The sequence below is a fragment of the Grampus griseus genome (genome assembly GCF_964374135.1).
Source record: "Grampus griseus genome assembly, chromosome: 4".
In the NCBI taxonomy this organism is placed as follows: Eukaryota; Metazoa; Chordata; class Mammalia; order Artiodactyla; family Delphinidae; genus Grampus; species Grampus griseus.
In genome coordinates, this window is record NC_138997.1 from 75,297,200 (window position 1) to 75,441,378 (window position 144,179).

A 144,179-nucleotide genomic window follows, 5' to 3' on the forward strand; every position below is an offset into this window, starting at 1 on the left:
AACAGCTACTCATGCACAAACACTGTTACTTCTACCTTGAACTATTTGCTGGGAGACAAATACTCTAAGGTAACTCGGTGGTTAATTGCAGTTCACCCCTGAATCTGGTCAATTCCAGGTGGTTGTGAGGTGATTAATGACAGCCAAAGACCCCAAACCCAGGGCTTCGGTGGGAAGCAGTGATTTAGGAGGGCATAGAGGCGGAAGATGGCTGGGCAGAGCAAACCTGTTTCCACCACCACCACTGTCTTAGCCTTTACAGTTTGTTCGAGCTGCCAGAGGCTTTCTAGTTGCCATGGCAACTGTTGGGCTCTGCTGCAAACTCAAAGCAGAGCCTCTGAAGTTAGGTACCAAACACTGGAGCTCAACAAACGCAAAGGGGAGAACAAGGATTACACATGTAATCGATCTCCAGCTCCTATGACTAAAATAACCTTTTTAAAATCGGATTTTTGTTTATGTCTTTGTAAAAGGAGATTATTCTTGTCTGGTATTGTTCATTAGTATCATCTTCTGGTGCCCGGAGAGAGGAGACTGCAAATCCTCTCTTATAAGGCAGCAGAAGGGGGGTGGGTAGGAAACGTGATTACCAGGAATGCACCCAGCCCGCTCATTCATTCATTCAGTTATATATTTCAACATCTCCCGAGGACATATTTGTGCTGGGCATCGTGCCAGGTGCTGGGTCTGCAAAGAGGAATGAGCCGCTCCCTCCCCCCCAACAAAATTAACAACAATAATTAACAAAAATTAGCAGAATCTTCGCGAGCCTTGGGAAAACCAATTAGGCACGGCAAACTCCCCAAGGATCCCTCTTGGAAGACAGATTCAGAATCCAAACACGGGAGAGGAAACAGATCCCCGAAATATAGTCAGGCAGGAGGGAAGGCTAGAGGGAAGAGGGAAGCCGTCTTTCCCTAGCGAGGGAAATCTGTCAGGGCCACTCAACTGCTTCTCTGAGGCTGCCAGGGAGAAGAGGTTTGTTTTTCTTTCAGAAAGACGGAGCCCTTTTCCCTACTGGGCTCGATTTCTAGTAGGGGAAGCGCCGCCTTTTGGGGCCGTTGATTGGCCCAACTTCTTTTCAGATAATTTATGCCAGCATCCTCTCGGTCTGATTGGCTCCCTTGCTCAATTCCGCTGGGAGTCGCATCCTACCTGGTTGGGAGGTGTACTGCCTTCCCACACTCTCCCTTCTGTACTCACCAGGCTGCAGCTAAGGTGGGAGGAAAAGTCCTGGCTTGGAGAACTGAGCGGAAAAAGCGATTCCAATGGGTTCTTGGAAAACTCTTCTCTTCTACCCTTTTCTTCTGTGGAGTCAAAGGAAAGGGTTGAGGTTGATGTTCCTGTTACTGACCCTGCATCTGGGAAACTGGTGAGTAAATTCAAGGACTCAAAACTATTCTTTGGTATCTACCCACTTCCCCATCATTTCTCCTTTTTTTAAAAAAAAAAATCATTCTAGGTTAAATAATTTGCATTTCCCTGGGCACATGTGCAACATTTTACCATCAGTTTATTTTTTGATTAGATCTACTCTTTTTCTGATAGAATGAAATTAGCCTATGTGTGAAGCATGGAGATTAACTCAGTTGAAGCAGAGTAGAAACTAGTAAAGATTCAGTTACTGGAAGTGGGGAGGGGAGTAGAAATGTTTTCGCTACTACATTTAGTCAATGAATGCCACTGATGAACTTTCTGGATGATTCTGCATTTTAAAGACAAAGTTATTTTAGAAACTTGTTACAGAGCATGGCATGTATGATGCTTTTTTATACAGTAATATTGCCTTTTCCCTTACCTTTTTGCTATTCTTAAAAAAAATCAAAGTTTTACATTAAGAAAGATCATAAATATGGCTAAAAATCCATCAGGGTTGAAGCTATGTTACATTTAAGTTAGAAATAACCATGTATATTTTACTGAGCCAGCTTTGAATCATTTTTTTTAACTTGGCTGTGTACAAGTAAATAAATATTGTAAGGTGATGTGATTGTCCTCTGTGTGTGTGTGTGTGTGTGTGTGTGTGTGTGTGTGTGTGTGTGTGTGACAGAGAGGAAGAGAGAGAGGGAGTGCTTAGAACTCAAGAGTAAAATGCAATCACTATAGAGATGGAAAAATGCCTTTTTAAGTACTTACATCACTGCTAAAATTTATTATTATGATGATTATTTTTAGCATATAGCTAGAGTGGATTTTTACCATTACTAACAGATAGAACAACTGTATTTTCTCTCCAAAAATAGAGAATAAAGTATGCTAAGTAATGTTAGACTTGCCAGAATATGTTTGACACTCAATGATTTTTAAATATTACAGTTTTAGTTTATTTACCCTTTTCCCTTAGAAACATAAATGTTCTGCATGAGCACAAACATACTACTTGATTAATTATTTCTTATATTTAAGTGCCTTGTAATGGTTTATTTCTTTTAATATATTATAAAATTATGGAAGATATTTTGGTAGGCCATGTATTAGTGCTCTCATGCATCTTCATAATATCGCAAATGAATCTGTGTTCTCATAAGTAAAAACAGACTAACCCAGTGATTTTCTGAAATAACAACCTGTAAGCTGATTTATCACTGTAAGTGCAAGTTTCTCTTGCAACCTAATAGACAAGCTGCTTACTAAAGGGCATACTGTCTACTTAAAGAGATGTTTGGTTTTAAATAATACATTTTCTTCTTGAGGATATTTACATTATGAGAATCATGATGGGTTTCAGACTCTCTTCAAGCTGCTCAGAATTAACAAGTTGTGTGGTATAGTGGACAGAGATGGGCTCTGGAAGTCTGGAGACATGATTCTATGTGTCAAGGGTCCTTAACCACTCTGAACACAGTTCCTTCATCTAGGAAATGAAGGGCAGTAGTAGATCATTTATGATTTCTTCAAGTTTTTGTATTCAATATTTCTAAGATTTGAACTGAAACATAAAATAACTCAATAGCTGCATCACTGGCTTTTTGTAGCAGTTTTCAAGAGGGAAATTCTAATTGGGAATGCTGTGTACTTTTGTTTTGGTCATATGTATGAGTGAGAGAGAGAGAGAGAGATGCGTTATGCAGCTAAAATAAATAAATCGTTTTATCGTAGTACTATAGAGAATATGGATTATTCTGGCCAGTGAAAATATACATATTAAAAAATAAAGCTGTATGTTGCTGTTGTAATTAACTCTTAGGGTCTCAGTTATGAGAGTGTATGTCTTCACTTTTCAAAGTAGCTACAGTTGTGATGAACTTTTTATCCTTTTAATATTTAGTTGAAGATAATTGATGTCAACATGTATAAACCATTTACATTCATAATTTCTTCTTCCTTTCTTCTTCTTTTGAGGGACCTTTCTAAAACTAATCACAGATGGTTCTATTTGTAAGAATTTTGATGTCTGATGCCAGTTTCTAATTTAAATTTTCAAAGTCACCTATTTTGGGGTTTACCGAATTGGAGGCTATTATTTTTTGTATCTAATCAAAGACAGTAGCTTGTTTACTCATTATTTTTCATCAAGAGCATAAAGGAGAGGCACTTCATTGATTTTTACATTGCTGAACTATGAAAACCAATCCTGTTGTTGTAATTAAAAGCTGTAGTCATGGTTCCTATGTTTCATTCTTTGTGAGGCTCTATGGCATCTTGGCAAGTTGGTTAAAATCTCTCAAGCTTGAGTTGACTTATTTGTAATGTTGAAAAAAATATAATTATAATCAGACTTTTGAAAAGAATTGAAAAAGTGCTTTGAGATTTTACATAATCTAAAATGTAATTTATGGTAAGCTTTGACTAAGAAGTTATACTTTGAGAGAGCTAAAGAGAGATTGTTTTAGAGATTGTTTCTAAAAACAATCTCATGAGTCGATAATCATACAATTTAGCAGTCAGTTGCCCAAATGACAATATTCAAGTATAATTACATTATAAAATATATTATTTTAAAATAATTTCAGTAATATATTTTGTGGAGATGGTAATGCATGATTTTTCTTTAGGCATACAGAGCTTTGGCTTCATTTTCTAATAAAATGTAGATGCAAATGAGTACAAAATGACTAATGATGCTCCATGATAATTAAATATTCAAAGAAGAACTGAGGGACAAAATGATTTTGAAGTTAAAATGTAAATGCTATAATTGATAAATCCCCTGTGTATAGAGTCTTTTTGGTATACTCGTCTTCCTTTTTATCCTATTATATACTATGAGTCACATTTTTGGCTTATCAACAAAAGGAAATGTTTGATTTTTTCATCTTAAAAATGAAAAAGACAAATCTAGTATTTTATATTTATATATTTATATAAAGGTGATTAAAATTTGTCTAAGAAAATAATAATGAAGGTGGGGTCCCAAAGAAGAGGAGACAGGCAGGGCGAAAAACTGAAAAAAAGGGCTCTTGAGATATTGTCAAAATATGATGAAATGACTGCCACAGGCCTCAGGAGAATAATTCACATATATGCATGTTACCAACTGAGAATCCTAGACTCGACCATTAGATGTAAATTCTAGTTTCAGCCTCAGCACTTCCCACTAGGCTGAAATCAGGCAAATCTTTGAGGCAGAGACTCCTCGTTTGTGAAAAGTAGAACTGGCATCTACCTTTCCAGCTTGTTTCAAGACCAAGAGAGAAAATTTTTGCAAAGTACATGACAGTTAAAGTTTTAACTGAAAAGTCATAACAACAGATATTCTTGGAATCTCAGTAATTCTAGAATTTTTTATTCTAGTTAAATTTAAGTGCAGTAAACTCCTTGAATTGTTTGTGCATTATTAAATATCTTTTGGATTATGGGAGAGATCATTCAACGAATATTTATTGAATACCTGCTATGTGCTCTACACAGTGCAACTTGCTGCGTTTACAGTGGTGAATAAACTAGACAGGAGAACTAACCATATGGATAGTGCTTGTGTCTAGTGTTCTACATGAGTACTACCATTATACACACTGCTGAGGCTGAGGTTTATGGTATTAATCAAAGGAAAACATCTTGTAGTCAAAATAAGGAAATATACCTTCACAACTCCAAAGATAAACAGGAGTCTAAATTTTTAAGGTTAGAGGGTACTGATAGAAAAGATCACAGTCAGGGAAAGAGAATTAGAACATCATGAGATTACTCATCTATAATACCAGAAAACCATGGAGGAAATGTCTCCAAAATTCTAAAGATAAATGTTCAACCTGGAATGTTATACTTAGCCGAACTACCAATCAAAAATGAAGGGAAAATAAAGCCCAGATACTGTTATTCTCCCCATTTCACAGATGGAAAAACCAGGGCACAGCAAATTTTACAAACTCACTAAAGATCATCTTGCTGATAATGCTGAATCCAAGACTCAGATCCCATGTGCTCTATGCCCAGAGCCTGAATTTTTAATCACCTTTCCTCCAAGATTACAAATGCCATATAAATCAAAGCAATTAACATAACTGTGGATGAGGGGGTTGGAAAGTAAGGGAGGGAGGGATAAAAGGAAGAAAGGAAAGGAAATGAAAAAAAGGAAAGGAAAGGAAAGGAAAGGTGAAAGGAAGAGAGGAGAGGAGAGGAGAGGAGAGAAGAGGAGAGACAGTAAAATTGACACAAGCTCAGTAAGTTACAGTCCGCTATGTATTTATCACATAATCTAGAATATTATGTGTAGTGCTGGATTAATTATTTTAGGAAAAACTTAAACGAACTGGAGTTCTTGATCTAGAAAAAACACCACTGGATAGAGAGTTAAAAGCAAGAATTTTGAATTCAGGTAAATTTTATTGAGGAATCATATATTCTTAAGGATGCTAGAGAAAATCATTGTTGAATTTATTATGTATAGATGTTACAGACAAACCATAAACAAGTAGTGAAAGCTATGTGAAGCCAGATTTTCATCAGTACAAAAGCATTCTAACAAAATAATGGATGTCTTGTCACTAAACTTCAAGCAGAAGCTTGTTAGAGTTCTTGTACTCTGTGAGAGCCAGATGAAATTTATGTTTTTTTCTACTTTTAAATATCTCAGAATCTAATTCTATCCGTACTAAAATGGTTTAACCAACTGAAGCCCCATGTTTCAGGAAATAGTCTTAGCTATTAATTCATTCAATAAACAGTTATTAAGCATTAGCATTCATTCAACAAATATTTACTCAGTGCCTACCATGTATTAAGCAGGGAACTGGAGACACAGTGGAAAGCAAGACATAATCTTTGCGCTAGTAGTGTTTGTATAGTGTATATAGGACATATATGTGATAGTATACGTGCTGGACAAAGAAGGCAGAGCCCCTGACCCCAGTGAACTTAAACTCTAGTAGTTAATGTTGAGATGGTCTATCAATATAAACAAGTAAAGACAATAAAATGCTATAACAGCTACTTGCAATTCTAGATGAGCTATAGTGGAGACACTAAGGAGATTGGCATCAATTGTAACTCTGGGAAAAGATTGAATGCTCTTAGCTGTCATAGGCATAAGTTCAGGTCAGTGTTAGTGAAAAATATACATAGGAAGATAACACTAATATTCTGTGGCCAGAGGTATGGTCTCATGCTTTGGTGGGCCTTTTGAAAACTATATTCCTAAGATATCCTTTACTTTGGTCATCTAACATATGACATTAAGATAGCAACGTCCTATTAAAACCTATATAACTTAGTTTAGAAGTAAATTTTTGAACTGTAGGCATTCTCTCCTTACAAATACAATTCATTTAGAGATTTAACATTTCTCCCTATTTTTAGACAAATATCCATTTCAATATAGGCAGGTCATTTACCTCTCAGTCGGCCTAGATGTGTACCACTATTAGAATAATTTTCCAACACATGCAGTAGAGTGTTATCAGCAGGGATTATTTTTCTACTAAATAGCCACATTGAGTAGAACAATGTAGCCCTATTGGTTGGATTAAATTTAAGTTTTAATCAGACATCTGTGTTCTACAATTTGTTACTCTGTGCAGGTGTCTTATGAGTGTATATTTCTTTCTGTCATTTCCTTAGTACAATTCTTTCTGAAAAACCTGCAAATTATCATAACTGGAGTTGACTAGAGTGTTTTGTTGTTTCTGTTCTATTCATTTGTATTCTCTCCCTTTTGAAGTGAAAGTTCTGAGAGGATACTTATGTCAATGAAACTATTTTACCTCTCATTTTATGGTCCCAAGACTTAGGGAGAAGGTACATCTTTTTGCATTCAAAAGAACGACTCCCATTTCTTTCTTCCATTTAATTTTAAGATCTTTTCATATCGTTTATAATTTAATAAGCCTCAATATTATGCCTTAATTTTGCAAAAATTTTAGCAGCCTGATAGAATTTATCTGATGCATAAGTGCATCAAAGGCTTAGAGAATGTGAATGTCATGAAGTGTTATATGTTTCTAAGTCTAATTTATGTTCCATTATGTTGTATGAATATAAAGTGGAACAATGGAAAATTTGGTGTTCAGTTTAATATACTTTCAATCCAGCGGTAATTTTTTAATGGAATGTGAAGAAAATTATGGTTTCTTTCCCTTCCTCCAAAAAATATTCACATGGAACCATTCTCAAAAGAACATTTATAATCTCTGTGTATTCATCATCCCCCTAAAGACTATTCTTTGGAAGCACGATTCCCAATTTTCTAAACTCTGTTTTAACAAAATAGCATTGGCCTGCCAAACAAAGCAAATAAAAAAATCCCAAAACTGGAAAAATATATTGTTTTATTATTAGTACTAGTTGTTATCTTAAGGATCAATCACTAAACTATGAGCAAAGATGTTACAAAAAATAATCTGCTATATTTTATATTTTTCTGTTTTTGTTTTCTTTCTAAAAATATGTCACTATACTAATTTTTAAAAATCGATTCTGATATCAATCTGTCGCTTTTCTCATTAACTAATATAACCCTACACTCCTGTATCTTATCTAACCAGATCAAACTATGTTCTACTAGATTTAGGAATTGGCCATACCCCTTTTGAAACTAACAGTGAAGCTCTCTGTGCCCAAAGTAATCTCTATTGCCTTTAATTTCCTAACATTAGTGTAATTTTAAAGATGCTATGTATTCTACCTTACCAAGGAAACTACATAAAAATCACAGTGGATGAAGATGTCATGTTTTATTTTTTCTCTGAGACTAATATTCCACATCTCAAATTGTAGAATCATTAATATATAATCCAATTTCTGTTCTATTCTGTGGACATAAAATATTTTAAATTTTTTACCACAAATAGTTTAGACCTTATTTTTCTTTACTTGTTTCCTTAAACAAACAATTTAAGCAATCTCTAAGTGATATAAATATATGTTGTTGAAATATATGGGAAAACCAAAAATTTTTTCCCTAATGTCATAATCGTTTTGATCATATAATGTGAATAATAATGGAATAACACTTAGTCCATTCTACTCCTCAAAATTACTTAGCAATTTGGAGCCTATACTTCCAGGTTTTTCCATAAGTTTAAACAAATATGTGTATACACATTTGTATGTACATTTTTTATACAAATGAAATCTAACAGTTGTTTTTGTCACACAGCTAGTATCAAAGATATTTTTGTAGGTTTGTACACATACTTAGTTGTACCTCCTTTTTAATGATAATATGGTATTCTATATTAAGGAAGTATCATAATTTGTTAAATTATTCCATTACAGATTCTCTTTTTTGTTGTTTATTATGAATATTGTTACTGTGTATATATATATATATATATATATATATATACACACACACATATGTACATGCTTTTAGTTTCAATATTTCATCAATGTTGCCAAATTACTCAATTTATTCTATTAGAGCAATTTATTCTATTAATGCTTATAAAAATGCCATTTATCTATATTATCAATGGTACTGAATGTAATGAATCTTTTAATATTTTGCCAATGTGATGGCTAAAATTTGTCACATTTTAAAGTTATTCTCCCTTGCTACCAGTAAATGTTAGCACAGTTTGTTATTTTTATTAGTCTTTTTTTCCCTCTGAAATTTCTGTATACCAGTTATGTTGTAAATATCTTTGTCTCAATCTATCCTTTGTCTCCAGTCTTTGTCTAAACTGTCTTATGTCCTCCATGAGTTATTTTTCCTTTTTTTTTTGTCATTTTTTTTTCCTTTCCTGGTTTGGTTACATGTTGCATAGAAAGACCTCCTCATCTCAAAAGTTAAAAAACATTTTCAATATTTTCTTTAATAGTTTTATACTTTATTATATTTTGATCTCTAATATATCTGCAATTTATTGTCTAAGTAGTAATCTAATTTATTTTTTCTAAATGGCTTGATAAACCTTTCAATCCAAGTTACTGAATAATTCATCCTTTCATTTCTAAACTGACTAGTCACGTTTATTGTATACTGAATTTCTAGACACTTGGGATCTGAATTTGAAGGTTTGATTTTGTTTTCACTGATTTCTTTATGTGTTATCACAATATGGTTTTGATTACAGTAACTTTATTTTGTTTTCTTTTTATTCTGGCAAATTTCATCTAACAATCTATTTTTCAATAATTTCTTGTAATTCTTATATTGATTCTTCTACTTAATTACAGTATAATGATTTTAATCTGTTATATAGGAACTGTGGATTTTAATTAAAACTTTATTAAATTTATAAACTAATTTGAGAATTATGTATTAATAATATTGTTTTATAGCCAAAATATTTATTTGCCTTTATTTTGTTCTATTCTTATATTCTTCAATTGGTGTTTTAGTTTCTTCACATAAGACAGATCTTCCCTGCTATATTTTTTGTAATTGTTTTATAGATTGTATTATCATTGTGAAAGAAATCAGTTTTTTTTTTAAGTTTATGATGGATGAATACTAGAATCAGAAAGCTACTGCTACTATGTTTTAAAATTTATATTAGGTTAACTACAATCAATTCTCTGATTAAGACCAATAATTACAGTTTTCAGTTGTTTATTTTCTTTATTCACTGTAATTTTACTTGTAAACAGCAAGATGATTTCTAATATTCGGTCCATTTATTCATTTACTTAGTGAATTTTTTTTAAATTTTATACCTACTATATGTCAGGCTAAGAGCCAATGGTATCACATTGAAAACCTTAACCCTGGCTTTCAAGGAGCTTACAGAGGGTCATAAATAAATAAAGTAAATAGCTAATTAAGATGCAGTGTGATCAATTTTATGGTAAAGTTAAGCACTGGACAAACTGGAACACACTTATTTAATGTTCTAGGCATGCTTCCCTTCCCCCTCCTCAAATTTTCAAAGCATTCCTCTCTGTGCCTCAAGTGATGGGTCCCAAATTCTTTTGTGTTAAGAGGATAATCACAGAATTGAGTGGACTATCACTTCACCTCTCTAAAACTCTGAAAGTTCAAATCTGTAACTCTATTATCTATCATCTTTTACTTATTTCGCTTCCTTACCAACTTTTATGAGCAATAAAAATGATTCAGCATTACTACCCTAAAAAGAGCTTTGTACAAAAGAATTAAGCAGGTAGAATATAAAGGCAAAAAGAAAATAAGAATTAAAGTTTTTAAATTTTATTTTCTTTGACTTTCAGATCTAAATTCAGTGCCTATACATACTCTTTAAAAGTTAGCTCCTGTAGGCTTTGACATTAAAATATAGTCTACTCAGAAACATTAGAAGAGGTATGTTTCTTCCCTGGAACTTGTCACTTGACTTATAGAAATGTATCTGATGTTCATAAACAAACACTAATTTGTCATGAGCAACAGATCACAGGTGAGGACTTGTTTGGAACTTCATCTGCACTTTTTTAAAAAAAATAACCCATTTTATTTATCCATTCCACTACTGATGCATATTTGGATCTTTTTTCTGAATTGATGGTACATCCACTAATGCTTCTCTGAATATTGTGGAACAAGCATTTTGGTGAACATACTATGCATCTGTGTTGAGTATGTACCTGGGAGTGTAATTATTGGGTCATAGAGTGTGTGCACATCCATCTTTAGGAGATAACACCAAGGAGTTTTCTAAGTGGTTTTAACAGTTTGCCCTCACAGCCCTGTACAAGAGTTCCAGTTGTTCCACAACCTCATCAACACTTGGTGTTGTCAAGGTTTTTTATTTTAACCATTGTGGTTTATGTATAGTGGTATCTCATGTTTTTAATTTACATTTTCCTCATGAGTAATGATGTGGAGTGTCTGTTCATGTACTCATTCCCATTTGGTTATCTTTGTTTGTGAAATGCCTAATCAAATCTCTACCCATTTTTTTTTTCCTGATGGATCATCCATCTTTTTCTAAATAATTTATGGGAGTTTGTTACAATCTTAGAGATGAGTCTTTTTTTTTTAAGTTTTGCTATATGATTTAATATTATTTATTGCCTTGTCCTAAACAGCTTGAAATTCAATTTTGTAATCATAGCCTCAGCAATATGTATCGTATTTTTTTACATCTTTATTGGAGTATAATTGCTTTACAATGTTGTGTTAGTTTCTACTGTATAACAAAGCAAATCAGCTATACATATACATATATCCCCATATCGCCTCCCTCTTGCGTCTCCCTTCCATGCTCCCTATCCCACCCCTCTATGTGGTCACAAAGCACCGAGCTGATCTCCCTGTGCTATATAGCTGCTTCCCACTAGCTATCTATTTTACATTTGGTAGTGTATATATGTCCATGCCACTCTCTCACTTTGTCTCAGCTTACCCTTCCCCCTCCCAGTGTTCTCAAGTCATTCTCTACATTTGCATCTTTCTTCCCATCTTGCCCCTAGTTTCTTCAGAACCATTTTTTTTTTTAGGTTCCATATACATGTGTTAGCATACGGTATTTGTTTTTCTCTTTCTGACTTACTTCACTGTGTATGACAGACTCTAGGTCCATCCACCTCACTACAAATAACTCAATTTCATTCCTTTTTATGGCTGAGTAATATTCCATTATATATATATATATATATATATATATATATATATATATATATGCCACATCTTCTTTATCCATTCATCTGTCGATGGACACCTAGGTTGCTTCCATGTCCTGGCTATTGTAAATAGTGCTGTAATGAACATTGTGGTACATGACTCTTTGAATTATGGTTTTCTCAGGGTATATGCCCAGTAGTGGGATTGCTGGGTCATATGGTATTTCTATTTGTAGTTTTTTAAGGAACCTTCATACTGTTCTCCATAGTGGCTGTACCAATTCACATTCCCATCAGCAGTGCAAGAGTGTTCCCTTTTCTCCACACCCTCTCCATCATTTATTGTTTCTAGATTTTTTGATGATGGCCATTCTGACTGGTATGAGATGATATCTCACTGTAGTTTTGATTTGCATTTATCTAATGATTAATGATGTTGAGCATCCTTTCATGTGTTTGTTGGCAATCTGTATATCTTCTTTGGAGAAATGTCTATTTAGGTCTTCTGCCCATTTTTGGATTGGGTTGTTTGTTTTCTTGATATTGAGCTGCATGGGCTGCTTGTATATTTTGGAGATTAGTCCTTTGTCAGTTGCTTCATTTGCAAATATTTTCTCCCATTCTGAGGGTTGTCTTTTCATGTTGTTTATGGTTTCCTTTGCTGTCATCTGCACTGTCTTACTAGATAATGGAAGAGTCTTCCCTAGGTGTCACAACAAGGGCATTTGCATTGCAGTAAACTTTATATGAACTATATCCAGGGTGACTTTACAATTTATCATCCAAATTAGGCCATTTTGTGAGTGAAAGAGGTTACTATTAATATTGTAATTATTCTAGGACAACAGGTGTAAATCAAGATTGTCCTGGGAAAATCTTGATGAATATTTACCCTATGTATGAAAAATAGTTTATATTGATTGATTGACTTGTTATAGACATATATATATATATTTTCTAGCTGTAAAGATGAATTCTCCTCATGATTATATGGCTTAGCATGCCTTGTCTTCACTTAACCTATCTCTCAGTTATCATTAGTTTAAAACTTTTGCTTGTCATATTCAGAAGAGTAATACAATCATTAAAGTAATCTTTTACATACAATAATTTACTATGTAATCAGATGGATTTGTCAAAGTATTAAACTAAGTTAGTAAGACCAAAAAAACAACACTGATACAGGTGACTCAGAAATTTTCTTTAGTAACAAGTTACAAGTGTCAATTAAAGAATATGAGAAGCAAAAGCCTCAGAGAAACAGATGCCAAGTTGGGATTGGACATGTAAGAGATTTTTGAGAGAAATGCCTGTGCAGGGTAAACGAGAGGAAGTGGAAGTAAGCAGAGAGAGCCTTCAGATAATAACGGAGGTCTGATCCCTGTGCAAGTATAAGGCAAAGAGGATGTTTGGGTTAAAAGAGTCTCAGACTAGAGAGCCCTACTAAACAGGCTTTGGCCAGGCCAGCAGGATTCATCCAACACAAGTTGCCCTTTAGAGGAGGCCCTAGCCTTGCAGGAACGGGTCTGTACTACCATTGCCACAATGTTCATTTATTGCCTGAAAGCAGCCCGGGGAAGCTTGGATCTGGTACAGATGCAGTGCTCGTCCAGAGGGCTGGCGCCTGGGCTGTCAGTCAACCATGTTCCTACCCCAGGAGAATCGAGTGGCAACTTTTTAAGGCTGCCAATTTCATTTTCTTGGCAGAGTGTAAAGCTCTACTTGTCTCTATAAAAACCTCTACTTAATTACTTATTTTTTATGATTAGAAATTTATTTCTGGGCACTATCTGGTGTATAGGAAGAAGCAGTTCATTCTTAGGTAGGCATTAATGTCAAATTAACTCCTTTTCATATAGTTATATTACAAAATTATGCAGAAAAATTGTAGTATACTATTAATATACAGAACAAAATTAAATTTTGTATAGCTCCACTAGCATAGAATACTTAGTGTATTCATTATACTGCTTTCCAGTTAAATCTTTAGCCATTTTATACCTAGGTTTTGATCAAGGCAAATTATTATATGTTACTTTGCATATAACATTAAATTATGAAAATAATTTAATATTTTTACAGACTTTTCATAATCACCAATTGAATGGATGCATCAATCACACCATATGGACATATAATACTTTACTTAAACCTGCTCTTTTGTTTAAAATTTGTGTTACTATAGATAACACTGTGATAAGCATCTTTGTATATGATGGTTTTTTGTATCATCTGAATAGTTTTCTCCATTAGAAAATAAGATCATATGGATCAAGAATAAAATTTTACTTATCTTTTTGTTTTCAGCAATTAGCATATTTTGTAATACATGGTATTTCCTCTATAAATGAATTAAAGCATTGGACTGAAGACTGAGCACACACTTTAGAAAGTCTTTTTCATCAGAGAGAGTGTGTGTGTGATTCCTTGAAATTATTATTCTAACTTCTCAGAACTCAAAGGCAGAGACTAAGCATTCTACCCATGCACAACCCAAATGCACTTGCTAACTACTTACCATAAATGTTGTTGTGTTCTTATAAATTAGAAAACTCAAAATCTAACTACCCTGGATTGTTTAACAAAGATAAAGTAAGATACCATGGAAACTTCAAAGAGAAAAGGAGTCTTCAAGCTAAATCAATCTTGTTTCAAATCATGGCTCTATTATTTAATAGTGTGGGTCCTGCGAATTCTATAAATCTATTTTTTTCTAATTTGTAAAACAGGAATAGTAATGTTTATTTCATGGGATTACTCTGGATTAAATGACATACCTTAATATGGAAGAAACCTAGCACTCAGTTCATGAAACATGGTAGGAACTTACTCAACAGCTGATAAGAACAATAAAAACATCAATCATCAAAATAAACATTTAGTACAATTATATACTAAGGAGTATATTTATTTCCAATAATGATAAAATTATACTCATTCAAATTATTTAAGAGAAGTGCTTGCAAATGTCTACAAATTCCCATAATATTATCTACGAAAATAATACTTGTTTCCTCCAAATGAATGTTCATTCAACATAGGTAAATGTTACAAAACTTCCAGTCTATGAATGATAGTGAAACATCAGATATGCTATATGAACTATCTTTAAAATTATAAGTGTTTTTTAGTCACCAAAATAATACCAGTGTGAAATTAAGGTAGTTAATGAATATTCTGAAGGTAATTCAGAAAGTGTGGAGGAAAAATGAAGAAAATTAACTATAATGAAATTTCTTTTCTGCTTTGACAAAAATGAGGAAAGTTAGTTTATGATGTCATTGAGGTCAATTTTTATATTACCTCTGAGATAGCTGGGAAAAGGGGGATATACGTCAGTATAAGCGTGTGCTTCCTGGATTACCAAGATGTTACTACCCTAAAACACAGGAAAAACATATTTTTTCTGGGAACTTCCATTTGACTACAAAGAAAAATCAAGTTCTTATACGTGCAGTGGTCTGCATCTATCCATCAGATGTTTTATTTTATAAAACTGGGATTTAAAGGTAGATGGATGCCCTAAATTTTGGTTGTTGACAATATCTCAGAAGTTCTAATTAGATAAAATTTTCCTGGAAGACACATGAGCAGGATTCTTAATATTTCAGTACTTTTAATGCTTTAGTTTATAAATGAATGTATGTATGTACGTATGTATATATTTTATTGAGAGAAAATAAGAAATTATTTAAAGGAAATCATACAACTGTATTTCAGTAGTATATATTTTTGAAGTTAAATACAGCAAAACAATTAATACAAATGAGCACTTCATTAAAAATCTGTTAAATAAATGTACTCCAGGAGTTCACATAGGGATAAAATTTGTATACAGTGGTAATAAGCTAAAATCTCAGTGGCTTACAATACTAAATATTTATTTCTCGCTCAGGCTACATGTCCATTGTAGGTCAACTGTGGCTATGTTCATGTTGCCTTCACCCTGAAAGTGAAGTCATGGAGTAGTAGTAGCCTCTGCCTGAGTATGGCTGGTCTTCTGGCAGAAGGACAGAGATATGGTGAACCATGCACTGACAATAAATCTGCTTGGTAGTGATGTATGTTACATGTATTCCATTAACCAAAGCAAATTGCAGGGCCAAACCTGAGTTTAATGGGACAGGGATGCATTGCAGAAAGGAGTATTTCAGGTCACATGACCAAGTTAGAAGTCAGTGGAGTGAAAAGAATAATTCTCTGACATGAAGAAGAGGAAAAATATTGAGAAGAATAATGTACTCCATTATCCATTAACTCTCCGTTAATAACTATCAATACAATTATTGTAAAGATAAAATGAGGTACAAATACTTACAGGTTAAGTTTTAATTTACAATGTTAATTTATATTCTTTAAAAGGATAAAGAGAGTGGATGCTAACTAAACTTATTGTGGCAATCATTTTACTATATATACATAGATCAAATCATTATGTTGTACACCTTAAACATATACAATGTTATATGTCAATTATATCTCAATAAAACTGAAAAATAATTTAAAAGGATAAAGGGGGTAAAGGCTGCATTAGCTAAGATGTTTAGGTTCACAGCAAAAGAGATTTGAATGAATAGTGTAGAAATATCAACTAAGGCTGTTAAGATAAACTTGAATATCTACTGTGGGAGGGAAGCTCATCTCTCAAATATATGTAAATAAATAATATAGATTTACCTGATTTTACCAGTATAAAAGTTTATATATACTTTTTCAGTGGAGGACTAATATTTACTAAAGTTGGATGTAAGTCTAGGTTGATCTCACTCAAATGAAGGTGGGGTTACTTACGGGTAATAAACAAAGTAGTTTGTTACTTTTGGTGAATTATAGATGAATATCTATGTTACTATATGTTTCTACCACAGTTCATAAGTAAGCTGAAACTTTATGCTTGTTAAACACACAGGCGTCACAGGAAGCATTAGCTATAGGACCAGGGTTTGAGTCTCAGTTTTGAAAATAAATGAGTTTGTGCTTTGGTTGATTCCCTACTGACTTGTTTCCTCATTTACAAAATAAAGGCAGTGGGTTATTTGATCCCTAAAGTCCATCTTCTAGTCCTAAAATGTGATAATCATGCTTTCCATATATATACACATATATATATGGAAAGCATGATTATATATATATATATGTATATATAGAGACATGTATATATATACATATGTGTATATATATAATATGTATATATATGTATACGTGATTATATATATATGTATATATATGGAGAGTGAGTCAACCACTCATGATTTGGTAAGACAATCTTTGACAGAGTTCTTGGAATAGATGTCTGGGGTCTCGGTTCTTCTGACTTAAAAGGAAGAAGCATAGGTGTGTTCAATACTTTTTCCTTTTTTCTTTGAATCCTTCTTCACTCATCTTTCCTTAAGTCTTCTTTTCTACACGTGCATTTTAAAATACATTTTACCAGACTAATGATTACAACTTTTCCTGCACTTATTTACCTTTTAATTTTTATTTTAGGGTGTGGTGGTATAGAGTCACTTACGTATGGTTGTGCAGATTGTGTACCACACAAATCTAGGGCCACTCCTCACATTATCAGTGCATAATCTCTATGGCCTTAAATGACAGTTGTGGGAGTGGCAAAACTTTATTACATTAATATTATACGATATTTTCTTGCACTGGATTCTTCATTTTTGAGTATTATTAAAACAGGACAGTTCATATGATGTAGGCCTTAGTCTTACTGAATGTAAAATATTTCGAATGCTTTTTTTCCCCTCTTATTATTCTCTTACATAATTAGAATAATCTTAAACTATTTTTTAAAATACACTACTTGGTTGAACTTTCTATTATACAATTTTTGTTTTTGAATTCTTTAGTGTTGATAAAGCAGATGATGAAGATGATGAGGATTTAACAGTGAACAAAACTTGGGTCTTGGCACCAAAGATTCATGAAGGAGATATAACACAAATTCTCAACTCCTTGCTTCAAGGCTATGACAATAAACTTCGCCCAGATATAGGAGGTAAGTTCGAGTAATCATTCTTGGATTTTGGTGACTGTGAAAGCCACATTTGCTGATGTTATTTTATCATATTTCATATTCCTTGAGTGTCCGATGTGTGTTAGAGACTGTGGGTTTGGCAATTATTATTTGGAATGGTACTGCTTTGAAAGCTTCACAGTTTGACGTGGGAAGAAAGACATCTAAACATTTTCGATGTAATTATTTTACAATTGCTACAACAGAGCAATTTTTGATAAAACTGCCTGAAAAACTAAGAGATATTTCATAAAAGGGAATATTTGAAAGGTATGTAGGAGTTCCAATTTTTTGCAATGCTGCACTGTTTTAGTTAATGTAGAATTATAAGCCTTGAGAGTATAATTAGTGTAGACAATCCAACATTGTTCTTCTTTGTCAAAATTGTTATTCTCAGTCCTGAGCATTTATGTATACATTTTACAAAATAAATAACCTCTAAGTTTCCCACTGCAACACTTTAAAACAAACAAACAAAATGTAAGTCAGCCAGATTTTTATTGGGATTGCATTAAATCTATAATCAATATAGAGAAATTGAAATGTTTACCATACTGAATTTTTACTGTACCAAATTCATGATCATCATATATTCTTCCACATATGTTCAATTTTTATTAATGTCTTCTGTAAAGAAGTGCTGAATATATTTTACTAGATTTAATTTTCTAACTTGAAGTTTTAATGTAAGTATAAATAGATTTTAAAAAAATTTTACTTTCTAAGTTTTTATTAGCAGTGCATAGAAATACAATAGATATTTTGCTAATCTACTCTGTCCTCAGCAGCCTTGCTAAATTGATCAACTTTATGTATTGTTATATTAATGTAGATTTTCTATAAACACAGAGAGTAATGACTATTACCAATAATGACTACTTTGCCAATAGTGTTTATTTTGCAAATACTGAGCATTCTAATTAATTTTCAAAATTATACTTTTTTCATGACCTATTGCACTAAGACTAGAATCAGTGTTGAATAGTCCTGGTTTGTTCCTGATATCAGGGAAACCAGTCTATATTTCACTATTAATTATGATGTTTGATGTAAGCTTCTTTTTTTTTAAGATGCTCTTTGTAGTTCCTTTATCTTCTTATTTTGCTAGGGTTCTTTTTACCTCCCTACTGGTTCAAATGACTTCTGTGCACCTATTGAAACCATCATATTGATCATATTTTGCCCTTTATTCTACTAATTTTTTTTCTGTAACTAACTTTGGCTGATTTTTAAAACTTAAACAAAATTTGCATGTCTGTAATAAATGTTACTTAGTTGTGACATGGTAATATTTTTAAAATATCACTAGATTCAGTTTGATAATATTTAGTTTTGGAATTTTATATCTATGTTCATAAAGGGCATTAGCCAGTTATTTTATTTTCTGTAATGTCTTTTTCAGTTTTGGAGTCAATATTATGCTAGCATCTACAAATGAGCTATATTTCCCTCTCTTTTCATCTCTGAAAGAGTTACCTAAAATGGATTCTGTTTCTCCCTTCAATATTTGGAAGAATTACTTGGTGAAGTCATGTTGGCCTAGAGTTTGTATTTTGGGAAAAAATTTTAGCAGTTCAATTACTTTATTAGTTTTGGTTAGTTTTCAAGGAGTTTAAATTTTAAAATTTACTTGAGTTAGATTGTTTCATAACATCTTTTACGATATTTTTAATGTTTTTAGGATCTGAGGGCTTTTCTCCTTCGCCATTCCTGATATTAGTAATCTATTCTTTCATTTATGAATAAATCTTGAAGGGCTTTAAAGTTTTTATTAGTTTGTCATAAAATCGAATTTTATCTTTGTCAAATTTCTTTGTTGAAAATTTTCTTAAATTTTATTATTTTACACTATTTTGTTTATTATTAATCTATTTTCCATGATTTAATTTTGTTTTCCTAGATTATTTTAATTATTTTTTCAAAATAAAATTTAGGCTTAATAAAATATTATCTATCCATGAAATTCCCAGAAATCTTTCAGCCATAATGTTAATATTTACATAATCATAGAACCATTATGTAAATCATTAAATTAATATTGATACAATACTATTAACTAATCTACAGACCTTATTCAAATTGTGGCAGATACCTCACTGACGTCCTTTTTTTCTGTTCAGAATCCCAACCAAGATCACACATTGCATTTTGTTCTCATGCCTCCATACTCTCCTCCAACCTGGTATAGTTTCTCAGTTTTTCTGTTTGTTTCATGAACATGATAATTTTAAAGTATACTGGCCAATGGAACGCCCCTCAATTTGTCTGATATTTTCATTATTGGGCTGTGTTTATGCATTTTTGCCAAGAACACCACAAAAGTGATATTTTGTGCTTTCAGTGTATTGTGTTAGGAGGCATGTGATGTTTATATATCTTATTACTGGTGATGTAAACCACACTTTCATTAAGTGTGGTTTCTTCCACGTTTCTTCACTGTGAAGTTTATTATCTTTCTTTTTGATTAATAAATATGTTGTGAGGAGATACTGCGCTGGGGAGAACTATGCAGATATTCTCAGCACACTTTTGTCCATTCCTCTGGTCTGTATCAATGATTCTTACCTGCAGGAGCATTACTGTGATGTTTGTCAAGTGGTAAGTGAATATTATCATCATTCCTTCTACACAAATTAATTGTAATTCTGCAGTAACTAGGATCTGTGACTTGTCCAATTGTTTATCTGTTCACTTATTTATTTACTCAGTGTAGACCTCTAGATATATGTCGTATCTTATAGTTTATTATCCTTTACCATCATTTATTTTATTGCTCAAAATGAAAATTTGACAACTGGTATGTCCTATAATTTTATTTCTCTGTTCTTTTATGTTTCTATCATTTTCTGAGCATATCCTTACTTTCTAACACATAAAATTTTCCAGGCTCCTCTTGATCCAGCAATGGAATTCATCATTTCTCCAAGAACCCTGGTTCCTCTTTTTGTAGAATGGTATTTAGAAACCAAGATGTGAGCACCAGGTGTATTTCTTAATATTGGGTGTCATTGCTTCTTGACCTTCTCATTGGGCAGAAGGAGAAAATATATGTTCTACACACACATTCATAGGCATCTATATTTCTATGTCTATCCCTGTGTATATGTATTATAAACCAGAAGTCAATACTGACAGCCCTGTTTCCAATCCAAAGACAATAGGGTTCATTCTAACCTTTCCCTTTTCCTTATCTGTAATTTCTTTTTCCATCAGGGAGACACCTGGCTCTCATTTACCCATAGTATATTTTAGTATTTGTTCAATTCCAGTAAATACATAAAGTAATTCTATAATTTTAACACGTCTATAAAAAATTAACTAGAATAAAATATTCATATACATTTTTTTTTGCCTTTATATTTGCAGTATGTAATCAAAATACTGTTCCCAAAAGTAACTTAGGTTAGTTCTTTTCTTCCTTATCCCCATTCAATGTGGTTATGTTAACCATTTTATGACAGTTTCGTTTCCATGTTACTGGTTATATTCCACTTTGAATGGAATTCATCTATGTTTACTTTTAGCATTTGTATGATTTTATTTCTTTTACTTAATTCCCTGATGCATTTGAATTTTATTTCTGTGTATGGTGTAAAGTATGAATCTAATTTTTATCTTTTTCAAATGGCTTTTCTGTTGACTCAGCATGATTTATTAAAAAGTCAATCTTTGCTTCCATTATTTGAGATGTCAACTTTATCATATATTACATTTTCTTATGTACTTTTGTGATTTCTGTCCTTTCTATTCCATTCTTTCATTTGTTTTTCTATTTATTTGCCACCACACTATATTAACATTAGAGATTCAACAGTATTTTGAGACTAAAACATTTAGTATTAATATCTTATAAAGCTGGCCCCACCTCATATTTTCATTTTGTTTTGTTTTTCCTTTTCAGTTTTCCTGGCTATTGCGTGTCATTTAAAAAAAAATAGGAGCTTTATTATCAACAAGTTTAGATACATTTAAAAAAGAGCTGTTGGTATTTTTATTGGGATTGCATTAAATTTGTAGATTAACTTTGGGAAAACTAACATCTTTATAACATTGAATCATCTAATATGGGAACATGGGCTGTCTTTCTAAATCTTCATGTTAATTTTGTATCTCTCTGGAATGTTTTAAGATTTACTCATAGATTTTTCATATTTCTTAAATTGAATCCTAAGTATTTAATTTTTTTCTCCTGTAAATATTTCCTCAACTCTAATGTCCTCTACCTGATTTCTGGTTTTGCATATCAATGTCATTGATTTATGAATGTTCATTTTATATCTTACTACCTTCCTGCTGCCTTACTGATTTTTTTTGTTAGTTTAAGCATCATGTGTTTTCAAAATATGCTATCATACCATATACAAAAAAGTATTTATTTTATTTACCAACTCATATGCAACTAATCGAATTATCTTGTCTAAAAGCATTATGTTGTTTCATTGTCAAACATGTCTAATATAATAATGAATAGTAGTGGAGATAATGGGTAATTTTGCCTCGTTTTAGTTCTTATGGAAATGACTCTAGTGTTTCTTCATATGAATATTCACATTAAGAACTTATCCCTTGATTTGCTTGATTTAGTTTTAAAATCAGGAATTGGTACTGAAATTTTTCAAAGACTTTTTCAACATTTCCGGAAATAATTTTGAGCTTTATTCTCTTTAAATCTATTAGTATGGTGTATAGTATTAATTGAAACAATTTGCATTCTGGACTAAAGCTTTCTTGGTCATGATATATTATAAACTTAATGAGGTATTGGATTCTGCTTGGTAATATATTATTTAGTATTTTGTATTGGTATTTATAAGTGATATTCATCTTTTATTTTTGAGTACTGTCTTCATTTGTTTTAGCCATCCTTTTACATTTGTTTCATGAAAAGGTATTTTCCTTCATTCTCAAAGGTGTAGCACTTTATCTGGGTGTTAGCATCATCTGACTTTTGGAAGTTTGATAGAATTCCATTATAAATTCATCCAGGTCTTGTGCTTTTTGGAAATAGTTAATCACTTTGATCACTTTGTTCTCCTATGAAATTTGGTCTGTTTGTGCTTTCTACTCATTTTTGGTAATCTGTATTTGCCTAGGAAAACTCTCTCTTTTATTTAGGTTTTCAAGTTTATTTGCAAAGAAGTCTTCAAAGTAATTTCTTAGGATTAAAAAAAAACCCTTTTTCTGTTTCAATGTTTAGTTCCCATTTGTTATTTCCTATTTTATATTTTGTATTATTACCCCCTTTTTTCTGATCAAGAAAATTAAGAGAAGTGGATTTTTTCAGAATTTCCATTATTAATGAATGAGCTCTACTGTTTTTCTATTAACTACCTTGTAATTTCTACTTTGTTTTTATTATAACCTTCATTATATTTTATTTTGTTTTGCTTTTTCTTTTGAGTTGGAAATTTAATTATTTATTTTCCCTCTTCAATTTTTGGTGTGTTACTATCTGTATTTCCCTTTTTCTCCTGTAGATTTTGCCTCATAAAGGTAAATGCATTGTTATTTGGTGTATAAATATTTTGTGTTATATCTTCATAATGACTCTCATGGCTTTAAACATTAAAAAGTTGTTTTTACTGAGATGGTTAAATTGATGCCAATTACTTATCACAAGAAACAGAAATCTGTACTTCCATTTTACTCATCATATTTCACTATTATTATTTGACACTCTCTTTTCTTTCAATTAATGTCAACTCCCTGAAGGTAGAAAGCATCCTATCCCTCATTGCTAAAACAATGTCTGAAACATAAATTATGTTCACTTAATATTTACTGAGTGAACTTTTTTGAATAGAACCTAGAGTGTATAATCTTTTAATTTCATGTGTAAGTATTTTGACAGTTGTTCTACTTCATGGATTTAGCATTTTACCTAAATTATTTCAGATCGAGATTTGGACTTTCAAATGCTATATACATTTGTGACATCACATTGTTTAATAGATTAGACGAGACATGTCCTAAGTACCTTGATAATTATACCATGCATAGCAGCATTTGTATCTGTGCACCTCAGATTATACACAATGAATTAGTTAATTGTTCACATGATTTGTAGGCATTCCTTTCTGTCCAGAATTTGTGTTAACATCTTTCTTCTTCATAAATTATGAAAACAAATTTAATCAATTTACTGAGGACTTATGAAATTAATAACGAATTAACATTAAAAGGCTTTGTAATTCTAGTAAAGCTTTAATTACTTTATGTTGAGTTTTCTTTTTTATTTCTTAACAACTTTTCAGGTAGAGTCTACAGCTTTTCAAACAATTTCAGTGATTTAAAGTTTGATCTAATCTAAAAAATTACTATCCCAATAGATTTAAAGCTATCCCTCTCCCAGGATAGATGATAGACATGTGCCACTAGACAGGGACTTGGGGTGAGAAGGGGAGGATCTGCTTTTTTATTCCATCTGTTTAATTGTTCTAAGTTTCTAGTGATGGGAACACGCAGGAGATATGAAGAGTTAACTGGGTGCAGTTTGAAACTTTTGTCTTCTTAGTTTTTATTTCTTTTTGGGTTAACACCAAATGGCCCTTGGTACACTTTTGGAGAGGTAAACATATAAATAGTGAGGGTAGGAGGGTAGGAATAGAGTAGAAATGCTTTATGTTGTTGTTCATAGGCATTTTATACTGTTCAATTCCTTGACCTGGGGAATCTAGAGGCTTCTCTATATCTTCCACCTGCCTTAGCTCCTTTCATCAACAATCTAGTCTGGAGATATGTGCTGCTGGTGGCCAAAAAACTGGTAAGATGCCTCTGGTCCAGTTATCTTCCTTTGATGTGAATTGTACCCACAAGAAAATAAAATATCCTAGACATTCTAAAGAGTGGGTGTGCAGATACTCCATTACTTGTCTTTCTTTAAATCTCCTCTCCAACTTTTTTTTCCCCTGATCAGGTGTAGGAGTGGAAGCAGGTTGATAAGTCTGCTGTCTAAAGAGACATTAAACTACAGAATAAGACAGCAGTCTTTCATTCTCCTAAGAAGAAATTCCAAATAATTAAATTTACATATACTTAATATATATTATGTATATTAATAACAGTCATACATTTGTGAGTACTGAATACTTGAAATTGATTATTGACTATTGAGTACTTGAAATGTGGCTAGTATGGCTAAATTTCAATTAAATTTAATTAATTTCTATTTAAATGTGAGTAGTAATATGTACTGTGCAGAGTAGCATTTTATCTGTTCATCTCAGAGTATACATAATAAATGACTTAAGTCTCTCCAAAAAGTGATGTTGGGAAAGCTGGACAGCTACATGTAAATCAATGAAATTTGAACACTCCCTCGTACCATATACAAAAATAAACTCAAAATGGCTTAAAGACCTAAATATAAGACATGACAACATAAAACTCTTAGAAAAGAACATAGGCAAAACATTCTCTGACATAAATTGTAGCAGTATTTTCTTAGATCAGTGTCCCAAGGAAAAATAAATAAAAGCAAAAATAAACAAATGGAACCTAATTAAACTCAAAAGCTTTTGCACAGCAAAGGAAATCATCAACAAAACGAAAAGACAGCTTATGGGATGGGAGAAGATATTTGCAAACGATGCGACCAACAAGGAGTTAATATCCAAAATATACAAACAGCACATACAACTCAAGATTGAAAAAATAAACAACCCAATCAAAAAATGGGCAGAAGACCTATATAGACATTTTTCCAAAGAAGACATACAGATGGCCAAGAGGCAGATGAAAAGATGCTCATATCACTAATTATTAGAGAAATGCAAATCAAAACCACAATGAGGTATCACCTCACACTTGTCAGAATGGTTATCATCAAAAAGTCTACAAATAATAAATGCTGGAGAAGGTGTGGAGAAAAGGGATCTCTTGTACACTGTTGTTGGGAATGCAAATTGGTTCCTCCACTATGGAGAACAGTATGGAGGTTCCTTAAAAAAATAAAAATAGAGCTACCATATGATCCAGCAATTCCACTCCCTGGTACATACCCAGAAAAAACAAAAACCTAATTCAAAAAGATACATGTGCCCCAGTGTTCACAGCAGCACTATTTATAATAGCCAAGACATAGACACAACCCAAGTGCCCATCAACAGATCAGTTAAAGAAGATAAGATATATATATATGATATATATACATATATATAAATATATATATAAAGGAATATTACTCAGCCATAAAAAGGAACAAAATATTGCCATTTGCAGCAACATGGATGGACCTAGAGAATATTATACTTAGTGAAGTATGTAAGACAGAGAAAGACAAATACTATGTGATATCACTTATATGTGGAATCTAAAAAATAATACAAAGACTCTATATACAAAACAGAAAAAGACTCACAGGCATAGAAGACAAACTTATGGTTACCAAAGGGGAGAGAGAGGGAAGGAGGGACAAATTAGGAGTATGGGATTAACAGATACAAAGTACTATACATAAAATGTATAAAATAGATAAGCAACAAGGATTTACTATATAGCACAGAAAATTGTAATCAATATCTTGTAATAATCTGTAATGGAATATAATCAGAAAAAAATAACTGAATCACTATGCTGAACACCTGAAACTAACACAATAGTATAAATCAAATGTACTTCAATAAAACTTTGAAAACAAACAAATATGAATAATTATTAAAGTGATCTTTGTAGGCATTCTTTTCTGTCCAAAATTTATGTTAGTATCTTTTCTAGCCATCTGTTAGTATCTACTAGCTAAGGTATTAGACAGCACAGTCTCAAGTATCTATTTATCCATATCTACCTTTTCTTCCATGTGTATCCACGTGTCTATTTGTCCATATGTGACCTAGGGAAGGAGATGGCAAATGTTAGTTGACATTCCTTGTTAGTAAGGCCTGGGAAGAAGCATCTGGACCCAAATATGACATCTTTGTGTTGAGAACCCCTGCTGTCTGTTCTAGGGCAATAAGACATAAGTCATAGTTCTTTCAAAATCTGTATAACTGCAATATCCATATCAGTGGGACTGTTTCTTTTTTAATACCATTGAGGGGCAGTAAGAAAAGACCATTAATCTTATTTTCCAGGATTAGAGTTTTTGACTGACTTAAATTAATTTTAATATCCAAGGTGACCAAAAAGCTACATATTATGCTAAAGATATCTTAGACTATTGGAATACAGCATGGTTAAAAATAAGTATGAAGAAAATATTTTTAAAATTCATTTTAGTTTATATCTTCTGATTGATAACCAATTACCCACCCAGAGTGAGCTCTCTTCGGTTTTGCCTTAACTACGTGGAAACTCGATGTTGAGCTCACTGTTTTTTTCTTTCTTTCTCTTTTCCTTCCTCTTTGTATTTTCTGGATTACTAAGTTGCCTGGAATGTCTATTTCTATATACTCACTTGCACTAGGAGTTTACTTATATTCTGGTGAGATACTTAAAGCAAAGTACTTAGAAGTCACAGCACAGAAAGAGGCCTTGCAAAAATAACTCAGTGTCCTCTTTACCTGTCTTCCCTCTATCTATCAAAAATGTAATTTGCTGTGGCAGTACATGCTTTTCTAAGTCATTGTTGTACTATCACAAAAAACAGATCTTTGATCTCTGTGTGTATTGATGAATTAAACATAGTGTGCCCACTTTCTAAACATCATTTAATAAGCTTGGAATAGCAATTTTCTTTTAGCTTCATTTTCCTACTTTTTAATTGAAGTATGGTGTTTTCCTTTTTAAATATCACTAAAATCCTGCAATTGGACAAACCTTCTACTGAGAAAATCATAAAGCCAAGAAAGTACTTACTCAATTACTAAGAATCCTGTATTTTAAGTGATTTCACCCAAAAGTATTGTTCATAGCATGAATCAATGAAAGCAGTAATAAGTCATTATTAAGGAACAATTACAGATTTCTGTTGTTTTCCTTTTTATATTTTGAAGCATATAAGCACTAGCTGTAGTTTCAAAATTAATCTGAAATATTTTAATTCACTTTCAGGTTTATTCTACGTCGTGTTTTGGGGATGAAGTTTAAAGGATTGGATCAAATGATAGCACCTGCAAGTTATAAAATGATACACATAACAACTCAAAAAATGCTCATAGTTTGCAAATATATGTTCATTGTGTAATTTATTGAATATCTTCTGTGAATAGCAATGTTCTACGCTGGAATTACTGATGTAATATATCTTTTGTCCCATCTCAGAAGAACTTGATGTATGCGCATCATGAAATAGTGTGGCTCAAGCCCTAATGCCAGAGTTAATATTTTTGTAACATACATATATTTGCCTTATAGTTAGGTAAGGAAATGTTGATATCAAGAAACCAGGACTGATCACTCATATCTACATCTTTCTCTACTGTAAAATGTGAAAAGTATGTCCTGTAAATAAAAATGTCCTCAAGAATATTACTCAGCCATAAAAAGAAACAAAATTGAGTTATTTGTAGTGAGGTGGATGAAACTAGAGTCTGTCATACAGAGTGAAGTAAGTCAGAAAGAGAAAAACAAATACCATATGTTAACACATATATATGGAATCTAAAAAAAACAAAAACAAAAACAAATGGTTCTGGAGAACCTAGGGGCAGAATAGGAATAAAGACGCAGACGTAGAGAATGGACTGGAGGACACGGGGAGGGGGAAAGGTAAGCCGGGACGAAATGAGAGAGTGGGATGGACTTATATATACTACCAAATGTAAAATAGATAGCTAGTGGGAAGCAGCCACATAGCACAGGGAGATCAGCTCAGTGCTTTGTGGATAAGGAGGGTGGGAGGGAGACGCAAGAGGGATATATGTATATGTATAGCTGATTCACTTTGTTATAAAGCAGAAACTAAGACATCATTGTGAAGCAATTATACTCCAATAAAGATGTTAAAAAAAATCATTTAGTTCTTGTTATAAGCGGTGTTCAGCCCCAAGTATCATGCAATAGAGAGCAGGCACTCAGTTTTTGTTGATTTATCAGATGAACTGAAAAAGTCTAATCAGATAAGACTGGTACATTGCACTTAATTGCTTATAACTGTTAATAAATATACTAAATGAAACTAATAAACCTATTGTTATTAATTGACTTTCATAAAAACCACTCTGTAAATCTAGTTATATTTAGCTTAATTATATGATATTTATTGGTTACAATTCATAGCTAGTCAAACATAAATGGCAAATGATTAAAGCAACTCATCTCAGAAGTTATCAGCTTAGGTTAAGCTATATAAGTTAAGCTATATAACCTTCTATAAGTCATAGAACCTACTTTTATTTAAGAAATCTAATTGTTGGCTACTAGATCGAATTACATTGTCATGTATCATGTAAATCTAGAAACCTATAGTTTTGCATACTAAAACTATTTCTAACAAATCCCATTTATTTTTCTAGCTAAGAAAATATGTATGTCATGTAATAAAATATTTGCTTGAGGTAAAACAAACTAAATAAATACTGTATGTTTTTCTAAGTGTAGGGCTTTTTATAATTTCAAAGATTAAAAATAAATATGGTTTTAAAATAATACAGGCACTGTTTTCCAAAATGCCTCAAGTTTTCCATGGAAGCTTACCAGCCTGGAAGCTCTGACAGACTAAAAGTTACTAAGATAGGGAGACTTGAGACAGGATAGGGACTCAGACAGGCAGATTCAGCTATGTACTAGAGGAGGGGGTTCATCCTGCGAGGTCTAATATAGTGCCTGCATTGTAAGAGTGGTAAGTACTGGGCCAGAAAGGGAAATCACATAAACTTATCCAGAAAGGATAACTGAGTATACAGTACTGGAAACATGCTTACTTTAGCATAGAAACTTTCAGGCTACAAGGTGGTTTTTCTGCTTTATTTTATTTGCATTATCTCTATGTAAATCTCCATGAGATCTATGACAGATTTTCTTCTCACAATGTCTTTTTCCCTTCCTGTCTTCTTTATGAAACCTTTATATGCATTCCTCAACAAGTATTTGCTGAATCAGTAAATGAACCCTTTATGCTTTATATGGCAGGGGGGGGTAGGGAGTAAAAAGAAACTATGTGAAAATGTTTTTCATAGTGAACAAAAAAATCTCATGAGTATAAGTTATCATCATTATGGTAAATCTCATTATAGCAAGCCAAAAATACCTGACAAAGGTTCAAAGCCCAAATCACAATCAAATATGCACTATTGCAGATAGTAGTTAATCATATCATTCGATTAACTTTAAAAGGCTGACCTGTGCTGCACATTTTGATAGAATATAAGAATACAGCATATACCATTTAAATACTAACTTGGAAAACACAAATGGTTACGTACAAAACACAACAGATGAAGTCCACAGGGATGGCTGTACAATATATTCTAAGAATTAGATGAAAATACACCTTTCACTGGAACCAGCTATAAACAACCCAAAGGAATTTTGTTAACAAGAGAGGAAGGAGGTGTGAACAAATTTAATGAAGCTCCTCACAAGAATCAGACCTGGATGTAGACGCTTCAGATCTGTCACCTCCTTTAATCATCATAACTATGCTTCAAGCTCTAGTGTGTGCCGAACTAGCTTATACTGGCTCACAATAACCACTCATTATATATCGTCCCGACTCTGTATTCAGTGACTTCACACTGGTGTCTTTAAATCTTTCATTGTGGGAGTATTTACAACATTGAAATCAGCAAAAGGTACAAATCGGGGCTTGTTTTCTCCCAGTCCAAGAGCAAGTTTGTTAACATTTGCTAGCACATCATGATATGCACTAAGTAGGATAACATAACAATGTTTAGGCTCTAAAATCCATCTAATCCTAAAATCCTATGACTATTGCAGAGAAAATTACCTAGCATTTTTAACTGAATAAACTTCCTTAGTTTTAATGGATGATTTAGACAGTTTTAGGCTGTACACTGGGAGGTTTTTAGTCAAAAATGGTAATTTTTAGTTACATAATTTATTTGTGAAATGAAATTGTTGTTGTGTTTATATAATGGGCCATGCTTCCTCATTTAATAATGAGAATGTTTTATTCTTGAAAGTGTAAAATAGTAATAGTTATTAAAATTTATTTAAATAAGATTTATTTAAGACAACCTATGATTATATCTTTGACCATTCTTTTTCTTTTTTTTTAACATCTTTATTGGAGTATAATTGCTTTACAGTGGTGTGTTAGTTTCTGCTTTATAACAAAATGAATCAGCCATATGTATACATATATCCCCATATCTCCTCCCTCTTGTGTCTCCCTCCTAGCCTCCCTATCCCACCCCTCTAGGTGGTCACAAAGCACTGAGCTGATCTCCCTGTGCTATGCGGCTGCTTCCCACTAGCTATCTATTTTACATTTGGTAGTATATATAAGTCCATGCCCTCTCTCACTTCGTCCCAGCTTACCCTTCCCCCTCCCTGTGTCCTCAACTCCATTCTCTATGTCTGTGTCTTTATTCCTGTCCTGCCCCTAGGTTCTCCAGAACCATTTGTTTTTATTTTTGTTTTTTTAGAGTCCACATATATGTGTTAGCATATGGTATTTGTTTTCCTGTTTCTGACTTACTTCACTCTGTATGACAGACTCTAAGTCCATCCACCTCACTATGAATAACTCAATTTCATTTCTTTTTATGGCTGAGTATATGCCACATCTTCTTTATCCATTCATCTGTTGATGGACACTTAGGTTGCTTCCATGTTCTGGCTACTGTAAATAGAGCTGCAATGAACATTGTGGTACATGACTCTTTCTGAATTATGGTTTTCTCAGGGTATATGCCCAGTAGTGGGATTGCTGGGTCGTATGGTAGTTCTGTTTTCAGTTGACCATTCTTTATATTGGTATTTTGCAGTGAGGCCCACAGTAATTGAAACTGATGTTTACGTAAACAGCATTGGACCAGTTGATCCCATAAATATGGTAAGTAATGAATATTAAAAATAGTTATCTGGCATAGAGTTCTGGAGTATATATATACCACAATAATAGAAAGAATATGTGAATAATTTCTGATAACTAATTCTGAATGAGTTCAGGGCAACAGATGCAATTAGTGATTCGTTGGTTGTGCATAGGCTGACTCCAAGGTATAGAGATGATTTTGCAGATGGTAGAGTCATTTTTTGAGATAGGGAATATAGCCATATGTGCCCTCAGATGCTGAAGGCACATTCAGGAGGAACCGTCCAGTAATGATTTGGATTTTAATTTCCAGGAAGAAGTTATGACTGGAAATAGATGTAAATTGGGGAGGGAAGAGTGCAAGCAGTATAAAATATAGCTTAAAGCCTCAATAAATGATCCAAGGAAGATGCAGATTAAGAGGAACACAGATCTGAGAATCAGATGGTATTTATAATGAGATCAATGCATGTAAAATACAGGTGGAAGAAAGAGAAATGCAGAAAAGGGACATACTCAGAAAAGTCAGAGGGTAGGAGAAGAACCAGGGAGAAGATGATATTGTATAATCTGAGGAAGAAAAGAGAATGGAAAAGAAGGAACTAATAATCAGTTGTCAACATACATGAGAATCCAGTGATAAATGGAATAAATTGGGCCCACTGGTGTTGGTTATATGGTACTGGTTATCTCTGTTAGGTGAAATTCAGTGGAAAAGTGAAAGAAAGAAAATAACAGCTGAATCATACGTCTCTCCTCCATCCTCAAAATTGGTTTCCTATCCAACTTCTTGTCACAGAGCTAGAAATATGGGTTCTGCAGTGATAGACATGCAATCATGTGTGGATTTCAAGGTGATGGTGAGTAAGTGGGAATGCAGGTTAATTTTATGAACTACTATTTTGAGAAACTTGACTTAGAAGAGAATGAGGTAAGAGTTTGGTGGTAGAGAAGGAAGAGAGTAAAAGAGAAATATGAGCAAGAGAGAATATGAGAAAATGTCAAGGAAAGGTCATTTAGGATGGAAAATGGAAAAGTCTGTAACTATGCTTATACACAGAATAAATAGTTTTCATTACCATTTGAAAGACATAATTAATAACTCCAATATAACCCACAGACATTATTTAAAATAGGTTGAAAATGTGCTGTTCCAAACCCTAATGATCCCATTTCTGTGAGTCAAACTACTTGGTCCCATTCAATGAGCTCAATCATGTTTTATGTTCATCTCCTCTGATTTGGTCACCTGTGTTACTCTCTCAGGCTGCCGTAACAAAGTGCCAGAGACTGCTTGCTGAAACAACAGACATTTCAGACATTTATGTCTCCAGTTCTTAAGGACAGAAGTCCAAATCAAGGTGTCAGCAACTTTGCTTTCTTCTCAGGCCTTTCTCCTTGGTTTGCAGATGGCCACCTTCTCACTGTGTCATTACATGGGCTTTCTTCAGTGCATGTGTTTCCCTGGTGCTCTTTGTGTATCCAAATTTTCCCTTCTATAAAGACAGCAGTCAGATTGGATTTGGGTCCACCCTAAAGACCTCATTTTAACTTAATCATCTATTTAAAGGCCCTATCTTCAAATATAGTCACATTCTGAGGTACTGGGGGTTAGGGCTTCAACATATGAATTTTGGGAGGACAGCATTTAGCCCATAACACCATGCAAAGATAATTCTCTAACCCTTTGATGATTTTTCTCCCTAACTTCATTTATTCATTATCACAATAAATTGTCTCTTTATTACTGATCTTAACCACTTTATGCCTGAATAACCATCATTATATACTTGTCTGTGTCTGCTTATTCTTACAGTATTACAGCCGTGCTCAGTTTTTCTCATACTCAATATGATGTTCACATGATTGTCATTAACTTTCACAGCTGCCTATATTGATTACCGTACTGACAGCATTTTGGTCACACCATAATGGACATCTGTGTTGCCTTAGTGCAAATAAATACGAACTGGCTTGGGATAAGTTGAATTTGAGAGTCTGAAAATAGGAGCCAACTGTCAGGAGAAAGGGCTGGAGCAACTATTTTCCAGGGATTAGCTAAACCTCCGAGGAATTGGAAAAGCAGTGTTAAAGTAAAGAGAGAAGGAAAAAGGAACAAATATCAGACCTTGAGGAACATATATTGGGTTGGCCAAAATGTTCGTTCATTTTTTCCTGTAAGATGGCTCTGGGAGCTCTTAGTTGTCTTTAATTTGAAACAATTTTGTTAGATTGTATTGTGACAGCTATCATATCGGCATGCATTAAAAAAAAAAACTTACCAAATTGATGAATTTTTGTGTAGCCATTTTAATACTGAAGGTGGAAGAAAAAAAGCAACATTTTTGGCATATTACACTTTATTATTTCAAGAAAGGTAAAAATGCAACTGAAATGCAAAAAAAAGATTTGTGCAGTGTATGGAAAAGGTGCTGTGACTGAACAAACCTGTCAAAAGTGGTTTGTGAAGTTTCGTGCTGGAGATTTCTCTCTGGACAATGCCCCACGGTAGGGTAGACCAGTTGAAGTTGATAGGGATCAAATCAAGACATTCACTGAGAACAATCAACATTATACCACGTGAGAGAATAGCCGACATACTCAAAATATCCAAATCAAGCATTGGAAATCATTTGCACCAGCCTGGTTATGTTAATCACTTTGATATTTGGGTTCCACATAAGTTAAGTGAAAAAAACCTTCTTGACCGTATTTCTGCGTGTGATTCTCTACAGAAACGTAATGAAAACATTCCGTTTTTAAAACAAATTGTTGCGGGCGATGAAAAGTGGATACTGTACAATAATGTGGAACAGAAGAGATGGTGGGGCAAGTGAAATGAACCACCACCAACCACACCAAAGGCCGGTCTTCATCCAAAGAAGGTGATGTTGTGTACATGGTGGGATTGGAAGGGAGACCTCTGTTATGAACTCCTTCTGGAAAACCAAACAATTAATTCCAACAAGTACTGCTCCCAATTAGATCAACTAAAAGCAGCACTTGACGAAAAGCATCCAGAATTAGTCAATGGAAAATGCATAATCTTCCATCTGGATAACACAAGACCACATGTTTCTTTGATGACCAGGCAAAAACTGTTACAGCTTGGCTGGGAAGTTCTGATTCTTCTGCCATATTCACCAGAGACTGTACCTTCAGATTTGCATTTATTTCGGTCTTTACAAAATTCTGGAAAAAATTTCAATTCCCTGGAAGACTGTAAAAGGCACCTGGAACAGTTCTTTGCTCAAAAAGATTAAAAGTTTTGGGAAAACGGAATTATAAAGTTGCCTGAAAAATGGCAGAAGGTAGTGGAACAAAAGGGCGAATACATTGTTCAATAAAGTTCTTGGTGAAAATGAAAAATGTGCCTTTTATTTTGACTTAAAAAACCAAAGGCACTTTTTGGCCAACCCAATATATTTAAGGACCTGAAAGATGAAATTGAGGTAGTAAATTAAACAGCATAGTTGGCAAGAAAATGAAGATAAAGCAAGGGAAGAGAAAGTTTCAAAGAGTGTTTTAGTATTACTTCTACCCCAAACAAATTTGTATACAACCTCTTGGTTTTTGTAAAGATAAAGCATTCTATATACCTGTGTGTATTGATTTAACATTATGCAAATATAAGATTTCATAAAGTAATGCCTTACTAAAATGTTAATTTTCTCTTTAAAAAAATCATAAAATATTCAGTCTCTAATTAACCAATACTTAGATAAGCCCATTTGGGCATGTGGAAGTCTAAATTTTCCTGCATTGCATATGTTTTATTTGGGGCTTTTGTTTTCAATTTGAATGAATTCATTAAAGAAAAATGTGGTCATTAAAGAAGAAGTAGAATTCAAGACTGAATTAGTATTCCAGAAATATTTTGACAAGAATGGCTATCAAGAGGCTTCTATGATAATCTTCGTATATAAAAGTTTCATGGTATTAAATATTTAGTTTTCCCAGTGGGGCAAATTAGACACTTGTAACCTTGGACAGTGATAGTTTTTTAAAAAAGCTAATTAAGTGAAATTACTATTAAAATTGGTGATACTAAAGCACGTATAAGAAAAAAAAACTGTGGAATATTTGATAGTGTTTATTAAAAGAGAAGCATTGTCATACTAGGGATTAAGGAACAGTTTACATAGAAGACTATTTTAACTAAACAATGCAGGAAAATTAGAATTCAGTTATTATAAAATGAACAAAATTGCTTTGACTGTGAGTGTAATAAAGCAAGCAGACCTGAGTGTAATTAAGCAAGCAAGTGTTTTTTCCCTCTTTACACATACAACTTAAGTTACTGATAAGGAACAAAATTAATACATAGGTTTAATGTTTTTATTTTTTCAAATGAGGCAAAATTTTGGTGCAAAATGGTTGTTTCATTTTAAGCTTGGCTACATAAAATAGTATCTGTAGATTACTGATAAGGCCTAAAGCAATATCATTCTACAATAGGATATGTCTTTATTTTCTTTTCTTTTTAAATCCAGGGTTAGATTAATGGCTTCAATCCTGGTGCCACTATCAAAAAATAGATATTTAATAATTGCATGTTGAAAGAATGAATAAATCAATAAATAGATCGTTCCTATAATTTCTATTTTGAGAATGTAAGTGCAAAGTGAATAACAGATGCACTAATGAAGATTGAAAAATTAACTTGGAAAGAGGCTGTTCAACTATGCATCTCTAATTAAAACTATCTAATTGTAAACAGAACAGAAATATACAATCAAAACTGAAGGCAAAAAATGTTAATAGAGGTTATTAGACTGGAATTAAAGTATTTAACCTCTTAATTTTTCAGGTTTTGAGAAGATTATGTATTTTCACTCTTTCAAGTAAATGTGTCAGGATAATTAAACAATTGCACTTATCCTCTGGTAGCAAATACAACGTTCAAGGGTTATAGCGATTCTCTGAATCAAGTCAAAATCAATGAAAGCTCCAGGGAATCCAAGATGATATTATAGGTATATAACACAAGGGGAGTAAGTAGAAAACAATTATAATTGAAAATTCCAGGTATAATTTGGACATGGGTTTATTCATAGGAACTGGTACACCATTATATAGTCCAATATTTAAGAGATTATCAATATACGCATTTTGAAAGTGTCAGACCAGAGAGATAAACAGCTATAAAAAACTGTTCAAGAACAAGATCTCATTTCATGTCTGTAGAACTTAAGTTTATATCATCCTAACTGCCAGGGTCAGAGGTCACATGGTCTTAGAATATGCTTCCGAAGCTGAATAGATTCTTCCAGCGTGAAATTGCGATTGGTTTTGGTAATGGAGACAGGGATGAAGAGTGAAAACACAAATTATGAGGAAGGCAACTTATAAAGGAGCCAGGGCACAAGCTGGGCTAGACTCCAAAGTAACTACCTGCTGGAGATGACAATGCTGGGGAGAGCAGTACACAAATAGGATTAAATTAATTTAGCAAAAGACAAGTTGTTTTCTTTCTGTCCAGTATAGAAATATTTAACAATAATGCCCCTTTTCAGACTCCTTTTACAAGAAAAGGAAAATCCAACTGCTCCCTATAAAAGAAAAAATATTCTTTAAAAGCGTAGATGGAACTACGAAAGTTAAAAACATTAATCATTATTGTATGGAAATACAGTACAGGATATAAGAGATTTTCCCAGAAACCAAATTTTGTTCTATCATTCAAATGGAATGGCCAAGCATCAAATGTGTGTATAGGGGGTGAGGTATAGTTAAATAATCTATTTGAGAATGGTGAGAACTGAAGTTTAATATTTTTTATTTTCCCTTATTTTATCAGACTTGTTTTTGACAATAAACTCCCTAGACATATAACTTGGGTTTAAACATTCTAGATATATTGAGAAAGCTGGTGCTCAGAGAGAATATTTTTCTCCATGAATTTCTTGCAAGGAGCACATTTCTTCAGCATGGTTCATACAATAGGTGCTAATGTTCATAGGTTCATCTTTCCATCTCTCTTTGTCTCTGTCTCTGCCTTTCTCTCTCTCTCTCTCTTCCCTCTCATTCCTCTCCTTCCTTTTCTCTCTTTTTTATTCCTACTGCTTCCAGATTTAAGGAAATAAAGCCTCAAGCATAGCTTCTATATATCAAATTAACCGTGTTTTTTCCTCTTACTATATTAACAGGAAATGGTCACTCCTTGCCAGCTATATTATTTTTAGGAATTATGAAACAGCAAACACATTAAGTTTATTTGTTTGGTTTGTACAATATTTTAAAGTTTGTTGCCATAGTTTTAATTTCTTTTCTTTTGCATATTATGTTAAGATTTATTGTTTTCATTAAATACTCTAAAATCTATTTCTTTTCACAGGCTTTATTTTAAAATAATATAGAATTTAGGTAAGTTTTGATTCAACACTAGCAGAGGTAAAATTAAAAATTATAAATAAATATTATTTTCAACTCTGTACTTCTTTGATCCAGAATGCTCACTTGCCCCATGAATAGGAAGTTAAAGCTCTTAGAATAAAGAAATTAAAATAACCTCTGAACCTCCAAAAATTATTAAAATAATTTTACTATTTCTTGAGTTAAAAAAAACACATTTAAATTTTTATTTTATGGTCTTATTTGTCTTTTATTTATGTAAGACTTGTATTGTGAAAGTTGGTACATTGGCTACTAAGTTAGAATATATATGGCCTCTTTCCTTTGGAGAAGTATAAAACCTAGTGGGGAAGATGTCTAAAAAATAACAAATTAGATTGATACAGAAGAGGAAGGGCCAGGAAAGTTCTGTGTATGAACCCATACATATTTTAAGTTGCAAATGGTGACCCTATGCTATTTTATTTCTAAAAATCTTTCATTAAAATAGGATTTTTTTCCTTATTATAAAAGAAATACATGACCAATATTGGAAAATTAGAAATTCCATTTAGGCAAAAGAAAAAATTAATATTCTAGATTATGATTATCCAGTGGTCACCATTGTTAACTACCATTTTAATAACTTCATGTACATAGTTTTCCCAAATGTTATACTATTAATATTATACATATTTTTATAACATTGTGTCTTTCTACTTATTATATCATGACTGTTATTCCACTTAACTACTTTTTAAAAATATCATTAAATGTTGCATGGTATTAGGGGATGTATTTGTACCATAATCTATCTAGTAATACATTATCTAACATCTTGGTCAGATTTTGGAGGTGTCTATATTGAATTCTTTTTTAATGATCTGCCTCCTAGGTTAGTTACAATTTTGAGTCCTTCATGAATTAGTAGATAGAGAATGTTGTAGAATGGGACTGTACTTCTTGGTTGTTCTGCCCTCAGGCTAGGATTAGGGGGAAAGTTCTGCCAGAATAAGGACCTAATCATACATGTGATTAAAAGGTAGGTAGCCTTGCTTCCTGCCTAGCTGATTCAAGGCACTATTTCATTTGTCAAATGTTATAGATGATAATAAATATATCTTATGAGTATACATTTTTCACTTCTTTGTTTAAAATCAAATTATATGAGTTACATGGTACCTACCAAGGGTTTTCAATGATAAACTCAAAGTTATTAGGCAACCGCTTTGATTGCTTCACTTCTTAATAGAAAATTTATTTACAAGAGGAGAATGACAAACGTTAATACGTTGCTAATAATACTCTTTTTAAAAAAAAGAAAAACAATGAATATCTAAGAAAAAGCAATTTAGCACATATGGTGATAATTAACATGGCCTAAGATAACTTCAGAGGGATAATATTTCACCATTTTTGAAGATTACATTTAAAATTCTGTTGAGGTACATTTATCAGTTGAAAAAGTTTTCTTAAATACACACACACATAAACACATGTTCTCAAACAGTGTTTATATATAGAAATTTTATTTAAAGAGATGACAGGTTATACTGTACAGTTTGAGGAAGTCTGTACAAAACTCATCTATGGATTTCTCTCTCTCTCTAACTCTCTTTATTTCTTTTACTTTTACCTTTTCTTTTGGTCAGGAAACCTAGTTATTGGATAGAAATGCCTTGAGGAAGTGATAGAATTTTAAGTCGAAATTTTCCAAACTTTTAGAAACCCAAACGGCATTTAAGAAAAATGCAATTTTTCAGTATTGCTTTATGAGATTCTGATTCAGTAATCTGGGATGGGGACCTAGAATCAGAATTTTGAAAAATGCTCTTTGGGGACTTCTGGTCAACCAGTTTTGGCAGCCACTGGCTTGAGCCATTTTCAACTATAAATTTAGCAGGAATTAGGTGGGATTAAATTAAAATAACAAAGATGCCTATAGATCAGAAGTATTTTTATGAGAATGGGTCACTGGACAACACCATGTCCACTGTAGCCTTTATTCTTGTTTATGGAACAAGATCACCAAACCTTAGAGATGGGAAAGATCAGAATGATAATTTCGCATAGTGCCCTGATTTTTCCAGTGAGAGAGAGTAAAGGACATAGTCAGCACCCTACTCTAAGAAGTCACATAACTGGGACTCTGACATGATTTCCTGACTCCACCCAACCAGTAATTCTTTAGATTACATCATAATGTCTCACTACACACACTAACTACAACACACTTTGGATGTATTAGTATTAGTCATTGTTTATCTGAAAAGTATTTACAATTATGTACATAATTAAAGACAACGCCCTACCTCCTACTCAGTTGTGTTATTTTTATATTTGTTTCAGCCCAAAGTCTTTAAATAATGTACTAAAGTTTTAGGTTTTAGATTGGCAGTGAATTTGAACTCACATCAGTTACCCTGCAGTTTAACTAAAATCTGAAATAGAGAAAACTTCTTAAATGTCTCCACTTTTAACATCTTGCTATAATGGAAATCAAGACAAATCTCTATAATGGAAATTGTGCAAATCCTGCCACAGGCTTTGGCTTATCTGAGTAGAGCACTCAGCTTTGTGATATGCACAACTTGATCTAAACTACTGAAGTAAACGTCGGAAGCCAGCACTTCCAATAATAGTGTGAAAAATGCCATCCTAGTAGCATACTGATATGTCAGAAAATCCTCTGATTCTATTTTTGTGTTAGGATTTGAACTTGTAACAAAGAGTGGATCACAAAATTAACTTACATTTTAGAGATAAAGATCTCTCTTTAATGTTAGTATTCAGCTGTGTGTGAAAGTCAGTTCAGGTAAATACAACTTCTGTCATGAAGTCTTTCTTAATTTTCCATAGCTGAAAATGATCTCTATTGTTTCTATTTCTGTTTAACTCTATCCCCCCTAAGCATTATTAATTTCCAATTTTATTGTTTATATATTCATAACAAGAAGTCTTCATGTTCATCTTTGTAAACTAAGAACAATACAGAAGTAACTTGGACACTGAAAAATATTTGTTAAAAAGTTAAGTGATGAATGCACATGGTGTTATGTACCTTTGGAAATCTAAATTTAGAGACATAAAAATAGAACCCAAAGGGCTGATAACTGAACTCAGGATTTATATCTGCTTTTGTAATATCTCTCAAGGTACTGATGATTGATTTCAATGATTTAAGTACCTGACATAATCTCCTTCCTTATTTCTTTTTCATTTGAAAAAATAGAATAACACCAAGTTATTTTACTTATCTTGTGATAGTTTCAAGAAGTTGGTGCTTTTACAATAATTGAGCAAAGTGGGGCAGAATCCTATGAACTTTTATCACTAAACCTATTTGTGCTGGGGATTAACTACACTTGTACCTTTTCTCTACATGTTTATAGCCTTAGTATCTGGTTTACTGCTAACCACTGGCCCATCATATTTTGGCCGTGTGAATAGATACTTTAGGGAGAGATTAATGCCAAGGTGCTAAGATCAGATCAGGATCAACCCAACTTCATGATGTAATTATGCACCTAAATTAATTATTTAGGTCTGTATTTTGAGTGATGCTAATTCCATTACTAAAAAAAAAAGTATTGAATTAACCAGTGCTTTTAAATGTTAGACACAGCACATAATTGCAAATCTAACAGTGAAGTAGAAGAATGCACTACATGAACTTTCATCAGTTATGGTTTGACTGATTAAGTTAGAAATCAAGATGGCTCACTTCTTCACCTTTATTCACTAATGCTATTTTCTGGGCTAACTTGCAAGGAGGCAAAGTTTCATAATGTACTTTGGATCTCAAATGTTAAATGCACTGTTCCTCATCTCAAAATGTTTATCCTAGAAGCTATTCTTCAACAAGCTACTTGTTCTCAGTGAATGGAAGTTCCTTTTCATGTTTCTTTTGCTTATTTATTATGCAGGTAATTATAACCTCTAAGTAGGAACATGAAGTACAAGAACACAGTTTGATTATTTTCTCGAAATTACACTAATACAAATGAGCAAACAAAATTGGATTTTTCACTTATGTATAAAATGGCACAGATTTTAATAACTTTTCATCTCAATGAGGCATTTATTAAGGATTAGTAATTTTAAAAAGCTTGGAAGTATTAGCCTTTGCAAAAAGTTTAGGAATGGTGGATAATCAAGACAGGCTCTGTATCTTTCTCTTCTTGAACATAGATTGAGGGACTTGTGAGCAGAAAAAACTTCACACTTTCCCAAAAATCTCTGCTTGGAAGAATTTGGCCTTTGGAAGTTATAACTCTTCTAACAATCATTAGCACATTTATAAACAGGTGTGCTAAAGAAGATCCTGCCAGCTGCTAAGCAGGATTCACAGATGCTTGCTATATTCCAGCCTTATATAAGTTACTTCTCAAGTGCAATCTTTAATGCCTTGTTAGTCAGGAACATCGAAGCCAAGTATGCCTACTAAGTAGCTTGACGTTTCCTCTACCAACCAATGTTGGATCTTTGCCAAGCCATAAACCTGGTGGGTATGTTAGCTTCTTCCTTTATCTTAAGCAGTTTCTGCTGTTCAATCCCATACAAAAGCACAGTGTAATTCTGGTATAGAATGTTGTTTAAATGGTAACCAAGACTATGTGAAGAGGGGGTCATGATGCAATATTTTTGTGTACAGGGACCTCATGTATTTACATCTATGCAAAACAATGAATGACACACTGTAGATGTTAAATATATGAATGATCACTAATTACATTATTATATGGGACAAATTAACCATAATAATTTATCTATGCATATTAGTCACTTTATAAAACATACATTTCATACTCAATTACATAATGTCTAGGCCTGTGTTGGATTTTAAATAATTATTAATATGTATGTGGCTTTCCCAAATTGCAATAGTGTTCATACGAAATAGATAAAATAATGGTGTTTAAAGGTATACATTTATAAGGAGTATTAACTAATGCATAGAAATCTAATGTACAGTATAATGAATATAGACAATAATATCATACTATAATTAGATACTGTGCTAAATATCACTATAACGGTAATCATATAACAATATATAAATGTACTAAAGTAACCTTAAACTTACACAAAGTTACATGTCAAATTTATTCAATTAATAAAAACCACCAAGCTGGGAAAACTGGACAGGTGCATGTAAAAGTATGAGATTAGATCACTCCCTAACACCATACACAAAAATAAGCTCAAAATGGATTAAAGACCTAAATGTAAGGCCAGAAACTATCAAACTCTTAGAGGAAAACATAGGCAGAACACTCTATGACATAAATCACAGCAAGATCCTTTTTGACCCATCTCCTAGAGAAATGGAAATAAAAACAAAAATAAACAAATGGGACCTAATGAAACTTAAATGCTTTTGCACAGCAAAGGAAACCATAAACAAGACCAAAAGACAACCCTCAGAATGGGAGAAAATATTTGCAAATGAAGCAACTGACAAAGGATTAATCTCCAAAATTTACAAGCAGCTCATGCAGCTCAATAACAAAAAAACAAACAACCCAATCCAAAAATGGGCAGAAGACTTAAATAGACATTTCTCCAAAGAAGATATACCGACTGCCAACAAACACATGAAAGAATGCTCAACATCATTAATCATTAGAGAAATGCAAATCAAAACTACAATGAGATATCATCTCATACCAGTCAGAATGGCCATCATCAAAAAATCTAGAAACAATAAATGCTGGAGAGGGTGTGGAGAAAAGGGAACACTCTTGCACTGCTGATGGGAATGTGAATTGGTACAGCCACTATGGAGAATAGTATGAAGGTTCCTTAAAAAACTACAAATAGAACTACCATATGACCCAGCAATCCCACTACTGGGCATATACCCTGAGAAAACCATAATTCAAAAAGAGTCATGTACCAAAATGTTCATTGCAGCTCTATTTACAAAAGCCAGGAGATGGAAACAACCTAAGTGTCCATCATCGGATGAATGGATAAAGAAGATGTGGCACATATATACAACGGAATATTAGCCATAAAAAGAAACGAAATTGAGCTATTTGTAATGAGGTCGATAGACCTAGAGTCTGTCATACAGAGTGAAGTAAGTCAGAAAGAGAAAGACAAATACTGTATGCTAACACATATATATGGAATTTAAGAAAAAAAAAAATGTCATGAAGAACCGAGGGGTAAGACAGGAATAAACACACAGACCTACTAGAGAAGGGACTTGAGGATATGGGGAGGGGGAAGGGTAAGCTGTGACAAACTGAGAGAGTGGCATGGACATATATACACTACCAAACGTAAAATAGATAGCTAGTGAGAAGCAGCCGCATAGCACAGGGAGATCAGCTCGGTGCTGTGTGACCACCTAGAGGGGTGGGATAGGGAGGGTGGGAGGGAGGGAGACGCAAGAGGGAAGAGATATGGGAACATATGTATATGTATAACTGATTCACTTTGTTTTAAAGCAGAAACTAACACAACATTGTAAAGCAATTATACTCCAATAAAGATGTAAAAAAAAAAAAAAAGAGTTCGCCTGCAAATGCATGGGACACGGGTTTGCTCCCTGGTCCAGGAAGATCCCATGTGCCAAGGAGCAACTAAGCCAGTGGGCCACAACTACTGAGCCTGCGTGCCACAACTACTGAAGCCGGTGCGCCTTGAGCCCATGTGCCGTTTATTTTTTGGAGAATAAAACCACTTCTGAGTGATGAAAATTTTAAAAATAAATAAATAAATTGAATTAAGATCTTACAGGAAACATTAAAATTTTATTTGTTAAAAACTGTATGTGCATAAACTTAGTGGACTAAGTTTATGAAATTTATATATTTCATCTTTGTGGCAATTCATAATGTGAAAATAGGGCTTTTCCACTGGAGGCTTAGGAAGGCCAATTAAAATTTGTTGGATTATGGGATTATTAAAAAATAAATAAATAAATAAATAAAAATAAAATAAACCCACCAAAATAGATAAAAGGAGGTTTTCCACTCACTTTACTCTCTGTATTCTAGTCAAGTAAATTGTAATTTAAATATCCTGCCTGGAAATTAGGATTTGATCCAACTTCTCTATTGACAAGTTGATTCCTAATCTGTTTACTTATTATTCTCTCTACCATTTTAAAATGTTTTTCATTCATTAGTCAAGCTCCCAATTATAATTCCATTTATTATAAATATTTCTCTCCAGGTAAATTGGACAAGAGCTAGTATTACATCAAGAGTGAGTAACCAATCTCTCCCATCTCAAGTGACTCATATAAAATTTCATATCTTTCAATTTACTCTCTTCCTCCTCTTTTAATATCAAAGTTACATACAAATACATATAATCACTTTCTTTTCTCAGTAGCATCAAATATGCATTCTTATTCATTAATTTTATCAAATAAATTTTAATGCTTATAATATGGTAGATATTCTGTCAGGATATAAAGGTAGATTATACCTAATCACCTACTCCTAAGAATTCTCTCATAACCATGCAATTTCCTACTTACAGTCACTCGCTGATTATGGGCAGAACCTTTGCTCTAATTATGGCACTCATCAGGCCTCACTGTGACCACCATTATATGTGGTTGTTAGATATGTGGATTTGGGATTCAACCTACAGTGTCTCAGTTTTCATATCATCTGCTCTTTGATGTGGGGAGAGTTATTTTACATCTCTATTAATAAATGTTCCTTAAAATAAAGATTATTGTAGTAATTATTCACAGGGCTGTAGTAAGGATTTAATGACATGATACTTGCAAAACTCAACAGATACTTGGCATATTATAAGTGCTTAATAGTGTGTGTGTGTGTGTGTGTGTGTGTGTGTGTCTGTGTATGTGTGTGTGTGAGTATGATTGCTTTAAAATATTTGAAAACAGTGGATCTAAATAATTGAAATTAATTTTTTGGACAAAGGACAAGATAAGGGCTTTTAGATAATTTAGCGAGTGTTTGCATTTTGATTTTGTAGCTTGTGACTTTTTGTGTGACTTAAGCATTCGTAAATATCACAAAATTTAATATAATTGTTAACATGAAAATGATTGGCCTTTATATTTAATAGCTATATCCTACCTATTATAAATCTTGAATACAATTTACAAAAAGATATGTAAAGTCACATGGGACAGCAGTAATTACGAGAAATCTTGAATTTTAGTTTACATGACTCATGTGAACAATGAAAAAAAAAGGTTAAGATAATGGCATACTTTTTTTCTACAAAAAAGACTGAGTTTAAGTGCTATTTACTTACAGAAACTTTATAAAAATTCAACCTGAAGAAAATGTCTAAAATAGTGGTTTTACTATTATAAGTCATTACTCTTCTTTTTATCTTTTAGGAATACACAATAGATATAATTTTTGCCCAAACCTGGTTTGATAGTCGTCTAAAATTCAACAGTACCATGAAAGTGCTTATGCTTAACAGTAATATGGTTGGAAAAATTTGGATTCCTGACACTTTCTTCAGAAATTCAAGAAAATCTGATGCTCATTGGATAACAACTCCTAATCGTCTTCTTCGAATTTGGAATGATGGACGCGTTCTATATACTCTAAGGTATTACTGTTTAAGAAAACTTGTAGTTGCTCTAATTTATTTTCCATACTAATATTTGATCAACTGATAAATTTCCATTTTTCAAACTTGGCAAAGTGAGAAATACGAAGCTTCTTTTATACACTAAAATCTAAAATGGTGAACAATTGTGGAAACACTTGTTTAAACTCGGAGTTACTAGTATGTGAAAAGGACTGAAAGCAAAGAGGAAAAACTCCTCGATTTCCCCTCTTTGAAGCAGAAGAGATTGTGGTACAAACATTATGTTTTTTTTAATCTATAGGGCAAGTGATTGACAGAGATTTTTCTCTGGGAGTTCATCCTGCTATAACATTTTAAAATACTTTGATTTTCAGTGGTGTAGTAAAACATCCCTAACACAGGATTAAATGAGGGTCGATGTGTAAGATTCAAGTTTATTTAATTCATTGTCTTGAACATATCGACTCATTAAGAATCATCCTGTTAATGGAAAGATGTTTATGGTCAAAAGAAAACAATTCACCATACTTAACCAGGTACACTCTGTTAACCTGCATGTGTGTGCACGTATATGTGTTTGTTGAGATCCTGAAGTATGAATTTTTAAGTGTAAACACAGAGATCACACTTGGGCTAATTATGAGTTATCTTAGTTGGCTGGAGAGAAAAATGTCAGAATTTTCTTATTCATTTATGAATGTTATTATATTACTACTGTGAGGCTTCAGAATTATTATTATTTTCTAGTGTATCACAGTCCATTATTGTAGGCCAAAATCATGTTTAAAAATTAGACAAAAGATTTTTAATGCCTGAAATTATTTCTCATTATTTAATATTTATTTTTCCATCTAAATAGATTGACAATTAATGCAGAATGTTACCTTCAGCTTCATAACTTTCCTATGGATGAACATTCATGTCCATTGGAATTTTCAAGTTGTAAGTGATAAAATACTTGATTTTTCATAGAATTTTATAGCCTCTGATCCTGTTTATTTAAAAATGTAAAATAAAATGAGATAAACTACAATTTATACAATTTTCAGAAGTGTGGACTATGTTTAACTGTCTTAGATAAAATTACAAATGACATATTTGTTCCTGGCTTTAAGTTAAAAAATGGCAATAAATCCATAGTAAATATATATATTTTATCATTCTTTACAAATCTTAGTTATATCCATGTCCTTTTCTTATTTTGATTAAATAAGGGACTACTAAGATAGATTTGTATTCAGATGTTTTTACACTGCCATGAATAAAAAGTTGATTCGAATTTTATTCATTTTCCTAGAGGCCAGATTTAACTTTATTACATTGTACTTTAAAATACATTTAATTGGTCTGGTGAAGAACATTTACTATATGGGTAGCAAATACTTGAGAAAACTTTAATGAGTTGGAAAAACCAAGGTATAAATAAATTTATTTTATTCAAAAGAATGAATGAAACACAGAGAAATGATTAGAGAGAAATAATTTAGATACAAACAGTATTTTGTTGCAAAGAACTAGTTATAATCTTTCTATACCAATATCAGTTTTGTTTTATATTTACTAACATATTTATCCTCACATTTATCTTTATAAAAATGTTTTTCTACATAATATATAATTGAGCAAGTCTTGAAAACCCATAAAATGACTTTAAAAATATTGCTTATGTCTATGAATTGTATAATGCTTTTTCCTTTTTTAAAATTCAATTTTTTTCAGATATCACATTCTAGAATTTATTCACAGTAGATTACAAGTATTTATAAGTATTATCCTGCTTCTTCACTTTAAAAATTCCCATATATCTCTTGCTGTCATTTATTAAGGATTTTCTTGACTTTCTTAATAATTTTAATCTCACTAAAATGTCCTTTTTACTTCATAGTCTCATCTCTCACTGCTCTGATTTTCTAACATTGACTTATCAATGAATAAAACAGCCAAATAACAGCAAAGACTTGATTAAAAGGAACATTCAAGGACTAGTTGATACACAAATTAAATTTAAAGATGTAGCAATTACTGTATTCTCCTCTAGATATCATACCTGAATTCTTGGTACTGTCATTATTGGGAATATCCTATCCCTGTTAGTGCAATTGGGTGTTACTGACATAAATATAATAATCATAGCTATCTTTTATCAGGCACTCTATAGGGGTCCAGTAGGGTATCCAGCCTTCTCCATCTAATATTTCACAACAAATGTATTTGGAAGATTTCATTATGGCTCCCATTTTACAAGGCAACATCATGAGATTTAGAGTGGTTAAGTAACTAGCTCCCTGTTTCTATTTGTGCCCACATTCCTGTATATTATGATTATACTCTATAACTTCTACAATTCCAATGAAAAAGAATGGGAAATATGGAAAAACAAGATGCTAAACCTTTAGAACAAGAGAGAGAAGATGGAGAAAGGAAAGAGGAAACACATCCTTATACAGGCCAACAAAGATGAGAGCAAATTCATTGCATGGCTGATTAAGGGATACTGGTGGGAAATGATACTCTGTTTTGGAACTTTTTAAAGTTGATACTGAATTTCATTCCGGTAATATGCTAGATTAACCTTTGTGTCTAAAACAATTTAAAACATTTTATTATTAAAATCATCTCAAAAACCTTTAAGTGATCACTAGGAAAGAATTTTCAGCCACAAAAATTCACATTAAAAGTTGAAACCAGAAAGGTAAGAAGGTTTGTAGCCTGAGGACATTTGCCAAAAAAAGATAAAATTGAGCTTCGATTTTGACGGCCTTGTGGATTGGAAATGTAGTAAAACATGATTGCTACATACATCTGGGTTACAAAAGGCTGGACACTTAGAGTAACATTAGAGTAACAAGAAGGAGCACCCCCTCCCCCGTACACACACACATACACATACAAACACTAAGGTCTAAAAGGAAAGTTGTCTCTTCAATCAGCATACCAGGGTGAATTAACTCCTTGAGAGGATTTAACCACAAGCCCAGCCCCACATGGATTTTCCCAAATTTCCTTCACTTGGTCCAAAAAACCCTTGTGGATTTCCAGGAAGTGTAGCAGAAACAAAATCATATCCTTTTTAAAAGAATTCACTTCCATTCTAGACAGCTGCAGAGAAGGCAAAGGCATTTTCAACTTAAATAACAAAGGTCTAGTATCCAGAATATACATAAGAATTCAGATAAAAGAAAGATAAAAAGGAAAACCCAATAAAATAATGGGCAATTGACAAGCAGTTATCCAAAGAAGAAACCGAAGAATCTAATAAACACATGAAAATTTTTCTAGGTTTTATTCATAATCAGGAAAAAAGTGAAATAAAGTACACTCTACAGTGAAACTAAAGAAGACTGTCCACATAAACTCTAATGAGAATATGGATCCACATATATTTTCATATTCTGGTTGGTGAGAGATGAGTATAGTATACTCTCTATGGAAAAAAGATTGACGCTGTTTCATAAAGTGGGAAGTATATGTAATCCACGACCCAGCTACTACATACCTAGGTATATATACCAGAGAAACTTTTGCATATACAATTGTGAGACATGTACAATAACATAACTAACGGCAGTGTTAGTAATAGCCAACAGAAAAGATTACAAGTGTGGACACAGTAAAATGGATAAATAAATTTTAGCACATCTTTACAATACAACAAATTAGCTACTACTACATAAAACAGCATGGATGATTATTACAAATATGATATTAAAAGAAGTAAGATATCAAATAATGCATCCAGTATGTTAACAATCAAGCAGAGTTCAAAAAGAAACTAGACTAAGCTATATATTTCAGAATTGCTTATCAAAAAATCTATAACCAAAAAAACAAGCGGAGGATTATCACAGAAATCAGGTTAGTGGTTACCTGTGGTCGGGAGGGGAAATACTATATTGGAGTGGACACATGGTTTTTCCCAAGGCTAGCAAGATTTTATTTCTTGATTTAAATGAAGTCAACATGGATTATCATTATTTAATCATTATGATTATTCCTTAACCTATACTCATAAATTTTATGCAGTATTTTTTCTATATTTGACATATAATAAAAATGAGAAAGAATTTCAAAAGAATTTGTCTTTGGATGTTGGTATTGCAACAGTAACAGATTTGGATCTGCTAATGTATATATTTTTAATTTTAATTTTTACCTAGATGGATACCCTAAAAATGAAATTGAGTATAAGTGGAAAAAGCCTTCTGTAGAAGTGGCTGATCCTAAATACTGGAGATTATATCAATTTGCATTTGTAGGGTTACGGAACACAACTGAAATCTCTCACACAATCTCTGGTAAGAAGGAAATACAAATCAGTGATTAATCCTAGCATCAGTGGCATTTGTATTTAAATCTATGGTTTGGAATCCTATACTTATATGTATTTTATAGCCAAAATAAAACATATTTTTTTCTTCCAGGGGACTATATTATCATGACAATTTTTTTTGACCTGAGCAGACGAATGGGATATTTTACTATTCAGACCTACATTCCATGTATTCTGACAGTTGTTCTTTCCTGGGTGTCTTTTTGGATCAATAAAGATGCAGTACCTGCAAGAACATCACTGGGTATGACATGTAATATATGCTATAGTGTCATATGACTTTTAGCAACATTTTAATGTGATAAAAGTTTACAGTTTAATATGTTGGAAATATCCCTCTAACTGCAGTCTGACAAAAATGAACAGATACTCTAGTGCAATATGATGCTGAAATGAATATATGAAACAAGTAGGAAAAAGAATTGTAAAGAGCTTGAAATCTCAGAAATGTTTTTAACATAGGTCAAGGGAAGAATAAAACTAAGTAAGAATTAATGCATGAAAATCATACATAATCCCTGAATCTTAAATGTGATCAATATTTTCAATCACTTTTTATCAAGATTTTATTTTTTAGCCAAATCACTAATAGCCAGTATTTACTGACTGGTGTGTGTTTAGAAAGCTTGGAAATCCCCTTCTCTTACAATGGTGCTAATGAACAGTCAATGGTTCCAAAGGGCAGGTGTTGAAAGGAGCAAGAAGTTTCCAGGCTTCTGTGATCTATAAAATGTGTAATAAGTCTGTGAATATTTTTGAGAGTTGCCTGTACAATAACACTGATTAAAAGGATAATTTGTAATTCATACTTGATAAAATAGATTTTTTACCTTTTCTTTAGCAATGTGTTGCAATAGAGTCATAAGAAAATGTGTCTAATTATTATACATTGGTTTAAAAGAAAATGATAACCTAAATTTATGTATTGATATACAAAGATGAATTATTGATTAATTGATTAATTCCCAACATCCGTATAAGATATGAATCTCACTACTGATAATTGTGTCCTAAAAACATAAAGAAAGTTGGGACAGTTTCTAGTTTCAACAATAAAGAGGTTTTCATGTGGTTTCTATGGTAGCTGGTGACTAACTCCATTTAGTAAATATAGTAAAATGCAAATTACATAAAAGCAGCAAAATAAAACCTGAAGTACCTAGTTCTATACTTGGAAATTCAACTCCTTGGGAATTTAAATAGAGGTGTGATATAGCTAGGGGATAAAATGCACTCATATCAGAGTTTTGTTTCCTACAATTATTTCAAATTATTTTATGTTCCAAGGTAATCAAATTACTTTAGTTTTTTTTGTATGCTTCTCTGAGTATACCAAATATTATATTTTGTTCTTAAATATTATTTTTATATTTCTTCCCAAAGAAAATTTGGATGGATTATTTCTACCATTAGGGTTATATGAAGACAAAAGCCTATGCCATAGTGTCATGAAAGAGAATAGTCAATAGTGGAATTGTGTTTTTACATGAATTCATATTTTTAATATTACCATATCAACTATAAAGATAAGCCATAGCCAGATCTAACTTAAAGAGTATCTCTTACAACTGTGGACTCTATGTAGTTGGAGGGTCAAGGATTTTTTTTTAAGTGTACATACATACATACATACATCCATCATTGAAGGACAATTTCCTGAGCCCATTTATTCAAGATTGTATTTTAACAAACATTTATCAAATCCTTTATGTGAAATAGGCAGCATTCTAGGTGCTGCAGTGTTAACAGTGAACAAATTGTGATGTGCTCTTGTTCATGTTAAAACATAAAACATTTATGTTTTAGTGGGGTGTTTGTTTTATTTTTTTTTTTTTTTTGCAGTACGCGGGCCTCTCACTGTTGTGGCCTCTCCCGTTGCGGAGCACAGGCTCCGGACGCGCAGGCTCAGCAGCCGTGGCTCACGGGCCCAGCCGCTCTGCGGCATGTGGGATCTTCCCGGACCGGGGCACGAACCCGTGTCCCCTGCATTGGCAGGCGGACTCTCAACCACTGCGCCACCAGGGAAGCCGGGGGTGTTTGTTTTAAAAGGAAATCCACCATATTATTTTTAAGCTAAACTCTGTGATAATAATTACTAAATTAAAGAAATAAATGTGTAGAAGCTAAGTTCTGCTATAGTTTTCCTTAATTTATGCAATAGAAATGTAATAGTATTTTAGTAAAGTGAAATTTAATTCCGTCATTGATAATGAAATCAAAGAACACTTGGCCTTAAGATTTTTTTTCTACTTGGGATGGGACATTATTATAGAAGCCAGGAGTATCTTGGGAAAACTACCTTTGTCTGACTATGGGAATGTTATGATTTAATAAGTTATTAAAAAAATAGTCCACAAATCAAGGAAGAGAGAAGACGGGTAGTCACTGAAATTATTTCGCACTTACCAGATGAAAAGCCTTTAAATATAATTTTGGCTTAAAAAAATTGAAGCAAAAACTGTCAGGAATAATGGGAGAAATACACAAATCTGCAATAATAATTGAACATTTTAATACTCTTTCACTGATAGAATAACTACATGGAAAAATCAATTAAGATGTAGAAAATTTGAATGCAATTATCAAACTTAACCTGATTGATATTTATAAAACACTGCACCTAACTACAGAATACACAGTATGTTCAAATGCATACAGAACATTAACCAAGATCTCAATAACATTCAAAAGACTAAAACTTTCCAGAGTATATTTTCTAACCAAAATGAAAGTAAATTAAAAATGAATAAAAATAACACAGATTAATAATGGCCTCAGTTATTTGGAAAAAATTTAAATGACCTTTAGATAACACTTGGGTTAAAGAAAAATCAAAAAGGAAATTAGAAAATATTTCAAACTTAATTTTAATAAGAATTTAACATATAAATATTTGTAATATGCAGCTAAAGCATGCTAAAGGGGAAATTTTAAATGCTAGTATTAGAAAGGAAGAAGGATTTTACATCTACTTTAAAAAATAAGTAAATACCTTTTATATAAATATATTATACAAAATTTATTACATTACTGTGCCCATTTTTTAGATGAGAGGCACAGAGGAGTTAAGAAACTTCCCTGAGGTCACAGAGTTAAGAGCGGGAACATCAGAATTTGAACCTAATTTGCCTCCATGACTTCCAATTCATTATACGTGTATCATCTTTAATTTTTTCAATCCTAAGCGATAAAAATGAAAAGATGGGCATGTGAAAGGAATTATTATTAAGGCATGTTTCAGTGTAGACATGAGGGAAAGAGGTGGATGTTGCCTTTACCATACCAAAGAGGCACTTTCTATTTTTTCAACCCAGATGTTGCCACTTTATAAATAATTGACCAAATTAAGATTCATTTGGCATTATATTTAGTACTTTTTTGGAGAGAAAACAATCCCACTAATGGTGCCTTCTTTCATAAGGCAAAGAATGAGAATTAAGGCAGTTTAGATCAGAAGAGACATAACATGTGCAGCTGTGAGTTAGGGGGCCTAAAATTAGTAGTGGTAAGAACCACAAGAAGGCCATGGATAAAGAGAAACAGATACCCCCAAAGATCCATACACAGGGCTGGGGCCCAGGCGGGTATTCTAATTTTATATGTTGACTTCTTCAAAACATGAAGATTTACTCTGTCTTTTTAAAGTATTCCCTTGGTATCATTTTGCCTGTATTCTTTACTGAGATGAAAAAAATAGGTCTAATTCAAGTAATAAAAAAAAAAAATTCTATAGTAGTTTGGATTACTTTTAACTGTGTGTGGCACGAAACTTCAAATCACTGTAGATTAAATTGGGTAGAGGTCTAAAATGGCTTCTGGTGCTCTGGCTATTGTATTCCAGAAAAATGCAATTAGGAAGAGGGAACGAAGAGCATTTCCTATCTTTCTAATGACATCTTTTGGTAGTTGTTTACACCCTTGACTTAATTCTTCTTGGCTAGATTTCAGCCTGTGGCCACACATAGCTAAAAGAAGCTGGCAAATAAATTTGTACTTTCAGGCAGGTGCAGACTAGCTAAAAATTGGATAGTCTATTATTATGGAGGAAGGGAAGAATAGGTACAGGGAGTAAACTACCTGCGGTCTGGAGAATTTAGATGATTAGAACTCACAGAGACACAAAGAACACATTGAACACAATGTAGCTATGGTTCCCAGAATTTTTTTTTTTTTCTGTAAATCACAAGTAATTATATGCTTTTGTTTCCATTGTTTATTTCTGCTCACAATATTGCCAAATCGGTTGGAAGAATAAAAATGGTCTTATTTTTTCATCATTTATTTTTCTTCCCTCCCTCCACAGGTATCACTACAGTTCTGACTATGACAACTCTGAGTACAATTGCCAGGAAGTCCTTACCTAAGGTTTCTTATGTGACTGCGATGGATCTCTTTGTTTCTGTTTGTTTCATTTTTGTTTTTGCAGCTTTGATGGAGTATGGTACCTTGCATTATTTTACCAGCAACAAAAAAGTTAAGACTACTAGAGAAAGAAAGCTAAAAAATAAGGCCTCGGTATGTTAAAAAAAAATCTCTATTTTATAAGCAACAATTTACTGTTAGAGATACTCTTTTCTCATGTTATACTTTCTTAGACTGATATGGTTGCTAGTGGTACCTTGACAAAAGATAAAAAAAATATTAAGATGAAACTGGAGTACCTAACATTGCCCACCAGCAAAAGTATTCTTATATTTTTCCCTAGAAAAGACTTTTGGATCAACTTTGTAAAGAGTGGTTATTATGCTGTGAAATTTTCTACAAGTAGTAAATTCTTTGTACCTAAAAATTATTTAAACTCTCTCTTTGAATCTATTTTTGTGATAGGATTTGGACTTCTTACACTGGTACCCCACAAAATTAACTTAATTTTTAGAGATAAAGATCTCTCTTTAATGTTAGTATTCAGCTGTGTTTGAAAGACATAGCTTTCTATGTCATAGAGAATATATCTGTTTGGCTTTTGTATATTTGTATTCACTTACTCCCCCTTCCTAAGCATATATCTACCTTAACTTACATCACATCAAGTTGATAAATTAGAATTAACTCTACTGATTCTAAAATACTTAAGTATTGGATGATTAACTATAGTTTCTTTTTATAATGGCAATTATAACAACTTTAAAGTAATATCTAACACTGAGTATTCCAGGAACTCCTTTATATGCATAATTTCATTTATGCCCATAGGCACCTTATACATACAAGTTCAGTAATTTGCACAAGGACAAACTTAGGAAGTCAAGGATCCAAGACTCAAACCCAGGTCTTTTATGATGACAGAGGTCAAGCTTGTAATCCTTCCTTTATGTTGCCTGTTTTCATAGGACTCAGAAAAGTAAACATCTTTTTCTCCAATATTAACAAAAAAGACACTTCATTGCTAATTCCAATAAATGTTTTTAAAGCAGATTTTTTCCAAAATACCAACATACTTGAGGACTATATAAAACGGTTATGCATGAGTGGCAAGCTTGTAAACCTACCATAGCATGTACATAATGAGGCATGGGATTTTTCATGTTATGTCCTAAATTTGTAAGTTCTAAGATTCAATGCTTTTTCTCCCTTCCCCCATTTTTCATTAGTTTCCTTATAAAACTTTACCATACTTTTACATTATATTTTACCTTTTATGTTATACTCCAAGGACCAAAGCCTTGTGTATTTGGTTCCAGATTCCCACAATATCCCAAGGAAGGAGAGCACATTGTTGGTGGTACACATTTCAGAACTTACACGGTAGAATTAACCTGTGACTCTCTCAACTTGACATGATTTTAGCTTATCCATAGGATTTATTATGGCCTCTGAGTGGACAAAGCATCAGGGGGCAATGATTTCAGCTTTAAAATCCATTTGCTAATTTTTTAGGTAAAGAAAAACACAAGTTTTCTACTATTTTCCTTTAATCCAAGCCAAACATTCTCTCTGAATTTTCCATTTCATCATTTACTCATCCACAGCTGTGCTTGATTAATACCTTGACAATTTTATTTTTGGAAATTGTGAATGAAAATGTTTAGAATAAAAATAATTAACATTATAAGCCAGACAATGTACAATCTCACATGGATTCTAGAATTTCATTCTAAGAATATGTAATACAGGTACTAATATTATCTAAGGCTACTCAACCAATAAGTGGCTACTGTAGGACTACAGATAATCAGTTTGACTCCAGATCATGTGCTCTCAACCACATTACCAGATGTCTCATTTACTCAGGAAGCTGAAACATTGGAGTATGAGCGTTAACATTATGACATTCATTTAATCATTCATTCATCAAATATTAATTAAGGACACCCATGTTCTAGGCACTGTTCTATAATAGTTATTTAGGAAAAAAATGCCTGTATGTTGAGTATTTAAAACTTAGCACCAAACCCAAGAAGCAAAATATTAAAGATGAAAAATTAAGGAATAAAAAATAAATGAGAGCTTTGAAGCATTAAACTGCAAATATCAAAAGTTAAATTGATATGTAATTGACTACCTAGGTAAGAAAAATATTTTTAGAGCCGTCCAAAATAAAATTCTATAGTAGTTTCTTTCTGTTCAGTTACATGCTTCGTGAGCTTTTTCAATACAAAATGACACTTTAAGTGAAAAATTGGATCAGTAATCAAATCTGATTCCCTGACTAGTTCAGTGTTTAGCCATATGGTCTTGCCAATCAGGTAAATCAGAGCACACTTTTATGAAGAATAGATAGCTCTGCTTGCTGTTGTCTCAAAATATTCTATTTAAGGGCTTTGTGGAATCTGTGTTTTTCTTCTGTTCCAGCCAGGAGGATCAAATGCAAGCCTAGACCCAGAAATCTTGCAGCATCTTGCCTTTACACCTGTTTTAATTGTTTGTGAGTTTATCTTCGTTCTCTCTCTCTCTGTCTCTCTCTCTCTATCTATCTGTCTCTATCTCTCTCTATCTCTGTCCTTCCATCTGCCCACTTTATTTTATAGGCTCAAAATTCTGAGTTGTTTAAAATCCAGCATTTCCCTTTTCTTCACCAAATTATTTATGGCAATAGGCCAGGACCAAAGATCTTGCCTAGAGTCACTGAAAAGTCAACATGTCTGTTATTAAAAGAAACTAAAATCCCCTTCTTGACATCTCTTTGACTGCTTAGCTGAGAATCCCAGAAAACTCCAATTTATTTTACTCAGGAAGAGATGATATTTGAACACAATAGATTTTTAGCTTCAATGACCCCTCTAAGAAAAATATAACTTAATAAAGATGCTTTCTACCTTACTCTCCACATGATATATTGGACCTTTTCTCTCTTTCTTTTTCTTGCTCTCTCTCTCTCCAACTCCCTTCCTCCTTTCCTTCTTCTCCCCCTTCCTTCTTCCTTCCTTCCTTCTTTCCATTATCCCTTTCTTCCTTCTGGCCTTACTTATGTCCATATTTCTTTGTTTCTTTCTCCTTTATTTTTTATTGTGAATGTCAGTGACATTTTGACTTGGTCCATATTACCATCCAATATATTTTATTGGGTTTTTATTTCTACTCATTAAGAATATGATTTACGTGTGTTTGTATCAATATCTATTTTCACGAGAATCTAATAAGTTAACTACGTTGAAGTACAGAATCAAGATCCTTATGAAACATGTAAAGATCTCAGAAAAGCAATAGTAGTAAACCAGCTAACTAAAGAGTAGTTCTTGTTGAAACTCAAATAGCCCATTGATGATAAAAAAAAAACTCAGAAAACAGTGTTATACCTACATCAGGAGCCTGATCTACCCATTTGAGGTAGAACTTATTTGTAATCTCTCAATTGGTTAAAATGTTAAATGAAGGAAGTTTATTTCACCAGCCATGAACAAGGCACTATGAAGAAAATAACGACACAATGTGTTCTCTGCTTTCAGGGATCTTTGAATCTAGTTGTGGAAAAATACATTAGAAGTGCAAATGTAAGATAATAAAGTACAGTACAAATAACAGTCCAATATAAAAATCAAAAGTAGACAAAGACACTATTAGGAAGTAGCAGTTAGGTGACTGGTTTCAAATACCTTTTCGGCAGCAAAATATTTTCTATGATAGATATAAGTTAAGAATATTTAAAGATGTTCTTATTGAAATAGAGATAGGTACCACAAAGTCCGAACAAAGTGGCCTGTCCTATGCACAGAGGAAATCTTGAGACATCAGGTAATATGGTCTGTGAAGCACTAACAAGCACATAGTGTTGAGAAGAGGCTATGTCATTGTGAGCCAACAGTACAGTGGGTGGCCTTTTTCATTTCATTGTAAATAATTTATTCAAAATGTATGTAAACTAACTCTTCCAAAGGGAATTTGATAGAGAAAATTACAAAGAAAGCATGGCATCATTGAAGTAGTTCTTTAAAGAATAAGTTGCAGTTTTCAGGAAAACAAATTATCAAGAATATTTGAGAGAGAAGGAACCATGTAAGCCAAGTTGAGGCATACATATAAGAATACAAAGTAGATTTGTATATTTCTCAGGCTTTTCGTCTAATACAGTAGCCACTAGCCATATGGCTAGGTTGATTTAAATTAATTAAAATCAACCAAAATTTAAAATTTAGTATCTTAGTAGCATTAGTCACATTTCAACTGCTTAATAGCTACATGTAACTAGTGGCTACCATATTGAACAATACTGATACAGAACACTTCAAGCACTGCAAAAACTTCTCCTGGACAGTGCTATAGAAAAGAGGAATCTTAGGAAAGAAAATATCCAAGTTGAGGATAGAAAAGTGGTTTATTGCTGAGAAGTGGAAAGTCTCCAGTACCATGTTAAAAATTTCGATTTTGCACTGTCAGCACTGATAAGCCATGCATGTTTTTAAGCAAGATGGCATATTTGCTTCTATGTTTTTGAAAGATAATTATAAGTAGCATGGAGTATATACTTGAATGGCAAAAGAAGCAAGGAGATAAAGACTATTGCAGTAGTTCAATAAGTCATATATTACTGAGAGTGGAACTAGGGCATTGGAGTGGAAATAATGTGTGGAAGGTTGTGTTTTTTGTTTGTTGTTCGTTTGTTTGTTTTTGCCCACAATACCCAACCATAACATTTTCTTCACACACAAAAAAATATCGTATTTTCAGCCAGTGCATATCTATATGAATAAACATTCTTCTACCTTTCAGAGCACAAAAATAATGAGAAGATGAATCAATACACAGTTTCACAAATTATAAACCTCCTTTCCTGTAATGGTAATTGGCAAAGCTCCTAGGAAGGATTATTTGATATTGGTGAAATGTGAAATACAGTAAGAAGTTTACTTGTGCATGGTTGAAACAAATGAACAAATCAAACAGTATATAAACGTACAAGTGAGAATACAATTCTCTGCTTCACAGCCTTGGTCCCAACCCTCAGAATTTTTTTTTTTAACTTTCTATTTTTTACTTTCCTCTGATAATTATTTCCATTAACTTCTAATTCTTGGAGTACCAAAATTGACAACTCAGAATCACCAAAATCCACCTCATGTCTATTTTTAAACATTGATGTAGATCTTGTAATTTTTGAAATTCTCACTGATAAATAACTGGGATTTTGTGAAAGTTGATTGGAGAAAATCTGTGCTTAGTTTGGCATTCTCATGTGCCACTTTTTGAATGAGAAATTAATAGTGATATTAGTTAATATTTCATAGTATCAATAACATGACCTAATAATGTTTGCTAATCATATTGCTAATACTTAATATTATTAATTGTATTAGTATATGATCTAAATAGTTATTATATTATTGGTCTTGGTGCTTAAAATATATTTTGTATATTTAACTATACGATTAATCTATAAGTAAGAGTATTTAATATATAACCAGACACATATGTATCTTTAATAGTGAGAATGGGATGGATTTCTCAAAATGTTAAGTTCAGCTCTTCTTAGTGACTTTTTAAAATAACAAAAAAAATGGCATATTCTCAAAACTACATCATTTGAAGTAAAAGGAAATTCTATTCAATTGTGTTGTTTCTTTTTATGTCATTTAAATGGATCTATTTTATTTTTTCAATGTTTGCTATTTGGGGGGCAGCAGGATTTTTATTTGAGAAATTGTAAGGTGGGTTTTGCTGTTGTACTTCAGATAAATAAGGCATATAATGTTTATATTGTTCCAATTAATTTTTCAGTGGTTTCCAAGGTCACAAATGTGTCGAAAGTATTTTATTTTACTGATACTGTGTCAGCTCTTTGGCTATTTTTCTCAATACATATAAAATTCATTCCTAGTCACATTCATCATTCAATAAAGCGTAGTTTCTTTCAATTTATGAATTAGTGGCGTTTTGGGGGAGGCAGCAGGAAACTAGAAAATTGTCAATCTAAATTGTCACTGCAATAAGAAGCTCTCCATGATTTTGACCACCAGGGATTGGTCAATGTTTTAAATGAACCATTTGCAGTTTTCCTCCATTTTTGTGTACTTTAATGTTTAATCATACCTCTCATGCACAACTGATATCTTCTAACAAACACACCATCTTCCCATTTATGGCAGTTCTGAATGATATATGGAATGTGTTTTATGCCATATAACCTTGAAATTGCGGACTAACAAACTTGCATTTTAACCACTTTTCACTCTGGTTAACATTGGAACATATGTTATTTAAGTATTAAGTAACAACAAAATGAATACCAATTTGCCTCATTTTTATACGTAAGTTTAGTGCTCCACTAAAATTTAGGAGTCTAGTCGAGTATCTCCAGGTGTCAATCTCAAAAACATTTATTAACATTTATTAACATTTAATATTTAACATTTAACATTTAATAACATACTGCCTCTGTTTTTCATGATATATCTAGGCAAGTGAAGTCATGCATTTGTGTTTAGGGCATGGCTTCTTATCTTCAGGCTGCATATTTTGTTCCTAATATGGATGTTATGACTTGTGTGATGGTTTTATCTTTTTAAAATATCACTAAATGTGATTATTTGCTTCTCTTTGCATCTACTGAATGTTTAATATGTAGTGGGTCAGATTCTATGTTTCTTTTCAGAAATGAAATGGGTTTGAATATAGGTCCAAATTTTTAAAAATTATCATTTTTTGTGTTTAATTTTTAAAATCTTTCTCATACAATGTTTAATTTTCATGGCTTTGAGATTTATTTATTTCAAAATTTAGGATGAAAAAATTTTATAAACATTTTCATTAGAATTTAAAATCAGGATAAAACAATTGTTATAATCTCAGCATTGTATTCAGTGTTTACATAATGACACCACTGATTATAATAAATTGTGAGATTCACATTTTAAAATAATCCCTGAAATATGTGGAAGTCCTGAGAGATGAAGAGTTACTAAAACGGCAATCTTCACTCATATTTTACTTGCCATTTTATTCAAGCGTTCATTAATGTATTTCTTTCCAGGAACATTTTTGATGAGGTCCAAGTTTTTGTTGTTGTTTTTATTGTTATTATTGCTTGTTTTAGCACATATTTTATAGTCAATTATGATATATCCTCTCCAGGAATCAACAGTAGCAATGACAATTACAGCACTATTATCAATTGGCAAGGGAATAGTTGCTATGTTTCAAATATTTCGTTTGGTGTTTTATGTATGTCATCTCATTTACTCATCAAACAGATCTATGTATTGTTATTGTGGCTTTGGTATGGCAACAGACACAGACACAAAAGAGCAGTGACATTTCCTGTTCAAAGTTACAGGACTCTACTGGGCAGAGCTGGAATTTCAGCCTAAGTAATTGCTTTAATATTGCACAATATCCTGACTCCAAAGTGATTGCTCCAAAGTGATTGTTCCAAAGTGTTGGCTTTAATATTCCACAGTATCCTGGCCATGCTCAATTTTTTATATTTTTAAAAATTCTTGTTCTTATTTAAGTATTATTCAGAACATGGTATCATCAAGAGTTAGTTTGATATGTGTCCCAAAAAATCTTGGTAAAAATAATAACTATTACTACTAGGCAAGACGAAGCATGGATCATTTTACATGTTATGAAGTTTATTCAGCACAACCATCACAAAAATTAGGTGGTAATATAATTCCAGCTGGATAGCTGGAATGAGCAGAATTTTGGTAGAATTAGAAGAATTTTGAATACCAGTTCTTCCCCAACCTGAATTTTTACCTCCTGCACATTCTGTCTCCCAAATATGATGCTTTGTGCCTATCCACAACTCCAGACCTCATATCTTTTTTATTCATTCATAGCTCCTCAAAGTTTTCTGCTTTATCAGAATGTTATCTTTAGTATTTGTTCTCATTATTACTAAATAAAGTACAGAATATAACCATAGCAAACAAACACATGTTTATAGCATTGTAAATGTTTTACTGTAAAATATCATAGAAAAATATAGTTTATTCTCATTTTAGAATTAGATTCATGGTTAACAATAATTCAGTAGAACAACTTTCTAAAGGTATAAAATATATTTAATTTTGAGTGTTTTTTTCCCTGCAAAACCTTTGGAATGTAAAATAATATTTTTATGTGCTACACGGTAAATTATAATCTAAAAACATGTTAGAATTGGGTATTCATTTGATTTTTGGAAAATAAGATTATTTTTACTGCATGTCAGTCTCTCAGAGTTTGCCTTGAGGGGACAAATTGATCTTTTTTATGATTTTTTTTCTCAAAACTCATTTATTATTTTACTCAGATGTCCTCTGGACTCCATCCAGGATCTACTCTCATTCCAATGAATAGCCTTTCTCTGCCGCAAGGAGAAGATGATTATGGGTACCAGTGCTTGGAGGGAAAAGATTGTGCCAGCTTCTTCTGTTGCTTTGAAGACTGCAGAACAGGATCATGGAGGGAAGGGAGGATACATATACGCATTGCCAAAATTGATTCCTATTCTCGAATATTTTTCCCAACAGCTTTTGCCTTGTTCAATCTGGTTTACTGGGTTGGCTATCTTTACTTATAAATTCTACTTACTAGGCAAAACTCATAAGAAGTCTGACTAAATCCAATATAATCGACTGTCCTTCAGTAACATGACGTTTAAATTTAAAATGCAGAGAAACCAATGGTTAAAATGTGAATAGTTATTTTAACTATTTTACAGCTTTCTTGGGTAAATAAAGTAGCAGCTTTTAGATTAATATATGTAAATTTATGTAAAACAGATTAGTTGCAAAATTCAGTATATTAAAATAGTATTATATATTTGTACTTTAATTTTCTTTATTTTTACATATATCCTATTATGATTTTGAATTTATAAGTTCTGTGATTCATATTTCAAAGATGGAATAATTTTAATATATATTTTATTTAAACATAACCTATCGTTTGTAATGGTAGCTTAATCTAATGCCTAATATTTATGTAATATGTTTTTGCCTAGAAAATATTGTTAATTTGATTTTTTTTTTTTTTTGCTTTTTATTTTTATGCTCTGTTTGGACTAGAGTTAGTTGAAAACATATGAAACATATGAAAACAATGATTTCATTGGATTGACTTCCAAGAAACTTTACTCCCCAAAACAAATTAATTTATTTTTAATTTTTTTATTATTTAAAAAAGAAAAGGCCATTTTACCTTATCTTTGATCCAATTCATTTCCTGATGAAACATTAAATAAAACTCCAGTTATATTTAGGTTTGGTGATTTACAAACTAAGATGGAAACCATCAAAGTAATTTAAATACAAGGTGAAAAAAAAAATGAAGAATATTGCATTTAACCATTTTATTCTCTGCCGCATAGCACTTATGAAGAATGAAGAGATTAACACTGAAGTGTTTAGATCTACCGATCCTGAACTTAAATACAGAAAGAACTGACTTTTTCTTAACCCTCTACAAAAATGTTACATTCCTTAAATTAACCAAAAACATTGAGGAACAGGGCTTCTATTTGCTCATTGTGGCTAAAGAATTATTATCTAGCAAATTGATTTGAAATGCATATTGAGGATATGGTCTTAATTACGTGCTATTAACATTTTTCAGACCAGAAATGTTCTAGAAACACAGTCTTAGGCTTGTGTTCTATATCGCCTTTCCCAGTTCCTAAATTTGGACTTGGTCAGCTTTATGACTTTGTTATCAATTTTAATGATATTCTCTTTTTTTAAAAGATGTGAGCAGGCACAAAAATCATGTTAAAGGTGGAGTTCTGTTAGAGGCACCTCTAATGAACATGAGTGTGTGGAGCTCTCTCAATTCTGAGAGGAACAAAAATAGTCTTACTATAGTTTAAAGCCTGTTGCTTAATAGTTTCCAAAATGTCTGTTTTGTTAAGAGGCGAGATAAATTTAGGCTTTAATTAATCTATTCCTGTAACTAGTTGGGCATATCAACTATTTATAAGAACTCCCTATTCATTCACCATTACCTAATTATCTGTAAAATCACCAGAGTGATCTTGAAGATAGCCTTTAAAAATTGTTTCCATTGTCAAGAGCAACTATCAGGATGAATAATTTTGTGATCAAGGCCTATCTTACGGTATGTGGAGGAAGCTATCACCTGTGCGCCTGACACCATGTGGGTAGTGAATACATGTGTATGCTCTGGCATGGTTATACTTATGATTTTAGAATATATAGTGTTTTGGTTTTTTTAATCTAAATATGTTTCATTGGGTATCCATCACCTACATATGAACTTTTTTACTTTGCTTATAAATCTTGGAAAAACGTAAGCATGAATTAAATGATATTGCCCAAATATCCACCGACACTGGTTTTTTCTGAATGGAGAGCCAAATTAAACTTTGGCCATGTATATATTCACTTACAAAGTGCTCATGCATTCATTGTTATAACATTGAGTATTGATGGATATTCTTAACGTAAGCATTCATTTAAAGATAAATGAAAAATGAAGTACCAACGAAGAATAAATCATTTCACTAAAATGTATCATGGCTATTTCCATGCTTTAAGCTATAGCCTGCTCATTACCATGGGGGCAATTTTAATTCTGGGATTCTTTCAAGTCTATCAGCATGACCCTATTTTAAAATTCTTAAAAATGCTTAATATTAGTAGCTTTGATTTTCTCACTGGTGTTCCATTAACTTGGCTTTAAATGTTGACAGTATTTACAAGTGGAAATAAAATATGATATGATGATAAAAATATGACAGATGCTTTTCTATATACATTCATTGTATATACCATCAAAACTAGTGCTTTGTTTTCAAAGCCAGTGGCATTTTGAGCAGTTCTGTTTAAACAAGCAGATCAGAAAGGGAAGTGTGTAAAAATCTTATTATTTCTAAAAATGAGAATGAAAAGGTGAAAATGCAGTTAGATTATTTTTACAAGAAATCAAATAGAGCTTACTTTCAAAGGGTATGCAGTCTAATCCCTGTTTCTCTCTTCTTTCAAGTATTAGTTTTATCATCTTGAGAAATTATTTTTTAAAAATCCTCCTCTTTCTCCAGGTGAGTTATATCTTAATTTTATTGGATTCACTGGTACTTGTGTTCCCTGACTGATTTAAATGTTTTTAACACTAATATAGACCAAAAAAGTGGATATAGATGAGGGGAGAGATAATTAGAGCAGAGGGACTTAGAATAATTTGGAAAAGTGTTCATTCACATCGAGCCATCCTCTAAATATGTGACCAGGATCTAGAAGTATCAAGAAGGGAAACTGTGACTAGCATGATTTTATTCTCTTGGGTTTACAATTGCATGATAATATTTTATCTATTCTTGAATTGCATAGATAGACTCAATTGAAATCAATTCCTAAAAGGCCAAGTAGTTTCTGGAAAAAAAAAAAGAACTTAGATTTCCTGAGAATTCAGTAGGGAAAGGGCAAAATTAAAGAATACCTCTAACTAAATATAAAGTGTTAATGTAAGCAGAAATTAGATAATTCATTGGCTACATTTTATTTTAAAGATATAGATTTCATTAAGGAGTTTTGAAAACATTAATTTTAGGTTAAAGTACAATAAATGTGGGTAAATATACAAATAATCACCAGGGTTTTTTTTCCCCTTTAGTGTGTTCCCATATTCTGACATCAAATTTAATCATAAAATATCTTATATTTCAGTTTAAGAACAAGATCAATATCGAGACTTGCATTCTTTCCAATGATTCAGCATCAAAAAGAATGATTGACAGTACTCTCACATCAAGGGCTCATAATTGTAAGATGTGAAATTGTATTCCAAGTCAAGGTGTTGTGAAGAAATGCATCTCGTACTTTGATTACACAAGAGATTTAGATAGGATGATTTGTTTGAGTTTAAAATTTAAATTAATAACCAAAAATTGATTAGATATATAATAAATGAATAAATATATGCACAAATTATCAGTTTTATACCAGTGTCTATTTTCACTCTTGCAAAATTCAGCAAGATACTATTCACAATTATTTCATTGATCTTAGTGCTGGAGTTTAAGTGATCACTTAGACATTCAATAATTTAGCATATGTCCCACCAAAAACATTTTGAAAATAATTTCTGACCAAGCTATTTTTCTTTATATCATCAAATTTATTTAACTCCTCAATGTCACACCAAATGAAGTCTAGACATACTTGGTATTATGTTTCTGTTGGTCATTGTTTTTTACTGCTAGCGAGCCCTTGACAGAGCACTGTAAAGTCACAGAAACCATTACCAAGCCTCTATCAAAACATTCCAAATGGAGTTTCCAGACCCTGTTGACCACATTGCTGTAGTCAATGTAAGGTCAGTTCTGTCTTTTTTTGCTTGTGCATTTTGGAAATGACATAACCTAATTCAAATATTTATGCAGCACTTCTTATATATAAAGTACTGACTTAGATACAATAGGGAATATAAAAATGAACTCTGGAGGAGATTATAATATAATCAGAAGACTAGTTATACAATTTAAGGGATGGAGGATAACTCTGCGAAAGTTTCTTGGAGAATATAGGCTTAGAGATGGGAGCTTGAGAATTCAATATGTCAATAGGCGAGGTTAACAGAGAATACATTTTGCAGTTGAGTAAATAGCTTGAATAAAGAAACAGAAGCATGGGCACAAATAAAAGTTCCATTTCAATTGAAGGTTAAGATTCATATAGGGAAGCAAAGATGAGGCTAGAAAGATAAGTCTAGCCCTATGGTAGAGAGGCAAGAATATGAACTTCAGAGGGCTGAGTGATATCAATTCTTGAAGAGTTCACAAAGATACACGAGTACAGAAGCACCATTATTAATATCGCAAGAGTTTCATTTATTGGTGTGTGATGTTTGGAGTAAGGAAAGCCAGTTAGGAAGCTACTGTAATACATGAGGTGAGAAAGAATGAAGGTCAGTACGCAGGTGATTGAAGTTCAATGGAGAAGGGGGAAAGACAGATCTTGAATAAAAAAGGAAAAATGGCAGCATGAAGCTGTGATTAACAGGCAACTGAGTGACATGTTGTGTGTAAGAGAGGGGATCCTGTATTGCATAGTAGGTATTTGGGTGTAAATGAACACTAAAACACTGCAAGGAAATTCTGGATGTATTACAATCTTGTTTGCTGTTACTTTTAAAATTTTAATCAAATGCTTATTTTTCTTACTGATCTATGTTTCCCACATTAGGGATGAAAAAAAGAATAATCTCCTGAAGTATAATCTGTCCAGATTATTATTATTTTGTGAGAATCTGTTCCTCATGAAAAGGGCTTTCTCTTCAAATAACTTTCTCTTCTTTCTTTCTAACTAAGAAAAAAAAAATAATGTATTTGGACAAAGAGAGGAAGGGAGAACTGTGAATAGAAATAGGCTGCTGTGTGACCAGACAAATCCAGGATTCTGATTCTCAAACAATTTCTGAAATATTTGTCTCAAAATAAGTTAATTTATTTTTGGTCAATGAAATATGTACCTGGAAGCTTTGAGTCTGGGAATAGTTAAGATGAGCCTGTAATGCAGTTAAGCTGGAAAGAGCTAATTAAAGGACTTTTAAGATATAATTGACCTAAATAGAAATAGTTTGGATCTCGATAAACCACTGTAATAAGAGTTATTTGTGTCCATAAAGTGTATGTAGTCACATCGTATAATAAAGTTTTGTGGCTTGTGATTGCAGTGGCTTCTGCTTCATCATTTTGGGGAGCATTTTGTGTGTGGCAAAGTTATCTCAATTTATCAAAGTATTATGTCCTTTAATGATTCTAAGTACAAAATAAATTCAGTAACATTATGAAATAGTTACATTCTCTTAAAATGTGTCTTTTTTAATAGTTTTCATACAGATATGTCCCTTTTTTAGTTTTAGAGTATGTAATCATGATTTTAGCATTGAAGTTAATTTATGATCGATGTTATTTCACATTTTTCCAATTAAGAAAATAAATTTAAGAGTTCTCTTTGACACAGAGTTCTGAAAATGAATTAAACTGAATGAATTAAAAGGTTAAGCAAAGACAGTTAATATTTATGCATGATTTTCACTACCAAGACAATGAATCTGGATTATTCTAACAACTTGTGATTTCATCCTAATTGGAACTGCCAGATAGTATTCCCCAGGTGAATCAATAAGAAAAATATATATTAGTGAGGATTAATACTCGGGCCATTCCAAATACCTTGTGTTATGAAAATGTATTATTTCATTTGAGGAAGCAGTGAAGAAAAATTCTCTGCCACTAAAATACAGTACTTAAAAAAAAAGGAAAGTTTGTGATTCTTCCTTCAGGTTCAATGCTGTTTTTATTAAAAAAAAAAAAACAAAAAAACCTGAATAAGATGAAGGAGGTTTTAGTGTTTCTTGAGCACTTGCCATGTGTCTGGAACTTTAAGTGCATTCTATATTAATAACTTGGACTTCAAACGAATGAGCTCTATGTAACAGATGGATAAACTGAGGCTCAGTATATTAGATACATGCTCCAAGCTCGTATACCTGTAACCTGAAATTAAATACAGGTACCTCTAGTTATACATACACTTCTCTTTCAGTTACAAGTAACTATTCTGATGACAATGTGATTGTTCATATTCCAAAACTAGAACAAGTTTCCTTCACAGAAGAGGTATTTAGACTTAAAAAGCAGCCTGCTCAATTCTGTTTGAAGCACAGAAACCCTATATTATTCAGTAAGAGTGTAATCTTTGTTATCTCCTTGTTATTTCCAGTGTGGACTCAATGTCAGCTGATATATTTTAAACAGGTACTATAAGAGTTCTTAAAAATTACTCCTGATATCCAATCAAATATAATACAGACTATCAGGCATGGCTCAGAGATATGGTGGGTTCAGTTTTACACCACTGCAATAAAGTGAATATCGCAATAAAGCGAGCCACATAAATTTTTTGGTTTCCCAATACTGAAGTTATTATAGTGTTTATACTGTAGTCAATTAAGTGTACAATAGTTTTATTTCTAAAAAACTTACATACCTTAATTTTTAAATATAGCTGAAAAATGCTAACCATCATCTGAGCCTTCAGCAAGTCATAATCTTTTTACTGGTGGAGAGTCTTGCCTAGATATTGATGGCTGCTGACTGATCTGGGGGGTGTTTGCTAAAGGTTGGGTGTCTGTGGCAATTTCTTAAGTAAGACAAAAAATGGAGTTCTCCTCATTGATTGACTCTTCTTTTCAAGAATTATACCTCTGTAATAGGGAATGCTGTTTGATAGCATTTTACCCACAGTAGACCTTCTTTCAAAATTGGAGTTAATCCTCTCAAACCCTGTCTCTGCTCTATCAACAAAGGTTATGTAATATCCTCAATTCTTTGTTGTCATTTCACCAGTCAAGTTTGCTGTCTTATATGGACATGGTTTGTGGCGCACCCCAAAAATTATAACAGTAACATCAAAGATCACTGATCACAGATTACCATAACAAATATGAAAATAATGAAAAGTTTCAAAATATTGAGAGAATTAACAAAATGTGACACAGAAACAGGAAATGAGCAAATGCTGTTGGAAAAAAATGGCACCAACAGACTTGTTCGATCCAGGGCTGCCACAAACTTTTAATTTGTAAAAAATGCAATATCTGCAAAGCACAATAAAGCAAAGCACAGTACAATGAGCTATGCCTGTGTTTACTTTTTAGAAAATGGAGTGGCACACTATGGCCACAGCAATAGTAACTGGCTCACAGCCATACCCCTTTATTTACATGTTGTCTGCGGCTGCTTTTGCACTGTATCAGCACAGTTGAGTAGGTACAACAAAAATCAAGTGGTCCTTAAAGCCTAAATATTTATCCTCCGTCACTTTACAGAAAAAGTTTGCAATCCCTGTTTTGGAATAACTTTATTGTGCTATTTAAAAAGGCACCACATTTTTTAAAATGCATTTTCTTAATTTTTAAAAAATAATAGTTAATTGCTCTCCACTGTACTTTATAGTCTCAACTCCTCTCAAAGAAACATTAATCAAAGCTATGTTCTCCTTTTTTAAATCTGCTAAAAAAAACTGTTGTGAATCAGTTTCATCAATGAAAATGCATGCTTCATAATTATTTCAATGTTTTTTGAAGTAGATAGACTAGAGAGAAGATTGCTGTTACCACTAAAATTGACACAAGATGCTTTAAGTAAAAGAAAAGTGATAAATGCAACTGCTAAAGTAATTTTAATATTTTCCCCCTTGAGACAGCATAAAGTATGTTTTCTCATTAAAATTGTTTGTGTCAGTATACTATCTTGCTTTTAACACTTTTCACAGTATTAAAATCCAAACAGCTTTTTCTGAATAATTTTATTGGAATAAATATTTAGTTCACTTTACACAGTACTCATGAGCTTTCTCTCTGCATTTCAGGGTGTGTACTTCAATAATTAAAATTTACAATTCCAATAGTCACAAAAATCAGTTTGTTAAAATTTTTATGCTCAATAAAATAGGAAAACATCTTTAAGATAATACTATATAATAGATAACTTTAGTAATGATACATTCAACATTTACCATAAATCAAATTTCTGAATATTGATTCAAGTACACTACTAAAAATTGTTTATGTTCATACTAAGATTTAGATTTTTATTTTTTTCACTTTTTTAGCTTTAAACCTTTTAAATTATTGTGCTAAAATTTCAATTCTTCATTATGGCTTGTCATTTTAAAAGATTACTCTTATAATAAAATTTCAAAATTGTGAAAGCCTCACTTTGCATTGATATTAATAATTAATATTAGCATATCCTTTTACCACACATTTTAAAATTAATGATCTCAGCTGATGAGTAGCAAAGCCTGTGCCATATGAGGGACCAATAGTAAACATTCCATTTGGCAAACTAGAAACTGTGAGCTTGGGTGACCCAGACAACATGACACACATCAAGTTCAGTCGTTTGCTTATAAATTCTGTTTATTAAGTAAACTCTGGATTTTAAGATATATTATAAAAGAACTAGAGCCATTTGTACTGCGTGCATAATCCCTCCTATCTTTCCTGACTTTGTCTTCTCAAGGATGAGTAAGAAAGGTGAGAACATGTACTCTTAACTCAGAGTGTTTTGATGTGTTTTTCAGTCATGGTCCCAGAAGGAGAATGATGGGATAGTTGAACTGTGTAACTTGAGGAGGGTTTAACAAAAGGACACTTTAAAAAAGTATGGGAAAGAGTTAGGAATGCCTCCAAGCATCTTCCAGAATCCTGAAACTAATTCCAGAAGGAAGACCTGGTGCCAAAGGATCAGAGGGGAGGGAGTAGTTGCAGGGAGCAAGAAAGAAATAACTGTGGGCAAAAGGACATTTGACAGATGCTGGCAACTTGTGGCAACCTTGTTGGAGGATCCTGTGGAATAAATACCTCAGTGACATCATTTCCCTTCTTCCCTCCAATCTTCTGCTAGTGCTCCTCAGTGGCAAAATTTAACTGGGAGCCGAGAGCAAAGGGGCATTTGATTTGATCCATACAGGTCAGTTTTCTGGGACACAGAGCAGAGGGCAGAAGACTGGAGATATTTGGAGGGGAAAAGGGAAAACACCCAGAACAATGTTTGAGGGCACTACTGAGAGATTTAGAACTGATTACAGTTAATGACCTTTATGGTCACATAATTACTTTCTCTCTGCCTGGAAAAACAGAGCTAGAGGCATCTCCTGGCAACTCGGAGCTCTGGGCCTCTCACTGCACAGTCACCAGCCATGGCTGGATCAGGATGTCTTGGCAAAGTTGACCTATGCATCAGAAAAGCTTCTCTGTCCCTCCAGCTCTATTTTCTCTGATACAGGCAGGTTTTATTTGGTGCACAATAGTGCAGTAAATTTTTACGTATATGTTCGTTCTAAGAGCAAAGGGCTAATTTACAGATTTTTTTTTTAATCTGACATTTGTTACCAAAATTCCAGTTAGTGTGTTTTTCTTTTCCTTTGTCTCTATTATACACCTCTTTTTATTGATAATTTGAATGGAAGAAGAGAAGCAGGACCAGGAAAGACAAGATCCAGGTCTTTCTAGCTCTTTCTTTTTTGCTAGGATTACAACAATGAATATGACATAGTTTCTGACTTCAATAATTATTATAAACTAAAGTGTAATAGTACATGCTGAGCTTTCACTATGTACCTAGAACTATTTACAAAAATTCAATTGCACATGAGGGTGAAACTTTAAAATGTATTGATGGTATTGACTGGTCTGCAATTGAACATCTGCGATACACAAACACAACACCATAGTTCAATTCTGATTTAACCACCTTTGACAAATAACTGTAATACAGGAAATTGCAGTTGACACACTAAACTAAGTATAGTGAGAATGAGCCATGTTTTTCTATGAGGAATTGTGAGAGGGAATGGCTTCTGAGAATAAAAAAGAAAAAAAGAGTGGGAGGTAAAATATAATATAAAAATAAGAAAAAGTAACTTTAGCCAGTACGTAATATATACTTGGCATTATCCTAAGAACTTTATTCATAATAACTAGCTTAATTCTTACAACATCCCTAAGAAGTAGTTACTATTTTATTTGTAATTTACACAGCGAAGCTGAGGCACAGAGTGTCTGATATACTTGCTCAAGGACACAGAGAAAGTGAGTAGCATACCTGGGATTAAACTCCAGCATGCCAGCCTGAGACCTGTTCTCTACATCACTCTACAAATTGCCTCTCTATGCATACAGGATCCACATACTGATGAACTAGAGAAACAAGATTATTTATATTAATATATAACTGAGAAGTCAAAGGCCAAATATTAATTGTCCTAGCATGAGACTGCAGGGATAAAGGGTGAAGGAAAAAAAGGGCAATTTCCAAATGGAATATATAGATTTCATATTTTAAAGCCTTTTATTAATTAAAATTACTTCTACAATGATTCAGCAATCCTATATATATCCCAAAGAATTGAAAGCAGCATCTTGAAGAGATAGTTGCACACACATGTTCATTGCAGCATTATTGCAATAGCCAAAAGGTAGAAGCAACCCAACAGCTATCAACAAATGAATGGATAAAGAAAATGTGGTATATACATACAATGGAATATTATTCAGCTTTTAAAAAGAAGAAATTTTGCCACATGCTGCAACATGGATAAAACTTGGGACAATACACTAAGTGAAATAAGTGCATTCCTATGAAACCTTTTCTAAGCCTAAACCATGTAAAGCGAAGAAGCAATTACCTTAGGACACACCTTGCTAACAGATGCCCACAATAAACAGAAATAAAGTACATATGCTCACAAAGTTGAAAGCTATGGCAGATTGATGCTAAGATGTTGTGTAGTTCCTGGAGAAGGCGCTTGGTGGTGCCATTCTTGCTGCTCAGGCTGTGCACTGCCTCTATAAAAGCTTATTGCAAAACAAATGCTGAACACTATTTTCACTTTTCACTTTTTTTTTTTTTTGTAAAAGCAAAAATCCTCTTAGGATTTATTTCAGTTAGCAAAATCAGGTACCAACATAGGTCTTTCCATAAAACTTAAGTGGCATAAAGTGAACTTTTGAAAAGTGGGGTGTACCTGTACTGCAGATTCCCCTTTATGAGTTATCTAAAGCAGTGAAATTCATAGAAACAGAAAGTAGAATGGTACTTGCGAAGGGCTTGGGGAAGGGAGAAATTGGGAGCTATTCAATGGATATAGAGTTTCAGTTTTGGGGGTTTTTTTTCAGATTTTTTTTTTTTTTTTGATGTGGACCATTTTTTGAAAGTATTTATTGAATTTGTTACAATATTTCTTCTGTGTTATGTTTTTTGGTTTTTTGGCTGCGAGGCATGTGGGATCTTAGCTCCCTGACCAGGGAGCGAACCTGCACCCCTGCATTGGAAGGCAAAGTCTTAACCACTGAACCACCAGGGAAGTCCCGAGTTTCAGTTTTGCTAGATGAAAAACTTCTAGAGAGCTGCTGCACAGCAATGTATATATAGTTAACACAACTGAACTGTACAGATTAAGATAATAAATTGTTTTTTAACCACAATTAAATATATGTCTATATATCTATCTATAGAAGATAGATAGATATACAGAAGTTAAATTACTTCCCCAATCTTCTTTGCAGACTAGATATAGATGAGTAGTATCAGCAATAGTCATTTATATTTAGGAAAATTAAAACCTTATTGTGTAGTAAAAAAGAGAAACAGCTTTGAAATTATGCAGAATTGGAATCAAATCCTAGCCCTCCCTTACTTCTGTGTGGCCATGGACAAATTACTTAAATTTATAAGCTTTGGTGTTTTTTTTTAATCTAAAAATTGGAGGTAACATATAATTCAAAGGATTTCATAAAGATAACATTTATGGAAATACTGGGTGTCTGGCAGATGCTCCAAAATTGTTAATATCTGCCCTTGATGTTTACGTGAGGGGAAAGGCTTATGAAAGGGAGATTTCTTGAAATAATGACTTTTTGATCCAGGACTGTAATAGGAAGCAACTTTATATAGCAGTTGAAAATGTGATTCTGAATTCAGATGCACAGTTTGTAGCCTAGAGCCACTAGTTACTGACCACATGGCACTAGGAAAACTGCTTAACCCCTTCAAGGGTTGAGCCACACTCATCTCAACCGTAAAACATGGATGATAATAAATGTACTGATTCTATAGAATGTGCAGCAGACACTATAAAGTGAGTGCCAAAAAAATATATTCCAGAGAAAGACAAATATCATAGGACATTACTTATATGTGGAATATAAAAAATGATACAAATGAACTCATTTACAAAACAGAAATAGACTCATAGATGTAGAAACAAATTTATGGTTACCAAAGGGGAAGGGGGGAGGGATAAATAGATAGATATACAGAAGTTATGATGCTGAGCATATCCTAGAAGAAGAATGCATTGGTATCAATCTGCATGTAAGTCATAGTTTGGGATTAACATATACACACTAGTATATATGAAACAGGTAAACAACAAGGAACTACTGTATAGCCCAGGGAACTATATTCAATATCTTGCAATAATCTACATTGGAAAAGGATCTGAAAAATAATATATATATGTATATATATAATTGAATCTGTTTCCTGTACACCTGTAACTAACACAGCACTGTAAACCAACTATACTTCAATAAAAAAATATTCCAAAACCCTATCTTTCCCTTAGGCTTTCTCTACTATAGAGGAAAATAAAGAAAATAAATATGTGTTTTCCCATACTTTCCTATAATTTAAGGGTGCCCATGTGATCCAGTTCTCATTAATTATATGTAAGAAAGTGCCTGAGTGTTCCTTCTAGCAAGATTTTCTTTTTCTTCTTAAGAAATAGACTAGTGTCTGCAATCAGCCCTTAGGCCTGCCAGCGTTTGGCCTTCGCCTTTTTCCTCTTGGAATTCAGACAGAAGACCTGGAAGTGCAAAAGTTGATGTATAGAAAAAAACAGAGATCGTTATACCACTGATGAGTTGCCACATAAGCCTTAGACTGCTTATCCCAGAATTTCTTGTCATTATGGATTAAAAAAAACAAAACCCCTCTATTCTTTTAGACACCATACAAGCTTATCACAAGCATTAAAGGAAGAAAAGGGAGGAAAACACTTAGCATGGTGACTTGCCTGCCACAAATTATTATTGACAGGCATGTATGCCTAGATGAATGTGAATCTAACAACCCCTCTATTTCATATTCTATGATGCTGAGCATATGCTACAAGAAGAATGCACTGGTATCAATCTACATGTAAGTTATATTTGAATGTTTTTATCACTTTCCTAACCTTTGCCAATAAATACATAATTATGAAAAGCCAATTGTATTACAGGTTTCCTCAATTTTTAGTTACTTTCCATTATATTCTGATCGATTGGCTGAAGAGTGAGGAAAATAGACGTTCAAGAATGCATGAGAATATATTGTAAAATCTTCCAAAGAGTGTGTAAAAAAATCATTTCTGGGATAGATTTTACTGTTGCATTAAAAAAAAAAATTGGATCTGCATCTGGTTTGGACTATTTTGATGAGCTTAAAATATCTTGAGGGGAGTAAAGTGTGTATACCATATGCTCAAGCCTTAGTTCATTGATTAGTTTATTGAGCTGAGCTGACTTCCTAGTGTAAAGCTGATTCCTTTTTTGATTCATCATAGAGAAAGCTAATAAGTTGAAATGCTCTTTCTACTATTATGGAAAATGTATGTTTCTTAATGGGCTTTATAATGGTGTAGTTTTCAACCATGACTAGCTTTCCTTAAACTATCAAGATGAAAATTAAAGTAGCATTTAATCTAAAACGATACATTCAATGAAGTAAAGATGTGACTGGCTCTTTGAAAGCTTATGAATCAAATCATATTTCCGGAGTTCCATTATTTACTGAACCAATTCCACAGTAGATTGTGTTTTCAAGAAAAGGTTGCAACAACACTTCCCAGCATACATGATTTGTTTGTTTGTTTGTTTTGCGGTACGTGGGCCTCTCACTGTTGTGGCCTCTCCCATCGCGGAGCACAGGCTCCGGACGCGCAGGCTCAGTGGCCATGGCTCACAGGCCTAGCCGCTCCGTGGCATGTGGGATCTTCCCGGACCGGGGCACTAACTCGGGTCCCCTGAATCGGCAGGCGGACTCTCAACCACTGCGCCACCAGGGAAGCCCTGTTTGTTTGTTTTATGATGTGATTTTTGACTTTCCTCCAATTAAAAGGTAGGACTTAATTCAGTTACTTATTTTCTAGAAATTTCTATGGTATCTGGCCTTGCCAACATCTACAAGTTTATCTAGTGCCATTTCAAAGACCCTGGGTGTTCACAACAAAGAACCTTGGCATAAGTTTTTATTTTTGCTTAGATTATTCTTTTCCCTACAGTTTGCTTTCTTGGCCCATTCTTGTATTGTAGATCTAAGCTTAAGTGTAATCTAAAAGAGGAATCCTCTGAGTACTCTGTAAATGTGAGACCCGCTTCGTTATTCTCCATTCTCTACATATGATTGATCTGAGGCCCGTTATTCACTTCGTAACACTTATTATAAGCAGTAACTTTCATAAGTATATACACACATATTTATTAATTGATTAATAGATCGTCCTCCAAGTTGTAGCTTCAGATACTGAGGGGCCAAAATAGCTACCAGATAAGACAAAATTAATAACTATTATTTGAAAGAATCATTGAAATAATGATTCAAAAGAGAAGAGTCATAATTATACCTTGATTACAATACAACAAATGTATAAAATTTTTCTTTTAAAAAAGTATGGAATGCAATATATATATATATATATATATAAATCAGGTAAATGGACAGTATTTAATGTTACCATCAATTAGAAAAAAAAGGAAATGGATTGAACAATGATTCAATTAAACAATACAACAAATGCAGGAAAACCGGAAAATGAATAACAGTAAAGAAAAATTAAAGCTTGATAAACATGACATGAATTGATAAACACAGACAAGCAATTAAAAAATAAAAGAGAAAAATCACTTATAAAACAAGAGAGAATAAAAAAGATAACTAATGTAACCAAAGTTGTAAATGTAAGGAAGATAAAACATCAACTAGAGAAATAATTGAGACATTTTAGAATACTTTGTGCAATTACACAATGGTAACAAGGCAACATGAAATAGGCACGATTGACATAAAAGTATTAGGTATGCCAACAACAATGTGAATCAAAGGGAAAAGGCACTGGAGTCAGAGACATATGACAAGGGATTATTTTACATTTCAAGGAATAGACTAGAAATAAGTTTTTAAAACCTCCCAGTTTGACTTTTCCAGAAAATATATTTTAAAATCTGAAAATAAAACTATAGGCCTATTGCATAAAATATGTTACATATATTTTATATAAAATTCTAGCAAATAAAATTCAGCATTAATTGTTCCATACCTGACAGAGAATATTACTTGCTACATATGGCCAAGAACTTCTGAAATGATAACTAACTCAAGAAGGTTGTGTGATGTAGCTTCCCCGAGGGTTTTCCTGAAGCTAAATTTCCATTTCCACAGGCTATTTGATATATCTCATACATATGACAATTTAAAACAATATTTTTAGCTCAATAACTTATAGCAATAAATGTGTACATGCACAAGTATACTTTTAATATTTCAAGGAAAATAACAGTTGGAAAAAAATGATTTATACATTATTTATTTCAGGCAATTTTACCATTATTGAAGTTATTTCAAATCAAGTTAAGTAATGAAAGAACATACATGTACTAAGGGGTTTTCAAAAATAGTATTTTTGAATTCATAAAGATTAATTCCAAGTTGAATATTCTATGCTTATTTAATCTTTAATTTTTCTCTACCACAATAAAATTTTATGGAGTACATTTTATTCACAGTCATCTTGAAAAGCTTATTTAATGATTTTATGGATGCCTTAATTCTACTATCTGAAAAACTCCTGGCTATGAAGGTAGGAAATGGATCCATGTCAGGGAAGGAAATTCATTGTCAACATGTGCTTAAATAGTGGCAATGCTTGATGCATTATTTCATTTAATTCCTGCAGTCTCCCTATGAGGTAGTTATTTTATTTTAAATTAGGTACTGAAGGTTTTGGTACTAGAGTTATCTGTGCAGGTCATGCTGTTGGTAAATAGCAGAGTGAGACCTGAACTTAGATAAACCTGACTAAATACAGTGTGTGTGTGTGTGTGTGTGTGTGTGTGTGTGTGTGTGTGTTTGTATGTATGTGGTGTGTTTCCATCTTTCATGGTTTGATATGGAGAAGGATAAAAGAAATGTGGTTAACTCTATTAAAAGCAAAATAAATTAACCACAAGTCATAGAAACATTAAGTATGGTAGCTCTCCAGCAAAGAAAACCATAAAAAAGACAAAAAGACAACCCTCAAAATGGGAGAAAATATTTGCAAATGAAGCAACTGACAAAGGATTAATCTCCAAAATTTACAAGCAGCTCATGCAGCTCAACTTTAAAAAAAAAAAAAACCCAATCCAAAAATGGGCAGAAGACCTAAAAAGACATTTCTCCAAAGAAGACATACAGATTGCCAACAAACACATGAAAGAATGCTCAACATCACTAATCATTAGAGAAATGCAAATCAAAACTACAATGAGGTATCATGTCACACAGGTCAGAATGGCCATCCTCAAAAATCTACAAACAATAAATGCTGGAGAGGGTGTGGAAAAAAGGGAACCCTCTTGTACTGTTGGTGGGAATATAAATTGATACGGCCACTATGGAGAATAGTATGGAGGTTCCTTAAAAAACTAAAAATAGAACTACCATATGACCCAGCAATCCCACTACTGGGCATATACCCTGAGAAAACCATAATTCAAAAAGAGTCATGCACCACAATGTTCATTGCAACACTATTTACAATAGCCAGAACATGGAAGCAACCTAAGTGTCCAACAATAGATGAATGGATAAAGAAGATGTGGCACATATATACAATGGAATATTACTCAGGCATAAAAAGAAACAAAACTGAGTTTTTTGTAGAGATGTGGATGGACTTGGAGTCTGTCCTACAGAGTGAAGTAAGTCAGAAAGAGAAAAACAGATACCATATGCTAACACATATATATAGAACCTAAAAAAAAAAAAAGGTTCTGATGAACTTAGGGGCAGGACAGGAATAAAGACACAGACGTAGAGAATGGACTTGAGGACACGGGGAGGGGGAAGGGTAAACTGGGATGAAGTGAGAGAGTAGCATTGACATATATACACTACCAGTTGTAAAATAGATAGCTAGTGGGAAGCAGCTGCATAGCACAGGGAGATCAGCTTGATGCTTTGTGACCACCTAGAGGGGTGGGATAAGGAGGGTGGGAGGGAAATACAAGGGGAGGGGTTATGGGTATACATTTAAACATATAGCTGATTCACTTTTTTTTACAGCAGAAACCAACACATCATAAAGCAGTTACACTCCAATAAAGTTGTTAAAAAAAAAATGGTGGTTCTCAATGTGAAATATTATTATAAACATCATGAAATATTTTTCTAAATGATATTGTTTTAGAACAATATTTTATTTCCCAATTGCTGAAATACCACCATAAACATACTAGCATTTTGAAAATATATTAACAAAGTAATAAAGTAAAGCCAAATTGCCCTCAGGATAGATGAGAGCAGTTATTAATGAAATAGTACTTTCAAAAATCATAAAAATAACAAGTAACAACAGACTTAAACATTTTCTAGTAAATTGTGAAAAATGGAAATAACCTATTTGTGATAATCACAAAGAACTTGAGGAATCTTACTATTGTTTTAATTCCTATTCAAATAGATTGGAGTATAAATATGATTTCTTTGGTAACAGATTTTAATAGTCACAAGCCACCCAAGACAAACAAAAACCTTGGACTCAGCTTTTCTCTTATTTCCATCATCACCTTTTCTACTGAATATTTCTAACTTTCTTCTAAATATAAAAAAATCTTCACTAAGTTTTCACCACCGAGTTTTGATGGATATTTACCCAAGGATATATTAACAACTTTCAGGTTTTAAAATGTTTTCTGTTCTGTTTGTTTCATGAAACTCTGACTATACTAATGGTAATCATTTGACATATGTTACACTTGGTCCTTTTACAGAAACAAACAAAAGAAAAGTGGTTTAGAGTCAAACAGCCCACTATCCATCTACTATATCCAATCGCATTAAATAAATCACCTGAGTTTTCCATTTATCAGTTCCAGAACAACTGAATATGGTCCAAGTATTCTGAATCTCATCTTGAATATCTAAGTCAAAAGTCCTTCCAGTATATGAAAAACCATCTGTTACTCATTTGTATTTCAAGGACTTCTTCTAGACACAGCATAATATTATACATTAGTTTTAAGAATTACTGTAGAAACATTTGAAGTGATAAGACTCAATTTTTGGAATTAAGCATCATCAAGAAATTTCCAATATAGTTGATGTTACGGAGAGTAATAGATGACCTCATCTCACCAGAGTCAATATTTTTCATTTCTATTACTGGTTTCCAAACTATAGGAATATTTTATCCATTCTTTCAATGTGACCTTATACTAGAGCTCATTCTCTAAAGGAATTCCTTCCTTGGTGCATGTGCAGTGGCGGGTGACATATGTAAATGTGCAATGGGATACCTGGGTTCTCCAAGAAGCAAGTCAACACGGGATTAGATATGCAAGAGCTTCACTGGGGGTAATTCCAGATGAATTACCATTACCAGCTTTACCTTGCATGATTTTCTGAAATAAAATTTGGAGATAATGTAGGTAAATCATATATTTCTACACTTAGATGATCTGTTTTTCAGGAAGTGATAATAATACCTCCTTGACTAAATACATCTTCCTCAGTCTGTCTTCTATACTGATGCTTCCAGTTAAGCAATAGAGGAGAGATACTGTCTCTGGAAGACCTTTGTTAAACACTCAAACAACTTTTCATAATGATGGGAGGTTCCAGGGAGTCTTCACTGCCTTCCTTCTGCTAGAATGGATGAGTTTTTCTGAACTGTGATATCCACTTATTTTTGTATTCTGAACTGTAATATCCACTTAGTTTTGTATGTTTTACCCTTTATAAGGCATTAGGGGACCTTACTTCATTTGATCTTCACAATGTCTAGAAGTAGCTAAAGAGTACCACTAGTCCCATTGCACAGTTAAGAAAACAAGAACTAGTTCTTTTCCGAAAGTTAAAGAAGTACTCAATTAAGGCCAAAGATATGAGCCTTTTCAAGGCTAATTCCAGAGTTCATTCTAACACAAGGCCATTCCTTTCTGACTGGTGTTCCTTCACTTTGACCAGCCCGGACAATCTAGCCCTGTGGGATGTGAGGAAGGAAAGAGGGTTCTTGCTGAGAGAAGGGATTGATCCTACAAGAACAAATGCCCTTTGAATAAAGGAATATCTGAGGTCATTTGGCCTGGTGGGCAGTAAGGAAACAAAGGGGCAAAGAACTGAAGGTATTGAGAGGTGGAAAGGGAAGGCTCCAGACTTCCTAGATGTGGTCTACCTGTTGCCACATGGAAGATCCAATATATTTCACCAAGACATTCCACAAACTTAACATCATAGTAAAGTACTGCAGGATTGAGTAGTATACAGCACAATATATGTTATTTTTAACTCTACCAACTAATTTGATTACTGTAATAATGTTCTGACTAAATTAATTTTAGAGATTGAGGAAATTGGGACTCAGTGAAGTTCAGTGATTTTGATAGAAGTCATCAGCTAGCAAGCCAGAGCTGAAAATAGAACCAGCTTTTGACACCTATTTCTATTTAATTTCCTCTATATAAACCTCATTGAACTCTATTTGTTGTATCTAAGACATTCTGGTCCTTTGAATCCTATTGACAACATTAAAAATAAAAATAAGAGTAACATTTGAATATCAAAATTCTTATGAAACATAAGGTACTAGGTAAAATCTAAGCAATCTTCTTAATAGATATATTTCACTTTTCATGATGGTTCATAGTTAACTTTTTTCCTGTAAATCTAGGCTCAAAATGGCATTGTCTTTGAATTTCAGTATTTTATCTTCTCAAGAAAAACTTAGAATGTCATTTATTAAATAATGACAGATTTTAATGTAGGTTAAACTTTATCAACTTTTATACCAAACAAGCAATAAAAATAAGGTTTTAAAAATTGACTAATTACAGTTATGCTAAAGTAATTTGTAGTTACAACACCAAGATTGCAGCTTACCATTAATTCATTGGGGGTATAATTATTTAACAATGTTGATAGAAGAATTAGCAGGAGAAAGAGCCTAGTGAATGAAATATGATTTGTTTATTCATTTTTCAAGACATTAGTGGGAATTCGAAAGCATTACTATAAGGCCACAGCAGTATTTGTCTATCAAAAACAAAGTGCCTATAGAATTTTTGGAATAACTACCTGAATATCAGGAAATGTTAAAATCATAATACATGTCAAGTATAGGAAAATACCTCAGGATAAATTTAAGCTACACAATGTTGGTAAAATATATGGAATTTGTTTTGATAAAAATATATACAAAGGGGCTTCCCTGGTGGTGCACTGGTTGAGAGTCCGCCTGCCGATGCAGGGGACACGTGTTCGTGCCCCGGTCCGGGAAGATCCCACATGCCGCGGAGCAGCTGGGCGCGTGAGCCATGGCCGCTGAGCCTGCACGTCCGGAGCCTGTGCTCCACAATGGGAGAGGCCACAACAGTGAGAGGCCCGCGTAGCGCAAAAAAAGAAAAAAAAAAAAAAAAATATATATATATATATATATATACACACACAAGGATAATTTACATTGTCAGGAGCTGAACTGAGAGAGAGAGCTGAGCCATCAAGTGTCGGAGTAGTGCATTAAACAGCAAACCCAAAATGAAAGTGTTAAACCTTTAACTACTTACTGCTATGATATAAGCTAGAGTCTGAAATAGGGTAGAGCTCCAAGTCCCCCTTTCACTTCTCCAGAATGGCACGTTAGTCTGGTGTCAGGTGGATTAACACAGAAGCAAGGGTTGGGTCACTCAGGGTTTGAGGAAGCCCTTAACAAAAGGCGCTGGCAGTTTCACGGACCTTGGGTTGGGAGGAGAGCAAAGGTAAAGGACTAGGAGTGAACAAGTACTGGGTCAGACTGGGTAAAATTGCCTTCAGGTTTTCTGCCTCTGACTTCCTAAGGAGGTCACAGCAGAGGTACCTCTACCCAAGGCCCCAGATGAAGACCTGGGAAAGAAGATGCCTGGGCTATCTTCTCTTTCTTCAGGTCCCTGTTCTAATATCACCTTATCGAGGAGGCCTTCCCTTAACCTACTGAAATAGCAACATCTTTTTTCCCTTTCACTGCAATTGATAACCCCTTACTCTACTTAAGTTTTCTCCATGGGTTTTGGTGACAATATTAATCAAATAATTAATCCCACATTCTTTTTCTAAATTTTCTATTAAAATGTTACTATAGTTAAGTATTTTTTACATAGGATTTCTAATGAAGAAAATGGTTGTGTTAAAAACCAGAACAAGTGTTCAACAATTTCCTTTGAGTTCATGTTCTTCCAGTATACATTTTAACTAAGATGAGGCCATTTCTTATTTTCTTAGTGGTCAATATATGGAACTAAAGTTTACCTTTAAGTAAAATATAATTATTATAGGGAAAAAACTATTTATGAGATATTTTGTTCAGTTGAAACAAACTCCTCAAACGTTTCACTCATTCAGCCATTCATTCAGCCATTTATATGCAGAATATTTTCATTATGTTCATTTTATATATAAGGTTCTAAGTTAGCCATCCCATATGCAAAGTTAAATAAAGCATAGCCCTTGTCCTTACCTCTACCAGAACTTGATGTCTAAATCTAATCATAATTTTGATCTAATCAATAAAGCAGGCCCAGATAAACTATCTTCATTAGCAGCAGTATTAAAATGACCTTATATGTTATGTTTTTTGCAGGAGATGATTGTCTTTAAGTGATTTTCTAATGATTCTGATTTTTCAGCAATTCAGATGATGTTTCCTAATTCCACATCAGTGAAGTTGGATATTATCCTTTATGTTTTTCCCTTGCAGGAAACTGCTTTGAGGCCATTTAGAAGGAGACTAATTTGTTCTTGCAATATCTTGCCAAGCTAATTGACATAATTTTCTTCTACTTATATCTTTTGCAAGATAGATACATTCATATTTCGAGAACCTAAACTTACACAATATTTGCTGTAATTATTAAATCATAAAGAACAGGACTACTTGCACTATTTTTCTTAAGGAGAACTAAATTCATATCCAGTTGACTTTGCAAATAAATAGACTAATAACAGAAAACGTGTGCATTTTCTTCACTGATTAGATTTTCTATTCTTCTTCCATGGAGAATTTCTTTAAAGCAGTGATAAGTCCTAACAACTAGATCATTGTATTAGGTATTTTAATGTACAAGAACATAAAGTTATGTTAGGTAGGTTAGATATTTTATATAACATATGTTCTCGTTATAGAGAATATATTTTCAAGTGCTTTGACAGCTGATTTCCCTATTTTAGAGAAGACAGGAAATTTGGCAAATCAAGGAATAATCAAGCAATTTTAATTACCATCCATACTGAAATAAGTTTGCTTGATTTATTTTTTTAACTTGTCAGTTTATATCTGTATCATTGAAAGATATCTCAAATTAGATTTTAAGTAGTGATGAAACAGATATTCATTATGACAAGATAACTTGACTACACTATGGTTTGAATCACATCAAAATTGAATATATATATATATATATATATATATATATATAAATTTCAAAAAATTACCAAATGACTTTCTATTTCTATAACTAACTTTTGGGTTTTAATCTCAAGTCAAAATTATCTCCTAGACTCATAATGCCTACTTGTACTTTCCCAGAAACTAAGAAAGAAGATATATAAAAAAGAATGAAACAAGTCCCGTTAATTGTAGAAACTTACAATTTTGTTAGTTATTTTGACAGAGTCACCTAAAATATCACTAATTACTTTAGAATGTGAAAATTATATGAGTTTTTTAGTCAGTATTATAAAAATGTGTTTAACTTAGAAAAAGTAATTGATAAATTTAGAAAGCTGCTAAGAATTTTTCTTATAAGATTACTATTTTTTATACGTTTCCTTATTTCCTTAATGTTCGCTAACATATCAAATATAACCAACTGTTTTTAAAATTTTAAAGTAGATGTAAAGTACTGCACATCAGGTGGTTAGCAACAAATTATCTAATCAAAACAACTATATAAAAGACAAAAAAAGGAGCGTGTAGGTAAAATAGTCAATTTTATACTTTGATGTTAGCTTCGGTTAGATGAAATGATACAAAAAGGAAAATTGGAAAAGAACATATGGTACATCAGAACTCATCAAGAAAAAAGTTAATGACTCTGAAGATTAGAGACAGAAGTCTAAGCTACCCAATTTAGATAACTGGTCAAAATGCTGCTAAGAATTCTAAATCACATTATTAAATTCGGGATAGTTTTGTGAAAAAAGAAAACCATCAGCACTGCATGCAGACTTTTAATAGAGCTTTTCTATAAACCTTATTCTTTTATATTTATGTAGTCTACACATTATAATTATTGCTTATAATTTCACTTACAAAGAGTTAAGCCACAGGTAATGTAGAAAAGACACTATAAAAGATCATTCTTGCCTGAATTTATTCTTACTATATAAGTTGAAGAATGGTGATTTTTCTAACTCTATCATTCTTTGACAATGATCAGTTTGCATTCTACTGTAAGAGTCTTCCCTTCTCCCTGAATTTATTTGTTCGCTTGGTTTTTACTGTTACTATGTAAATCATGAATTTTTTTATGTTTGTTGTGATTTTTTTCATTGATCAGATCTCTTTTCACTTATTTTCACAGCATCCTTGGGTAGCAACAAAATCATTTAGAAAACTGTAATGAAGTGAGTCACTTACTCTTTTAAAATATTTAGTATACTGTATATAAGTAACAAATAGAATTCTTCCCAATTATTTTAAATTTTATAAGAAAATATTCCCAGTGTTAACTTGATAGTAAAAACTGCTATATATCTGTATTGCCCTGCTGCACATCTCTGGTCTCCACAATAATTTTTTCTAAATACCCATTGTGTTTTAATCCATAACTGTCATTAGTTATTTTGAAGATTTACTTTCCCAAATTTGGCCAACAGTGGGAAATTTTTCAAAACTGGTTCTTGTGTCATTTGTACAGGACCCCTCATTTTTGAGTGTCTGTATACTTTCTGACACAGTAAGATATTCCAGAATCATCTTCTACTTTCCCTGGAATTGGCCATTTCTCTAAGTACTCCTATTTTACTTTTAATAGGGAACAGTATTTAGAAAACAAGATACAGTGGTAAGGTGTGCTCACTGTGGCTGTAGTTCCATTGCTTCTATCCTTTCAGAGTACAGAAGCAGGAATTATGTATTGTAGGGCTGAGCAAATTTGTAAACACAGTGATATTTCTGGGAGCCACGGTTCTCACTATGGGAGAAAAGACAAATAAATATAGAATGGGGAAAGAAAAAATGTTATTGTATTTAGTTGGCATTAGATATATCAGCATAAAATGATAAATTTTTGTCATTTGAATTTATTTTTATGTAAAGAAACCTTTAACTTTTGAACTCATCCTGGTTTTCTCCATTAATAGACTTTCCACTTCTGTTCCCATTAACATGAATGAAAATTTTACAATTGTTTTTAACAGAACATTATTCTCACAAGATGCTTTAGGGTTGAATAAAGATTTTGTAGTCATTAAGTTTGGAAAATACTGTATTCTCTATTTCCTTTCTGGTGATAGATGATACACAGTAGCATTTTAAAGCTCCTAAGAAGTCTAGCGTTAAAAGAGTCTATCTAAGCACTTTCCTTAAACTATTTAATCACAGAATCCTTTTCCCATTTAGAAAAAGGAAAATCTAATCAAACTGGCATTACACAGAATACATTTTAAGAAATGTTCTTCTATATCGCTTCTACAGAAGTATGTTCTTGAGTTTGTCAATGTGGCTCCCTTACAAGGGAGCAAAACTAGAGGGAACACATTATTTTCACATGTGCAAACTGTACACAAGGATTATTTGCTGCCTTAGAAAAGGAGAAATCCAAGGATAAATTTTTCTGGCAAGATCCAAAGGAAATTTCAGCCAGAGTCTGCTGATGGGACTCTTCACTGCCTCCGGTTTACAGCTTTAGGTGATGATTCAATAAGGGAACCCTCCTGCCCTGTTGGTGGGAATGTAAAGTGATACAGCCACTATGGAGAACAGTATGGAGGTTCCTTAAAAAACTAAAAATAGAACTACCATATGACCCAGCAATCCCACTACTGGGCATATACACTGAGAAAACCATAATTCAAAAAGACACATGCACCCCAATGTTCATTGCAGCACTATTTACAATAGCCAGGTCATGGAAGCAACCTAAGTGTCCATCAACATATGAATGGATAAAGAAGATGTGGCACATATATACCATGGAATATTACTCAGCCATAAAAAGGAACGAAATTGGGTCACTTGCAGAGACATGGATGGATCTAGAGTCTGTCATACAAAGTGAAGTAAGTCAGAAAGAGAAAAACAGATATCGTATATTAATGTATATATGTGGAATGTAGAAAAATGGTATAGATGCACCTATTTGCAGGGCAGGAATAGAGACGCAGATGTAAAGAACAAATATGTGGATGGGGGAGGGGGAGTAGGATGAATTGGGAGATTGGGATTGACATATATACACTACCATGTGTGAAAAAGATAGCTAGTTGGAACCTGCTGTATAGTGCAGGGACCTCAGCTCAGTGCTCTATGGTGACCTAGATGGATGGGATGGGGGTAGGGGTGGGAGGGAGGCCCAAGAGGGAGGGGATATATATATACACGTATAGCTGATACACTTCATTGTACAGAAGAAATGAATACAACATTGTAAAGCAACTATACCCCAATTTAAAAAATAATATGTGTTTACAGTACTAGTCAGTAGTTTAATAATCCAAAAGCCTTATCCAAAGCCTCTTTTTAATACCAAATCCAGGAGACAAATAAATTGCTGCTTCCTCAGTCTTAAGAACAATTGTCTTTCCTTATTTAACAGCAATCATTTCATTGTAGGAACACTTAGAATTACAATATGACAAATATTACTATATGTCTAAGAGCCGTGTTCACTACACATCTACACATCTGTTGTTGAGAAATTGGTTTCATCCTTGGATAGATAAAGAGTAGTTGGAAATGTAGAAATTGAAGTAGGTATATGTATTATTGCTAAAGACTATGTGCATTATTGTCTTTTTAAAAAATATTTATTTATTTGGCTGCTCCAGGTCTTACTTGTGACACGTGGGACCTTCGTTGCCGTGGGTGGAATCTTCGTTGTGTCATGCAGAATCTTTTAGTTGTGGCATGCTGGATCTTCAGTTGCAGCATGCAGGATATGGTTCCCTGACCAGGGATCGAACCCGGGCCCTCTGCATTTGGAGTGCACAGTCTTAGCCACTGGACCACCAGGGAAGTCCCTCATTATTGTCTCACACAAATTAAAACTCACAGAATTTTTTTGCATATCCTAGATAGACATACAATTTCTTTTGTTAGATGGATAAACCAGTTCAAGCCAGTATTTCTTAAAACTCCATAATACCTTTAATAAATGAGAGAATACACAATTTAAGTGATCCTGCTTCTTTTACTATTTTGTTTCTCTCCTGGTTTTATATAAAGAAATTAGAAACATATTAAAAATTGTCTAAGTCATTTCTTCAAATTTCTCTCAGTTCTCAATATGCACAAGAGCTCTAAAATTAAGATATCTTTTTTTTTTAGCGGTACGCGGACCTCTCACTGTTGTGGCCTCTCCTGCTGCGGAGCACAGGCTCCGGACGCGCAGGCTCAGCGGCCATGGCTCACGGGCCCAGCCGCTCCGCGGCATGTGGGATCTTCCCGGACCGGGGCACGAACACGTGTCCCCTGAATCAGCAGGCGGACTCTCAACACTGCGCCACCAGGGAAGCCCAATTAAGATATCTTGCAGAAATTCATTGATATATGTACTTTTTCTTGATTTTTATACTGCTTTATTTAATACAGGTGGCACTGTATCTTCAGTTCAAAGAAAAAAAAGTGTTTGCTCTGCAACTATTCACTCAGCCCTTTCTATTTGCTAGATATAATCTTAGAGGTTTAGAACACAAAAAGTGAAGAATACATGGGCCCTGCTTATAGTATAGATGCCTGTAGTATAAAAGAAGGCAGGCATGAAATGAGATATATGAGAGGAGATTGTCAGAGGAACCATAAAAATATAATAAATGAAGCATTATGGAGCACAGCAAATGAAGAGATTGATAATACCTATAATGTTCGTAAAAGCTGATGCTTTTCTGAATTAATTTTCAACAATTTCACCTTAACCACCAGCTAAAATCCTGTGAAGACATGATACATTGTATTCTAAAATTCAGGAAAAACACTAATACGTGAATTATAAAATTTCATGAACAGAAATACCACTGTATTTCCTTACATTAAATTCACAATAGTGGCAAAGGTAAAGCCTCTGTGGTGATAGAAGGACCAATGCCGTGGAAGGAGCTGTATTCAATGAGAGACTTGGTATGTAGCATCCTTTTCCTATTTATTCAGTCCTGGTTCAGGACAGGGTTGAGAAGGCGGAGAATGCCATAGACTTAAAACTCAGTTACTTTAGAAGTAAGGTAAAGATGTTGGGTTATATGATTCTTAAAGGGCCCTTGAAGCTTAGGACTTTATATATCTAATCCTAATTCCATTAAGTATGAACAGGTCAGAATGCAGAAGAGGCGAGAATGAGCAGGAGCGGAGCCCAGTAGATCACAGGACTGAATAAATTCTGACAATCAAGTGGAAACAAAGGTGTATTGGCCCCTGTAGGCAAAGGACAGAAGTTATGGGGGGCGGACAGAGCTGGGGAGAGATGTGTAAGAATGAAAAGGCCAGGTGAGGACTCCTATCCAGTCCGTTTTCCATTATCACTAAAAAATGGCAAGAACCTGGATATTACATCAGATACTAAAAAAATCCTATCCTTACTCTGATTTTTCATGCAATAGCACAGGAGAGCCAAACACCTACACTTATACCCCCACTCCTTGTTGAACTGCAAGCACACAGAGCAAGGAGCTGAACAGTCAACCTGGAGAAAGCACCCTCTCTAGACCAGATTACAGGTTTCTCTTTTTGCTTTGATGAAATGTTCCTGGGCTCAGGGGAAAACATTCCACAAATCTGAATGAAATCTCTTTGGTCTGAAATTTGTGCATAAACCTGGAAGGAGGTAGTTTTCATGTGGTTTGGGGTTTTCTGATGAAAATTTCAGTGTTCTGGTTTGTTTGTTTCCCCTAGGAGTCTTCACAGATGAGCCTGCGTGAAAGTTCCCAGCAAATATTTCATTTTATTCGCTTTCCTTCTTTCTCTTGTGGCTGATTTTTATCTTTCTCTTTCAAACTCACACAGCCTAGTCCCTCAGAGCTATGTGTTAGGTCAAAATGTTTTTGCATTGCTCTGTGAATGTCCATGTGGGGACGAGATGCTCCTTTCATTGTAGTACATGAGCTAAAAACTCTGGGGCACGTTTTTCCATCAGAAAGCTAACTTGAGTCCATCTAGCCCAACATCTTTATTTGCTAGCAGATCAACCTGAGGCTCAGAGAGGTTAAGTAAAATTGACTTCCTTACTCTTATGACCCTAGTGACTCAAGGCTGCTGCTATCTCTTCCTTTGTTTGCTACACACCTACCTAAGTGTGTATCACTGTCTTTAGATTTGCCTTTTGCAATCCATTCTCCACATTAACAAATGAGAACTCATTTAAAAATGCACTCTTCATGCCATAAAATCTCTAAGGCTTCCCACTGCCTTAAGTAGCCCCTTAATTTCCATTTCAAGTCTGTGACTGATATGGCCACTTCTGATTTCCAGCTTGAACTCTTCTCACCTCTCCTTCTCAAGTGCTGTCCTCTACGTTACTGACCTCAGCATGTTCTTGCGTGCCCCTGGGTTTTGTATTGATAAATGCTGATTTCTTGCTCTATAGAAACTTCCACCTTATCCTTAAATCTAACTCCTACAGGTTATAGAGTTGAACTCAAATATCACTAATAACTCCTGCACACTGCTTTAGTTCCTTGCACACCTCCCTCCCTCCCAAATACCACTTACCAACTATAATATGTGTTGTAAATATTTTTGACTGTATGTTTATTCACTAGACTATGAGCTCCATCGAAGCAGGGTTTTTATTTGTTCTTGCTGATTGCTGTAAGTTATACAATTAGCACAGTGCTCAGCATATGAAGGACTCAAGATATCTGCTTATAAAACGAAGTTGAAACTGGAAACAAATTCTCCTGCTTTTTAGTCTACTATTCTTTCCTCTACTCTATATATTTTAATCTCACTTAAATCACCTATAAATCTACAATGACAGTCTGTGTTTATTCATGTCCCCAGCCTTATTTACTACCCTTCAGCATGCTGTGGTTCCAGTTTATAGAATTAACTGCTGCTCCTCTAAAGTGCCACCTCATTTATATCTTTCTTCCTCTACTTCCTCCTCAGTCTGGTGAAATCCTGTTCATAGATCACCACCTCTAGGAAGCCTTCCAAGATTCCCCAGGTTGACACTCTTGTGTCTCCACTGTACTTGGCACACGTTTTCATTACACTTGGCACACATTTTCAAAAGGACTTTTCCTACACATATTTGGCACATAGTTCCAGGATGACATTTTTTATATTTGTTTAAATGTTTGTCACCCTAATAACTTCAAGATTCATGGATTTAGGGATTATGATTTACCCACCTTTCAATGTCAGTATTTATCACATAATCTGATGCATGTTAAGCTCAATAAATGCCTCTTGAATAAATAACAAAACTGGTATGATATTTTTCCCCGTTCTTTTTCCCTTTAATTCCTGCAAATAAGAGACAAGTGGCACCTCACATATGATAAAGCAAGACACATTCAATTTATGTCAGAATACCCCTGGGTTCCAGTTTTACCACTGATGAGCTGAGTTACCTGAGGCCACTCCTTTTACCATTCTGAACTTCAACTTCCTGATCAATAAAATGAGTTGAAAATAAATAATTGAATAAATAAAGTTTAAAATTAAGGTATTTACATGAAATCCATTGTGACTATTATGAAAATGAATGCAGTGTTTTTTAATCAGTGACATGATATTCTGATGTTATCTTTTTTTTTTTTCTGCGGTACGCGGGCCTCTCACCGTTGCGGCCTCTCCCGTTGCGGAGCACAGGCTCCGGACGTGCAGGCTCAGCGGCCATGGCTCACGGGCCCAGCCGCTCCGCGGCATGTGGGATCCTCCCGGACCGGGGCACGAACCCGCGTCCCCTGCATCGGCAGGCGGACTCTCAACCACTGTGCCACCAGGGAAGCCCTGATGTTATCTTTTATTACTAGAAATATACAGATTAAAAATGAGATCTGAATCTTTCCTACAGCATTGAATTAATTTTATATCAAAAATTCTTTTTGGTAATTTAAATAATTATGAATGATTAATTAAAAGTAATTTAAATGTTTATGAAATATTATTTTTCTTCCTAAAGTTTACTTTTTTATTTTGTAAATTGAACATGCTCAGTATATAAAATACAGAACATTTACAAAGATATAAATAGTTAACAAATCATTTTTTATTTTTACCTATAAATAGCTTTTAATTATATTTTGTTGCATTTCTCTCAGCCTTGTATCTATGTGTACTTTTATTTCCTTGTTTCACTTAACTGTGATCCTTATCACATAGTCTACATTGTATTCTTCTTTTTTAAATTAATCGTCATATAAGCAGAATTCATGTTATTTTTCACTAAGTACATTTTAATAATTGAAATTAAACTAATATACTAACAATTACTTTTGGATTTTTACATTGTTTCAAAAATTTACAGTTACAAATTATGTTGTACTAACTATCATTTTGCCTAAAGTTTTTTAACCTAAAGCAAAATTACAAAATATTATTTTTAGGTCAAATAATAAGAGACTTTACCTTTCATTATAAATATAGTTAGATTGATTTCCAAAATGATTATACAAATTTTCACTCCCACTAGCATTATGCAAGAACGTTAAACGTAAAAGTGTAAACTTCTTGCATAGTACATTCTTGTATTTTCCCATATCTATGCTACTTTAAAAAATAAAAATTATTTTTTATTTTTTCATATGTATTTCTTTACCAATGAAGTTTACTTTTCCCCTAAACAATATATGTCCTCCTTTTTGAATTATCTATTTATGTCTTTTATTCATTGATCTATTTTAAGTATTTCTAATAGGTTTAGTGGGAAAATATTGTCATATTATTGCAAATATTTATCCTACTTTGTTCTTCATATTGGCTTTTGAGTTATATTGAGCGCTTATTGCATATTATCACTCTTCCATGTGGTTTACCTGTATTAACACACTTAATCCTCACAGCAGCCCATCCATTGAGTACTGTTATTATTCTTACTTTAGGCATAAGGAATTTAATATATAGGAAGTTAAATAATCTGCAGTAGCAAGTTAGAATTATCACTCGATGTTGTGGCACTAGCACCTATGCTATTTGGCAGTATACCATGCTGTCTCAAGAACTAAATAAAACATAAAATGTGATTATTTGAAAAAAAAGGATTTATTTGTTTTACAATTTCTTACCGTTCTTGATGTGATTCAGGAAACCATTAACTCTTTTTTAAAGAAATAAACTATGTGGATCTACAAATTTAGATTGTTATACATTACTATATAAGGTAAAATGTATTTAGGTTCCCAATTCTGGGCTCTTTCATTAGTCCCAGATGCTGTATGCAATTTCTAAGAATTCATATATCTGCAATAGTTTAAATTACTATAGAAAAGCAAGAATCTTTCAGTAGATATAGGGAATATAAACAAAAGAACCTCGTCTAAATTCACTATGCACTCCAAGTTTATATATAGATCTGGCTTCGGTAAAATGAAACTATACCTGTTCAAAATGACCTGCTGAAATCTCTTTTGACTTTTACTCTCTCAGAAATGGAATTTTAAAATATCAACTATATATTTTTTTGAAATGTCATTATTGATAAACATTGGGTGTACTATTTCACAGAGATTTTCTGATTTCCCATGAATTATGTTTGCAGTCTTGAGTAGCAAGAACCATGTGAACATCAAGCAATATCATTTATTAGATAATATGGTGACAGAATAATTTACAATGCACATTAAATAAACAAGCCAATGCACCCAACATAGGAGCACCTCAACACATCAGGCAAATGCTAACAGCAATAAAGGGGGAAATCAACAGTAACACAATCATAGTAGGGGACATTAACACCCCACTTTTACTAATAGACAGATCATCCAAAATGAAAATAAATAAGGAAACACAAGCTTTAAATGATACATTAAACAAGATGGACTTAATTGATATTTATAGGACATTCCATCCAAAAACAACAGAATACACATTCTTCTCAAGTGCTCATGGAACATTCTCCAGGATAGATCATATCTTGGGTCACAAATCAAGCCTTGGTAAATTTAAGAAAATGGAAATCGTATCAAGTATCATTTCCAACCACAACGCTATGAGACTAGACATCAATTACAGGAAAAAATCTGTAAGAAATACAAACACATGGAGTCTAAACAGCACACTACTTAATAACCAAGAGATCACTGAAGAAATCAAGGAGGAAATCAATAAATACCTACAAACAAATGACAATGAAAACACAGCGACCCTAAACCGACGGGATGCAGCAAAAGTAGTTCTAAGAGGGAAGTTTATAGGTATAGAAGCCTACCTTAAGAAACAAGAAACATCTCAAATAAACAATCTAACCTTACACCTAAAGCAATTAGAGAAAGAAGAACAAAAAAACCCCAAAGTTAGCAGAAGGAAAGAAATCATAACGATCAGATCAGAAATAAATGAAAAAGAAATGAAGGAAATGATAGCAAAGATCAATAAAACTAAAAGCTGCTTCTTTGAGAAGATAAACAACATTGATAAACCATTAGCCAGACTTATCAAGAAAAAAAAGGGAGAAGACGCAAATCAATAGAGTTAGAAATGAAAAAGGAGAAGTAACAACTGACACTGCAGAAATAAAAAGAATCATGAGAGATGACTACAAGCAAGTATATGCCAATAAAATGGACAACCTGGAAGAAATGGACAAATTCTTAGAAATGCACAACCTTCTGAGATTGAACCAGGAAGAAATAGAAAATATGAACAGACAAATCACAAGCACTGAAATTGAAACTGTGATTAAAAATCTTCCAACAAACAAAAGCCCAGGACCAGATGGCTTCACAGGCGAATTCTATCAAACATTTAGAGAAGAGCTAACACCTATCCTTCTCAAACTCTTCCAAAATATAGCAGAGGGAGGAACACTCTCAAACTCATTCTACGAGGCCACCATCACTCTGGTACCAAAACCAGACAAAGATGTCACAAAGAAAGAAAACTACAGGCCAATATCACTGATGAATATAGTTGCAAAAATCCTCAACAAAATACTAGTAAACAGAATCCAACCGCACATTAAAAGGATCATACACTACGATTAAGTGGGGTTTATCCCGGGAATGCAAGGATTCTTCAATATACACAAATCAATCACTGTGATATACCATATTAACAAATTGAAGGAGAAAAACCATATGATCATCTCAATAGATGCAGAGAAAGTTTCCGACAAAATTCAAAACCAATTTTTGATAAAAACCCTCCAGAAAGTAGGAATAGAGGGAACTTTCCTCAACATAATAAAGGCCATATATGACAAACCCACAGCCAACGTCGTCCTCAATGGTAAAAAACTGAAACCATTTCCACTAAGATCAGGAACAAGACAAGGTTGCCCACTCTCACCATTATTATTCAACAGTTTTGGAAGTTTTAGCTGCAGCAATCAGAGAAGAAAAAGAAATAAAAGGAATCCAAATAGGAAAAGAAGAAGTAAAGCTGTCACTGTTTGCAGATGACATGATACTATACACAGAGAATCCTAAAGATGCTACCAGAAACCTACTAGAGCTAATCAATGAAATTGGTAAAGTAGCAGGATACAAAATTAATGCACAGAAATCTCTGGCATTCCTATACACTAATGATGAAAAATCTGAAAGTAAAATTAAGAAAACACTCCCTTTTACCATTGCAACAAAAAGAATAAAATATCTAGGAATAAACCTACCTAAGGAGACAAAAGACCTGTATGCAGAAAACTGTAAGACACTGATGAAAGAAATTAAAGATGATATAAATAGATGGAGAGATATACCATGTTCTTGGATTGGAAGGATCAATATTGTGAAAATGACTCTACTACCCAAAGCAATCTGCAGATTCAATGCAATCCATATCAAATTACCACTGGCATTTTTCACAGAAGTAGAACAAAAAAATTCACAATTTGTATGGAAACACAAAAGACCCCAAATAGCCAAAGCAATCTTGAGAAAGAAAAACGGACCTGGAGAAATCAGGCTCCCTAACTTCAGACTATACCACAAAGCTACAGTAATCAAGACACTATGGTACTGGCACAGAAACAGAAATATAGATCAATGGAACAGGATAGAAAGCCCAGAGATAAACCCATGCACATATGGTCACCTTATCTTTGATAAAGGAGGCAAGAATATACAGTGGAGAAAAGAAAGCCTCTTCAATAAGTGGTTTTGGGAAAACTAGACAACTACATGTAAAAGAATGAAATTAGAACACTCCCTAACACCATACACAAAAATAAACTCAAAATGGATTAAAGACCTAAATGTAAGGCCAGACACCATCAAAGTCTTATAGGAAAACATAGGCAGAACACTCTATGACATAAACCACAGCAAGATCCTTTTTGACCCATCTCCTAGAGAAATGGAAATAAAAACAAAAATAAACAAATGGGACCTAATGAAACTTAAAAGCTTTTGCACAGCAAAGGAAACCATAAACAAGACCAAAAGACAACCCTCAGAATGGGAGAAAATATTTGCAAATGAAGCAACTGACAAAGGATTAATCTCCAAAATTTACAAGCAGCTCATGCAGCTCAATATTTAAAAAACAAACAACCCAATCCAAAAATGGGCAGAAGACCTAAATAGACATTTCTCCAAAGAAGATATACAGATTGCCAACCAGCACATGAAAGAATGCTCAACATCATTAATCATTAGAGAAATGCAAATCAAAACTACAATGAGATATCATCTCACACCGGTCAGAATGGCCATCATCAAAAAATCTAGAAACAGTAAATGCTGGAGAGGGTGTGGTGAAAAGGGAACCCTCTTGCACTTTTGGTGGGAATGTAAATTGATACAGCCACTATGGAGAATAGTATGGAGGTTCCTTAAAAAAACTAAAAATAGAACTACCATATGACCCAGCAATCCCACTACTGGGCGTATACCCTGAGAAAACCAAAATTCAAAAAGAGTCATGTACCACAACGTTCATTGCAGCTCTATTTACCAGGACATGGAAGCAACCTAAGTGTCCATCGACAGATGAATGGATAAAGAGGATGTGGCACATATATACAATGGAATATTACTCAGCCATAAAAAAGAATGAGACTGAGTTATTTGTAGTGAGGTGGATGGACCTAGAGACTGTCATACAGAGTGAAGTAAGTCAGAAAGAGAAAAACAAATGCTGTATGCTAACACATATATATGGAATCTAAAAAAAGAAAAAAAGAAAAGAAAATGGTCATGAAGAACCTAGGGGCAAGATGGGAATAAAGATGCAGACCTACTAGGGAATGGACTTGAGGATACAGGGAGGGGGAAGGGTAAACTGGCACAAAGTGAGAGAGTGGCATGAACATATATACACTACCATATACAGAATAGATAGCTAGTGGGAAGGAGACGCATAGCACAGGGAGATCAGCTTGGTGCTTTGTGACCACCTAGAGGAGTGGGATAGGGAAGGTGGGAGGGAGGGAGATGCAAGAAGGAAGAGATATGGGGATATATGTATATGTATAGCTGATTCATTTTGTTATAAAGCAGAAACTAAGACACCACTGTAAAGCAATTATACTCCAATAAAGATGTTTAAAAAAATAAAATAAAAATAAAAAAACAAGCCAGTGCATAAAATAAACCTTCCAGCTTGAATTCTTGTAGAGGAGACAAAGGCTATGTAACAAATATCAATTTAAAAGATACAACTTATATCTCTTAACAGAAAAGAAGAAAAAAAAAAAACACCAAAGCAAAATCCATCCTGATTACTGTAAATGCTGTCCTCAGTTTTAAAAGAAGTGGCAAACTGCATTAAACACTCCAACATTGGAAGCAATGTGTCATGTTATTCTCTTCCATAGCATGATGTGATGGGTATTGTGTCTTATGACCGCTGGTAATGTCCACCACAGGAGATGTCAGAAGGAAATCTTGTTGTGAAATGTCAGCTCTAAAGCCCTGAATAGTGTGTTCACAGATAGAGTGCTTAGATCAGCCAGCTTCAATGAAAACCCACAGGAAGGTGAAAATATTCTCCCCTACTATTATCAAATACATAACTCCTGAATGAAAACATTTAACATCACATTACACTTTTTTTGCTTTCATATTTTAATATGAAGTTGTGCTGAGTATTTTCTCTTACACGTTGTACAGCACTGAGGTATGTATTGATATTCATATATAACATGCATTAAGCACTTAATCCATGTCAAATGTAACTCTCACAGTGATCGTTAGTGGTAGGTGGTGTCACTATCTACTGCGAGAGAAATTAAGATATGCTTTTAACACTTTCTGTTGATCCTAAGATATATTTCAACATCAAAAGCTATTACTATTACAGTACTTTCATCATTGCTATCATTCCGCGATTAGTAACTGATATGCATATTGAAAGCATATGTGGTAAATTTAATTACTGAGTCAGATCTATGCAGTAAATAAATTTCAAAACCATTTTTAACAGTTTTACTAAATGCACAGGAAGAGTAAGATGAGATAAAAAGATTGTTAATGTTGATGTTTTATACAGTACAAAACATTTTATCATTATGTATTATTGAAGTGCCTTTTAATGGGAAGATTCTCTGAAGTTTTATCTCCTTCAAATACTGGGGACAATGATTATTCTCACTAGGGAAAAAATGCAACTTATTATAGTTACATATCAAGACAAACGTATTCATTGGCATATGTTCTGTTTTAATTAGCAGTCAGAGTTCTGCTGGGGTTGCTTATCTTTGATAATTGAAAAGAAAACTTTAGCAGACACATTTACATAGACAATTTATCATGTTACATGGAGACCCAATCACAAGTCAGTATGGGAATCAGGCAGGCAGGAAGAGGGGAGTGACCTGGGAGTTGACATGACCAAAATTTGAACTGACAGTTCCAGGACCAGAACTTTGCACCCACAGATGTGGAATAAAAAAGCTTTGTTCTGATTCACACTCACTGAATATCTAAGGGCACTGGTCTGGGAGCTAGTACCCACCATAGCAGACTCTAAGCACAAATGGGGTTGCGGGGGACATTAAATCCCATTGAGGTCATAGTGAGTAGAGTGTTGTCAACCACGGGGAAGACACTTATGAGAATATAATTAGTTGTTATAGTTCGCAACAAATTCAGGGTGAAATGAGGGCATAATCTCAATGATGTTGCACAAATCTCATCACTCTGACTTGGCAGAGAGGAGGAAATGGGGAGCAGTTAAGTTCAGGCCTGAGGCCTCACTTTATCCATTTTAGATAATGGGCTTAAAACAGAAAACAAAGTGCTGACTCTATCCATTGTCTAAAGGCTTCTAATATGCTAACAGGGTCATTGTCATTGGCCTGGGGACAGAAGGGAACTGTATCTGCATCTGTCAGGCTTCATTAATTGGGCAACTCAGCACAGGCATGGAGACAGAGATCATAAAGCATTATGATTCAGTTTCTTATTCGTGAAGTAATGACAATTGGATCCCTAGTAGAGAATGAGCTCTTAAATATGCAAGCAAAATCCACCAGTTAGAGAGGGGTAAATATCTCTGCTTAAATATCTGTTCATTAACTCAGCAGATAATAATTGAGAGTATACTAAGTGTCAGGCATGTGTATAGTTGCTAGGGTTAAAAATATTAAAAAGTAGTAGATGCTTACACTCTAAAGGGCAAACTCAATTTTCCTTTCCCTTTCTACAAACCGGAAAATAATTTATTTTACCATCAGAAGTTCCTATGTATATACTGTTGTGGTGAGATTGAGGAACTTTGAATTTTGATGGAATGTCTTTATATTATTTTCTGTAAGGTTTTAGGATATCACTCCCTAGATACATAATTAAATGTGAATTTTGCTGTTAAGGATTTTTGCAAAAATTTTATTCCAACTAACTGTGACAAGTTGTTCTGGACAAGCCTGAATACAGTTGAAGTTAAAATAGCAGATTTGTTTTGTTTAGATTTCAATTGAGGATAGTTTAGTTCATCATGCTCTTCCATTCATGGGACTCTATGATCATCAATCTTTACAAGTCCTCTCTCATATTTTATATTTGATTTTATTTATTTCCTACATTTTATTTTATTTCACACCCATCCTGCCCTTAACTACGTTCTCACTTTCATATATTATCAGGGAAATACAGAGATAGATCTTTTCAAAAATATATAGTACTGGTGGGTGTATGTATATGTTTTAAATACATCTTAAAATAAATAATAAACAGTTTTAAGAATTGTTCAGGTCTTAATATGTGTGAAACACTCTTCAAAGTGTTTTTCATATATTGACTCATTTAATTCTTAAAACAATTTTATGGTGTACGTACTATTATTTTCTCCATTTACAGATGAGAAACAGAGGCACAGAGAAGTTATGTGATTTGCCCTAGGTTACACACCTAACAAGAAGTCCTACCCAGATTATCTGGCTCCAGAAACTGGAAGTTTTAACCCATCTCTATGTATTTTGCCTCTATGTATGTCATATTTTGTCGTAGATCTATTTTCCATATCTTAATTTTACACTTGATACTACAATTTTCAGTCCACATTAGCATATAAATATCATTCATTGCTTTGAACTGCTACTGCTGCAGCCTGTTCTATAGTATAAGGAAACTATATTTTATTTAACTGTTCTCTTTGTTGGAAACACCTGGATTATTTCCAGCTCTCTACTTCTACAAAAAATACTGCAGTAAACGTTCTGCGAATTTCCCTTTTGAGCCCATTTTTGTTTGGATGTGGAGTGGAATTGCTGGGTCATGCTATACATTTACATTACATTTTAACATGCCGTGTTAAAATACTCTCCAAAATAGCTGTACTAATTTTCATTCCAAGAGGAATGCATGCAGGTTACTATTTTTTCACATAATACACAACCCTTGATATTTATCTATGTTTGCCAGTCTGATTGAGGGTATATCACTGTGGTTTTAATTTGCCATTTCTATTTACTAGCAGAGTTAATTCTCTTTTCATATAGTTTTAGCCATTTTTTTCTATAACTTAATTGTTCATATTCTTTGTCCATTTTTCTAATGTGTTTACTTATTTTCTTTGAAGTAGTTTCTTGGACATTTTTATATTAATCTAGAAGTCTTTTTAAATTTTTTAAATTCTTTTTGACGTTTTTTTAATCAACAGTTTCAGTGTTACCTAGACTAGTCACAATCATAAACTGCAAGCAGGTATTCTTAATGGAACCAAGAAATTTGGTGATACTTACAGATTATGGTGACTGAAACAAAAAGAATAATGACAATAACAGAAATTCCATAATAGAATGTTAGTGAAAAAAGACTAACACATTACATCAGAAAGTTAACTAAGCATAACAACCCAGTGAAGTAGGTGTTGTTATCCCCATTTTAATGATGATTAAACTGAAACTCACAACAATTAAGTTACTTATACATAGGATTGATAACTGAAGGTCAATAGTACTTGAGTAAAGAAAGATGCAGTGGGTCTCAAATCTTCATTTCTATCAGCAGAACAAGTGATTCTGATGGATTTAGTTCTTTACCAGCACTTCAAGAAAGACTGTCTATCTAAATCCTACATTTGTCAAATTTTGTGACTACTGCTCTATGTGCAGAGATGAAAAAAAATTATCAAAGTGTGAATAAGGAAGAAATCCAGAACTTCTTTGCCAGTTGTCATCCTTCCTTTCTCTATAGATATAAATGCTCATGTATCTCTTGGTCCACATATAAAGAGAAGGTGTTTTGGCAAAATATAATTGAAAACAAAATCTTCTGTCAATTCAGAAAATTTCTCCAAAATGTAGAGAAAGAAAACAGTTTATTATTGAGTAAGCATTATCAGAATGTGATGTGTATCACAGGTAATCTGCTAAGAGGTTTAGGTTTCCAAGACAGAAAGAAATCTCAACCTTTTTACAACCAAGCAGATACAACCCATTGCATATATATTCTCAAGATAAACAATAACTAGTCCTCGAGAAGGGGGACGTGACAGCATCATTGACCACACGTAGTGTGATCGCCTACAATACCCTGGTAATTGGGATTACCATCTGTGTTAGTTACTTAGCTAAATTCAAAGGAAAAATAATCTTTTCATATCTCTATGACAGGGGGCAGTTTTGCAACTTGCAGCCAGTTGAAGTTAGGCTCCTATTCTCCCACAGAAACTGGGGGATAGGGACCCTATCTTCCTTGGATGTTTACATTACAATGAGATGGTTTCCAGGTCCTTGAGAAAGCCATTCCTGGGGATTCAAACAGCCAACAAAAACCTTCTTTAGCTTTTACCAAATGTAAAACCGATAGCTAGTGGGAAACAGCTGCATAGCACAGGGAGATCAGCTCGGTGCTTTGTGACCACCTAGAGGGGTGGGATAAGGAGGGTGGGAGGCAGGGAGATGCAAGAGGGAAGAGATATGAGGATATATGTATAGCTGATTCACTTTGTTATAAAGTAGAAACTAACACACCATTGTAAAGCAATTATACCCCAATAAAGATGTTAAAATAAATAAATAAAAATAAAATGTTTTACATACATTTCAAAGAGACAGAGAAAGAACTTACACTTAGAAATTTTCTAAAGCAAATGGTCTAAGAAAAGGGAGGAGAGGGAATTCCTTTCCCTTATTTTTCACATAGAGAATTAAGCCTCCTATTTTTAATTTGTATTTGCCCTTACGGTGCTAATGTATTCTGCAGTTAATATCCATGGATTTTCTACAGTGTCCTGAGTGTCTTTTATCCACTGGTAATTTTAGGGTAACAATAAACATAACAGGGTTTGTTAACAAAATAAACAAAACAAGGCATATGCTTTGATAAAATATTTTATATGTATTAAAACAATTAGTACTCACCACAAACTATGAGAACAATACTATTATCCTCTTTTTTAGATGAAATTGACAAACAGAACTGAAATAACTCAAGGTAGCCTGGTTCTGAAGTCTAGACAATTAGCTACACTTCTAACCTGCAATCTGTTTTACATAAAATTTTCTCTCTCTCTCTCTCTCTCTCTGCCTCTCCGTCTCTCTCTCTCTCTCTCCCTCGCACACACCTCCTCATATCTTCCACTTCTTGTTAAGAAAATTTTGATGACAAGTTTAATTCTGATAATCACTAATAGTTTCCTTCCAGACAATTTTCTGAAGGAACAAAACTACTCTGACAGCAAATGGCTGCTAGTTATTTTGAATGTTTGGAATTTATGCTTAGTTAATTCCTGCTCAATAAAACAAAAACTTATAAAGCATTAAGACAGGGGATACAAAAGAGAAAAAGAGCTTGCCTCACAGTCTTTGTTATTTCTCATTATAAAGTATGTAGCATGGCCTCTAAAAAGCTGAAATAGTTTATTATATTTCTATCAAAACAAAATTTATTTGTATGAGACAATAATGCCCACAAGCATATAGCTACCAAAGCAAAAATCTTGCCTGCCAAATGTGTTTTCTTATTAAATCTCCAAGTAGTGTAAATTAAGTGTAGGTATTAGGCTAAACACTGAGAATAGTTTGGAGGTAAGGTCTTGGCCTTCAGAAATTTACACACTAATGGGTAAGGTGGAACCATTAACATTCCAAGCACTGTCACAGTTACAAAACCTCTTTTGCATTTACTACCTCATTTGGTCTTCATTACAACTAGTGATGTATGTCTTATTTTAATTCTCACTTTGCAGGTAGGGAAATTGGGGCTCAGAAAGGTTAATTAATTTGTCTAAATTTACATTCTAAATGAGAGGCTGAAACTAGAACTTCTTACTAAATGCTGTGCTCATTCCACTCTACAATAGCTGCTTAATTTACTAATAGTGCCTTTAAAATAGAGGGAAGTTAAGTCAGAAAGAGAAAAACAAATATTGTATATTAACGCATATATGTGGAATCTAGAAAAATGGTACAGATGAACCGGTTTGCAGGGCAGGAATAGAGATGCAGACGTAGAGAATGGACATGTGGACACAGGCAGAAGGAGAGGCTGGGATAAACTGGGAGATTAGCTTTGACATAAATATACTACCATATGTAAAACAGCTAGTGGGAACCTGCTGTAGAGCACAGGGAGCTCAGCTCTGTGATGACTTAGATGGGTGGAATGGGGGGGGGAGGGAAGTCCAAGAGGGAGGGAATATAGGTATACATATAGCTGATTCACTTCATGTACAGCAGAAACTAGCACAACATTGTAAAGCAACTATACTCCAATAAAAAAAAGAACCCTCACAAAAAATTTTAAGTAATAAATTCAGATAATTAATCTACTTACTAATTTTAATAAAATAATTAAAATAAAATATATATATAGAATCAGGATTTCTAATACTAACCAATTTACCAATATTTTACTAAAAGGTTTTCTGGTTCATTTCCAAAATCTAATTTGGAAAGTCTCTTGTTTTGTGTTACTCAGCACTCATTTCACCCATATTCTGGTTGCCACACCCTGATTTTCATGAGAGTTAGATACCTAGCTACCACTAGACCTTAGGTTTTGTAGGGAACACTGTTACTCCAATCCTTTTGAATTCCTGTGAGCCCTCGCCCGGCTTCCATGTGCATTTGCTTCCAGTGGTCAGCATTCAAGACTCCTCTTCAGGAGACTGCCCTCAGGACCCTGGATCCACTGTACCCTCATGCACAGGAGATCTGGAGATCATGTTTATCCAAGCCCAGTCATTGAAAAGGGTAGGAATAAATTACACACCAGCTTTCCATGTGGGAAAAGGTAGAAGACATCCCTTTCTGGACAGTTCCTGAAACATACCCCTTTTCTGGACTCTGCCTAAAATTACATCCTTGCTTGTTTTCCTTCCCATCCCTGTCTTCCTTTCTGGTTTCTTCTAGGAATACTGCCTTACTTACCTACAAAGGAACCTGGGGAACCTGACCTAAGACAGAGTGTATCATATGACCTGACCTTACACAAATTGGTGACTCATATTCTCCTGCCGTAGGTTTATGTTTAGAGTTGATATACAATTTAAACCAATGAGAGAGAATAAGATCCTGGGAATCCTATGGGAGAGAACACTGTCCCTTCTTAAGGAAATTGGAGCTAAGAGAATGTAGAGTTTTCACCTTCTGCAGCTAGTTTTTCTGAGCCTGTTGGAGAGTAGAGCCAAAACATTGAGTCAAGTTGAGCCAAGTGGTGGGGAAAAAACAGATGCTAAGGATCTCATTTACGCCAGTACATCAAGCTTTGCCTGAAGGCCGCCCTACATCTGGACTTATCAGATACTTGAGCCAAAAAAATTCCCCTTTTTGCTCATGTCGGATTGGCTGAAGTTCTCAGAAGAATAACAAACTATTTCCTTATTAGTAGAGGAAAATTAGATACATTTTTCAATTGATGTAATGTAAGGAGTGTTGAGTCCATTTTTTGGTCAACAATGAAAAACGACTTGAAATCATTCAATATGCTCAAATTTTAGGATTATGTATTTAAAGATAGAGAACAGGCCACTGCTTTTTAAAACTGTTTTTATAAGTATTTTCAAGCAAAAGATAAAAGGGTCTCCCTGAAATATCATTTTTGTGCTAACAGAAATTCCACCTTTGACAGTAAAACCAGATTGTAAACAGCACATTAAAATTATCTTAGTAATTTTTCACTAAATTAACCCAAGGATTTACATACTCTACATGCAACATATACACTTTAAGTATTATATTATTGATTACTATTTATGAAAGTTGAGAGAGGAAAGTGTGGTATAAATAATTCCAAAGATAGCACATCCTCACTGAAAAGAGATTATGTTGTTATTATTATTACTATTATTAATTAAAAGCAGTGTATAACTAAGAGTATGGATTCTAGAGTGACATGGGTTCTGGAACTGTATGCAAATTCCGACAGATTCTAGCTATCCAGCTGTTTGATTTTTGGAAAAAAATAGCTTTTCTGAGACTGAATAGCCTTATCTGTAAAATGAGAATTATGATGGTATTTATATAATTAAGTTGTCTGAGGAATAAGTAAGATAATTCAGTTCAAATACTTAGCACAATGTTGGCCATATATTTATAGTAAAAATTTAAAATCAACAATTATTGTTTCCAATGGGGAAATTGTTTATTCATATTTGTCACATACACTGGTTTTAAAAGAAATACTTTTTCACAAAAAAAATCTCTTTAACTTAGTAAATAAAAAGCTTACATAGCTAAAAGTAAAATATTTGACAGCATCCCATATCTGTGGAGAGGTTCTCAATGCCATAAGCACAGTGGTCAAATTATTTATATTTTATTTTTTCCTTTTTACTACTATTTAGATATATTGTATACAATAGGATATTTTTGAAAAATTTAGCATGAATTTATCAAGGACTATTCAGACTTTGAGTTATGCACCCTAGATATTTTAAAGAAAGAATCAGGTTAAAAGTTGTATTTTTAGTGAGGCCTCTTATTTGTAAAAATTCATAAATATATGTGAATAAAAAATTTCTTGAAAGATAAACTCCAAAATTTTAATACTGTTCAATTCTGGGTTGTGAGATACTAATATTATTTTCATTTTTACTTAATTATATTGTCTATTTTTCATATCATTTGTATGATTTACTTTTCAAATTTAAAAATTAGTTTTAAAAAGAAAAATAAGGGCTTCCCTGGTGGCGCAGTGGTTGAGAGTCCACCTGCCGATGCAGGGGATGCGGATTCGTGCCCCGGTCCGGGAGGATCCCACATTCCGCGGAGCGGCTGGGCCCGTGGGCCATAGTCACTGAGCCTGCGTGTCCGGAGCCTGTGCTCTGCAACGGGAGAGGCCACAACAGTGAGAGGCCCGCGTACCGCAAAAAAAAAAAAAAAAGAAAAAGAAAAAGAAGCAAAATAAAATAAAATTAAAATATGGCTAATGTTGCACATGCTCATCATAGTTAGAGAACACGCATAAGTAGAAATTTGTTGTTTCCCTAATTTCTTGATTCATTATCTACACATGGCAGTTTTGCTGAAAATCATCTATCACTCAGAGTACAAGTATGGGTTAAAAAAAAATACTTTCCCAAAATATTCCAGAGGAGCCTAAGCCAGAAAATCTCAAGTACTGCCAATAGCTTCATTCTCTATGGGTTAAAGCCATTCCCTTTAGAAAGTCATGAACTTAAATAATTTGGAATCCACAGCCTTCTCTTCTGTAGCACATAGTTAAGAAACTGAGTTTTGGGGCCATTTCTGTAAAGGGAGATATAAATAAAATCTGTCCCTTTAACAAGATTTTTTAAAGTCTAGTATTCAGTTCCTTAGATTTTTTTTTATTGTTTATTTTTTAATTTCCCCTTTCTAGCTCTAGTTTCAAAAAGTCAAAGTAGAGAGAACATTAGGCAAGACATATAGCAAACTGCCTACAAGTGACTTAAAAAAAATTGGTATTTGATTCAGAAGTCTAGGTCTTAGTTGAGTCTCTGAACTTGGAAGGTTAGGTGTTTCCAAAGTCACTTCATCTCTCTGAGACTTATCTGCCTTATATAATAATTAAAGTTAGGATTAGGTGAAGGCTGAAGCTTTTTCTGTCTCTAAAATTACATTTTATATGTTTACAGTTAATTCCTATAGTTAAAATCAAATTTTAAAAGTCCCAATACAGATTTATGTATGAAATATATTCATTATAACTTCTCATATCTGTCAAGACCACATAACCAAAGTTTTCCCATACCCTACAATTTGACAGCAAATTTCCTAAGTAATCTTCAAATGCTTTTCTCTATTGAGAGTAAAAATATATATATTAATTTGGAGGTCATTTAAGATATTAGTTCCATTTAAAGGAAAATAACAGCATAACTTGTTTTTCCTCCAAATATAGGTAAATTTATTTTGGCTCTTGCTAATTCATAGAATAGCCTAAAAATTAGTTATAAAATCTTAACAAGAAATGAAAAAAAGAGATAGGGAAAAATTAGGAGGAAAGAAGAAGGGATGTAGGAAGAATGGAAGATAAATATAATTGCTCTTGACATCTTAAGAATATTTAACTTTTGGATGTCTTAGCCCAGATTCTCTAAAATTCAGAGCCTGAAATGAAAACTTATATGCTAACATTTTATGGGTGAGGAAAATTGAAATCTCAGGAAAAATGGAGTGAGGGAAAATGAGCTGAGGATAGAAGAAGACCCCACATAAGAGAGTGCATTTCTGAGCTGGCTGTAGCCAGGTAACAAACAGACAGCTTCTCAGTGTGAGGGGCATCTGAGAGAACCACTGTGCTGCAGAAAGTTTCTCTGTTTCTTGTCTCCCACTGACCAAATTCCTCCATAGGGCTCTTATACCCAGGCTTCCAAGTTTTTCAGTTCAGTCTTACTGGGCATCTTCTAGGGGAGACAATCTCAAAGTAGCAGAGGAAGCCTCCAAAAGATCTAGTGGTGCCTTGTGTCTCAGAAGCAACAGGAGAACCCGTGGCAGAAGGCAACTGGTGTAGGTAAAGGTGTGAGGTGAAGTGCTGCCTATCTATGTCAATGAACAACATGGCAGACCAGGAGCCCCAGCCTGAAGGTCTGCTGCCCAAGCAGGTAGATTACCATGAACACCACGACACAGCATCAGAGCTCAGTGGGACTTCCTCTCCAGAAGATTAAACCTACCAGAAGGAAGATAATTCCAAGTGATCTTTCTGGAAGTTCATTACAAACATAGTGCAGAAAGGGAGATGTGAGCAAACCTGAAGAGTCACCTAAACTGCGTCCAATGCCTGGGTATAATAATTCTCCATTTCTGTACTCTGCTTTAGAATTATTATATAATAATATTTTTGTTAACCAGCACGCATTTCTAATCTATTCATTCTCTGAAGATAGATGGCATTCTGAAGGAAGTCAGTCCACTGTAAATTGGTCTGCAAGGAAGTTATTTATAACAGGAAAGTATAGCTCTCTTTAATAGCCAGGTAGATTTATTGCAGAAAACATTCATTGCCTGAAATATTATTTCAGGTTGTAAAGGTCAGCATAATAACATAATTTCCACCAATTAGCTTTTATGCAACCCTTAGGTAGCCAATGGTAAAGATTATTTTAAAATGATATCTAAGGATCAATTTCAACTGGCCACAGGCCTTTTGGCAATGGTTGTTTTATGTGTTTTAAAAATAATGTCAAAAGAAAAACACACACACAAAACTAGCACCAGTCTCTCTTAAATTGATTTTGATATAAGTACAAGACTGGAACATTAGTTCTTGGAAATGTCCAACTCCTTCAAAGAATTGAGCCTTTCTTGAAAGAGAAGAGAAACCATCAACACTTTGCTGAACAGGGATTTCCCTGGTGGCACAGTGGTTAAGAATCTGCCTGCCAATTCAGGGGACATGGGTTCGAGCCCTGGTCCGGGAAGATGCCACATGCTGCGGAGCAACTAAGCCTGTGCACCACAACTACTGAGCCTGCATGCCACAACTATTGAAGCCCGCGTGCCTAGAGTCCATGCTCCACAACAAGAGAAGCCACCGCAATGACAAGCCTGCACACAGCAACGAAGGGTAGCCCCCGCTCGCTGCAACTAGAGAAAGCCCGCACGCAGCAATGAAGACCCAACACAGCCAAAAATAAATAAATAAATAAAGTTATTTAAAAAAAAAACAAAACTTTGCTGAACAATGTTAATGGATGGCTTGTTTCTCCTCATGAAACTGCACAGAAAGATAAACCATGAACTATAAATGTGTATTTCTTCTCTCTTTAATTTGTACTCAACCTTATTTCACCAATATCCTATAAGGTTTGTCATCATTAGGAGCCTGCAAGGTGGTAATTCAGAAAAAATTCCTTGTGGGTAGGAGGATAGATGATAATTCAATCGATTGGTAGACTGCCTATTAATTAAAAATATATATCTGGTGACACAGGAAGTACTTCAAGATTACTTTGAATCAGAATTTTTATTTATATCAGAATCCATAAATTCAAACATTTTTTCTAAATATTAAATTACCTTAACTGATATTATATAATTTTGTCCACAAATGTTGTGGCTGAGGCTGCAGTTTTTCTTCCAATTCTAATTTTCCCTTCCTTTTTTTTTTTTTTTTTGGTAATAGAACTCTTAAATGTTAGCAAGGTACATGATTATCAGAATAAAGACCATATCCCCTAGTCTTCCTTGCAGGGAGGTATAGCCACCTCACTAAATTTGGCCCATGTCTTGTGAACAGAAGTGAGAGCACACCTTTTAGATCTTGGCTTGAGGGAGAGGAGAATACACTCCACTTCCCTTTTTATCTCTTCCTTCTGGCTGAAAGAAGCTATGGTGGTGAATGTAGAAAATGTAAATTGTGACAGAGATAGTAATGCTCACCAGACATTTCAGACATTCTATGTATTTTCAATATATCCCAAACCCATGTATTTAGGGAAGGCCAGATGCCTACTTCTGTTCAGTGAACTGAGAGAGGAAGTGACCTCTAACACTTCCTGGCTTAGGTAGGGAAAATACCAGGTGCTAGTCTGCAGTATCTTTTTCCCTCTGCAACGGTGACCAGTGAAGCTTCATATTCCATTTGTTGGTGCTATCAGACCATAGAGTCCCCATCCTCCCACGTTCCTGAGTGACTTTGTGGAACAGAGCTCTTTGTTGATGATATGCTACAGAGCAAGTAGACAATAACCTTTCTTACTTTAAGCCTCTGGGATTTAAGGGTTAACTTGTTAATGCATAATAGCTTGTCCTAACTAATGAATGGACAGAGGCAACATTCTATGAAAGGTAGAACACGGAGCTGAGAGAACTTGGGTCTCCAGCACTGTGGAGCTTTCATATCAGTTTTGGACCTCTTAAAGAATTAGGTAAGAGAGAAATAAACATCTTTCTTGTTTAAACTTCTGAACTTACCGCCTTATATATGAAGTTTCACAGTATCCAAAGAGTCATTTACCAAAGTTGAATTTAAATTCTTTAATGTTTATATTTTCTAAAATAAGAATTATAATTGGTCACAATAAAATAACAAAATCATAATTGCTAGGATTGTTAAAAACCACTATTTTGGAATCTCCTTTGAATAATGGTCTCTGAAGATATTCTCATCCAAGATTGTTGTATTTTTAAAATAAATACACATAACATACCTAATTCTGAACTTGCACACCATCTTTTACGTAGTAATGAACTTTTATTGAACTGTTACTACATTCCACGAATTGTACTATTTATGTGCATTACTTTATTTACTCTTCACAACTCTATAAAGTAGATACTATAATTACAATCCCCATTATATAAGTGAAGAAACTGAGATATAGAGAGGAAGATAACTTGCTAAAAATCACACAGACGATAAATGTCCAAGACAAGATTCAAACCAAGTTTTTAATGATTTAAGAGCCTGGTCTCTGACATGATACTATATTTGTGTTCATGGTGAGATAAATGCACACAGGATATTAAAAGTCCTTTTTAAATTTTATTCATCTTAAATGTATTTTTTCCTTTTTCCCTTTCTTTCTGGTTTTCTTCCTCCCTCCCCTTCCTTTCTTTCTTCTTTCTTTCCTTCCTTCTTCCTTACTTTTCTTCTTTCCTTTCTTGTTTTCTTGTGTTCTTTCTTTCACTTTTTCTTCTTTTAAGAATGAAATGCATGCGTGCCTTACTCAAGGTTAGAAATCTGAGGATTGCTGCATTTGTCTCACACTATATGGCAATAGATCTGCATGAGAAATCATGAGCTTCCTCTACTTGCATCAAATCTTCTATTACTCCTGTAGACATAATTTTATATCTGGAAAATAACTTTTTTGAAAATAGCAAATTCATTCTGGAGGATTGTTTTGCAGACAGTTCTAACGGCAGGATCAATCTCGTTTTCATTGTTCCTTTCACTTCATTTAGTACAGGTGCCTGTGCTGCTTTTTCTGTGTCCCAGCATCCCAAGTGGCTCAATAGGCAGTCCCTTGACATGGAGTGAGACGCCTACAAAATGAGCTGGGGGACTGTTTCTGGCTAGGCTCCCAGGGTGGGTGTGAAACATATGGCAATGAGAGAGGAAAATTTCTGTGCTGGTATTGCTACTGACACTTCTAATATAATTTTGATATGTTAGCATAATGAAATATGTTATACATGCTAGAATTACAGAAATAAAAAGCATGATCTTGAAAAAGGTGTTTCAAGACTAGAAATAAACAGAGATATGCATGATTAAGGTTTAATAAAGATAGATATTCTGTACTGTGGTAGCAAGAAAGAGAGATGTGGAACAGAATTTAGTCACAAAAAGGAGAGGGTAAGGGGTTAGAGAAGGCTCTGGGAGCAAGTGATCCCTGCTCTGAATCTTAAATAATGAGTAGTAGTTAGCCAGGCAGGTAATAGCAGGAATATTATGTTGGGATGTACAACATTGCTATTACACAATCATTTTTCAATTATAAAAATGACAATTTCTAATGGCTTAACCTAACCTAACAAGTGCTTTTCATTGATCCAGGAGTTTGATAATTATTAATTTATTTAGTTCTCATAACTATCATAGGAGTTAAGTACTGCCGTTTTACACTTAAGAAAATGGGCATAGAAAGGTTAAGTATATTCTAAAAAAAAAAAAAAAATCAGTAGAAAAGCCAGGATTCGAGCCCAAACAATCTGGCTCAGTCATTTTCTTAAAAGCACTGATTTGCAGTCAAGACAGTAAAGGACACTCCTTTCCTCTTTAGAAGTAGATGATTCTGTTCACATACATCTACATCTAATTCTCATCAATTTCCAGCATTCATGCTAGCTTAGGGCCCCCCTACTAGAGAAAAAGAGAATGATTATTTAAAATATTTATTCACAAATAAAAGTTTACCTCTTGATGGCCTCTAGATTATAATATCAATAAAGTAATATTGTTAGGACTTTAAAACTTACATACTGTACAGCCAAATTTTATTAGATTCATTAAGTATCTTTTTTCCAATTAAATATATCTGTTTTATAGACTTAAAAGTGTGTTACACGCCAGTTTAAATATTTATTGCGTGTGTATACAATCACAACCAGAACACTAACAAGAATTTTTTAAAAATATTATATAAGCTCATTTACAGAAAGGAGACAACTTTAATTTCTAATAAATTGTTTATAAAATAAACATACAAAAAAGCTCCATTAACTACATTAAAGGCTATGTCATCTTGGTGCCTTGAATAATATAAATGGAATCAGTAGATTTACCACGTAATTTAAAATTAAATCAGTTGTGAATACATGATTTGAATATTAAGTTTGGGTATAATTGAATCAGTTTTTATTCTTATAACTAATATAGTTTCACAAAGTTATATAGGTCAAAATCAAAATATTTTAGTCAAGGTTTTTTTTTCTTTTTTTGAGCCAATTGCTCATATTAACTTAAACAGAACAAGGGATTCATTCAGAGAGTTTATAGAACTGTTGGAACGTCCTAAGCCAGAACAGCTACAGACAAGGCAGAATCCGATTCCACTACGGGTCTGGGATGTGCTGGTTCATATAGGTCAGGAGTCCTATACAGGTATAGGTCTAGCAAACCCTGGAGACTTCAGCCAGGTACAGTGCTTTGATCAGCAGTGGAAATACTCTGACTCTTAACTCTTATTTCATGTTTGTATTAGTCAGCTAGGGCTGCCATAACACAATACCACAGACTTGGAGGCGTTAAACAACAGAAATTTATTTCTCACAGTTCTGAAAGCTAGAAGTCCAAGATCGAGGTGTTGACAGGGTTGGTTTTTTATTGAGGTCTCCTCCCATTATCTTCACATGGTCTCTCTTTTGTGTGTGGTCACCTCTAGTGTCTTTCAGTTTGTCTAAATTTCCTCTTATTATAAGGACACTAGTCAGATTGAATTTGGACCCACCCTAACTTCCTCATTTTAACTTAATCACCTCTTTAAAGGCCCTTACATTCTAGGGTACTGAGGGCTTCAACATACAAACTGGGGGAGGGGAGGGCATATTTCAGTGCATAATATTCAGTTATACGACCCAAAGTCCTGGGTAGGATTTTTGACCTATGTATGGATTTATTTTTTTAGCTTGTGCCAGATTTGGTCACATTCTTAAATGTTTTTGGACAATTCAGGCTAAAGTATGTGTAAATTTTACAATTACATATTATAACCAATAAAGGGTATATTCTTTTCCATATTTTTCAAATTAAGCATAGAAAATGATTTCTATTTGTATTGCTACGTAAGAGACTACCTGAAAAAAATAAATTACTACTTTTTATCGTTCTATGGGTTGATTGGACCTATCTGGATAGTTCTCATTCAGGGCTCCCAAGTGGTTTTAGTCAGAAACCACAGGCTTGTGCTGGAGTCATCTGAAGGTATAACTGGGCTGGGGTCCAGATGGCTCTTCATTCACATGCCTGGCACTTAAGCAGGGATGGCTGGAATAGCTGGAGACTGACTGGCAACTCTTTCTTTCCGTATTGCCTCTCCACATGACTAGTTTGGGCTTCCTCATAGAAAGGCAGCTCAGAAGAGTTAAACATCAGATATGACCACCAGCTTTACCCCATAAGCTTTCTAAGACACTCAGACAGAAACTGCAAAACTTCTACGACCTTGCTTCAGAAGTCGCTTTCACCACATTTTATTTATTACATAGGTCAGCCCAAATACAACCCAGGGGCTGGGGTGGGGAGGGGCATACAACAATGTGAATATCAGGGGCATAGTCCATTGGGAAGCCATTTTGGACACTAACTACAACACTTGTTTTATTCATAATAGGATTAACAATAACGATTTGCAATTAGATGGAGGGAAAGGGAACTTTCCTACTGATTATTTCCTGAAAAATACATCAGTAAGTATAGAATTCTCCGTGGCATAAGTAGGTTTTAACTAGTTATTAAAATAAACTGAGTAGAAAGTTTATTTTAACTTTCTACTCAGAAAGAAGATTTAAATCTTCTTTGTTGATAACAACAATATCCAATATAATCATTTGCACTGATGTATTACCAAAGTATTCCCTTGTAGGTGTTTTACATAAAGTAATCAACAGTCGCTAGTGTGTGGCCCATGAAGCCCTTCTACCCAATATGAACTGACAACAAACAACACATACCATTAGCAAGAAACCTAAATCTACTGTATTCAATTTTTTTTTTTTTTTTTTTTTTTTTGCAGTACGCGGGCCTCTCACTGTTGTGGCCTCTCCCGTTATGGAGCACAGGCTCCAGACACGTAGGCTCAGCGGCCATGGCTCACGGGCCCAGCCACTCTGCGGCATGTGGGATCTTCCCGGACCGGGGCACGAACCCGTGTCCCCTGCATCGGCAGGTGGACTCTCAAACACTGCACCACCAGGGAAGCCCTACTCTATTAGATTTTGAAATGAATTGTCTTATTATATCCTCATTGCAGCATTTTGTAACAGCTATTATTCTTCTTTTATTGATGAGGAAGCAGATGAAAGAACAAGTGGAGATATTTTTTCTAGTTAACATAGCTAGTCAATGTCAGAGCTGGGATTTGATCTGTGTTTCACTGACTCTATATATTTAACTGTGTACCAAGTCTAGGCATCTTTAAGGTAAATCTACAACATGCTTTCTAACCAATCTACCATTTTCAGAATTAATCAAATGGGTAATTTAATAAAAATCCATGGGGGTAAGAAGATCTGACGCTTGTACCAACAGACTGTCACTTGCCTTGCCAGTTATTGTTCAAGGGAACAGGAGCCTTGCCTTGGCAGTGACTTTGCTGAGACATGGAGGCAAGAGCTGGCAATTCTCTGACGCAAGCCAAAGTTAATGCTACCTCTTTTCTCTATAAACAATGAAGGAATATCATCATCTGAATAGTAGACAGGACAATATTTCTGTAATTGTTTTGAAGCATCACAGCGTCACATTTTCTCTTGCCATTAGTGATTTGACATGCTTTTAGTTACTGTGATATTAGTGATCTGAACACTTCTTTACATGTTAACTTAGTGTTTGCTGATCATGGTGAATACTACTAAAGGAAAAAGTATTTAATAAAGAGTTAATAAGCAAAGCCATGCAATACTAAGAACACTTCTCAAATTATATATCAAGAAGGCAACTCCAAAATCGAGTAAAAAATAAGAAATTACCTCAAATATAATTTGAAACAAAAAATGCCGTTTAAATATTTTTTCAAGTATTAAACATAAAATCCTGGGGTAAGTTTGTATTGTCAATTTGAAGTTTTATTTTTATAGAATGATATAATCAAACTTCTAAAAAACATAATTACACTCCTACATTTTTGAAAAACCTACTTGAAGAGACAATCTGTTAATATAGATGATTATCTGAAAGCATAAAATATATACTATTTTCAATGAGCTGCTAACTCAGAGAGTACATGGATTACTTACTATGGTCTATTTGGAGGAAATACAATTGACAACAAAATTTCCTCTCAACCCAGAAAACCTCTCCACAAAGGTAAAAGAGAAAGTAAACAGTTTTGCTATTGAATAAGCATTAAACCAGAATGGGATGTGCATCACAGTCAATCTTCTGAGAGACTGCAAAGACAGAAAGAACTCTCGCTCTTTTATATAGCCGGGCAGATTCACCCGTTACATACATGTTCTCAATTTAAATGATGACTGGTCCTCAAGAAGACTTGACAAAACCATTTGTCACACATAGTTCATCCTAAATTGACTTGGCAGTTGAGGTGATTATCTGTGTTGCCTAATTGATTTTATCCAGAGGAAAATAAACTTCTCATATTTTTCTGACAAGAGGTAATTTTAGAGTTAGGCACCTGCTGCAGTTAGGCTTCTATTATCCCACAGAAACAGATAGGTAAGGACAGCATCTTCTTTGATGATTACATTTTAAAGGGATGTTTCCCAGGTCCTGGAGAAAGACATTCCTGGGTCTTAAAGTTGACAAGAGGCTTATTTAACTTTTAAAAGGATTTGCTTACATTTCAAAGAGAGAAAGAAATAACTTACAAGTTTTCTAAAGTAAATGCTCTAAGGAAAGGGTGAGGAAGGGGAAGGATTCTATTTCCTTATTTTTATCAGGGAGAACTAAACCTCTCATTTTTAATTTTTATTTGCCTTTACACTACTGTCTGTAACTGCTTCTGGTACTGAAAACAGTGAGTCAATTTATGAAAGAAGACCCACATAGTGATTCTATGGGAATCAGGAATACTAGAAGCTATCTGAATTTTTAAAAGAACATATTTGATGCTTTAGATTTTATAATTGGAAAGTGATATTAGTTTTACGTTTAAAAGATATTAGTAGACAAGTCCTTGGAATTTACTTAAAATTATATTTTAAAAAGTACTATACAAAACAATACTATATTTATGTGGTGTTATTATTTTAAAATGCTTATCATTTTCAGTCTGTCCAATCCCTGACCTTTCAAAATAGTAATATTTATTGCATCCTGTGTCTAAGTAAGTCACTGGTGGAAATGATGCCCTCTCAAGTTATGTTGTTAACTTCCTTTTATAGGATATCTATAATTGCAATTTATTGATATGTTAACTAATTTTCATTGCTTAATATAGAAAAAAGATATTTCCCCTTTTTTTCAAACAATTTTTTTTTGAAGTCCACAATTACCCCCATGAGAACTAGCAATTTTAGGAGGACTTTTTTTTGTTGTTTGTTTATTTTAATGACTTCATGAGATTTCTCTCAATAGCTGAATGAATCAAAAACAAAACTGCATTAAGCTTGAATATTGGGAGTTTGGCAAGGCTCCCCTCCATTAGTTAAGAGGCTTAATTCTATAAACATGTTTTTCATGCAAAAGAGTAGGATTCAAATAATCACTTCAGCAAAATGACAACTAGTAGATCTGAAGTTTGGGTTGACAATAGAGTGAGTGTACAGCTACTTTACACTCCATGATCAGGGATACCTCTGTGTGGGAGTGGACATTTAAGGTGAGGTTATCAGTGGAAAAGTCAGTGTGATGAACACTATCCTGATTTTCTTAGGCTGATGGTGGGGAATGTTTGCTACATTCTCAAACCTAGAAGAAATTCGAAATGCCTGTGCTGGATAGAATAGCGCCCTCCCAAAATTCATGTCCACCTGACACTCAAAACCAATACCGTATATTAACGCATATATGTGGAACCTAGAAGAAATTCAAAATGCCTGTACTGGATAGACTAGTGCCCTCCCAAAATTCATGTCCACCTGAAAACTCAAAACAAATATCGTAGATTAACGCATATATGTGGAACCTAGAAAAATGGTACAGATGAACTGGTTTGCAGGGCAGAAATAGAGACACAGATGTAGAGAACAAACGTATGGACATCAAGGTGGGAAAGTGGCAGGGTGGTGGTGGTGGTGGTGGGATGAATTGGGCGATTGGGATTGACATGTATACACTGATGTGTATAAAATGGATGACTAATAAGAACCTGCTGTATAAAAAAATAAAATTCAAAAATACAAAAAATAATAATTGTAACAAATTCAGTAAAGACTTAAAAAAGAAAATGTGACCTAATGTGGAAATAGAGTCTTCAGTAATTAGTCAACATAGATTAGAGTGGGTCCTAATCCACTGACTGGTGTCCCTACCAGAAATAAAAACAGAGACCAAGAGACAGGGGGAGAATGCCCTGTGATGAGAATGGAGTGATGTGTCTAAAAGCTAGGGAACACCAAGGATGCTAGCAACCCAAGAAGCCAGGAAAGAGGCATGGAACAGTTTGTCCCTCACTCACTCCAGAAGGAACCAACCCTCTTGACACCTTGATTTCAGCCTTCTGAACTTTAGAACTGTGAGAGAATACATGTATGTTATTTTAAACTACCCAGTTTGTCATAACTTGTTACAATAGCCCTAGGAAACGATACAATGTGTTGGCAAATGTTTTCTGTGAAGTGCCAGATAATAAATATTTTAGGTTTTATGGGTCACATAAGGTCACTGCTGCATATTATCCTTTGCTCTATTTTTATAACCCTTTAAATGTAAAAACCATTCTTAGCTCTGTGGACTATACACAGAGAGACCCTGGGCTAGATTTGACCCAGAGACCACAATTTGTCTCCCCTGCCTCATTCTCTCACTCCCTTGCTTTAGGAGAGAAAGAGATTACATGGTCAAATATAAGGATATAATCAAGTCTCTATGTTAGGAAGTGAAGTAGAAGGGGTTGAATATAAACAAGCATGAGTTTGGAAAACTTTGCTTAGTGCACATTTTGTTGGATTTTTTTCCCCTCACATTTATATTACACATTAAAGCAATGCCTTGTTCAGAGTCAAAGCTTAAGAAATGGAAAGCTATTGTTATTTTTATATCTATGTCTATCAGAGTAAGGCATAAACATTAGAGCACTGGCTCATAATGAAGGAAGTTTGAATTGCTAGAATGGTCAGAGGAGAGTCATGTTTGGACCGTTTTTATTATCATCCCTTTGTTTTGCTTTCTGCAACACAATATGCATCTCTGTTCAGTGTTTGACTGGACCTTTTAACAACTTAGCTTAGCTACTGATGATAGAGAATAGGTGAAGGTATTGTTTCTAAGATGATTTTTTGGCCTATGAGGTAAAATTAATTTAAGCAATGCACTGACCCATTTAAGAGGTGTTATTGGTTGCTATCGGACTTGTCTTTGTTAGTGATTTTGGTTTGGGGGAAAAGCCAAGTAGACATTCATAAATTCTTGAGGATCTGGATTATATATTTCATTACTCCACGGTGAAAACACAGAGATCACTAAGAAGAGTAAAAGGCTGAAGAAGGGGTCCTCAAGTATAAAGCCTTGTTATATCCTGAAGAGACTATCAATGGCCCTAGTTGACATCGGGATTAACAGAGATTACTGGTTTCCTACCTTTAGAGAAACTCAAGAAAACTTCTCCCCTCTCTTCACTCCTTGAAGAGGAGAGAACCTAGGACTCATATAGGCCATCTTTCTACCAGGTAGTGCTTTATCAGGAGTAGGATAAATACATTAATTTGGGGGCCAACTTTCCCTTTTGAGAGGTTGGCTTTACTACGCCTTACCTTTTCTTAGATCTTCTTGTGTAACTGTCAAGGTTCTACTGTGGGCAAAAGGAAAAGGCCCACCCCAAAAAATTCCTTTTGGCTCTTGTAGCTTACATAATGCACTGTGACAAGATAGAGTTTCTGTATGTAAGTCTGTCTTGAATATCAGTGTGATTTTTGTTCAGAGTATCCCCTCTGGATATCTTTCTCCAGATCTCGTGGCTTCCATTTCTATTAATTATGTTTGGCTAGCTTCTCAAATTCAAATGATTAACAGAAAAGATTAAATCAGCTCTCATAAATTGCAAAAGCTAAGTTTTTTGAAGTTAAGAGATTTAAATTCTGAATTTTCTTCTTATCACTTCATCCTTTCTTCCTTCTTTGCTTCACTGGTTGCTTACTAGTTAAAGGATTATGATAATCGAGTCAGTAAACTAGACTCCCTGCAGGAGTTATAGAAAAGGAAATTTTTCCCAGTTTAATGTACTCTGTAATGCCACTGTACATGGACAATGCAATCACAGTTTTAAAATAGTTACAAATTGATAAATACGATGTATTTAAAAGTTTCTATCAAAGGCCAATATTCATTTATTTCAAAGCTCTCCATGTAGAAATATTTCTAACACCAGTTAAAATGAAACAAATTGACCAAAGGAAGATTTTCTCTACTTTTTAATTAATGTATTTACTTATATTCTACCTTTTTCAAAGCAGATTTAAGAAGGCTCTGCAGATGACTTAACTCCTTTGCAGTGAAATGCATGAATATACAATATTGTTTTCCAGGCTTGAGTACAAAGGTGATATATAAAATTGAATACAAAAATTGAAACAAGATTGTTACATGGCTATTTAGATATGCTGCATTTATCTAATTAATTGTTAGGGAGAAATACTCTGAGTCAAAATCGAAGAAATAAACCTAATCCAACATTTTGTCTTTTTGATAGATTTTTCTCAAATATATTCTGGACAGGAATGTCTGGCTCTTAGATTTCTCAAGAGGAAATGGATTTCATAGCATCCCTAAATAACTCATTCTAATACTTAAAAACCAACTGTCAGAAAATATTGGTTAAGTAAATTTGAAATCCATTCTGCTGCTCTCTCAGTTCAGTTCAGACTGAACTATGGAGAGAAAACAACAGGACTGTACTGTTCATATAAAAATACTTGTTATAGGGCTTACCTGATGGCGCAGTGGTTGAGAATCTGCCTGCCAATGCAGGGGACACGGGTTTGAGCCCTGGTCTGGGAAGATCCCACATGCCACAGAGCAACTAGGCCCATGAGCCACAACTACTGAGCTTGCGCGTTTGGAGCCTGTGCTCCGCAACAAGAGAGGCCGCAACAGTGAGAGGCCCGCGCACCACGATGAAGAGTGGCCCCCGCCTGCCGCAACTAGAGAAAGCCCTCGCACAGAAACGAAGACCCAACACGGCCAAAAATAAATTAATTAATTAATTAAAATAAAAAATAATACTTGTTATATGCATGTATGCTGTACAAGTAATATAATTCCATCAACTCATGAGTCTCCAGATGCCCTGTGGGACATTGTGGGACATTGTGATGAATGAGGCCTCAGAAAATCTCCCTATGTGAGGAAGAATGTTTGTCAGAGCTAGGGACATAATTCCAGAGTCAGTATGAATATATGTATTAAACATTGCTCCAAAACATTATAGGGAAAAATAAGTGTGATCAATATTTATTCCTAAATTCTTTGTCACATTCATATATCACAATCACATTTCTGCAGTTCTACAATGCTGCCATTTGTTGAAATGCAATCCTTTTTAGCTTGAATATATATATTTTCTTTAACCTTTCCTTTATTACTTTGTGTTTATTTCTGTACACTCCATCTGTGGGTTTTTAAAACTATATATGTATAGTTTTATATATATATAGTGATATATATATATCACTTTTTTATATATATAGTGATATATATATTTATATATATAGTGATATATATGTGTGTGTATATATATATATATATATATATATATATATATATATATATATATATATATATCTCACTTGCTTGAGCACACAAAAATAAATGCAGCATTTTCATCCACTAACAAGGACTTGATGAGGGAGTTTTCAAAAACCAGAGAGCTCTTTAAGACAATATGTAATTAAAAGGTTGATTATTTAGTACACAGCCCAAGGAACACGGGGATTCTGAGAAGATGGAGATAAATGAGCACAATTTTCCTTTCTTTTCCTAATCCAGGTTGGCTGATTCAAAAAGTTGAACCTGGGAGCCATCCTTTTTACTCCATGTTTGGGAAAACAAGAATGTTATGGATGGGAAAAAAATAAACAAATGAAGGCCTTTGAAACAAAACAGATCTGGGATTAAGATAATACTTTGACATTTAGCTAGATGGCTTTACACAAGTCAACTAAATGTATTATATCTTTTTAAAATCAGGATAGTGTTCTCTCATATGGTTTATTTAAAGACTGGAGGTAAACATCAAACACTATGTCTCTCATATAGAAGTTACTCAATACATAATAGCTACTAAAATTATTATAATTACTATGTAAGTCAGAAATAAACAAACTTTACCAACTCACAGTAACCTAAACTTTTACTTCTGAATAAAAGTATCTCTTTTCATCATGCACAAAATTTGTACCCATTTTGGAAACACACATGAATCAGGTACGTTCCATGTCAGACAAAGATATGGTACTAATGGGTTTTTTAATTTATTCTCAGCAATGAAAAAAAAATAATAGAAGTCAGGCAGAATCAATACATTGAGAGTTCTGTGACAGCAATAATTTTTTTGTTCTGGACACTTTTGACAGGGGTATTTTAAATCTTAGTGAGTAGCATCCTTTAGAATTGCTTTTAGATTTCTGTAATGTGAACTGTATTGTAAGGACTCGGAATTTTTTTCCAAGAAAAAGAAGTAACTGTAAACCTGAAGAGATGTTTGACTTCTTGTCAGGTCAGGGGCTTCAAGGGAAGAATGGTGGTTCAGGGACAGAAATACTTGGCTGAAGTCTGCCTTTATATGATTTGAGTTTAATTAAATGAAGCTGATGAATTATGCAATAAGGAAATGGCACTATGCTGTCAATGATTTAAAGCCAGAAATCCTTGTGTAGGAAAATGATAAAATTTCTCATAGTAGAAACACAGATATTAAGGCCTAACTTCTGCTCACCAATGTTAGTAAATTTACACAGAGTGATACATATTTTCCCACATTTTTAGGCAGTGAAGACACAGGTGTGCTAGATTTGTCCTAAGTCACCATTATCCCTAAGGATTCATTATTATTCTCCAGATTTTATACATGCACATTTTAAGGCAGGGTTTCCCTCAGATTTCAGAGTCACAGGGTATAAAGCAAAACTTATTTTTATGCTTCAGTGATTTCAATTAAATGGCCCAGCCATCTATGAATGTCCATTCCTCTCTGCCTTGGTGTAAGACAAGGATATGTGCTTAAGTATCACAGAATTCCTGTCCTCTGCTGGGGTGGGAGTAGCAGTCCAGCAAAAGGTGAATCAAAGCAAAAAATGGATGCCCCCTATTGACCACCCCTGGAACGTCTGATCTGTATATTTTACAATCAAAACGAATCTCTATACAAAACAGAAACAGATTCATAGATAAAGAGAACAAACTTATGGTTACAAAAGGTGAAAGGGATGGGGAGAGGGGTAAACTAGGAGTGTGCGATTAACAGATTCAAGCTACTATAAATAAAACAGATAAGCAACAAGGGTTTACTGTATAGTACAGAGAACTATATTCTGTATCTTGGAATATAGTTCAGATATATTCAGTATAATGGAAAATAATCTGAAATATATATATATATATATTGTGAATCAACTGTAATTATAAAAAAAGAGATTTTGTTTCGGTAGCTGAAAAGTGATCTCTAAACACTGTCAGATCATAGTCATGCTAGCTTCTGGGAAAGTTGAGGGGATGAGTTCATGTCAGGGCCAGCTTTCAGAAGCCAGGGAAGTTTAGATGCATGGTTTCTGTGTTTCCAAACGTCTAGAAAGTTGCTCTCCAGCAAGGGTCAGCAAACATGACCTGCAGGTCAAATTTGGCCCACTATCTGTTTTTATAAAGAAAGTTCTTTTCTTTTTTTTTTTTTGGAATTTGCAGGTTATTTGGAAAATCAACAAATGATCACATCTTTCTTCTCCCAAACATTTAAAAAAATCTTACCAATCCATGTTTCTCTCTATTTCAATATAGATAACAGTGGACATTCAGGCTTTGTTATATTCATAAAACATACAGAGTACAAAGCTTAGTAAACACAAAGAACCCTGCTTGATTTATTTTCCCTGGTTAAGTGTGATTCGTGTTAAAAATCAAAGCCAAATTCTTATGAAACTATCATAAAATGTGGCCTAGTTCTCTTAAATAACTGCATTTTACAGTTGGCATTTCCATTTGACCTCTGGACCAAGCCAGGAGTGACTCACGGGCCACTACAAATAAAACTCTAAAAACTAAGAGTAGGATTAAATAAAAACCTCATCCATCTTCTTCAGTCCAGAAACCAATGTGGTATATATTTGTCCTGAGCTAAACCTAGAATGTAACAAATCTCTTATTTGTAATCATAACACAAATTTAAAAGTCTATAGAAGTGTAAGTAGATTTCCAGAAAGATTCCTTCCTAGATGGCATTTTTGATAAAATATGTGCTAGTCAAGGTATCATGTATTCCTTTAAGCCTCTACTTCGTTTCTAGTTCACCTGCTGTTCCATGTAAGAGGGATCATTATGTCTCATTTTCATGAAAGCAAGAAGCTAGGCAATATAATATCTTGAGATCATTTTCAGATCTGACAGGAATATGGGAGGCATTCATTGAAAATTAAGCCATGTCCTGGCTATTGTAAATAGAGCTGCAATGAACATTGTGGTACATGACTCATTTTGAATTATGGTTTTCTCTGGGTATATGCCCAGTAGTGGGATTGCTGGGTCATATGGTAATTCTATTTTTAGTTTTTAAAGAACCTCCATACTGTTCTCCATAGTGGCTGTATCAGTTTACATTCCCACCAATGGTGCAAGAGGGTTCCCTTTTCTCCACACCCTCTCCAGCATTTATTGTTTGTAGATTTTTAGATGATGGCCATAGTGGGAAGCAGCCACAGAGCACAGGGAGATCAGCTCGGTGCTTTGTGACCACCTAGAGGGGTGGGATAGGGAGGGTGGGAGGGAGGGAGACGCATGAGAGAAGAGATATGGGGATATGTGTATATGTATAGCTGATTCACTTTGTTATAAAGCAGAAACTAACACACCATTGTAAAGCAATTGTGCTCCAATAAAGATGTTAAAAATAATAAAAAATAAAGGGAGAATTCTTTCAATAAACAAGCAAAAAAAAAAAAAGAAAAAGAAAATTAAGCCAGTCATCATTTTATTTTCACTCTGCAGAATAGAATATAAAAATTAGCAAATTCTGTATTCTGTTAAGTCTCTGGAATTCTATCTGGGAGGTCTTGCTGCTGCCCTAATAAGGGAAAAAAACACATACAAACACATACACACACACACACACACACACACACACACACACACTCACATACCCATACACACAATTAAGTTTGCTTACATGATTGATTGGGACTACTGATGTGAACATGTCAGTGTCAGAATTTTCTAATCCAACTTCCTAAAATTACCAGTTCTGGCAGCCATGGAGATGTACCACTTGGATCTCCTATCATGAAGAAAGGTCTGTGTTCAGTGGTAAGGAATAATGTTTGCTGACAGCCTCCAGTTATTAACACCTTCAGGATCACCTCAGTTTTCAAGATGCAGCCACATTCTTCTTGGTTAGTCCCCAGACAATTACTGAGCATGGTGGAGGCACGAAGACAATGTCATTTTCCTCCAATATGGGACCCTTACAGTAAGGAATTTTTGTTCCCGAGCTACCTATGGTTTGGTGAAGACTAACATCTTCATCACAGTTTGTTGTTCTTTCTGTCCAATCTTACTACTTCTACATATTCCCCATTCATAAACATTACATGCCCAATATAACTCTTGTAACGCTAACTGTGCCTCAGCGTCTACTCTGACTACCTGAAAACACTGATGTTTGATGAGATATTAATATGGTTCTTGAATAAACAGTTCCATGGCCAAACAAGTTGATTTCACATAGATATGCACAAATGTGCATGAACAATATAGAATTTCTGTGGCAATTACACTTGTTTAATGTTGTTTCACTCTGCATTTCTAGACTTAAGAACATAGTGCTTTCTTACAAATTTTTCTTTCAATGTATCTATTGATTTTAATGTTCTACAGGTTTTGATATATGTGATATAATGATGTTACAGAAACATTTTTTTATGTTGGAAAGAGGAAAAACTCTGTCCGATCCTTCTTCAAGTCACGTCCTACTCCCAAATTTTGCTTCTTCGAAAGAGTTAATGCAATTGGTAATATTCAATGATGACTACATGGTTCTCTTACTAGAGACCAGGGTCATTCAGAAATTAAAAGTCAGAGGCATAGAAGGTTCTTTCTCTTTCTTCTTTTACCCATACTCTTGTTGACCCTCATTTTTCTCTTGAGCTGTGTAAAGTACTGAGTTAGGATTGGGGTTTATGGTTTAAGGAGGTTTCATCATCCTTTAATCTGGGCTTCAATGAAGGTAGGCATAGCAGAGAACTCTTCTGCTTGTGATGGGAGTAGGATTGGTGATAGGAGGACAGAGATTCAGCTAAAAATAATGCTAATTTGCTTTCCTTTGACATTGCCTCTTATTCATCTATCTCCTGATAGAATTTTTGGCCAAGAAGGATTTCAGACATTCCTTCTCTCTCTGGCCATCTTCACATCACCAGAACTCACTCTGCATTCTAATACTTGGCCTGGTCAGCTTTGACATTTAGCTGCAGTCTGGATCTTACTCTAAGACATCTTTATTTTTCAACCAACTTTTTCCAGCACTCTTGTACTTATTCATATGGGAATGTTGACCCAGAGCAATAATAAGGGATATACTATGATAAAACTCTCAGTATATTTTATTAAGGGAAATGTGAAACTCAATGATATTTTCTGAGATTTGTATCATGGCTCTGGTGTATAAATCCTGAAAATGAATACTAAGAACAGAGATCTTATTAGAAATTCTTCTAGTACATCAGTATCTTGATTGGTATTTCAAATATGCCACCCCAGGGAAATCTCTATATAAGCTTATGAGATGGAAGGGAATATGAGAGTGACTCTAAAATACCCCTGTAGTCAGTAAATATCAGTTAAAATATTTTTGCATCTCTGTGTATTTGAGAACATCTAGCCCAATTTTCCTGCTGTGGGTACTACATGGTAATGTAATCCTATATAAGGGGTGCTAAGGTAATCCTCATAGACCTTGTAAGGAACCTATTAAAACAATCTTTACAGAGACATTATGCTTGTGATATGTGATATCAAATTAAGAACAGAAGTCAGAAAATCTGAATCAATTTCTAGCTCTACCTCATATAATCTATGAGAACTTGAGCTAGTGATTATACTTCTGAAGCTCAGTCTCTTCACTTGTGAAAACAGGAATCACGATGTCCTTATTTCACCATAGGAATGATAAGAACAACCAGATTTGAAAAGATATGGAAATTACTTTTTAAATGGGAAAGCACTATGAAAGTGAGAATGAAAAATCTCAGAATAAACCTTAGACAGAAGTATAAAGGAAGTAAGTTTTTGTTCTTGTCCTCAGATTTCATTGTAGATAGCCCAAACACTCCCTGGTAGTCTAAAATATCTATGGTTGTAGACCAGGTATGGTAAATATAATTCTAAGATGACCCCCGTGATCTCTGCCCTTTGGTAAGTGTCTTGTTTCTAGCCAATAGAATATAACAAAGGGAATGGGATGTAATTCTGTTGACAAAGCCAACAGAAAATATGTTATATGAAAAGGATGATGGTGACAGGACTACATTCCATTGATCTCATATTATACAAAACTCCCTCTATGCTAGTGGCTTTGAAGAAGCAAGTTGCCATGTTATGAAATGCCTATCAAGAATATCAAGTGGCAAGATTGCAGGGGACCTCAGGAGCTGATGGCCTCAGTCCTGCAACCAAAAGCAACTGAATTCTGCCAACAAGCACATGCTCTTGGAACAAGGTCCAGAACCTCAGATGAAACCACAGCGGTGGCCAATATTTTAATTGTAGCCTGCAGAACCCTAAGCGGAGGATCCCCTTAAACCATGTTCAGATTCCTGATCCATGAAAATATGAAGTAATAAATGTCTGTTGTTTTTAAATCATAAAGTTTGTGGAAATCTGTTTTGTAGCCATGGAAAACTAATGCACCAGGTTATAGATCTTTCCTTTCACATTAAACTTAAACTGTCTGTTTTTCCAAAGCTAATCTGATTCATGAATTGACACTATGTTAATTGTTCAGTATTTTATTCTTCCTAGTTAATATACATGGATGGTTAATATACATATACAATAACTGTAAATGCTTTAACTTGATGGTTTTTAAAAGGAGTTACTCAGAGCATTAAAAAGATTTCAAGGAGGAGACTCCAGGTTATAGATGGGTGAGCTGATAGAAGAGGAACATGCAAAATAATTCCAGGTCTTGATATCTACTTCTGTGCTACAAATGTAGCAATTCCTTTAGGTGTACAAGTTAGAAATTACTTTTAAAAACAGTTATTCTTATAAAATATTTGAAAATGACCTTCTTAATTCAAAGCATTAATGAATGGTGTGGAGGTTGAGTGAAGGAAGGTGTCATCATAATCCCAGCTGCAAGTGTGTATAGATAATCGATAAGGAAAGAAAGGAGGAAGGGAAGGTAAGAAGGAGAGATTGAAACAATGCATGTAAAAACACTAGGCTCCTAATAGACACTTAAAGTGTTAGCATTTAAAACAATCTATTTTGCATATTTATGGAATTCTATACTGAAATTCATTCTCGTTCATTCTCATAATTTTGAGAAGCAAAAATATTTGTCTTTTTAAGGGGCAAATTGTAACCATATTAGCTCTTTTTTTTTTTAGTTTAAAGGTGCTAAATTCCAAGCATATTAATAATAGCCAATGGATAAAACATGAAATAAAACATGTTCCACTCTGTATACATAAGAAAGAAACCAGTGATAGGTGAATGAACTGTCCAACTTGTGATTCTTTAATGACTGCTCTGTTAGGCTTACACATGTGCTAAGACCAAGTGCCTTGACCACTGAACGCAGCACTCACTGAAAGACATATTCAAAGAGATGTAAGTTTCCTTCTAATTCTTTGGGCTAAAGGGTGAATGCATTAGAAAGTTAAAGCAATTGAAGTAGTTCACTTGTACTCACTGAATTGAGACACTTTTAGAAAACAACTAGGTTTTTTTTTTTTTTCTTGTGGTACGCGGGCCTCTCACTGTTGTGGCTTCTCCTGTTGCGGAGCACAGGCTCCAGACGCGCAGGCTCAGTGGCCATGGCTCATGGGCCCAGCCACTCCGTGGCATGTGAGATCTTCCCGGACCAGGGCACGAACCCGCGTCCCCTGCATCGGCAGGCGGACTCTCAACCACTGCGCCACCAGGGAAGCCCACAACTAGGTTTTAAATGGCAAAATGGAACTCAAGTTTCCATGAACACAGAGAAGCAATTCCTGGCCTGATAGCAGTGCACAAATATAAGGTAGCTCGGGAGATGGGTTGTGCTTTTTAAGTAAGTTCACACTCCAAACTCAGTGAACTCTGAACTCATAACATTTTATATTAGTAACAGGGCTGGAAATAGCAAAGCACTTTAATGTGTCAACTCCTTTTATCTCCAGCATGTCTATCTTGGTTATAACGCAAAGCTAAACACTGGCTTTTATCTAATATACTTGCCAGAATCTTCAACCTTTCCCTTTGACATCCTTGCTATTAAAAAGCCAGGAGCTTCAGCAAGTTGTAGACCTGTGGAAATACATTTTTTGCTATTCAATCAAGTATGGGAAGATTTTAAGATGTACTTGAGATGTACTTAAGCTCCTGAAAAGTAAATAGGGATTTTTTTTCTCTTATAGGCTTCTAAGTCCCAGATTTTATTTCCTATCTTTCCTAACTAAATTTTAAAATAAAACCATGGGGGGCTTCCCTGGTGGCGCAGTGGTTGAGAGTCCGCCTGCCGATGCAGGGGACACGGGTTCGTGCCCCGGTCTGGGAGGATCCCACATGCCGCGGAGCGGCTGGGCCCGTGAGCCATGGCCGCTGAGCCTGCGCGTCCGGAGCCTGTGCTTCGCAACGGGGGAGGCCACAACAGTGAGGGGCCCGCGTAATGCAAAAAAAAAAAAAATAATAAAACCATGGGAAAATGATTTTTGTCAGTGTTCATCACTGTACAAATTTTAGGAATCGTTTAATTGGATCTTGTGTATCACTTGTGTAAAAATTTTTATATACAATGTGGTAGGAAGGGAGGATGAAAAGGACAAAAGACTAGTCCAGTTTGACTAGGGAAACTGTATAGGTCACTGAATATGTTCATAACTCATTTTGAATATAAACAATTACATGCTCAATTATTTCTGTCCTAGAAAATCAGTAAGTAAAGGGAATTTCTAAACAACATAAAAGTACTGAGTAGCTAGTAAATAACTAAATTAATAGGTTGATATGAGAAATCACATATAATTATGGTGGCCATGAGGATATAATGCTCAGTCATCTCTTTGAGAAAACCTATTGCAGAGAGTTTGGTGGCTGACAGTCTGCAGTTGCTGCATCTAGGGATTTCTTGTTAATGCTCCCAGCCAATGATTGAGCACATTTGGGGTACTAGGGCTGGGTTATTTATGCCATCTGCTGAACCCCTCTAAAAAGCAATCTTGTTAGAGACCCACTGTTGTCCTGGATAATATTTTCTCAGATCAGCTGATCTCTTTTACCCTTTTGTGTCAGTAGAAACTCTGTATAAAGAACATGTGTGATTATAATATTGAACTTAAGGTCTAGACCTAAAGTTGTGCTTTTCTATCATTTCATGAAATAAACCTAAAATAGGGACTTCCCTGGCAGTCCAGTGGTTAAGACTTTGTCTTCCAATGCAGGGGGTGCGGGTTTAATCTGTTGGGGAGCTAAGACCACACATGACTCGTGCCAAAAATCTAAAACAACACAGAAGCAATATTGTAACAAATTCAATGAAGTCTTTAAAAATGGTCCACATCAAAAAAAACAAAACCAAAAAAAACCCTAAAATAGTAGCAGAGTTGGTGTTCTGGGCAGCTAATGACTTGGTGGCTGCTTTTATTGTTGTTCTTTGTTCGTTTTTCCTTTTTTATGCATAAATGAGAAATCTTAGTATATCCTTAGTGGCAGGGAAACTGGACATGAGCTCAGCTAGGTGCTCTATGGTGACCTAGATGAGTGGGATGGGGGTGGGTGTGGGAGGGAGGTCCAAGAAGGAGGGGATATATGTATACATATAGTGGATTCACTTCTCGGTACAGCAGAAGCTAGCACAACATTGTAAAGCAACTATACTCCAATAAAAAAAATAAAAAAAGAAATAAGAGTGGCTTGGTGGTTCAACTAGAAAATAATATAAAATATTTTCTTACCCACTGTCAGTTCCTTCTGCAGTGTAATGGAGATCCCTGAAATGGATAGTTCTTTACGATACAATATTGGTTAGTCATTTTTCCTATAATCTTACATAGGTCAATGAGTGTCTTCACACTTTTTTTTTTTTTTTCGGTACGCGGGCCTCTCACTGTTGTGGCCTCTCCAGTTGCGGAGCACAGGCTCTGGACACGCAGGCCCAGCGGCCATGGCTCACGGGCCCAGCCGCTCCGCGGCATGTGGGATTTTCCCGGACCGGGGCATGAACCCGTGTCCCCTGCATCGGCAGGCGGACTCTCAACCACTGCGCCACCAGGGAAGCCCATACACTTTTGATGCTTTAAATGATGATGACTTTCTTCAGAACTAGTATTAGTGGTACTTCTTTGGTGTTTAGGATTGCTTTTCACTTGAAATCAAAAGTGTCATTTATATTTGAACAGTCATTACCATAGTTCTGTTAAACATCATCCCAAAGAATTTTGTACAGATGGCATCTGTTGCATGAATACTAAGCAAAATCATATTGATTTCAGTTGCACTTTGCCTACTAGCATTTGCATCATAAATGTAGAGCTTAGATATCACACAATGCAAAAAGAGTGAACACACTGATGCTTCTGCTCCACCAAATGACAAACTCAACCGCTTCATTTACATTACTTTAGGTCTAGATAACTGAGTTGTTATGTCCTGAGAATATGAATCTCTTCATTTCTTGTGTTTATAGCCTTGAAATTGATATCTTAGATGTGAACAGGAAATTATGCTAATATGGGGTTAAATGATCATTTGTTAACTTGCTGGAATTTTAAGAAGAGGATTTGTTTGTCTATTGCATGTAAGCATGAATCTCCAGGTGTCTAAAACTCATATGTTAAAACTCATAGGTTCTTAAGTCACAGGGCATAGGCTTACCCCAGTGTTGTGACAACATGGCTCATCCCAGAAATTGCTACGTAAGGACAGCTTGCCCACAAAGTAGAATACAGTGATATGATAAATCCCGGAGAGTTTTGGGTTTGATGATGGTCAGAACCTTCACATTTTATTATGTTCATTTTTTATCAGTGTGCATTGTGTACTGAAAAAGAGTTGTAATACTTGAAAATAGGCACTCCTACATCCTTATGGCTTACTATCAGGAATAAGAATTAGGGCAGTGTTCATCAACATGACTATACTATTTGTTCCAGAAAATCCTTTCTGAGAGATAAGATTACAGACCAGTAAATAATTTCATTAAATGCTTTACAAATTTCCCTTGAGTCTTATGCTTCCTTCAGTGTTCTAAGCCATAGTTTAAAGTTCTCAGGATAAGTTTGTTTTAGTGAGTAGCACAGAGAACCCCATGGTCTGTTTCCCCAGATGTATAGGAGAAGTGGTACGTTGGTTACTCCAAGACACAGTTAAATATAATCTTCAGAAAACCTTGCTCCCATGTGCCTCTGTCAGCAGTGCTGTTGGAAGAAGGAGGCTCACATTCCAAACAGCCAAGGCATCAGTTGTATTTAGACAGCTCAGAAGCCACTTTTCCTGCTGTTTGGGGAATTGCTCATTTGGCTCGCTTCTTGGGGCTTATTGGTCTGGGCTTATTGGTCTCATAGCATTAACTGTTAAGTGCCTTGTAGGTATCCTACCACACCCTTAAATATATACAAGTGGAGGGCCCCCCCATGGGATATTAATCACATACACACATAAACAACTTAAATAGCCTGAGAAAGCCCTAAAAGGTATTACCAGTGATAATGGATATGCAAATAGATCCCAGGGACACTTCCAGGGAGCTCTTACAAAGTCAGAGTACTGAAGCACTAAGCCCTCTCCAGCTGTAGACTGAAGAAGGCAATAGGAGAACTCTCACCAGTACCCCACACAACAGTTTTAGGTCAGTATCTTGAATCTGCTCGTGGGCCTATTAGCTCAAGAAGAAGTTACCAGCTTCAGGGTAAGGCTATTTAGTACATGCAATTATTATTCAGAAAAAAACTCCTTTGCATTAAAGAATAATACTAATATCTACCATTTATTGAGCATTTACTGTGAGAAAGGGACTCTTTCTGAATAAGTGCCTTACATTCTTTACCTTATATAAGTACAAAACTAAGCTGGCAATTTTGGTACAATTGTCTCCATTTTATGATCGAAGGCAGTGAGGCTCTCAGAGATCAAATAGTTTTGTAATATCAAAAAATTAGTAAGTGATGACCTGAAATGAGAACCTCATCATTCTGACTCCTGAGTTTTACTTATAACCAATGCATTATACTGATGAAACTGTCTTCTTCAAAGGCATATAGCCCCTGACTAGTGGATTTGGGTCTGTACAAACATGCGGATTTTCATTCATTGCTCAAGTAGCCAATGGCATATACTTTTTCTTGATGGTATTTATTCTGTGAAAAATTTCTCTGGTCCAGAAATACCAACCAACAGAATTCTGTTGAATCACACAGTTCCTGGCCTCTTAAGCCATGTCTTCTAGCATCTTGTCTATCCTCTCTGAATCTTGACTCTCATTTATTGGCTAGCAAATATATAATCTCCATTTCTCATCTCATGGTCTTTTTCAGTGGATTCCCAATTCTCACTAAGCAATACTAGAATTATTCCTCTAAAATGGACATTTGTCTGTTTCTTACTCAATCTCTATTCCCTCTTCTCTTTCCAAAGGGTAGCCAAATGCTTGTCTCGTAGCCGCTGCTTTTTGCATAGCCTATATATCTTTCAAAGCTGACCTCACTTTCAAGTACAGTTATAGGCTCTGATTATTTTAGCCCAGTCAATACAGGTCATCACCTTGCCTATGTTTAAAGGTGGTTTGAGGGGGAAAATGATTTCAGCTAGTACTCCCAGTTTGAATCCCTTGAAATATTGTTTGATATGCCCTTTGATAAACCCTTTCTTCCTTTGCTGGACATGAATGAGTGAATATATAGCTCTAATCATAGTGGACAGTCATTGCCTATACATAAGATCAGCTCATTTTAGAATAAAAGCTGTTATTTTGGTTTTCAGGCAAGAAAGAGAGAAAAGGACTAGACATTTGATACCATAATTGGGCTTCTGAAGCCATGAACTCTGAGGTGTACCTTAATTGGATCTCTAGTTATAATATCCAGTTAGGCCAAAAAATCCCTTTACTGTTTATGTTAATTTGAGAAGGACCCATATTACATGCAAACATAAGGGGACTAACTGATGTAGAATTTTCAGAATGTGAGGGGTTAACAGAAATGCAGTGTGGAGAACTGTCCAAATTTATCTCAAACTGGAAAGTTGATGACCCTCCTTAAGTGTTTGTGTAATTGGTTAGATTGTTGCCTTTGTATGTTAGGATGCAAACCATGCCTTTTAAGGGCATAGCATTAAGAGACTGTGAAGAAAATTCATGGGGTTGGAGTGTACTGGTTCCTTTTCCTGGCCTTCAGTGAGTTCCTATAAGCTGAGAAAGTTCAGGCCAAAGGTGAACTACTCATAGAGAGGGGAAAAAAGAAATACTGTTTGCTAAGAAAGGCCTAAGGCCTTTTTTTTTTTTTTACTATAGTTTGTAATATTAGTTAATAGATAATGTGATCATTTTGATCCTGCTTGAATTGAAAATTTTTTTCTCCCTCTTACTAAATACTGTATACGCAGAATTGGAAAATGGGCTCTTAACAGAGGATATAACTGGAAAAGATAGAGCACTTCTGTCTCAGTATCTCAAGGAAGACTCCTAACATGTAGTTTGAACTAGCTTAATCCACCTCTGAGACATTCTTAACTATGACCAGAAAAATGAAATGCACTGACTGATTTAAATCAACCAGATCTTTTTTTTTATATCAAGGTATAACTGATATACACAAAACTGTATGTATTTAATGTACACAATCTGATGAGTTTGGACATACACATACAGCATGAAATCATCACTGAAATCAAAGTAATAGATATATCTATCTCCTCTAAAATTTTCTTATGTCCTGCTGTGGTCTTGTTTGCTTCTTTGGTAATAAGAACACTTTATATGAGACCTATCCTCTGAACAAATATTAAGTTCATGACACAATAAGGTTAACTATAGACAGTATATTGTACAGCCAATTTCAAGAACTTATTGGTCTTGTATAACTAAAACTTTATGCCTATTGGACAACTCCCTATTTCCCCTTCCCCCAGCCTCTGGCAACTGACAATCTACCCTGTGTTTCTATAAGTTTGCCTGTTTTATACACTGCATATATGTGGAATCATGCAGTATTTGTCCTCTGTGACTGGTTTATTTCACATATTCACAATAGCCAAGATATGAAAACAAACTAAATTGATGGATTTTGGATAAAGAAAATATTGGATACACATACAATGGAATATTATTCAGCCTTAAAAAAGAAAGAAATCTTGTCATTTGTGACAACATCAATGAACCTCAGAGACATTATGCCTACTCAACCAGATTTTAACCCCTGGTATTTGGACATACTAGTGGATACTCACTGAACAGCTGGGTATACTTAGATAAGGGAAGGTGGGCGTGAATTATGGCTGTATAATCAACAAATTTCCACCACAGACACCCTCTGTGATTAACCAGCATCCATAAACACCATTATTATCATATAAACATTTTCAAAACCCCCCTACTTTCTTTCCGAATAGAGACCACATGATACATCATATCTGATGTGCATCCAGCTACACACACAATGTCTAACTGGGAAATGCAGTAATTGTCTTTCTGTATATCAGCCCAACTGCTTACCTGGAAGAAGGTAGAGAAGCCTGGACCAAAAGTTTCTGTGCAGCCATTTGTAGGATTTGTTTACAATGGGCTCAGGTTAAGACAAGGCATACATATTCCAAGCAAGGAGGATTTCAAACCAGAGAGATAAACCAAACTAAATATTTTAAGGGAAAGTCCAAACACTAGGAGACACATACAAAAAGCCAGAATCAGAACTAGAGGGTACACTTAATTGAAATTGCAGAAGTGGGAAGTAACACATTCTACGTAACAGATTGGCAGGGACATGTCGAAGGTTTCCTGAGTGATGTCTAGGCTGGTGCTCATTGAGCAGTGGACGGTTTCCATCTCACCCACAGTAAAGCGAAAGCCCTTACATGACCTACAGAGACATCCACTGCCATCCGCCACCAGTCCATCTGCTACTACTCTCCCTTTCACTCTCCACTCCAACCACTGACTCCCTTACTGCTTTTTTGGATACTCCAGGCTTGATCCCACCTCAAGCACTTAACATCTGCTGTTTCCTCCATCTATATAATGTTGTTTACTCAGATGTCTACATATCTTAATCCTTGATAATTCTTTAGATCTTTAGTCAAAAGTCAGCTTATCAGAAAGGCTTAACCCTGGCCATTCTCTCAAAACTTTCACCAATCACCCCCTACCCCCGTACTTCATATCTTCTTTTATTGGTTCATTTTTTCCTCCTTAATACTCATCACTAAATATCATATATATTTTGCCTATTTATATTGTTTATAGCAGTCCTTACTTCTAGAATGTGAGGTCCATGTGGGATTTTTGTCTGTTCCATTCACTTTTGTATCCCTAAGGCCTAAATCAATTTTACAGTTTGGCATCATTGAATAAAAATGCATTGAATGAATGAATGAGTGAGTCAAGTGGTTAAAAAGGGCCAGAGGCAGGACAGGTAGGGCTTGGAATGGTAGGCCTGCAACTTCAGTGGATACATTAGAGGGAATCTCAGCTACCAAAGGAGCCACTCCCCCAGAGGTATCCTATGTTTACCAATTACGGTATGCCTGTTGAAGTTCATTCAGTGAATATATGTGGAGGGGTAATTGTAAACTCTGACATAACTGTGAGAGAATACTTGTGAATAATTGTAACAGGGAAGAAGTAGTGAGTAGTTACAGTACCTTAAAGAGAAGTGTTCTGTGTGAGGAAGAACAGGGTGGTTTATTCCTTGTATCACTGCAGCTCTTTGTAATACAGACCCAGTACTCTAGAGAATTCTCCACCCAGCCATTTACCTTGACAGAGGAGAGCTCAATGAAGGAAAATCCATCTCTTTACTGAACTTTGCAGCCCAGAAATATAAAGCCTACAATAGAGAGAAGGAGACAGAGTCCTGTCTCATGTTCTACCAAACTGAAAGTCCATTCACATCTTCACTTTGTCTAGTCCGTATTTTGGAGGAGATGCTAGGCACTGTCCATCTTCCCTTTGTTGGAGACAGAATTCCTGAAATGATGCCACATCTGCTGGACAGTGTCACTCTTTCCACTCTATAATTCTAAAACGATAAGCAGCCCATTTCCCCTTGTGAGATTTCCTGGGCCTTAAACTTCCCTCACTCTCTCCCTTCTACCCATGATAAATCTGAACTTGGGTTTAATTTATAACATTATAGATGAGACTTGACTTAATTGTCACCATGTCATGAGGGTTTCCAACAATAACAATATCACAACAAAGGAAAACTTCAAAACTGCTGCAAATCTAACCTTTTCCTTTAGGTCCAGGTCTGATTCTCTTCCAGCATGCTCTGAGGCACACTTTGGCAGGGCAAATCAACCATATTCTGTTTTCAAGGAAGATACTGAAGGATAAATGAAAAAACATAGAAAAATCATGAGCATATTATTGACTAACAATATTCAAATATTCTCTCTACAAGGAGAGGATTTTTTTTTTTTTTTTTTTTTTTTTTGCGATATGCTGGTCTCTCACTGTTGTGGCCTCTGCCGTTGCGGAGCACAGGCTCCAGACGCACAGGCTCAGTGGCCATGGCTCACGGGCCCAGCCACTCCGCGGCATGTGGGATCTTCCCGGACCGGGGCACAAACCTGTGTCCCCTGCATTGGCAGGCGGACGCTCAACCACTGCGCCACCAAGGAAGCCCCAAAGGAGAGGATTTTTTAGTGTAATGCAGGGATTTTGATTCCCATGATACGTGCACTCAACTTGAGTGTTTTTGTTCTTTTGCATGTAAACATCTTTGTTTCTCTACCTAGAAACAAAGATTTAAAAGGTTTTAAAAATCAACTTTCACCCTTATTCATAAATTAATTTTAGAAGCACAGGACCCAGCAGTATATATGCTGCCTACATCTGCCTTCAGGCCCCAGGCGTAGAAAACATTTACACAAGGAAGATGTCACTGCTCTCTTCCTGCTTGCCATTTTATGGTGCCTTGTCAAAATTCTCTCTACTGCTCATAGACATTTCATGTGCTTTCTCTACTTGTAGGAGTAGCATTGCTTCAAAGTAGAGAGCTGAGGCTTTTGAGCCAAAGGAAAACATAATACTTCTCTAGACTTTCAAACCTAAAGTAGTGTTTTACAGATTTTTCTGATGATAAGAATTTCTAGGATACAGATTTCCAGGTTCTAAATCTGGAGATTCTGATTCAGTCGGTCAGTTATGATATATAGGAATCTATTCAGTGAACATTTACCAAAGATCCAGGTGATAAGTTAGAAGCCACTGACCTCTGGAGCATATCAGAATGGAGTTTATTACAGCAAAGTGTGACATAATGAGGCATTTTTATTATACGTCTGTAACTCTTTTTATACGGAATATCATGAAACTCTCTGGTTAAGAACATGGTCTTTGGTTCCAAACCTGGTTTCAAATCATGGCACTACCAATTATGTAATCTATGGCTCTGGTAAATTTCTTCAATGGGTAAAAGTAGTGCAACCTCATGGAATTTTTGGATGGATTGAATTAGGTAATCCACGAAAAATCCTATGAACAAGTGCCAGGTAGTATTTAGCACTCAATAATAGCTATTAATAGTCCTGTTATTATTGCTATTATCACTATTAAGTGAATGCTAAGAGTTGTATTATGGCTAATACAGTTATCCCGTTAGACATATTAAAGTAAAGCCATAGCTCTGTGTTTAAGGTTTTCAGGGTTTTACCTGAAGAGTGAAATTTTGTGCTGCCAGGCAACTTTGAAAAAATCATACTTTTTAAAGTGCTGATAGAATGGAAAGGTAAAACTCCAGGTAAGCTTCAGAGTCGAAGTAAGGTCCTCTTGTCTTTGGCAAATAAAATTTAACATGTTTGGTGAGAAGTCTTGATTTTGTGACATAAGAAGATGAAGAGGAAAAAACAAAAACTTATTTTATTGGCAGTGCAAACTGATACTCAATATATGCTACTTTCATTGACTCTGATAACAGTTGGGATTGGTGTTGATATCTGTATTGAAAACTGAAGGAAGAACGGCTCAAATAAATTAATAACTTATCTGAATTCACTTACGCTTAGTTTGTCAGAGAAACTATTTGAGTTACAGTTATTCTGACTTGTCTATAGTAGAGGAAAGCTAGGTGCTAGGACAGAAGTGGAAATCAGCCATGGTGCTTATGAAGCTGTGGAGTCAAAGGGCAGATGTTATGAGTTTTGTTTGCTTTTTAAAATTTTATCTTTTACAGCTTTGTTGAGGTATAATTGATATACAAAAACTGCACATATTTAATGTATACAATTTGATCAGTTTAGACATATGCATACGCATATAATACCATCACCACAATCAAGGTAATGAACATATCAATCTCCAAAGTTGCCTGGGTGTCCATTTATGTGTGTGTGTGTGTTTTTAATAGTGAGGTTACTTATTGATAGTATGAGATCTCATACTGTTGTATAATAGTATGAGATCTGCCCTGTTAACAAATTTTTAAGTGTGCAACATCATATTGTTAATTATAGGCATTAACTTGTGCACAGCTACAACTTTATACCAACTCCCCATTTCCTCTTCCCACATCTCCTGGCAACTAGCAGTCTATTTTCTGCCTCTATAAGTTTTACTGTTTCAAATACCTCATATAAGTGGAATCATGCAGTATTTGTCATTCTGTGACCAACGTATTTCACTTATAGTAATGTATTCCAGGTCCATCCATATTGCTGCAAATGGTAGTTATTTCCTTCCTTTTTTAAAAGACTGAATAATATTCCATTTTATATATACCACATTTTCTTTATTCATTTATCTTTCAAAGGACCTTTGGATTGTTTCTGTATCTTGGCTATTATGAATGATGCAGCAATGAACATGAAGTTGCAGATATCTCTTCAAGATCCTAATTTCAATTTCTTTTGAAACATATCCAAGACTGGGATTGCTGCATCATATGATAGTTCTATTTTTAATATCTTAGGAAACTCCCTACCATTTTCTATATTGGCTGTACCATTTTACATTCTCACCAAAAGTGTACAAGTATTGCAATTTCTTCACATCTTCACCAACATTTGTTACCTTTTGGGGTTTTTGTTTTTGTTAATAGCTATCCTAACAGGTGTGAAGTAATATCTCATTGTGGTTTTGATCTGCATTTTCCTGATGATTTGATGTTGAGAAACTTTTCATATACCTGCTGGCCATTTGGATGTCTTCTTTGAAGAAATGTATATTCAAGTCCTTTGCCCATTTTTTAAGTTTGATTGTTTGTTTGTTTGTTTTGCTAATGAGTTTTACAAGTTCCTTATATATTTTGGAAAAATGTTTATGTTCTTAAAAAAAGATCAAACTCTGTTTTTGGTTTGTGTTTCTGTTAGTCTCTGTAGCCATTTCTTCTTTATTATTCCCTTATGGTTTAGTACAGAATTTGTGTGTGTGTGTGTACTTTCAGCTTTACAAAGAAAAACCAAGGAGAGGACATATATGGATAGTTGGCCAAGAACAATATTATCATTATAATCATACGAACTAGCAATTATTGAGACTTTATAAAAATAATGGCCCAAGAACATCATATTCATTATCTGATGTAATAAGCCAACAGAAATCCAAGGTATGTGTTATTATTGTGGTAGATAATCGATTGGCTGGCTCAACATTTGTTCTAATTTCCTTCTGTATGCTTTCTTCGGGAAGCTAAAATCTTACCTTCTTGATGCTCCCCCTTGAAACCAGCTTTCTGGATTTTGTTGAGTTTGCCAATCTGATGTACTTGCACATGACTAGAACGTGGAACTATATTAAATGGGGTAAAGGGCAAGCTACAAGCATTTATTTTGGTGGTGTACATTATCACATGGTACTATGGTCAAATGCTTCCTGATTTCATGGCTTACTTTAGCTCTATGCCAGTTTTCCACATAATGGCAGAAACAGTGGGATTCTGGGACCTGATTTGTTCCTGAACTTCAACTTGTTCAAAGGAACTAC

At 34.1% G+C, this 144,179-nt stretch overlaps 1 protein-coding gene across 2 annotated transcripts; it reads left to right on the forward strand.

Annotated features, from left to right (window-relative positions):
* Window positions 1-1,092: 1,092 nt before the first annotated feature.
* Window positions 1,093-63,952, forward strand: GABRG1 (gamma-aminobutyric acid type A receptor subunit gamma1; the record flags this gene model as incomplete). 2 transcript variants are annotated; one of them, XM_082653818.1, is made up of 9 exons in its annotated part: window positions 1,093-1,372; window positions 17,757-17,905; window positions 31,753-31,820; window positions 46,477-46,697; window positions 47,539-47,621; window positions 50,837-50,974; window positions 51,101-51,253; window positions 55,313-55,524; window positions 63,683-63,952. In XM_082653818.1, the coding sequence occupies 9 exons, from the start codon at window positions 1,269-1,271 to the stop codon at window positions 63,950-63,952; spliced, it is 1,398 nt and encodes a 465-aa protein (XP_082509944.1). The 2 variants fall into 2 exon arrangements, with proteins under 2 accessions (XP_082509944.1, XP_082509945.1); XM_082653819.1 differs by having other exon boundaries at window positions 1,269-1,372; window positions 55,436-55,524.
* Between the last annotated feature and the right edge of the window lie 80,227 nt (window positions 63,953-144,179).